Raw genomic sequence first — 142,790 nt, 5'->3', positions numbered from 1 at the left:
TTTGATTGTTGGAAAGGCTTCAAACCAATTTCTGCATACTAACGGAGCCCGGCACACTTCCTCTGCGCGTACCTGCTGAAACGCTTTTCCTTGCTGCCGTCTCCTGTGCTATTCAGCAGAGTTATCTTCTCTTATCTTCTCTCACGCAACGGGGTGTGTGCATGCCAGCATATTACAGACAACAGAGTCCGGCTTCTTTCTAATCTAGAAGTTTTATTTTACAAGGCATAAATCTACATTCCTGGAGAGACGCAAGCCATGTTGGTGGCTTCTCCCTTCTCTCCGTTCTCCAGACCACAGAAAAACAGAAAGTATCACATTACACAGTACAACAGTACACAGAGCATCCGGTGACGCTCTTCCTCCTGTGGGTGGGACAATCTGGTTGAGCTTGTTAACTCTAAAAGCTCCAAACCTCTACACCCCCTCTTGTCCCGCACACAGGGGCGTTGTAAGCTTGCAGCTTACCTCACACAAACCCTCACAGAACTCCCCATGACGTTGGAAGCTCAGGGGCTTCGTGAACCCAACCCTCTGGTTCACCTGACCAGGACAGTACTTCAGCTTCTCCAAGCCAGTCTGAACGCACACGTCTCGAAAAAGAACGTCTAGGTGTTTGGGTCTGGCCTTGACTTGTCCAGACTCTGCCACCAACAAACAGAGTTGGTTGTCCTCCCAAACCATCACGGGCAGGCAACTCTGAACGCAGATCTCTTGGACCAAACACCTATAGAACTCCAGTTCCCTGCAAAGCACTGACAACGCACTGTACCTGGCTTCTGCACGAGAACGAGCAATGAGGCTCTGGCACCGGGACTTCAGCCCGCCTAGAGCTCCTCCACACTGTACAACCATTTCAGACACAGATTTCCTGTCCTCGGAATTTGTCCAACCGCCGTCGCACCAGCGCGTGAGCTGGGGCTCACCGGTAGCTGACAACTCCGGACAAAACTCCTTAGTTTCCTGCAAACTCTGGAGCACTCTCACCATGCCATTCCAGGCATGCATGCTGGGATTTGCAGCCACCTTGCTGAACAGATCCACAGCAACTGCTATGTCAGGTTTGCTCAACCATGAAGGAAACAACAGCCTCCCAGGAGCTGACCTAAACACCTCGGGGCTCTCGAACTCAGAGCGTTCCCCGGTCTGACTGTCCTCACCTAGACACGTCTCCATGGGTGTTCTGACACTAGCACATTCAGACACTCTGCACTTCTTCAACAACTGCACTACCTTGCCAGTCTGATTGAGCAAGACACTACCGTCTTCGGCTCTGTCTACCTGCACACCTAGGTAAACACCAACAGGGCTTAGGTTCCTGAGCTGGAAAGACTGACCAAACTCCTCTGCGAACCGTTGCACCTGTCCCCTGGACTCCGCCAGGTAAAGCATGTCCGCACCGGACTGCAGAACTAGCTCCTGCTCTGGACTTACTCCTGCCAGAAACAGGCAGCTATCAGCACAACTCTGGCTGACACCTAGCTTTCTCAAAGCTTCTTGCACGCCTGAGGACCAATCTCTGGCTGACTCCTTCAAGCCAGTGATTGCCTCGTGCAAACTCCACACCTGATTTGGCCCGTTGTCCTCGAACCCTGGCGGAGGTACCTCGTACCTCTCCTCATCCAGGTCGGAATCCAAACAGGCATCCAAACCAAAGTGGCTTACCTCAAAACTGCTTTGAGTCGCGACCGCTAACAGCATGCACGTGGTTTCGCTTCTGAGAGAGAGCGCGTCCAGTACCTCGTAACAATGGACCCCCTCCTCCTGAGTGAAACCTCTGGCTACTGACCTAGCCTCGCACTGCAACTCGCCAGTTGCTGCCGTCTTGAGTCTGCACACCCAACGACCTTCTGACAGCGTCGTGGTTGTGCACACACCCAAAGACCTCACTGAGCTTACCTGCTCTACCATGGCATCCTGCCATTTCTGGGCCTCACCTTGAGATACCCATTGAACCTTCACGAGGCTTTCCAGTTCACACTGAACCAAACAAGCACTCACGCTAGTGGCCGTGAACCTTTCGGGCAGAATCCCTTCAGTGGATCGTGCAAACTGCTGTGATACCACTTCAGATTCTCCCTCTGCTCCAGTTGCACTGGATTCCACCTGCACGTCCGTGACGTCAGGCATCTCACCTACAGACTTGCTGCGCCTGTGCATCCTAACTGAACCACCCAAGGATGACGTTGGCGCGCCTTTGGGCTCCTGCTTCACTGCCAAAGAACCCTGCTCTTGCTCCGGGACGAGACCTGCGCCAGGCTCTCCTGGAGAAGAGTTGCCACACAAAGAGTCGCCAAGCGTGGCCTGCCTCCTAGTCCGTGACATAGGAGTTGCGGGTGCACTCCCAGGCTGCTGCCTTGGAGTCACCCCTAGCTGTGCTGCACCCTGGTGATGACTGGGAACTCGGCCCGAGCCACCAGCAGGTGCCAAAGCCACAGCAATACCCCCTCTTGGGGCTGATCCACCTGGACCACTGCCACCAGCAGGTGGCGCATTGGCCTGTCCAGCACTGACAGGACCATCCAGAACATCAGGGCTTCTAGGGATGTGTTCCAATCCATTCTGCTCAAAGAATTCAGCACTCCTGCTGACTAGAACCTGGGTCTGGTCACTATCTGGGTTAACTAACCTCCAGCTATGCAAGCTGGGTTCGCACCCACAGAAAGACACTTTCAGAACCTTGGTACCACCCAGTTCCACCCAGAACCCTTGTGGAAGCTCTGCATCCAAGAGCATGTCTTCAGTGGCAGCATGCAGCATCCTTTGCTGCCTCTCTGCAAGACCACATACCTGTGAAGAAAGCAGGTTAGTCACACTGTGCTTACTCCCCCTCTCACTGAGGACCTGGGAACAGCCTACTCCAGTAGAAACCTGCTGTTCCACTGCAACCAGTGGTGCTGCCTCAGTTGCCTCCTTGAGCAACGCAGACCACATGTGGTGAGAGAAAGCATCAGCCAAACACTCAGAACAACACGCTCCCCCCAGGCTAGCTTCTGGCATCCCTTCAGAAACAGCCACATGAACCAGGGAAAAGGGACGCGTGGTTTCCCTTTCAGACGTGGGGTAGCAGGATGTCGACTCCTCGACCTTGCAAACCCTGCAATCAAGAAAGCTGTTACATGCCCTTAACTTGCACCCTTCAGAGAACTCAGGCTGCTTCAGCACACTGTCCCAGTGGCGACTTGCCAGCCTTTGGTACCACTGACACAAACACAAGTGGTGCACGGGCACACTGGTGCACTGAGCAAACATTCCATCAGCGCCACCTCCCCCTGTTCTGGCTTGAGGCCCCTCGACAGCAAACAGCCCGTCCTGGCTGCATTCCATGCGTAGAAGCATCTTCTGGCCCCTGCAAGCAGAACAGGTGATAATCACAAAACAAACAGCAAAAACATTGGACAGAAGGTGTGACATAAACAAATACAGAGTTATGTCAACAGCCACAGAAAACGCCAGTTCTGTCCCTTGGATCTGTCCCTTGACTGTTAGCAAAAAGTCAAGCCTTTTCTTGCCTCCAACAGTCAGTTCTCCAAACTGCTCTGTAGAAAAAGATATGCAGTTCCTCACAAGTCCACCAGGAGGAACGACGACGATGCAAAGAGACGCTGCACAGGCACTCATCACTCGCAGCCCACCAGGGTTGGCCTCTCTCAGCGTTGCCTCGGTGACTGCATCACAACAGTAGGGCTTCCTCTTCCGCCTGGGCTGTGGTAGAGCTGTTGCGATTCTCATGGCCAGTACCACACGTCATGTCCTTGGCCTTATCTTCAGCCATGCACGTCAACAAAAGACCAGGTGCAGGCGACGTGACAAAACACAGCTCCACAGTCAAAACTTTTACGCTGGCTTCAGACTTGGAAACAGCCCCCCCTTTCCGGGAGCAAAGCCCACGGCGATCTGGCCCCCCTCCTGCTTTCCATGGCACTGTTGCTTCTCAACAGCCATAAGCCGAGCTGGGGGCGAGCTTTCCAAAGCCACTTCAGCCAGTCCCTCAGCCCCGTGAAACTGGGCTAGGGTCTTCTTCCAGGCTTCACAAGCACTGGCCAGACCTTCCTCCTCACAGGCGTTGGCCAGAACATCAACACTCTCAGGGAACAGCCCTCTGCATTGAAGCTGTGAGGCTGGAGGTGCTTGCAAACAAAAACTTCCCTCCTCCTTGCTGGGAATGCTATGGCTCCCTCCATCTTGCCCAGGGGTAGCGTACTTACGAATCTGTGGCTTCTCACCCGGCTCCACAGATGGGGGTTTCACCAGAGAGGGTACACTGCTTGGGCACACCTCAATCTGGGCTTTCCTGCTGCCTTCCAACGTCTGGCAGCAGGTTTTAGGCTCCTCAGCCATTCAGCAAACTGCTGGATGCTTCTGCTGGCAAAGCAGACTCCCTGGATGCTCCATCACAGTCCAAACCAGGGAGGCAAAGCACACACGTTCTGGATCCTTGGAACTGCTCCTGAACCAGTCCAGAATAATAAACAAGCGCAAATATGGGACCATAACCTGAAGCGTTTTTTGATTGTTGGAAAGGCTTCAAACCAATTTCTGCATACTAACGGAGCCCGGCACACTTCCTCTGCGCGTACCTGCTGAAACGCTTTTCCTTGCTGCCGTCTCCTGTGCTATTCAGCAGAGTTATCTTCTCTTATCTTCTCTCACGCAACGGGGTGTGTGCATGCCAGCATATTACAGACAACAGAGTCCGGCTTCTTTCTAATCTAGAAGTTTTATTTTACAAGGCATAAATCTACATTCCTGGAGAGACGCAAGCCATGTTGGTGGCTTCTCCCTTCTCTCCGTTCTCCAGACCACAGAAAAACAGAAAGTATCACATTACACAGTACAACAGTACACAGAGCATCCGGTGACGCTCTTCCTCCTGTGGGTGGGACAATCTGGTTGAGCTTGTTAACTCTAAAAGCTCCAAACCTCTACAACTGCCTCTGCTGGGAACATATTCCAAAGTTCCAACTATGCACAAAGAAGTGCTTTCTTTTATGTGTCCTGGTTACACCACTGTGGGAAGGAGGCTGCCGCACCAGATGGGCCTGCGGTCTGATCCCGCAGGGATCTCCTTGTGGCTTGATCAAATCAGTCTGTAGAAAGGTGGGTGCTTATCCAAACATTGCAGCCTGGAACTTCACAGGTGGAATTGCAAACCGATGAAGGTGAAGGATGGGTTGAAGGACCCTGTGCGAGAGGCGGGGAAGGTGAGACCTCAGAGGGTGAGAGAAGAGAGGAATGATCCCAGGTGAGAGCTGGGAGGGCTCACCTTTTTCTGTTATGGGATAAAAGTTAAGATAAAGCAGTGAGAGAGGATGGTGTTGTTCTCTTTTCTTCCTTTTTAGTTTCCTTTTTTATTATTTCTTGCAGATTTGTCTGTTTGTTTTCCTTTTACTGTATCGCAAGAATCTCAATTAAACTTTGTAGTAAACATTACAGCCTGGGATCCAGGAACAGGGAAGCAACAGTCAGAGAATCATAGTGCTAGAAGGGGCCTAGGAAGTCATCTAACGTGACTTCCTTCTCCATGCAGGATCTGCGCAGCAGGATGTCACGATGGCATCCTTGACATTGGGCTGAATATCCTGCAGCAGCAGAGAGGCCAGATATGTGTCCAAGGCAGTCTGTTTGACTATTGCGCTTCTCTTAGGAATTCTCCCCCTAATGTTTAGCCGAAATCTACTTCCCTCTCATTGGTTCTAATCTTGCCTTCTGGAGCAGTGGAGAACAAGTCCTTCAGGTATTTGAAGGCCCACTAGCATGTCCCCAGCTTCTCCAAGCTGATCGTACGGTTCCGTCAACATGAGAATCCATCCCTGAATATGGGATTCAGGTGCCTTCTACTTTCTCCCAAGGTTCTGGAGACGAACAGGAAAACTTAGGACTGCACTTTCCAAAGTCCCTAAAGTCCATGCTGTCGTTTTTCTTTCTTTGCTTTCAAAAGATATTGACGAATGTGCGACAGGCACCCACAACTGTAGGGTAGATCAGATATGCGTCAACTTAAGAGGATCGTTCAGCTGCCAGTGCACAGCCGGGTATCAGAAGCGAGGGGACCAATGTGTCGGTAAGTACTGTGGAGAAGCAAGATGTTCCTTGGCAGTAAAGTTTAAGGGCCTCTCTCCCTAACTAGTAGTGGGGCTTGTTTGTTTTTTAACAGGTTTATTCTGCAACAGGCCACTAGTACAATGGTGGTACATTTATACTGGACTGCCCACACATCATTCCTCTTTATAAGTTGTTCTGCAATGTTTTCCCATTGTCAAATACATGAATCTTGTATTTGTGGGATTCCCCATTAACCTCCATGTGATCGGAGCTAGGTTTTAGGGTTAGCCCTATCCCTCCTGACTCCTTCTCTCTCCCTGATTCAACATCTATTGGCAGTCCTTCCAGTTGGTTACAGCTGAAGGATGGGAGAGACACTCCATTGACTCGACTGTCATTTGGCTCCTCTCTGAGCTGTCTAGTCCAGCTGGCCACTTTAAGAAGTGTTAAGTAGCTCTAGGAATTGGTGCCTGGGCTCGCTTTTTCCTCTTCCCTTGCCATCCCATTTTCCTTTTGTGTTATACCTACTAAACTGCAAGGCTGTCAGCAGAGATGTTCCTGCTTCAAATCTTCACGCAGTGGCTAGAAAATTATAGGAGCTGTATAAATGATGACAAATCGTCATCTTATTGCCTTTATTCTTGTGAGAGTAAAGCCATGGTGGCAATGCGAGTTTTTCTAACTGCATTTTTTTGTTTTTTTGTTTTGTTGTTTTTTTTAAATGCTGCGCTTTTACGGCAACCCAGACATAGATGAATGCACTCGCCTTTCGTTTTGCCATCATCGGTGCGTGAATACTCCCAGTAGCTACTACTGCCAATGCAACGCTGGTTTTCAGTTAGCAGCCGACAACCACACATGCGCAGGTAAGGTTCGAGGGGGAAATTGGCAGGTCTGGACTTAGAAGAAGAGGCTTCCCCACTGTCAAAATAGACAGGCCCATCCTGTAGAGCAGAGAAATCCAACATGGGAGCCTTCAGATGGTGCTGAACTACAACTCCCATCATCCCTGACAGGAGTTTAGTCCAACAGCATCGAAAGGGCACCACATTGCCTACCCCCAGATTGGGTTTCTGTTAATAACTTTGTGAGAGCTTGTGGTCATCATTGCCAATCAAATCCAGGAACTCGGTCATCAAAATGGTTCTGAGAGTTTTCTCAGTACATGGTTTCTGTTTCTTCTCTTTTCTAGAATCTTCCTTGGAAAGCTGTGCCCAGAGCAGTTTAAAATGCTTGACCCTGTAATGACACTGTTGAACTAAGCTGGTTTTTAGCCTGTATTGTGTTGGTTGCTTAATTTATTTTTCTGTTGTGGTATTCTTCTCAAGCCAGCGGAGTTTGTTTAATCATTGTTTGTTTCATGCAAGGAAGGGGAAGAATCTGTGGCCTCCAAATGGTGATGGGATCCAGCTCCCCTCATCTCTGGTCATTGGCCATGCTAGCTGGGCTTGATGAGAGGCTGAGTCCAGCAACATCTAGAGGGCCGCAGGTTCCCCAACCGCTGCTTTATTTAATGCATTTGCTATTTCTGAAACCTAGGAGTGCAACCTGTTAAAGGCATTTTGATCAATAAACCTTGATGTTTTGTTGAAGTAAGGGTAGCAAAATCGCAGCTAAGAAACTCAAAACAGATATATGACTGACACCCTTCTATGGAGATTCAACCAATGTCCAGACTTTAACATTCAAAAGCTTTACTTGCAGAAACGTATAGCTAGAGCTGAATTAAAACATAATATTTATAGTCACATGCTTCTTCAAGCATGGGCTTATAGTCTCTTCTTCTAACTTCCAAACAACTGTGTTTTGTTCTCTTTTCGGAACACAGCACTTTCAGCCTTCTGTATCTCAGTTAGGCCATGCCTTGCAGCTCCTATAAGGGATTTCCACTTTCCCCTTCTCCTGCAGCTTTGCTCTCTTTCTTTCAAGCAGGGAAGAAGTACTCCAACACTCTATTCAACTTAGCAGTGTTCACAGTGGATTCTAAAGCACAGTCATCTTGTTTCGTATAAAATGGAGTATCTCCTTCAATAGTATCTCCCATTGTTAGCCAATCACATGAGAACTACTAGAGAACTCTCTAGAATTCAGTACCAACCAATCAAATTTAAACACAAAGTAATGCATACAAGCATTTATAATTTCAGTGAATTAAATTCACCAGTTTTCTGGTGAATTAGTCTATCAATTACATTTGCACGTGGCTTAACACAGTATTTCTAAAGTAAGAAGTACATCTTCTCTCTTCCAACACAATCCGCAGAGCTGTTACAGCAGACAAAGTCTTAGAAAAAGCATTCTGAAGAAAGTATCTGAAGAAGTGTGCATGCACACGAAAGCTCATACCAAGAACAAACTTAGTTGGTCTCTAAGGTGCTACTGGAAGGATTTTTTTTATTTTTTTATTTCTTATTTTGTTTATTCCTTTTTGTGTTTCTTTTAAGATGCTGTTTGCCATTTGCATTTATAAGCGCTTGTATTAAAAGTATAGGAATACTTTTTCGGCCGATTAAGAAAGTTTTAACAATTAATCTCAGGGGCAAGGAACCTTCTTCAGCCTTTGGTCCACATTTTCTCATAGGCAACCCTCCAGCCATCCTTTGAAATTTGCAGTTTTCTGAATTTTGCAATGCAGTTCTCCAGCCAAATACTGTGTACATTAAAATGTATATATTGGTGAAATGAACATGCAAAAATGCATTGTGTTGGAGGAAATTGGTTGGCAAGAATGTGTATATTTGCGGGGGGGTGCAGAGAAATGAATTTATTTTGAGGGGAAATTCATACTAAAAAGCTACTGGATTTACATAATGCAAACTAATGTGGCAGACTGAACTTAAGATTCGAAAAACGAGACACTGAAATTGGCAGGCGATCTTCAATTCCACCTGAGGCTCTGCACCCCTGATCTAACTAATGAATTGATTAAAAACTGGAGCCTTACTGAAACCTGAATAAACATGGAGCAAAAAAAAAGGCAAATCTTGACACATTTGCACTTTTAAATATTGTCCCCGATGAGCAGTGACCAATGAGGATTTGTTGTACCTCCCTCCCCCCCCCCAGCTGCTCAGATGCTGATCTGAGCATTGAAAAGAGCTGAAAGAGGAAGTAGGAAAGAGTGTTGCTCTTCCTCTTTCAGCTCTATGTATTTTTTGAGGAGGGAGGTAAGCACCCTCACCACCTCATGACAAAGAGAAGACCGCCCAGAAGCTTTGCAGTTGCCAAGGAAATCCTCCTGGCTACTGTGTTGGTGTTACCTCTGGCCCCATGAGAATTCCCAAGGGTCAGCTAGATAGGTCTGGAAGATGCATTTGGGCCTGAAGTTCTCCACCCCAATACAGGCGTCTTGTGCCACCTGTATTATTTAGCTATGTGTCTACATTCCCATTAATAGTTCTACCAACTGGTGGGCTTGTTGCCAGGAATTATTAATAAACAGTGTTGTTTCAGCTTCTTATATCCAAACAATAACCAATAAGCCACCTTTTTCTCAGAGGCAAAGACCTCTGAGAAAATTGGTCTCTCAAGTGGTGGAGAGTTAGTGATCTGGGGAAGAAGCTTTACACTCAGGAGGAAATCTGTACCTACTAGAAGTTACTCTCTGTAGTTGTTGTTGTTCAGTCGTTCAGTCGTGTCCGACTCTTCGTGACGCCATGGACCAGAGCACACCAGGCACGCCTATCTTTCACTGCCTCCTGCAGTTTGGTGAAACTCATGCTAGCCGCTTCGAGAACACTGTCCAACCATCTCATCCTCTGTCATCCCCTTCTCCTTGTGCCTTCCATCTTTCCCAACATCAGGGTCTTTTCTAGGGAGTCTTCACTACTCTCTGTAGTAGGTGGATAATAAAAAGTTAATAATGCAAAACAGGGTTCACTACGGGGTCACATACCTAAACTTTACATCTGAAATTCCGGCAAGTTTTTTTTTTACATTTCTGTGCCCTCTGATAATGCTCTTAAGATGGATATAAAACGGACCCCCCCCCAACATTGCACTGAAGAGAAATAAATCTCACCATTTTGCAATGCGGTTGATGCTCCTGAGCATTGCAAAATGATCTACTGGTCTCAAAGGCTCATGTCATAAACGAAGTGGAATTTTAAAAGAACAGGTCTCCAGGGTAATATACAACTCCAGATAAATCTTAAACTGCCTGCATGTTGAGAAGCTTTATCAGTATGTGTTTCTTATAGCAATTATTTATAGACCTACCCCTCACCAAAAATTGTATGGTGGGGAGGGGGGCAAGTGGGGAAGATGCTGGAATCCAGCATTTTAAAAACCACAAAAGGATTTCTGGAAAAGTTTGCTGCATGCTAAAATGCCACCAACATTTCCTAACAGAAATGAAGAATAATTCTCACAGGCATAGCAAGTGTGATTGGTAGAGGGCGATACATATCCTGACCCAGTTTTGAGAGGAGAGAGGAATTCTCCATTCAGCTTTGGCCTCCATGCCAACTTCTCTCCGCTTTCCCCTTCCCAGGGAATTATGTTATCCATGAAGCAGTTGAGAAGACAGTACTGTAAGTGTTTTTCAACTTTGGGGGCCCAGATGTTATTGGACTACAACTCCCATCATCCTCGACCATTGGCTAAGCTAGCCAATGGGACAACATACTGACTGCTGTTGGCATCCCTGTCTCAAGAGACAATTGAGTGTGCATCAGGGCACAAGCCTAGGCAGTGTGTATGGAGGTCCTGGGCTGCCAAGACAACGAGAACCCCCTCTCAGCCTCGCTGATGTGGTCCAAAGAAAAGCAGAGCAATATGTTTGGCACCAGCTTGGCTGCAGGAGTTGCCGGAAGGAGGCGTGCAAGGCACCATCTACTTTGGTTTTGTATAGGTTTTGCCCCTTAGCCTTTTCTTCTCCTGAAGATGTCCCACAAGGCAGCGGAGGTTTAGGATCAGAGTTTTCCTTCTCCTAGATGGGCTACCTTCTTGGGTTGACAAGCCCCACCTGTGCCTCACTTCCCTCTACAAACATGTGCAGAAACCACCTTCTTCACTGTTGAACCCACTCTTGGTCTCATCCGCTCAATCTGCCCTAGCCTGTCTTCACATGCAGAGGAAGTCCCTAACTCACCAAGTGTTTGAGACCCATCAGCTACTCTCACCTGGTTTAGCCGGCCAGTCAAAGCCGTTTCCTGGGGTGTGGCCACTGTCACATGCTGACAGCTTCTAGGAGCTGCAGAACTGCCCCTGAAGGAGCATGACAGATCCCCCACCAGAGGGCTGGGAAAGACCCCTGAGTTAGATGGACCAATGGTCTGACTCAGTATCAGGCAGCTTCCTGTGTTCCTCATCTCCCAAACTGTTTCCCCATCAACAACAATTAAGCATACACAGGTCAGGAAGCTGTCTCCTGACTTGGATAGGTTTTGGTGGGGATATTACTGGAGCCATTTCCTCGTGATAGCAGTCCTTACCTGCTTACATTCCTGGTCTCAGACAGTTAGGGACAGGTTCTGCTTTGCTATTCCATCTCTCTGAGGAGAGTGAATGGGGTCCTTTTCAGAAACTAGCTGAACCTTCAGCCAGGTCTTCACAGTCAGGGTGGCAGAGATTAACAGCACAGATATTCATTTTTGTCTAAAACATGGTTAGGCAAACTAAGGCCCAGGGCCGAATCCGGCCCAACCGCCTTCTCAATCCAGCCTGCGGACGGTCCGGGAATCAGTGTGTTTTTACATGAGTAGAAAGGACATGTGTCCTTTTATTTAAAATGCATCTCTGGGTTATTTGTGAGGCATAGGAATTTGTTCATTTTTTTCTTTTGTTGTTCAAAATATAGTCCAGCCTCCCACAAGGTCTGAGGGACAGTGGACCGGCCCCCTGCTAAAAAAGTTTGCTGACCCCTGCTCTAAAAGATGTGGGGAACTGAATTTTGCAGAAGTGTCCGTGACTAGTTATCTGGGGGTAATTCTTACTTACAGGGGTGAGGGCAAAATTGAGAAGAGGATGCTAAACTAGCTGAGTCATTGACCTGACTCAGCAGGGCTCTTTTAGTGGGTCTTATGTGACTGACTGACTGACTGACTGACTGAACTGAGTTTTCTTTTGGCTCGCAGGAGTGGTGTTGATGTTGTAGTCTGCCATTCTTTCAATCTTGTGGAACCTGGCAGACAAATCTAACAACAGGTGTTTCGTTCTTATTAAATTCATCCTCCACTAATCAAGAAAAATGTTCTGGACAACCAGGCCTGGTGTTAGGACCATAAAACCAAACCTATTAAAAGCAGAAACAGCAACTCCGACAAAACAAATACGGCCATGCTAGTCATCCCTATTAAAATATACAGAGCAATTGTTGGTTACAAGAAATGAGCCATCTGTGAAGCAGAGAGGGATGGGACCACAGCAAAATCGATCGCTTTAAAAACATAACAAAACAAAAAAAAAACAACCCTGAATAAAAATGGTCTGAAACACATTCCTTCAAAAAGTCACCCAGTTTGGATGCAAGATTCCGTTCAAGTCATCGGTTGTAGGTAATAGGTGTGTCATGCTGTGTGTTTTAATTAGGGATGGGGGAGAGTCCATTCAGTTCACATTAGAAGGTGAACCTACCTATTTGCGTGGACAGGTGGAGTCCCCCAAACCCCAGGTGACCCCCCCAAGCGGAATAATGACACAAGACAACGTGCTATGGGATTAAAATTGGCCACAATTTTATTAAGATTCAGATGTAGGGAGACCTTGGCTCAGGCATTGGGTGTTTATCCTTCCCAGCCCCCAGCCGGGGATCTGGGAGACTTCAGGGTTATCCAGAATATTTGGAGATTGGGCTGGCTATGGAGAACATATGTTCAAGCACAGAGCCCCCCCCCCCCCGTTTGCCGCCACTGGTGGGGGAGAGCAATGACAACCTCTCGGCGTATGGCCAGTGCTTCCCCTCAATGCCCCTTTAATGTGAACCCTGGTATCGCCACCACTCTGGGGGCGTGGGGTCACCGCCCCATGCCCCCCCCCATTTAGGAAGATGACTAAAGGATTCTGCCCAAGGCCTGAAACCGCCAAAGTTGTGACTTTTGCTATGGGAAAGGCGAAACCTGCCAATGCAGGGAAATCCTTTCTGGCCCTTCAACAGTGGCCTTGACATAGCAGCACCTGCGTACCTGTGGAGAAGAGGTTAACCTGCAAAATTAAGAGTTAATTGAGGGAGTGGAGGGTGGGAGAAGCTCTGGAGCCCGATTTCCGTTTCCCAGGTAAGCTACACCTATAGTATGGGCTGCTTAGTCCCACCCCTTACCTGGCCAATCCCCTGGCAATGCCTCCCCCAGGCGGGATTGGGTGCTGGCTGAGGTAGGCAGAGGCCACAGGTATCCAGCCTGGGGAAGGTGAAGCCAGCCCAAACTAACAGGAGTCGCTCTGGGATCCTGGGGGCTGCACGCGACCACGCAAATGTCACCCCCCATTTGATGTGTGCAGCGGTCATTGGCACATTCCAAAACAATACGTGAACTAAAACACAGCCAGGTTTTGAAATTCGCACTTCTCCAAATTTTGCAATGCTGTTCTCCAGCCAAGTAAAAGGCATGCAGAAATGCACAAACTAAGGTAAGGTGTACATATAAATGCGTATATTCAGAAAACATTTAGAAATCAATTATGTTAGGGTAAATAACTGCGATAATGTGTATAGTAGACAAAATTGTATGCAAATAAGTGTATATTATGATAAATTTGTACTGAAATGCTTGTGAATTTTCATGAAGGCATTGTTTTTTATAATAAAAAAAAACTGATATGGAGAACAGAAATTAGAAACTAAGACAAACCCAAATTGTCAGATTCACCCATCCCTCATTTTGTTTTTTGGTTTTTAATTTAGAATTTTTTAGAAAGACGGTATCTAGCTGTTAAGGTGGTGGATCCTTTTTATATAAAAATAGTGGTGTCTCATCACATGGGACAACAACACATAGTTCAAAGGGTTCGCAATTTTAACCAAAGCTGTGCCAAGGGTTATCAAAAGAGAAGTTTTGGCTGATTTAGAATGGGGTTGGCTTTGAGAGAGAATGGAATGTTGTCTTTTCATCTTCTGGGGTGTTGTAGGCATTGGGGAGGAAACGGGACACTCATAGGAACTCTCTTCACCTGAGGACTGCCATTTCAATGTCTAAGGATGCTACTCCCAATGTACCCCAACATAGTATTGTTCCAGGAATTCCTTGGAAAAGAAAAATGGTACCTCTAGTTACAAACTCAATTCATTCTGGAGGTCCGTTCTTAACCTGAAACTGTTCTTAACTAGAGGCGAGCTTTCACATCCTGGGGCAAAGTTCTCAACTCGAGGTAACTCTTCCAGGTTAGTGGAGTTTGTAACCTGAAGCGTTTGTAAGTCGAGGTACCACTGTAATTTATTATTTATTCCCCGCCCATCTGGCTGGGTTTCCCCAGCCACTCTGGGCGGCTTCCAACAGAATATTAAAAACACAACAAGACATGAAACATTTAAAACTTCCCTAAACACGGCTGCCTTCAATTATCTTCTAAAAGTCAGATAGTTGTTTATTTCCTTGACATCTGAAGGGAGGGCGTTCCACAGGGCGGGCGCCACTACCGAGAAGGCCCTCTGCCTGGTTCCCTGTAACTTCGCTTCTCGCGGTGAGGGAACCACCAGAAGGCCCTCAGAGCTAGACCTCAGTATCCGGGCAGAATGATGGAAGTGGAGACGCTGCTTCAGGTATACTGGGCCGAAGCCTCCATTTTCAGATTTGCACTTTGAAGTCCCAACAATAAACAACAACAACAACAACAACACATTGTAATATCAGAGCTTAAGAACATGCATAAGCCATAACTATGGAAATCAAGGAGAACCTAACTTAATCCTGCCTGTCATTTTAATGGTCTTCCTATCTAGGGAGAATGTCGTATGTTATTGTCGCTCCCGTACCCCTGCCGTGGTTTCCATCAGGTAGGGGACCTTTTGCATTCTGAGGGCAGGTTTGCTTCATGGGCACCTTTTCAGAGACCATGTGCCAGGTGAATAGTATATAAGGCTACATTTCAGCCATACAAAAGTTAGAGGCTTCTACAGACAGCTCTTCCCATCCAGGCAAGCTAGTGGAAGGCACATTGCAGTGAGGCAAAAGCACTCAAAGAGGGCATGGAGGGGACAGTGAGGGTGTGGCCTGGAAAGAAGGGGTGTGGCCTGGGAGATTCCTGAGTGTCTTAGAGGAAGACATGTGACAGATGAAAATGAGGTCCCCCACTCCTGTTGTACATGTTCAATTAAATTTCACTGCTTAAAAAGAAATCTCAAAAGCCAGAATACTTACTTTAGCACAGCTGCATACTTTAGTATTAATTTGCATAACATGATTTATGACACTTGACTTCCATTTCTCATGGCGCAGGAATTTGGATATTGTTTTTCCTTCCCCTGAAGCATAATACCAGACGTTCTCGATAGAAAGCAAAAGACAATGTAAAATGGATTTTGCATTTAATTTTGTGTGATTTAAAGGCAGTCTCAAACCTTGTCATATCCTTGACAGTTCTAACTGCATTACAGCAACCGCAGAATCCACCGTACGTCTGAGCAAATCAGAGCAGCTGTAGCTCAGTGTTAGGGTTGTTACTGAACAAGCCTAGTGAAGGCAAGTTGTAATATTTTAAAACAAAAGAACTCACAGCATTTCCCTCAAGCATAGAAGGAAACGAGCATAGCAGCTACACTGGATAAATTAATCCACTATTCTTGACACTCCCCATTTTTTCAGATAGGTTGTCCGCATTATTTTTAATTTTTAAATGTGCCCCCAAAATGTTCCTGGATTTAGGTCTTTTTTTAAAAAAAAAAATCATCTTCTTCATCGTTTAAAAGGGATCCTGTTTGTCAAAATGCAAAACTGCACAGGAGATTGGTGGAGGAAGGTTTCTTGATGACATCATGAGAAGCCAAACAAACAGTGTCATGCACAGCCAGCCTCTGCTTTAAACTTGCAGCTCTGGGTTTCCCCAGAGCTTGACCCTACAGAAGATGACAATATTTAGACTGAAAGCAGTGAGGGCACCTTCAGATCAACCCCACTCATCTGACAATTTGTGTTCCTTCAGTCACTGATTTTGTATGCTTAGGGAAGCACAGAGCAGGTTTTCTTTCTACCTGCAGCTAAAACTATATGCAGCGAACATGGAGACTCTAAATGCATTGTGGGAACTGTAGCTCTCAGAAACATAAAGGGCCTCTTGACAGGCCACAGCCTCCCCCCTTGGAAGCTGCTGCAGGCTTGTGCAAAGGGCCCCAGGCTCACCCACAACATGACCCATGAACAAGTTGTAAAGAGGCCTGGCATAGGTGCCCACTTGACTGCTTACATCTGAAGAAACCGGCACTTTCACAAGAGCCACTTAATGTTCATTTAGCACTTGCAAGAAATCAATCCTTTAGTATGGCAGTTCCTAGGCTTTGGAACATCCTGCCCATTGATATTGTTGTTGTTGTTCAGTCGTTCAGTCGTGTCCGACTCTTCGTGACCCCATGGACCAGAGCATGCCATTGATATTAGGCAGGTGCTTTCACTGTATTAAACAACAACATAATAATAATAATAATAATAATTTATTATTTATACCCCGCCCATCTGGCCGGGTCTCCCCAGCCACTCTGGGCGGCCTCCAACAAATATCAAAATACAATACAGAGTCACAAATTAAAAACTTCCCTAAACAGGGCTGCCTTTAGGTGTTTTCTGAATGTCAAGTAGTTGTTTATTCCCTTGACTTCTGACGGGAGGGCGTTCCACAGGGCGGGCGCCACAACAACAACAACAACAACAACAACAACAATTTATTATTTATACCCCGCTCATCTGGCTGGGTTTCCCCAGCCGTTCTGGGTGGCTCCCAAGAGAATATTAAAAACACGATAAAACATCAAACATTAAAAACTTCCCTAAAATGTTTGATCATAGAAATGTTTATTTAAAGAAGCAACAGAAAATTACATAGATTCAGATTTGTTTGTATCTTATCATCACAGAACTTTAACAGTAGTTACATAAGGTCACATCCATAGAAGTTAACTGAGAGCCCAATTAAACCACAACATAAACTTAAAATGCCAAATTTACAGAAGAGTCAGGGTTAGCCCAGGATCCACCGGGACAGCAGATGGTTTTTGACGCCTGCTGAAAATTTCTTTGTTTCAGCAAGACAACCCAGGCATGTATTTTCAGCATGTACTTTTGATGCATTATGTTAGTAAGTATCCGTGTTTCGAAATTTCTGGTTTTTATCTTACATTTTAACACTTTCCTCATGCGATTGGTTTTTAAGGGTTGTTTTTATTGGTATCTTCAATCCATATTTTGGATTGCCTACTGCAAACTGCTTAGAGGTCTTTAGAACTAGTAAGCGATATATACATTTTGTGAAATGAAATATCCACTAATATGGACATTCCCATTCATTTGAGTGAATCACACAATTCTCTGTGTAAGTCTCTTTCCTCTGGTGGTAAAGTCTGCAGTTTCAATGCATACAATACTAGGCACAACCTCCAGTGTTAAGAAATGGAAGCAGGGCTTGGGGGGGGTGGACCTCTGCCAGATAGGACCCATGCACCTTGGCTGTCATTTCCTGGCTACATAAATCCTACATAAATTTTCTTGACTCTGCAAAGTTAAGTCTACCTGGACCATCCGGTGAATTTGCCTAAATACGACATGAGAGAAAACCCAGCTTTGTGTGAAGAGTAAGGACGGGGCACAAATTTGATTCAGTTCACATTTAAAGGCAAACTACTAAATTACACTCTCTGAAATAATACCCAAACCAAAACACAGCTCTCCGTCAACATTCGCAGGTCTATGAATTTTGCAATGCTCTTCTCCAGCCAGGTAATGTGTACAAAAATTCATATGCTAGGGTAAAGTGTATATCTATTAGAAGACATAACATACCAAAATGCATTCTATTAGTGAAAATTGCATTGCAAAAATATGTGTATTGGGAGAAAATGCATACAAAGATATGTTTGTTTGGTGTGGTGTTTTTTTTTTATAAAAAATGCATTAAAATGCAGGCAAATTTCCACGGTGGTTTTTTTTAAAAAAAATCACAAATTGCTACAGAAATGTGAAAAACTGATTTTTAAGATTGGGGGGAAAATGAAGTAACAAATTGACAGATCTGTGCATCCCTAGTAAAGGTCTATCATCTTTCCTTTTTAGACATAAATGAATGTGAGACCAGCAACCCATGTGCACAACTGTGCTACAACATTGTCGGATCCTTCCTCTGCCAGTGCAATCAGGGCTTTGAATTAAGCCCGGACAGAATCAATTGTGATGGTGAGTGACTGTTGGCCACATTGGTGGTTCTCAAAGGACATGGGGTGGTTGTTGTTGTTTAGTCTTGTCTGGCTCTTCGTGACCCCATGGACCAGAGCACACCAGGCACTCCTGGCATCTAGCAGGAGTGAGAAGCATAGTCAACACTGATGAGAAGCAAAGTGAACACTTCACTTCTGTTCTCAGGTGTATCCTGCAACTCTCCCCCCCCCCCAAAAAAAAATAAAAGTGTCAAAGGGAAGTGGGGGGACCTGTTTGCAGATTGCAAACCAAGCTGCAAAAATGGTAAAGAGCAATTCCTGCTCAGCCCTGCTTCCAGCACTTTCTGGTGCAAATGATGTCTCTGTTTTGCAGATGTCGACGAATGCAGAACTTCAAACTTCATATGCCTGTATCAATGTGTCAATGAACCAGGGAGGTACTCTTGCCTGTGTCCAGATGGATACCAATTAGTCCGAGGCAGAAACTGTCAAGGTAAGCGTATTTCTCTTGTGGCACGCCTGCCGCCTTGATTCTAACATATAAACCAATACAGTCATACCTCGTGTTGCATACACTCCGTGTTGCGTACATTCGACATACAGACCTCCGCGACCCGGACGTCCTCCGCAGAGCACACGCAACGTGCGGGTGCGCAGTAACATTCTGCGCACTTCGCGCATGTGCAGAAGCGCAAAAACGCACAAACATCTGGGTTTTTTCTCCTTTTGGGGGGCATTCGTGTTACGCACGCCCATGTTACGTAGCACGATCCGGAACGGATCGCGTGCGTAACACGGGGTACCACTGTATTGATCTGTGGGGTGGGAAGAATCACACCTTCTATATACTGCATAGTATCCCTTTACTGACTTTGTTAAGACAATCGTCCATGGTTTTCATTCTCCATCAGCTTGTAGAACCTTATGGAGAGACACTCTCATTTGATTGCCTTTTTTGGAATGTCTAAAACCATCAAGTTACAGGTGGGTAGCCGTGCTGGTCTGCCATAGTCGAAACAAAATAGAAAATTCTTTCCAGTAGCACCTTAGAGACCAACTGAGTTTGTTCTTGGTATGAGCTTTCGTGTGCATGCACACTTTAACAGTTTTTTAAAAAACACTTTTGTTACATTTTTTTAATTTTGTAGTTTAATTAAAGATGTTTTAATGTCATTTGCTCAAAAAAATTGCACTGAACTGCTGATCTGCTACAGGGGGCATGTTCAAGGTGTTACTGTTGGCATATCAAGCTCTTTACAACTTGGGACCGGTTTACATACAAGATCACCTTACCCTCGACGGCTTCGATTGGTGGAATTGGCACTACTACAAGTGGCACCTAAAACTCATTTCACATTTGTAAGAACTATGTTGTTTAGTGCATCCTTTTCAGTACCTGCTGAAGACATTCATACTCAGCCGAGCCTACGCAAACACTTATAAAGTTTAAACAAAATAAAAAATAAAATAAAAAATCCTTCCAGTAGCACCATAGAGACTGACTAAGTTTGTTCTTGGTATGAGCTTTCGTCTGCATGCACACTTCTACCAAGAACAAACTTCCAGGTGCTACTGGAAGGAATTTTTTTTTAATTTTGTTTTGACTATGGCAGACAAACACAGCTACCTACCTGTAACTGGAACTTATAAAGTTTGTATGAGTTTTTATTTATTTATTTTTTTGTCCTTTTCTATTGCGGTTTTAACTTTTCGTCTGTTTTAAATTGCGGCTGTAAAATTTGTAGTGATAATTATATATATATTGGGGGGTAAACCGCTTTTATGTTTTATTTACAATCAAGGAGTATATAAATTTTATGAAATAAGTAAATAATCAGCCACAGGGCTGGAGGTTCTCCACTGCTGGCTTAGTAGAGGCAGCTATCTGCTGCAGATTCAAGTACAAAGGCCTATCTAAATTGCAACAGTTCAGGGGTTCTGCCGGCAAAACTCTAAAGGTTCGCTTCCTTCCCCTCCTCTCTTAGATATCAATGAATGTGAAGTGGGCCACGAATGCAGGGAGGACGAAATGTGCTGGAACTACCACGGCGGGTACCGCTGTTACCCGAGGAACCCTTGCCAAGAGCCTTACGTGCTGTCGTCGGAAAAGTAAGGCGAACCGCTACGAGATCTTTTAGCAAAGCCTCGTTTGCAACATTCAGAGGTGCAAAGCCTGCAGGTGTGAGGAGTTTGTTTTTCAGTCGTTGTGGTTTGTCTTACAGTCGCTGCGTTTGCCCGGTGTCCAACCCCCTATGCCGAGACCTTCCATACTCCATTGTGCACAAATACATGAGCATCCGCTCAGAAAGAAGCACTCCGTCCGATATCTTCCAAATCCAGGCAACCACAATTTACCCCAATACAATTAACACGTTCCGGATCAAATCCGGAAATGAGAACGGAGACTTCGTCCTGAGAGTGAGTATTTCGCCAAGTTCCGCTGACAAAATTTGACTCAGCCCGCCTGGGTTTCCATAAAGTTCCCATAAGGCCAGTGGCATAGCGCGGTTTGCCGGCTCCTGGGTCGGCACATGCCGGGGGGCACAGGGGGTGAATGGAGCCCGCTGTGCCAGCCCAGCCCTTGCTGTCAACACTGCCAGAGCACCACCCCCACCAGAGACAAGCAGGGCCACGCTGTACCACCTGTCCCCCCGCAGGTGAGAGCCCAGCCGGCTGATGCAGTCCTTGGCAGGCGAATCCCACCCCCCACCCCAACACCCATGGGTGGGATAAGGAAGACGCAACAGTCATGCACCCTTCGATCCCAGCCTTGCAAAGCGAGGGTGAGGTTAAGATTGAAGGCACATGGCTGTTGCATCCTTCTCACACCGCCCTGCCAGCCCGCAGCAGCTTTAGGGATATTCGGGAGCGGGGATGACACGTCTGGAGCCCACGAGACCGCCTGTCCACGGGACGCTCTTCCCGTGGCTTTAAGGGGCCCGTAGCGCGGGTACAGTAACCCCAAAAACCCCGAGGAACCAGAGCTCTTCAGCTCCCGACTGACATGGCCGGCGCCAAACCGGAAGTCGACAAAAATAAAATGAATTCAGCTCTGCAACTGGGAGGGTAAGAAGGCATCCAACATGTGTTTGTCGCATGCAGCCTCGAGGCTGTTCTGCTGCAGTTCAGCTTCCGTCAAAGACGACGTTATTTGTCTCACTCTCTGCTGCGGGAGAATTTTACATAATTATCATTACATTATCCCACACCATTTCAGTGCAAAGGAAGTGCGATGCTTATGGAGTGGAAAGTAATCCATTACCTGTTGTTTGCAGACATCAGCAGCAAGAGTAGCGACTATATTTGCTGGACAAATGTTCATTACAGGCATGGGGCAAATAAGTGAACATTGGCAACTTCCACTCTCTAGCATCCCTATCCATAACTCAGCGAAAACACTGCTCTTTGAAACTTACTCCCGGGTGGGCAGGGTGGAGCCAGACGTTTCCAGGTGAAAACTTCCAATTCCTTGTTTTCTTTCAGCAAACGAGCTCTGTGAGCGCAATGCTTGTGTTGGTGAAACCGTTAACGGGACCTCGAGAACATATCATTGACCTGGAGCTGCTGACCGTCAACAGTATGAACTATCGGTCGAGTTCTGTGCTGAGGTTAACTCTAATTGTAGGACCATACTCCTTTTAGCCTCTGCAGCTAAGCCACTCGCAAGCACCCACAGCAGCCAAAGAAATATTCCCTTAAATGAAGCACTTACGACTTTATTTATAGAATTTACGGGGTGTGTTTGTTTTGGTTTTTTTTTAAAGGGGAGGGGGAAACCCCTTTATTAAGGAAATTAGTACTTGTAACCACGCTGTTATTTGCTTATAATTCAAGAGTAGGGTATGTGTTTCAGCAATATAACCTGGGCATTGCCACCTTCTGTATAAAGACGGCATTTCTCCCCACCCGATTCCTCGCGCACGCAAGTCACACACCGACCGCACGGCAGCGCTGTTCCCATTGAGAAGAGTGGGGTCGCACCCACTGGCTCTGCCCCACACACCCCATGTGTTTGATGGAAGCGGTGGAAGAGCGCTGTGTACATAGAAACCGCACGTGCATTGGCTCTGTGCACACACCACGGGGGACCCCAAGCACTGGGGCTTTCCAATCGCATGAAAGAGTTTGCATACATAACTGAGGTCCAGCCACACCTTCCACTGAATACACAGAGGTTGGGGAAGCAGAAGTACAGGGCTAGAGAGCACAATCTCACCCCCCCTCCAATGCGTTCAGTCATCACAGTTTGGCAATCAGAATAGGGCTATAATTGTTACCGTCAAATACAGACTTTTTTATTCACACACACAATACAGACTTTTTTATTCACACACACTCACGCACACACCCAAAAAAAGTAAAAATTAGTTTTGACTGAGACTCTTCTATTATGAGATCCTGGGCTGGATAGTGTTTCACCTCTTCCCACTGATTTTTTAATGGGAAAATGAGCCCAGCGCAGATGATGTTCTTCTGCCTGCAAGGGCTGCCCTGCTTACTTCAATGGAAGAAGTCCAGTGGCAAGTGCGTTCATCTGTAGACGTGGGTGAAATAGTACTGCTAGTGTACCCAAGAGCTTCATGTGCACATTGAAGCACACATGCAGGGTGGGACCCAGCCAGAGAGGGCCACTTTTAACGTCCCAATGACATTTAAAATCAGCGGGACTTGAATTTCGTACTGGCTGGAAAGTGTCCCTGGGTTCAAAAGTCTGGTGGTCATAGAATCTATGCGGGAGGGAATCTTTTACAGACCGAGGGCCACATCCCCTCGTCGGAAGCCTCCCAGGGGCCACACGGCAGTGGTGGGTGGGGCCAGCTGCAAAAGTGGGTGTGCCCAGAGGGGAAGGCGTGCAAAGCAAGAGATGTGACTCCCACTGAGGCATCATCACAGTTCAAGCGTGCATTTCAGCAAGGCAAAAGCACTTGGGCAAGGGGTGGGACAGGACCGATAAGAGGTGTGGCCTGAGAAGGGTGTGTGGCCTAGGCAGAGCCCCAAGGGCCTGATACAGGGGAATGAAGGGCGACATTTGGCATTCAGAGTAGAGGTTGCCCATTCCTGTCATAGGTGTTGCTATGCGTTCAGTGGTCTGTGTTTGCCTGAGCTTGAGTCTGGACTAAGGATTCTGAGCCCCTGTGTTCCGATTCGATACATGATATCCAATCACAGAACATTTCAGGATCTGGGCCTCTACCATTGGCCCTTAAACTCTGAGTTATGATTCGCAGCTTGGAAGTTTAGACAGCCAATCACATTGGGAGTGGGAGTGGCCCAGGCCTTGAGAAAGGTATATAAGCAGTTGCTTTGCCCCTGTTGTCCAGTTCTGTAGTTCAATAAAGGTTCTTGCTGTTCTTGCTGTGTCTTGCCTCGTGGGAACCCACCTACACTTCAGGTGGTTTATTTGTACATCCCATTGTCCACAACCCCACGTTGTGCTCAGAGCGCTTCAATCAGAACAGGCCATTCAAATGATCAACTCCCGCCCGGAAACCTATGTCCCCACTGTGGAAAGACGTGTGGATCCAGAACTGGCCTCCACAGTCACCTACGGACACACCGTTAAGACCATCTAACACCGATAAGAGATCTAACAGTAAGATAGCTCACCCACATTAAACAATGTGGATAGAGGTTATTAAAAAAAAAGAAGAAGAATTAATTCCCCAGACAACTACGGTATTTTTCGCTCCATAAGACGCACTTTTTTCCTCCTGAAAAGTAAGGGGAAATACCTGTGCGTCTTATGGCGCGAATGGTGGTCCCTGGAGCTAAATTGCCCAGGGGCCAAAAGCAGATTGTGCTTTTTATTTTACAAAGAGAAAAGGGGGTGTTGAAAGGACCCGCTCAGCAGCTGATCAGCAAGAGATTGGGAGAGAGATAAGAGTCCCGGCTCCCTTTCAGCCCCGCCCTCCTTTGTTGAATGTGCTGCAGAGGGAGGTAGTTTGTTTCCCCAGGACATGTGACTGGCTGATTAGATTATCTGTCTGGAAACAGTAGAAACTGCTCCCTTTCCTTAAGATTTTTCAGAAATGTGAGTTGAACCCCATAAAAATGGGGCTTTTCCTTTTTGCTTTTCCCCCTTTGCAAAAAAAGCTGCAAAACATTTAGCTGATCCTCAAAAAACCAGGGCTTTACCCTTTGCAAAAAAAGCTGCAAAACTTTTAGCTGATCCTCAAAAAATCCCAGGGCTTTTCCCTTTGCAAAAAAAGCTGCAAAACTTTTAGCTGATCCTCAAAAAACCAGGGCTTTTCCCTTTGCAAAAAAAGCTGCAAAACTTTTAGCTGATCCTCAAAAAAAACAGGGCTTTTACAGGAGGATAACCAGAAAAATATTTTTTTCCTTGTTTTCTCCTCTAAAAATGAGGCGCGCCCTATGGTCCAGTGCGTCCTATGGAGCGAAAAATATGGTATTTTTTTCCCCTCTCCTATTCGATTTTGGTGCTCTTGTTCTTTAACTGATCTGGGATTAATGAGCATCATAAAGAGAAAATAGTTCGCACTGGGTGTTTCCATACCACTTGTTACCATTTTATCTTTTCCAAGAAAAATGGGACATAAGGAAGAAGCTTTGCCAAAGATGAGTGAAGCTCCCAATGGAAAGACAACATCATTTGGAGAAATGTTTCTGCATGAGTACTGTTGCTTGCTTCTTTCTAGTTCCTGAGCAAAGGAGGGGGTGGGGAAAATATATGTTTGTATACTAAGATCCCCCAATTGATAAAACAGCTGCTTCTATGTTGTTCTCTCTTTTCTTTTTAAACCATTTTTGGCTTTGACTTGTGGTGGGGTTTTTTTCAGAATTTGGGATCCAAGAGCTGGCTCCCCTTTGTTAAACTTTCTACAATGCAGCAGTGCCTTATTCATCCTATATATCTGTTTTATAACTCAGATTTGCAATTCTAAATGTACAGTGTTCATTAAAAAAAAAAACGGTAGTAAAACCTGGAACTGAAGACATCCCTTTGTAATATGTAAAAGCCTTCTCCTGTTTCTTTATCGAAAAACCATAATGAAGTCTTTGATGTACAATTTTTTATAAAAAAAAGAAACAAATAAACCTGTTTTTAGTGGACTTGCTTTGTCTTGCAAGTTATTTTATCTTAAAAGGACAGCTCAAAGAAACCAGATCAGCAGCTGGTATATGTCAGTGGATTGCGTTGCTAATGTGAAAGAAACACACAAGTTTACATCAGCTGCACATTCTGCCTGTGACTTCGTAGTGGGAGAGAGCGTCTTCCCTGAATCATTCAGAAAAGGGACAATTGAGAACAGGCAGGAAAAAATTCTTCCTGTTCATGTATTGCATGTTTGTTTATTTAATCTGTATCCTGCCCTTCCCAGGGCACAGACAGATACACAATTTAAAAACAAAGGAAAAGCATTCTAAAACAGATTGAAACATTCACAAAACAATTACAATTACAAACTTTAGTCTACCTATTGATCACAGGGTTGCCAGGAACAACCAGTCAGTCACCTGGGAATGTTTTCAAATGCCTCCTGAAAGTTAACAATGAAGGAGACAGGCACACCTCACTAGGGAAGGCATTACATCACCAGGGGAACCACCACCGAAGAGGTCCTGTCACAAGTCAGCACCAGCAAACAATAGCAAAAGGACTTATACCCAACTAAGGTGGCACTTACTGCCTCTGTATTCCGCTGCCCAAAATTCATATGGGACTTCTTATGAAATAATAATATTGCAACCTGCTGCGGAAATGTGGACAACAGAACTCATAGGCTGGACAAATGGACTGTCAAGATACCTGTGGCTATGGTTCAGGGCCGGTGTGTCCATTAAGGCGAACTAGGCAATTGCCTAGGGTGCCAAAATGGAGGGGGCGCTGGCCAGGCTTGGGCGGGGGGGCTAGCAGCAGCTTCTCTGCTGTAGCAGAGAGGTTCTGCTTGCCCCCTACACCACCCCCCGGCTCCCGCTAAAGCAGGCTTTGGCGGGGGGCGGGACAGGCAAGCAGCAGCTTCTCCGCTGCAGCGGAGAAACTGCTGCTTGCCTCTCCACCACCACCGCCTCCCGCTAAAGCAGGTTTTGGTGGGGGGCAGGCGGCAGGGGGCACCAGAAGGTGGTCTCGCCTAGGGCGCAGGAAACCCTAGCACCGGTCCTGCTCTGGTTGGCAGGTCTTGCGGTTTTTTGTGTGAAAAACAAAGTAGATCCCACAAGCCCGGAGTTTGCCTCCCTTCCTATATGCACTCTGAAATAGCAACCAACACAGGGCACCCACTCCCCTTTTATCTGCCTCTCTTTGCTTCTGCCACTATCAAAGATCGCAGGCCTTAAAATAGGACCGATTGTAAAACGCTGCCTCTTCCCAGAAACGTGGATGGTGGCAGTAAATATAGAAGCCTTGAGTAAACAAGACTCTCATGGACATAGTAACCGAGTTCATTCACTTCTTTGAGACCACCTAAACATGAGTCTAATGGGATTATTATGTTTGGAAGTCTTAAAAAACAGGAGTTTACTGTTGAAATCCGTTTCCATGGCAGCGGGCTGTTGCTTATGTTTTGAAAAGGCCAAACACGTTTCTAACTTTATAACTCTTCGGCTCAACTGCAGCCCAGCTGCTTCCCCCATCGTATGTTCTGCATATGGGCCCCCCCACTGCACCCCAGGGAGAAGAGCCTCCTCTTACTTGAATTATTTTTAACGCCCTCGCATTTCTATCACAAACCATCATCCCTGCTGGATGGCAGATTTCCATATTTCCCAGCTGGGGGAACACCTGCATAATACACGCTGCATCTGGTTGTTGTTGGGGGCGGGGGGGAGCCACGGGGGGAGGCAATCTTATTTCATCTGGCCAGCAGAGTAAATTATTGTCACTATTGAAAGGAGAGATGGTGCGGGTGAGGAAATAGATCGGCTGCTTTTTCTATTTAGGCAAAAGCAGATGTTAAACAGGGCTGTTTATTTCGTGCGGGCTTGTGTATATGTTAGCAAAAGGCAGGGGCTTTTGGTAAAATTGGGAGTTTTGAGCTGTCTCTGGTTAGGAATAATATTACCGGTATGCAGTTGCTCAGTCAAGGACTTTTGTCTGTGTACTTCATGTGCCACCCCAATCGTTGCTGAAGGATGCACATTGAACGAGGAGTGATGTGCTGCCCGCCTCAGGTGCCCTGTTTTGAATTGTGCGTAAAGACAGTTTTTAAAAAATGGCTGGGGACCACCCGGCGATTAGCCTAACCATCGACATTTAGAAACCTTGGAGAAACAAATAAGCCCCAATAACACCTTTTGCTCTGAATTCTCTGCTGATAACAGGCTGGACGGTCCCTTGAAGGAAGTACAGGCAGCAACCGTTTTAGGGTCGTCCAATATATCACACCAAAGCCAGAAGTGACCTGAAAACGTCACCAAAGGAAGCAGAAGGGGAAGGGTGTGTGAGGAAGTTCCATAAGTGCTCTTATATGAGCAAAGGTGGCGGGTGGCGCTGTGGTGTAAACCACTGAGCCTCTTGCGCTTGCTGATCAGAAGGATGGCAGCTCGAATCCCCGCGGCGGAGTGAGCTCCCGTTGCTCTGTCCCAGCTCCTGCCAACCTAGCAGTTCGAAAGCACGCCACAGTGCAAGTAGATAAATAGGTACTGTTGTGGCAGGAAGCAGTGGTGTAGCAAGGGAGGAGCGATAGGGGCAGGGTGCCCTGGGTTCCAGGGGAGGGGGTGACACTCGGCGGCCCCTCCTGCCACTCCCCGCCGCCCAGCACCCCGTCCGTGCTGCTCCATGGACGGCCAGGGCAGCCTCACAAGCCACCGCTTGCCTGGCAGCTCCCCTGGTCGCCGGGAGAGCAGCAGCCAGCAGCACGTGGCCGGATGCACTGCGCATGCCCGTAAATTCCGGCATGTGCAGTGCATCCGAGTCGGCGCCCCTGCTCCCGCGGTGACTGAGCAAGCCGCCAAGCAAGCGGCAGCCCATGGGGCTGCCCAGTCCGTAAAGCAGCACGGACGGGGCAGCCCCACGACCCGCCACCTGCTTGGTGGGTTGCCCTGTCGCCGCAGGAGCAGCAGTGCCGGGCTGGATGGACTGTGCATGCATGGCATTTCCGTGCATGCGCAGCCCGTCCGACGTACGTTGTGATATCACAATGCCCCGCCCCCCAGGAGGGTGCCTCCGCGCACTGCCACGGGCGGCCAAGAGGCTTCCTCCGCCACTGCCAGGAAGGTAAACGGCATTTCTGTGTGCTCTGGCTTCCGTCACAGTGTTTCGTTGCACCAGAAGCGGTTTAGTCATGTTGACTGACCACATGACCCGCAAAGCTGTCTGTGGATAAACGCTAGCTCCCTCGGCCTGAAAGCGAGATGAGCACCGCAACCCCATAGTTGCCTTTGACTGGACTTAACCGTCCAGAGGTGGTGTAGTGGTTAAGAGCGGTAGACTCGTTATCTGGTGAACCGGGTTCGCGCCTCTGCTCCTCCACATGCAGCTGCTGGGTGACCTTGGGCTAGTCACACTTCTCTGAAGTCTCTCAGCCCCACTCACCTCACAGAGTGTTTGTTGTGGGGGAGGAAGGGAAAGGAGAATGTTAGCCGCTTTGAGACTCCTTCGGGAAGTGAAAAGTGGGATATCAAATCCAAACTCTTCTTCTTCTTCTTCTTCTTTACCTTTACCTTTATATGAGCCTATGAAGCCAATACTTCCCTTAGCCCATCTTGAGGATGTGGTACTATCATTTTCTGATTCGGAGGACTCCACTGTAGAAGACCCAGGAAGGTCTGGACTCCCCCATTCTGTCACAGATAAGGGGGTGGCACGGAGGGAGAAAGAAAAAAGAGTGGCAGACAAAAAAATGTAATACCAAGCACTTAGGGCTCTAATTCTTTCCTACATCCTCTCCAGTCCCCCAACTCACTTTCCCCCAAGGAAATGTGTCTTTAACCTAAAGGGCCCCTGCCCCTGTTCTGATTCTTGAGGGGAGTCCCCAAAATGTCTGAAATGTCGCAAAGCCAGGGACAATCTGGTAAGTGGTACAGAGTTTGGGCTGGACAGTTTAACATCTGGATATGACTTCAAGGCTCAATGTAAGTGTGTGTGTGTGTGTGTGTGTGTGTGTGTGTGTGTGTGTGTGTGTGACCGTGAGTGCAGGTGTGTATGTGAAAGAGAAATAATCCACCCAAAACTCAGTACCCAATTTTTATTTTATAAAAAAGATAGTGCCTCCAAATGGTTTCTATAAAATGACGGCAACCAAGTTTTTCCCTCCTTCCAAATCCGGAGCTGTGTTTAGTGTCCTGGGGCCTTTATCTTTTAATCCTAATATTTAACAAGGCTATTTTTGCTTCATGAGATCTTTTAAAATAACAAAAACAGCAAAATAAGGATCTGCCGAAGGGATGAAGCGAGCGAGGAAATGCGAAGCAACATGTTGAGGCCTTATTGAGAGGTACTGGCTGTTTTATACACACAGAAAAGAGGATCAAAAATAGTAATGTGAAACCTTAATGGGAGAGGAAGATCTCTGTCTTTGCTCTGGAATGCTTATAAAGGGGGAAGCCCGAAATTATCCATTTCAAATCTTTAATCAAGCACTACAATATTCACAGCATTATGGATAAGTCTGTTATGGGTCTAGAGGGTTATATTTCATACACACGCACTCCGAATTATGATATTTTATAATGCCACCCAGGAAGGTTTCCTTTTAACTGGAGTGCACCCGTCTATGTATAGCTTTGCCAGCCTGCCTGAGGGGCCAGCAAAACCGTAGGTGCAAATGGGCACCTCTTTTGAATGCCAACATTCCTGGGGAGCCAGCCTAAATTTTCTGAATGTCTTGGAAGGAGAGAGTCTGTGCTTTTGGAGAAGGTGCACAGAGCATAGCTGTCAACTTCCCCCCCCCTTTTTTAAGGGAAATTCCCTTATTCCGAATAGGACTCCTTGCAAGAAAAGGGGAAAGTTGACAGCTATGGCACAGAGTGGCACCTTGGCAGTTTGTTGGCTGAGAGACTTCCCCGGGGGCAGGATCGAAACCTTCACCAGATACTTGGGGGCAAAGACACAGTCTACGAAAGGCAAGGAACTGAAAACACAACAGCTACTGAAAGGGGCAATGATAGAGTGGCACCCAGGTTTAGAGATACAGGAGAAATTTGGTTCAGTTTGAATGTTTATTAGGGGGAAGTGTGACAGGATGGCGTTCTGCACTACATCTGTGAGCAGCATCGGGCTAATTTTGCGGGCACAGGGATTACTCGGCACAGAGTCTGTCCTCTGGCACGTTGTTGTCATAACCCTGCCTCCCAGCACCTGTCTCACTCTGCCTAATGGTAGTGCCGGCCCCGATGCTCCGTGGTCAGGCAGCCAGATTTATTTGTTACAAACCACTGACTATCACAAAAATACAAGCAGTGTAGAAGTACAGTGGAGGAGGAGCAAGAAGAAGATGAGGAGGAGGAGGATGAGGAGGAGGAGGAGGAGTAGTAGGATGGATTTGATATCCCGTTTCATCACTACCCTAAGGAGTCTCAAAGCAGCTAACAATCTGCTTTTCCCTTCCCTCCCCCACAACAAACACTCTGTGAGGTGAGTGGGACTGAGAGACTTCAAAGAAGTGTGACTAGCCCAAGGTCACCCAGAAGCTGTATAATTCAGAGTGGCCCCCTTTCCCTCTGCCACAGCCTTTGATTTCCACTTCAACTGACATGTTGTTGTTCAGTCATTCAGTCGTGTCCGACTCTTCGTGACCCCATGGACCAGAGCACGCCAGGCACGCCTATCCTTCACGGCCTCCCGCAGTTTGGCCAAACTCATGTTAGTAGCTTCGAGAACACTGTCCAACCATCTCATCCTCTGTCGTCCCCTTCTCCTTGTGCCCTCCATCTTTCCCAACATCAGGGTCTTTTCTAGGGAGTCTTCTCTTCTCATGAGGTGGCCAAAGTATTAGAGCCTCAACTGCAGGATCTGTCCTTCTAGTGAGCACTCAGGGCTGATTTCTTTAAGAATGGATAGGTTTGATCTTCTTGCAGTCCATGGGACTCTCAAGAGTCTCCTCCAGCACCATAATTCAAAAGCATCAATTCTTCAGCGATCAGCCTTCTTTATGGTCCAGCTCTCACTTCCGTGCATTACTACTGGGAAAACCATAGCTTAGATTGATCTGATTCCCCGCTTCTTGTTCCCAATGTAGATCTTCACTCAACTCTTTATTCCCTGGTGGGGAGCTGCCATTTTGTGGTTCACCTCAGGTGCCCAAATGTATTGGGCTGGCCCTGTTGCTCCTATGATAAGGGCTTGAAAAATACGCTGAATGTGTGATGTTTGGGGGCAATTGAGTTGCTTATAAACCGAGCATGTGTGCTGTGAATTAACCTAATGCAAATATTTTAAAGTGATTTACCTAGTTTGCCCTCCATAATGCAAGTGACAAACAATTATATTGGGATTTCCTGTGCAACAGTAAAAAAAAAACACTGATGCATCTTCTTTTCTCCAAAAGCTCTGCCAGAACAGCCAGAATGTTCGATAGTAAAATTGGAAAATTATTATGATTATTTAAAATAATCATATTATGTTTCTTTATCAGAATGGGCGTTGTCAAAGATGGGGGGCGGCAGTGAGTAAAGGAGGGTGCTTCAAAATATAAAGCAAGTTATACATGTGGTAGATTTTATATTCCTGCTCACAGCCACAGTTGGATGTCTATATTGTTTTGCAAAATTTTCCTTTGCAGGTGTGGTGAAACTCTTGGAAGCAGCTCCGATGATATATGGGTTCAGTATGTAGTGTTAACATTCCACTGATAGACCGACTTGTTTTGATGTTGTCATAGATGTTGGTCTCCATGGATGTGGCTAAAAATTGTGCCTCGAGGCGCCGAAGCAAGTCTGTATGTTCTCCTCAGGCCAAGGAGACATTTTTAAAGTGCTGTCAGCTGTGAAGAGAGCAGACGCCCACCCCCACCCCCCAAAACCCACCCCAACATCAGTAGCGTGTGCTGCTGGAATTCACAGGAATTTCTCTCAGGTAACTCACCTGGGACAAAAGGCCAGGAAAGGCAACGGGTGGACGTCTCTGAGGGGGTAAAAGCCAAGTAAGAAGAAGAAGAAGAAGAGTTTGGATTTGATATCCCGCTTTATCACTACCCTAAGGAGTCTCAAAGCGGCTAACATTCTCCTTTCCCTTCCTCCCCCACAACAAACACACTGTGAGGTGAGTGGGGCTGAGAGACTTCAGAGAAGTGTGACTAGCCCAAGGTCACCCAGCAGCTGCATGTGGAGGAGAGGAGACGCGAACCCGGTTCCCCAGATTACGAGTCCACCACTCTTAACCACTATACCACACTGGCTCTCAAGGGGGATGGACAGGACAGATGTGTATAAAATGATGCATAGCAATGTACTAAATCATGGGTAGGCAAACTAAGGCCCAGGGGCCGGATCCGGCCCAATCGGCTTATGAATTATACGCATTTTAAAACGGCATAGGATGATGGGAGTTGTATTACAGCAATATCTGGAGGGCCACATTTTCTCCATCTTTCTCCTCTGCAAAAAATGCTCACAATCTGAATTCCATTTCCTCCTTCCTCTCACACCACTATATTATAAAATAACACACACACACACACACACAATTTATAGACTGCTTGATTGTAAGAAGAAAACAACCCTCCAAGCAGTTTACAAAAAACAATTGACAATAATGCTAGCAGCAGAAGAGTTGAAAGCATTCAAAAAAAATAATTAAAATCAGTGATAAGTTAAAAACAGATTAAAAACACATGTCAATATTCTACATATCTGGGCAGGCTTGCCTGAACAAAAATGTTTTAAGGAGGTGCTGAAATAAAGTACAGCAAAGCATTATGTTCCACAGATCGAAGCCATTGAGTTGGACACATGTGAAGAAGTAAGGTGGTCTCTCGTAGGTAAAGTAGTTCGGGGCTAGCAGCCATTGATAGCTTTACCCTCCCCGAATTTGCCTAACCCCTTCTAAAGCTGTCCATGTTGGTGGCCACCATGACATCTTGCGGGAGTGGATTCCACCGTTTAGCGGCACGCTGCGATAAAAACGCCCTTCCTTTGGCCTGCCTTGAATCTTCCATCATCCAGCTTCGTTGTGGACGACCGCAGTGTTGTGAGGGAGGGATGAAAACTTCTATCCATTTAAATCACACTGTGCGTCATTTAGTACAGGGGTCAACAAACTTTTTCAGCAGGGGGCCGATCCACTGTCCCTCAGACCTTTTGGGGGGGCAGACTATATTGGGGGGGGGGAGTGAACAAATTCCTATGCCCCACAAATAACCCAGATATGCATTTTAAATAAAAATACACATTCTACTCATGTAAAAACACGCTGATTCCCGGACCTCCAACACCTTGACGGCAAAATCCGGGACACAATTGTTGTAACGTGGGGGTCGTGATTCAGCAAGTGATTTCAGCTCTGACATAGCAGGCAGGAGACAGCTTCTTCATGTAACACTCTTTATTCAGACAAACAAGACTGGGGAACTGAGGAGAGGGATGCTACATTGATAGGGACAGAAAGACTGGCTAGAAAGGATACATTTTGGAGGGAACAATCTCAAGCAATCACAAAGCTGCCTTTTGGTGGGAACCAATAAGACTGAGGATCCAAACGCAGCAACTTGAATGAACCAATAGTAGCTGTTCCTTCTGGAACAGGAAGGCAGTTACTTTCCCCTAATGTGAATACAGACAATAGTAATACACATATTATAACCTTTGAATCAATACACAACACTTCCAGGACGCCTTCTTCCCATTTTTTCCTCACACGAGAACAGCAGCCATTTTCAACACCGTGATTTCATGCCATGATTCCCCCCACCCCAAAAAGTGCTTTTTTGGGCACAGTGCCCAGAAACACGTGTTTGGGGGGCACAGCGTGATATCACAGCCCCCCCAAAGGGGAGGGGATCACCGCCCAAAATCACACAATATCATTGTATGCGTACAAAATGGCCACCGTTCTCTCACAAGAAAAAAAATTGGGATGTTCTGGTTTTTCCAAGACACTTGCAGGGGATGTGCCACAGTCTCTGTTGACCTTCATGCCAAGGAAACTGGGCACTAGGTAAGTCTTTCATTACTGGAGATGGGCTTGCACACAAAGTCTAGTCTTGTTAGCTTTTAAAGTGCCACAAGGGTTCATTAATGTTGTTTGCTACCACAGGCTAATGTAACTACCCCTCTGGAATTTGATATGCATTGAATTTCAGCATGAAGCAGCTCTTAACATTTAATTTCTGGCTTTCTGAATGTCCACTTTTAAGGCAGTGAGGTTTAAATGGAAAGCTGAGCTGTAAGTAGTTTTTCTCTCTCTCTTCGAGTTGCTTAATGATGGCAATTCAAAGAACAAGCAACATATATCCTATTACACCCTAGGTTGCCATATGAGTGTTTTTACCATATGTACATATTACATCATGTGAATGTACAACAGGCTCCTCTGTTTGAGCTGATGGAAAAATCAGAAGGTCATTTTATATCACACAATACCCAAAGGCTGGGTGGTCTTTCAAAGCCAGAGGATTTGTCGCTATCAAAAGTATTTGTGGGGAGCTTTACAGTTTGTAAATCTGAGCTGCTACCCTACAAATGTTTTAGTAGTGTGTGTGTGTTTTCCTGTTGTGGGAATACAAGGGGACTATTCAAGGTTGCTAAATTAAGCAGATCCGAAAGTCTGCACAACCGCATTTAGGCTGAGCTTCTCAGATGTTCTCCTGCAAGTATATCAGTTCAAATGCTTTTCTAAATATAAAATAAACAGTAACTCAATAAAATGAATAGGAACATACAAAGCTCCCTTGTAACAAGCAAGTTTATGTGAATAGGTTTCTGAGGGAGAATCCTGATTTCTAGTATCATGGGACAAGGAGATAAACTTCTCTCTCAAATTTTCTCTGGACCATACATTATTTGATAAATATCTAACATGCCCCAATCCCACATTCCTGTACCTTATTCTGGTGTCCATACTGTCAGTGTTTAGGTCTTTCTATCTCTTGCTATAGCTCAGTGGGAGAGCATCTTTCTTGCATACAGAAGACATTTCCAGGTAAGACTGAGAATGTCCCTGCCTGAAACCCTGGAGAGTTAATACCAGTCAGTGTAGACAATACTGAGCTAGATGGTCTGACTCAGGGTCGATCTACGCACAGGAAAAATAACGCTAAATTAAGTCAGAAATTAAATCATTATAACAAAAAAAAACCCGCTATGTAAAAATCACATAGAAATTGTTTTGCTCTCTGGTGCCATCTGGTGTTGCATGTTTTAACACATTCAAAACGTGTTTTTTTTTACTAATGTAGTTGAGTCCTCAGTATAAGGCAGCATGAGAAGCATATTAGCTCATTCTGTCTGACAGTTTATCGATCCAATAATCTCCTATCCACTTTCAAACAGATCATCAGGCCTTCACCCAGGGTGCCCGCCCTGTGGAACGCCCTCCCATCAGATAAACAGCTACTTGACTTTTAGAAGATTTTTATTATTACAGTCAAACCTCTTCTTACGTCCGCCTCTGCTCGCGTCCATCTCCCCCGACACCCACGGCAAACCAGAAGTAACTGGCGGGTTTGCCGTTGTTCGCGCATGTGCAGGAGCGGCGATTGCCGTTCGCACATGCGCAGGAGCGGGCAATCGCCGCCCACGCCTGCGTACTACGGCGCCTCTCCCAGCATCCCGTTTCGACTTCCGGGCAGGCCTCCAGAACAGATTGTGGTCGTGAGTAGAGGGTCCACAGTATTATTATAAGTGCAGAATCAGCCCTAAAAGGTGTGGGTATGTCCTATCTTTCTTTCTTTTTGTTCCTTGCTTGGTTCTGGCCTATTTTGCTGATTTTCAGTGGTTGCTGTTGCCATGCTTTATACTTACATATAAAAAAAGAAAACATTTTCTTATCCTGGCTCAATAATCCCGCCCAGCAGAGAGAAGTTACATGCATTTTTGCATGGCAGGTAGAATTTATGAACTCTCGAGCAGGTCTTCTAAATGGCATTTGCGTTTGGCAAGTTACTTGAGTGGCGGCTCCGAGTTGGTTTATCCTGGAACCGAAAAGCTAAAACCCTTTCCCATGCCTCTATTCCAAGTCTGATGAAAAAAAAAAAAAGTTATGGGAACAATCCTGATGTTTTAATTAGGCTTTTTCGTCCTATGCTGTTAGACTTACTAACAGGATTAGACTTACCACCGGAAGAGTTCAGCGTTCTGCTACCCCAAAGCCTTAAGTTCTGCACTTAGCAGGAATCTGATACAGATGGACCTACTCAAACTGTTGATTCTTGTTCTGCTTGGCTTATTGTATTGCCCAGTTCTTAGCAACCCTGCCTATGAGAAAAGTGGAGAATGTGGGTTGTAACATCACAAAAGCAGTCAAATACTACATTTCCTGTTTGCCTAGAGTGGACACACAGGGGAATGTTGCTCCAGCCAGGAGGACTTCCTGTCACACCTGGCCTGGAGCATCCTCCCCTTGCGTGTGGCCAGGTAGATGGGCATGACCCTGATAGACCCCATACGACTGGTCACGCAGCCATCTTCCCTTCTCCTTCGCTTTATTCCATCTTGATGCTTTTGCTGTCTGCTGGCTCTCAGCCAGCAGCACATGGGCTCAATCCCCATATGGGATGAACCCACACTCTCTTCTGTAACTACAAGCTAAAGCCTGCCTTCAGGATCATACTGTGAACTGAATGTAAGTAAACTTCTTATTACTTTCAAGAAAAGACTGTTGTGTCTTTATTCTTTTTAAAGAGGGAACAAAGAGAATTTACCAGGATCAATCCAATCCGGACAAGATCATCAGGTGGGGAAAGGTGCATCCCCTATGTGCCATTGGGAATGAGGAAGAAATTCAGTTTGGTTTGCTTTTTAAAGACCCTCCAAGTGTCCCGATTTCCCAGGGTCAGTCCTGGAATTATGAAAGCCATCCTTGCCTCTGATTAGATCAGGGAATGTCCCTATTTTTTAAATACCCCATTTATAATTTTGTAATTGAACCCAGTTCATTTACTCCTGATTTTTTTCATCTTTCTTTTGACTTTATCATCGAAAGCTCCTGGTGATGTATTTCTTATTTGGTTGTTGATGTCTGGCTTGTTTGTTTCTTTTCCTTTTCTTGTGTATTGTCTGTTTTTGTTTGTTAAGAAAAATAAAAAAATAAACAGTAATATATAAGCTGTCTTTAGAAGGAAGTTATCTTCTTTTTTGAGCCCTGTTAAAATCATGATCTGCCAAGCCTAGTCATAGAACAGCTATGTGGCAAAAGAATTTGAATTCTCCTTCTGCATCTGAAAGCTTTATGCAACATGACATCTCTGGATTGTTGAAACTCTTCCTCAGTTCAAAATCCTTCTAAACTAGCCTTCCCACCCCTCCCCAATTAAAAACTTCTGGGTGGTTTGCATTTTCCAGCTGCTGCTATCTGTGGCAACATATAAATCAGAGAGAAGAGGGAAACCCTTAAGCTCTCTTTCCTAATTCTCTTTCCTTGGAAGTTTGGTTTACACAGTATGAAAAGAAATATTTTTGGCAATGTGGGTGGGGCTGAACAGTTCCAGGAAGAAAATGGGCCACCCAATTGATCTGGGGTTGGCAACAGTGCAGGTGAGCAGTATCTCCTGTGTAAAGGCGTCAGGTGTTGTGGCTAAAATTTTAGTGGGAAATCATTTACTCAATCCAGATCTCCCCCTAACCTCAGGTGGCTGGAAGGTGGCTCTCATTACTCAAGAGAGGGAGCTGGGTATGTTTAGCCTGGAGAAGAGAAGGTTAAGGGGTTATATGATAGCCATGTTCAAATATATAAAAGGATGTCATATAGAGGAGGGTGAAAGGTTGTTTTCTGCTGCTCCAGAGAAGCGGACACGGGGCAATGGATTCAAACTAAAAGAAAGAAGATTCCACCTAAACATTAGGAAGAACTTCCTGGCAGTGAGAGCTGTTCGGCAGTGGAATTTGCTGCCAAGGAGTGTGGTGGAGTCTCCTTCTTTGGAGGTCTTTAAGCAGAGGCTTGACAGCCATCTGTCAGGGATGCTTTGATGGTGTTTCCTGCTTGGCAGGGAGTTGGACTGGATGGCCTTTGGGGTCTCTTCCAACTCTATGATTCTATGATTCTAAGAACCTAAGTCATCTAGGGTGGTATCAAACTAACTTGTGCTGCCTGCGCAAGAAAAACCACTTGCACAACAGGACTCAACACTCTCTCCCTGTGCGCACCCCGCACCTTTCCCAAACCTGCCCCAGAGGGATGTGGGAGCCCCCAGAATGACTTTAGGGGGAACGCAGAGGAGGAGAGGAGGGAAAGTCCCATTGCACAAGTAGAAATCAATGTGCTGACACAATGAGTGACTTGGCTTTAGATTTAGAGGGTTAGATTAATTCACGGAGGAGGAGACTATTCATGGCTTCTAGCCACGATGTCTATGCGCTGCCTCTGCTGTTATAGGCATCCATGCTTCTGAGTACCAGTTGCTGGAAACCACAGGATGGGACAGTGTTGCCCTTGTGCTCAAATCCTGCTTTCGGGCTTCCCAAAGGTATCTGAGTGGCTGCTGCGAGAACAGGATGGACTAGATGGGCCATTGGCCTGATCCAGGAAGCTCTTCTAACGTGAATGTGGGACTCCTTGTTCCAGAAGTGCATTTGCAGCTAAATTTGTTCGGGGGGAGGGGGCAGGGTTTTAAATATATATATATATATATATACACACACACACACACACACACACAGTGGAACCTCGAGTTGCGGACGTTATCCATTCCGGAGGCACATCCGCAACTCGAAGCGTTCTCATACAGAAGCGCCACGTCTGCGCATGCTCGCAGTGCGATTTAGCACTTCTGCGCATGTGTGAGCGGTAAAACCCGGAAGTAACCGTTCCGGTACTTCCGTGTTGTTGCGGGACGCAACTTGAAAAGCTGTAACCTGAAGCAGACGCAACATGAGGTATGACTGTATACATATGCTGTAACAACTTTTGATGTAACAAGTACCTCTGGTTAAGAACTTAATTTGTTCCGGAGGTCCGTTCTTAACCTGAAACTGTTCTTAACCTGCACAACAGCTGCTAGAATTTTACTTGCAAGAAATTGGAAAGGTGAAGAGCTCCCGACAGTGGAAGAATGGCAGATGAAGCTGATAGACTTTATGGAACTTGCTGAACTGACCGCGAGACTCCGAGACCAGAAGGAGGAGAAGGTGCAACAAGATTGGAAGAAATTTAAGGATTATTTAAAAAATCGTGAAAAGTTAGATATTTGAAGCAGAATCAGTTTGTTTAAACGGCTTCAGCTAGATGATGTTAGATAAAAACAGTATATAAGAAGTAATGTTATAAATGGTTTAGAAATGTTTAGAAATGTTAGTTACAAAGTTACCAAAGTATATTAGTATTGAACGCAGTCAAGAGAACGGGGGAAGTCCCCCTAAAGAAGATTTGAAATTAGAACTAAACAATGATTTATTCAATGTTCCTGTCTAGGTATGTATAAGTTTTTTCTTTTGTTATTTTTCATGTTGTTTTTAATGTGTTTGCTGTGTTTTTTGTCTTTTGTTAATTGTTCTTGGTTTTTTGTTTGATGTATTTGTTGTTTATTGTAGAAAATAATAAAATCTTAATAAAAAAAAAGAAACTGTTCTTAACCTGAGGTACCACTTTAGCTAATGGGGCCTCCCGCTGCCGCCACGCCGCCGCCACCGCTCCCGCACAATTTCTGTTCTTATCCTGAAGCAAAGTTCTTAACCTGAGGTACTATTTCTGAGTTTGGCCAAACTGCGAGAGGCAGTGAAGGATAGGCGTGCATGGCGTGTTCTGGTCCATGGGGTCACGAAGAGTGGGACACGACTGAACGACTGAACAACAACTATTTCTGGGTTAGCGGAGTCTGTAACCTGAAGCATCTGTAACCTGAAGCATATGTAACCCAAGGTACCACTGTAACAAGGCTTTGCCCATTGTCACTGCACCTCTATAAAAGAACTTGGCGGAACCGATAAAATTTAATACAGTTGGGCATGCGGTTAACCAGCTAACTGATGCCACCTAATGGTAGAGAAAGGGAATCTGTCAAGAAAGAGAGAAAGTTTGCGCATTTTAAAAGCCTTTTGTTTTCAGTAGTTCTTGCTTTTGAAGTCAGAGATTATCAGAGCCCCTTCAGGCGTCCCCAAGAGGCAGTCACCAACTTAAATGGCTTTAAAAGTTTAGAGAAAATAATGAGGGACAAAGCTATTAATGGCTGCCAGCCACTATGGCAAATGAATAAAGTGGGATAACATAATGACTACATAATTTACGTAATCACTTATGTAAATTACATAATTAAGTAATAAATTAAGTAGTTTAAATAATTAAGTAAATTAATAAATTAAGGAATTTTCACAACTGTAGGTGGTGAGACAAATAACATAGGTTTTTGCAGAATACAACCCGCAGTGGAACGGAAACAGGGCTGCATGTGACAAATACAGGGCAAATCAGGAGACCCTGCCTTCTTACATCCTTACTACCATCATTAACTCATTGTTTTCTGGCTTCCGTTCATCCAACCCTTCTGCATTCAGTCCTTGTACTCAGACACTTGGTAAAGGTAAAGGGGGGGACCCCTAACCATTAGGTCCAGTCGTGGATGACTCTGGGGTTGCGGCGCTCATCTCGCTTTATTGGCCGAGGGAGCCGGCGTACAGCTTCCGGGTCATGTGGCCAGCATGACTAAGCCGCTTCTGGCGAAACCAAAGCAATGCACGGAAACGCCATTTACCTTCCCACTGGAGCGGTACCTATTTATCTACTTGCACTTTGACGTGCTTTCGAACTGCTAGGTTGGCAGGAGCTGGGACAGAGCAACGGGAGCACACCCCGTCACGGGGATTCGAACTGCCAACCTTCCAATCAGCAAGCCCTAGGCAGGCTCTGTGGTTTAGACCACAGCGCTGCCTGCGTCCCACCAGACACTTGGTACTCCCAGACTAAATCCCACCCAATTAATAGCGACAAGGACATAACAGCACATTCAGGTTGTCCAATTAAAGCTCCTGCACAACAAACTTGCTTCCCATACACACACACCAAAACAAAATAGGGCTTTTTGCAATAAGGAAAGTGAGTAGGAAACGCATTGGAAAGTGTGGGATAATGGTTGCTTAATGCACTGACACATAATTTCTCCCAGAAACAAATCAGAATGGATGCTCAGTAAATAGTAAACATTGTCTAACCTCCCCATAAACATTGTGCAGGCAAATCAGAATGAGTGCCCAATAAACATATTGTCTGGGAGCAGCCATTGTTTTTATACAGTGTTTTTGAGATCTCAATTAGTGCACAAGACGGCTGAATGAAGTTAATAAACAGAGAGGCCACCTATGTGCAGAGATAATTTTTTCCCTCCCCAGGCTAGATCTAATTAAACCAAAAAAACACAGCAGATGAGACTGACATGACCTCTTCGATCTTCCATAAACCAGAGAGCAATTAAAGCAGCTTCCCTATCAATAGAAAGTGAATTATTGATCATCAAATGCCACTCACCCAGTGCATGGTAGATGCTCACCAGCTTGGACTCAAAATTACCTTCCACAATATGATCTCAGAATGTGGTGCCTTCGCCCTGTTGCCCTGATGCAGAGCAGACTTGGAACGTTCCTTTTGTTCCGAATGCATCAGCCAGGTTAAGAATAGCTGGCATTTGCCCATTTTCACTACTATGGATGGTCACTGCACTTACGCTCTCTTCCAGGGATGAGGGACCCGTGGCCCTCCAGGTGTTGTTGGACTCCAACTCCCATCAACCCCAGCCACCATGCAGAGAGGTCAGGGACGGTGGCAAATGTAGTCCAGCAACTTGTGGAAGACTACAGGTTCTCCGTTACTGTTCAATATGATAGCTTTGCATTTATTCTCTCTCTTCTCTGTTCTCCATGTTTGTGTATGAACCAACCAATTATGGCACTTTACCCATCTTATAAAATGGACAACAGTTCACAAAACTTTGTGCTGCAATAGATCTGTTAATATTCAGCGGAGAGCACAGCACACTTTTTCATGTCACGACGCATGCATCAGGATGAACGGCGCATGTGCGGCATCCCGCACATGCGCAGTCCGCCCGTGCTGCTGCTCCCGCAGCAACCTTACGAGCCGCCGAGCGAGCGGCAACTCGTAAGGCTGCCGTGCGCGAACAGCAGCACAGACGGGGTGCCGCAGTGGTAACCTTATGAGCCGCCGAGTGAGGCTTTTTTACCGGGTGGCGGTGCTCAGTGTGGGAGTCGTGGGGGGGGGGGCACCGAGTGTCACCCCCCTCCAGGATGGAACACGGGGCAATCCGCCCCCAATGCCCCCACCTTGCACGTACATACTGAATCTGACTTCCGTAAGTGATGTTCCAAAGATGACACCACTGCTCTGTCAATTGCTTACAAAATGTAAGAAATAAATTGAAAATGAAACAGCTTCCAGCTATTTCTGCATTGTTATGGAGATAGTTATTTCAGACTAGCTCCAGATAACAAGTGAAGTTAGTTTTGTAAGTTGGAGGTGGGGGTCAGTCTGGAAGACACTGCAGATTCCTTCTAAACCTATGTATGGGAGGCTAGAATCTATAGGAGGAAGCTTGTGGAATGGCCTTAGCTGCTCAGCTAAATTCCCGCCATTTGCATCTTAAAAGAGTAAGCTTTGTTGCCATAGATACAAATGGGGGGGGGGGCTTTCCCCACCTCACCTGGTAGGATGCCACATCTTCCTAGACTGGAGAACAATAGGCCAAGGGGGCTTTTGTGTGTGTGAGAGAGAGGGAGTTTTGGATTATGTTGGAAGCTGGATATACTCTGTGGTGGGATTCCCTGGAAAACTTAATGGGGAAGTGAGGTCTGTTGGGAGTGTTAATACTGTGAGCCTTCCATCCTATGCTCAGGTTGTATATATCTGTAAATAAAACCACATATCCTAAAGATACCACAACCGTTGACCTTCATTCCAAGTAAGCCAGACACCCATTGAGTCTATCGCTGTTTCGAGACTGAAGTTGCGTGCAGCTGTATAATGCACATCAGCTAGTACTAATTTAATCATGTGTGAAGTCCGATACTGACACAGTTGTTGCTTTGAGCTCACATTATTCTGCTGTCTGAGCATGAATGAACAATCAGCTCTGGGTCTCCAACAAGAGAGCTATATAACTTTACACTTCATGGAATAATTAATATCCTTTAAAAAAAAAAAAAGACTTGCCCGTAATGTATCATACCTTAAGCACACACAAGCATAATTAAAAACATTTTTGCTTTCCGGGGTATACCATAAAGTTGGTATATAATAATCAGGGCTATTAAGTCTGCCTCTTCTTTTAGGGTTGCCAGTTTTTCAGCTGGCTGCTGTAGCTCTGTAGCTTCAATTGAATTAATGTCACCAATCCCATTCTGAGAAATACTCTTCCAACAAGGATTCAACAGGCACCCTTGAAGTCCCACGTGCCCCTTTCATGTTGACAGGTCTCTTCAGTTGTTGCTGGTTTTTTCCCCAAGATGCGCCAGTCATTATTATTTTTGTTGTTTTTAAGGGATTTAATATTTTATTGAACAGTCGTAACTTGGATCTCGAACGCCTTGGCTCCCCAAAAAATTGGCTCCCAAACAATTGAAACCCAGAAGTGAGTGTTCCGGTTTTTTAACGGTTTTCGGAAGCCGAATGTCCTTCATCCAATCAGAAGTTGCACTTTGGTTTCTGAACATTTTTGAAGTTGAATGGACTTCCGGAACGGATTCCGTTTGACTCCCAAGGTACGACTGTACATGCAAATTTCGTATATGAGGCAGCTGCCTACAATTATTGTTATAAACAAATAAAATAATATATTATATTTTAAATTTCCAGAGTTTACTTCATATAAAGGAGCTTGATAACTTTCAACAGCTTAACATGAGCTTCTGATAATAAATTTCACTCATTTTTGTTAACTACCCTTCTTTTAGCTATGCTGTTTACATTATATTACATTATTTGTACATTTGCTCAATATTTCCCCTTGAAATGACTTGAACAAACAAAGTTCTTCCCTGTCCTTTTTTGCCTTAGTGGTGTTACCCCAGTTCTTTGGTTGGTTTTACTAATTTCTAAAAATCAACACTGGGTGGTTCTCGGTGACATGTTTCCTAAATTGCTTGCAGAGAGATTAGATGATGTTGGCTATTTAATAAGCTGATTTGTTTCTGATTTGTTTGCAGGGATGTTAGATGATGTGTCAAAGCAAGTGCTTATCCTACACCTTCTGGTGCACATTCCTAATCGTGAAAGTGTGATATTGGGGGGCGGAGTAGGTTTGCTGTGCAAGACCTCCTTATCAACTCCCCTGTTCAATGGGCAGGAGTTTCAACAACGTGGTTCACCGCAAGCCATAGGGCTGTGCCAATAAGACACAGAGTCGCATTATACTGTATTTGGAACAACCCAAAGTGTCCGACTCCTCCCCACACCTAAACAGCAACAGCTGCAGGTGTTGTTTTGCATCTTCAAAGAAGAGATAATGACACTGCTTAAATGCAGATACCGGTTTATTAAGTCTGAACAAGTAGTTGGAAGGCTTTGTCTAGAAAGCCAAGTGAACCCTTAGTGGGAGCTACAAACTCCATTGAAATATCTGTGCTGCCTGGATGTCACTACATCTCTTCTCTGCTCCACAAGCCTTTGTGCCCATGTCTGTGTCCAGCCTTGGGAGGCAGGATCCGCAGGGGCAGCAGATCCCAATGTGGATCTTTATCCCCTCTTTGTTCCTGATGTAGATCTTTACTCACTTCTTCTTCCCTGGCAGGGAGGGAGGGGGAGGCGCTATGTTGTGTTTCCCCCCAGGCACCAAAATGTATTGGGCTGGCCCTAATTAGGTGTATATTTAGCAGGCTAGGGAGTTATCAGGAGGCCCGAAGCTCAAATACTGTTTAAGCCTTTCTTCCCATATGGAGCAGTCTAAATCCAGGGAAATCCTTCATTGCTGATGCAGACATCCTCAGAGCCTGGATACAGGTGGGTAGCCGTGTTGGTCTGCCATAGTCGAAACAAAATAGGAAACAAAATAGGAAATTCTTTCCAGTAGCACCTTAGAGACCAACTGAGTTTCTTCTTGGTATGAGCTTTCGTGTGCATGCACACTTCTTCAGATATCCAGTCGTGTATCCATAGCAGTGACCAGAGGAGAAATGACCACTAGGAGTGTTGTAAGCCAAAAATGGCTTATCTTCTGAGTTTATGCCAATAAAACTCAGAGACAAGAGGAGTTAGGAGTCCATTGTTGTTTATTGCAAGGCAATAGCTTACAGTGGAATCGTTTCACAAAACTGCAACCCCAAGGGTCCGGGCAGGGGTATTTGTAAGTTTCAAACAAAGCATTTCAATTTCCACCAATCATACACATCATTACCTCATTTCATGTTTAATACACATGCGCAATAAGCATCGCTGACTAAGCTTTGATTCTCACCATGATCAGTTTACATTGTGTTAGTATGCATGTTGGGAACCTGTGTTACGTGTAGCTATTTGCACCATGTATCAACTTATGTTCTAGCTTATGAGCTATATTGTGATTTATGTATTAGCTGTCCTTCTGTCCCAGTGGGGGATGGCATCTTGCAAAATCATCAGTTTCTTAAAGCAACAGGCTGCCATAACTTCTCTATTAGAAGCATATTCAAGGATTTATATAGGGGTTTACATTATCACATTCATTATGGCCCTTTGAGCCACTATGACAGGAGGACTGCAGAGAGATAAAACACCATGGTGCATCTACAGCAGCACAACTGGGCACCTTCATCTGTCCCAGCAGCAACAGAATATACTTTTTTATATTCTGCTGGAAGCCACCCAGAGTGGCTGGGGAAACCTAGCCAGATGGGCAGGGTATAAATAATAATTACTATTCTTAGTATTAAAACGTGTCCCTCCCACATGGGTCTCTACAGCCACAGCAGGCGCTGGAACTGCTTAACCTCACCCCCAAAGGCACAAGCCTCCATTGTCTCCCAACACTAGATAATCTCAGTTACAGGTAGGTAGCCGTATTGGTCTGCCATAGTCAAAACAAAAAATAAAAATAAAAATAAATTCCTTGCAGTAGCACCTTAGAGACCAACTAAGTTTGTTCTTGGTATGATCTTTCGTGTGCATGCACACTTCTTCAGATAATCCCAGCATTTCCCAAACTTGGGTGCCCAGCTGTTTCTGGACTACAGCTAGCAGGACCAGTGACCAGGGGTGATGAGAATTGTAGTCCAAAAACAGCCGGAAACGCAAGTTTGGGAAACACAGATTTAGACAACAAAAAAGTTTCAATAAAGTTTGTAATTCAAAACCAAAAAAGAACTACAGCACCCACAATTCTTTGCGGGAAAGAACGCGAATCGAACCCCTGCTCCGCCGCGCCCCTTGCCAGGAACAGGAGAGCGCAAGAAAACGCCGCCGGCGTTCTAAGTCTCCTCCTATTGGCCCAGCCGCGGCATCGGGCCGGCCACTGAGGGGCGAGCTCCGGCGCGTGCGCACTGCCGCCGGCTGCTCTCGCTTCCGGGGAATCGAAATCGAACCTCGGCACCGCTCCGTTCTCATTGGTCCGCCCTTTACTCCGCCCCTTTGCCGGCGGTTTTTTTTATCGCGGGGAGCCAATCGGCTTGCGCCTTAGTGCGAAGTGAGTGCGGGGTCGGAAGTCCCGCTTTGCCGGGCGACTGTGGTGTCATGGCGGCCGCCAGCGCAGTCTGTCTTTCGTGGCTGAGGCGGAGGGCGAGCGCTTGCCGGGGTAGCGGCGCCATGGGGCCCTGGCTGAAGGGTCCTGGCTGCCTCCGCCTGGCGCGGCTGGCTCGGGCTCGAGGCCTGTGGAGCTCTGCTGGAGGCCCCAAAGCGGTGTCTGTGGACGTGGGGGGCAGGTAAGGGGTAGGGAGGCAAAGGTGACTGGTTCCCCTGCGCATAACAAGCGGTGTGTGTTTGCGTGTATCCCTTCTTCCTTTCCTCCAGGGCTTAAAACCTACCAGGGTTCAGTCTTGGAATTGGTTCCCAAAGCCGCGCCTGACTCCTGGGGGTGTTTGACGTTGCCTCTGGCTTTTACCCTCACCGCCTTGCATAGTGAAGAATCACAGAATGGCAGGGTTGGAAGAGACTCCCGAGGGTGACCTAGTCCAAACGAATCTCAACGTGCAGTCAGTTCCCCCCTCCGCATCCAATTTGAAACCATACCGGACACTGCCTAGCTTTGCAAACATGCTTGTGGTTTTGTTACTGCTGCACCACACCGCTATACTTTTCCATTTCTTTTCCAGAGAAGGAGCAGCCTTGAGTTTGGTGGAGTTTTAATGTTTGTCCGCATAGCTCTTTTGCCACGTTTCATGTTATCCGCTCCCAGGGAACGCTTTGCAATGTGGGGAGGTGAAAGATGATAAAAAAAAAAAAAGCAAGGTGGAAGCAGAAACATGTTCCCACGGTGCTGTCACTTCTGAGCAGGTGCAGAAAAATCATCAGTCTTAAAACGTATAAATAGGCATCCAAACAAAACTGATGATAAGATATATGTTCAGAGGTAGAAAGCGCAGCACGTTTCTTAATCGTTCATGTGAACTGGCAATGTTTGTTTCCTATTTGTTATATCTGTAAGGTATATATGTATATAAATAGGAGCAAAACTTCAGAGGATGTGCAGGGAGACTCTTCCCTCACAGCTGAGCAACTTCAGTTTTATAGTAAAGTGAAAGTTTTTCTAAACATGTATGGGGTGCCTTTTTCCACACCTGCTACCTACAGGCATTTGCAGGGTGTGTTTGCCTGTTAGCTGAATAATGCAGCCCCTGCTACACAGATCTAAGAGAAATATAAATTTTCACATAATGAATCTTTTCTTTAATTTCCTTTCTTCAGAAAATTAGAAATCTCTTCTGGAAAATTAGCCCGATTCGCTGACGGATGTGCTGTAGTACAGGTAGAAAATTATTCAATAACCATGTACCATTGAAATATGTTCCAGTTGTTTGATACATTTTGCCTATCTTTCTAGATATATAGCAAATATAGAGATTGATATCTCAGTGCTCTGTACTGAATAAGTGTGCCTAATATCTTTCTCCCCCTCTTTAAAAAAAATTAAGCTAGGTGATACATCAGTGATGGTGACAGCAGTCAGTAAAACGAAGCCTTCTCCGTCTCAGTTCATGCCTTTGGTGGTGAGTAGCACTGAAGTATTTAACATAATGCATAGCTCTGCATAAAATTATACTGGTTTGTTATAATGCAAATATCTTGCAAAGAACCAAGTTAAAACATTTCTAGACAAAAGCCTATAAAATTATTTCATTGTTCTGGGTGAATCAGATAAACTGGATTGGTGTATCGTGATTTTCTACAGTGTCCTGTGCTTAACAAAATAAAAGGGAACAATAATATTGTCTCTTCTGTTATGTAAGGTTGACTATCGACAAAAGGCTGCTGCAGCAGGAAGAATTCCTACCAATTACCTGAGAAGAGAACTGAGCTCTACCGATAAAGAAATTCTTACAAGCAGAGTAATAGGTATGCACTATAAAGTCTGAGCTGTGTTCTCTTATAACTGTTCCAATAATTTATTGGAAATTTGAAAAGGGGGACTTTTTTTAAAAAAAAAGTCTTTCCCCATGATGCAGCAGTTCCTTAATATATTTAGGAAAAATTGTGCCTGAAGTGCTACTTACCTTGGGATCACATAAACCTGATCCTAAGCATTCTTACTTGAGCACAAATCTCATTGATTTCAGTGGAGTGGCTTCCAAGGTAATTGAGCCTTGCATGCATTTCTTCCATGGAAACCAATGATACTAATTTCTTGCCTGGATACGATCTTCATGTTTGCCTGGATCCCAGGAGATGGTCTTTGGGAGACAGCCCTGCTTTGCATCAGGGGATTGGCTTATCTGGTTTTATGTCCCCATCTGCTGCAGTATGAATAGCTTGTGAAAACATTTAGACATTGAGAGGGGGGGGGGAGAGAGAGAGAGATGACCTTAAATATTTAATACTGTTTTACAGATCGGTCCATTAGACCACTCTTTCCAGCAGGCTACTATTATGATACACAGGTAAGTTACTTTGATCACTTCTTACTTCTAGCCTAGTTCCTAGTGTGATGTTGGTGCGAGACCACTATTAAATAGCTGCTTTGTATGTTGCTACTAAAGAAATGCGGGAAATTTCACTCTGGGTTGGATCCAGAGTTCTTTTGAGTAGAACTTCATTCATGAGATCCTCCCGCTGGAGGAAGAGTGGAAGGCAATCTTTGCCGATTCCTCCATCTCTGACCCTGTGCAAAACTCCCTAACTCTCAAGCAGTGGGGGAGGGGGTGTTAGGGGCTGCATGAGGTAGGTAATGCCACCCGCCTTACCTTGCTTCTTCCAACAGAAGACTTTGCTGGGTGTCAGTGTTTTCCATGAATGGAAGGAGCCCTTCTGTACATGGAAGGGTTGCTGTGGATACAGTTAGCCTCCCTGTGAGAGGCGGCACTGTTGAAATACAGTGAACGCTCGGGTTGCGAATGTGATCTGTGCAGGAGGCACATTTACAACCCGCAGTGTTCGCAACTCGCAGCGCTGCTTCTGCACACGCGTGGGTCACGATTCGGGGCTTCTGCGCAAGCACAAAGCATAATTTAGTGCTTCTGAGCATGCACAAGCGCCAAAACCTGGAAGTAACCCATTCCGGTATGTCCAGGTTCAACGTGAGCGCAACCCGAAAAAAACATAACCCGCAGCATTCGCAACATGTGGTATGACTGTAGTCAGTTGTCTTCTCTTTCTACAGTATATTACAAAATAGTTAATGAGAAACATAGGGGACCCAAAAGGTATTTATTAAATGAAACATCTTAAAACTTTGGCTCTGGAAAAAAAAAACCTCTCCTAAATTTTTAAACAAGGCAAAAATGAATAACATCACTATTGGACAACAAAACATTAACAATCCAAAAAGCAAGCAGCAATAATAAATAATCAGCAGCGCATTAAGGGGAATCAACCCCACAGTACGTTGGGTAAACCTGACAGATAGGAACCTCTGTTTGTTTGTTTGTTTTTTAAATGAACACTTTTTCATGGGGGAATTAAAAGAACATAAAGATGGTCTTCCTGGCACTCTTTGTTGGGGGGGGGGCAAATCCAAAACGGGAACCCTAATGTTCAGTGTGTGTGTGGAAGAACACATGTAAGGCGATACTCCTTACCTAAATGTTACTGATGACCTTTATATCTGCATAGAAATTTATTTATTCAACTTCCATAGGTGCACAGTCTGTAACGGGTAATGCCCAGCTAAGTTGTACTCTATGAGTAGACCACATTTAAGTATTTAAACTTCATTGATTTAATTTGTTCTACTCTGAATATGACTAACTTTGATTGTCACCCAACACCTTGAATAATATTAGCTTTTGTGTGTGTGTGTGTGTGTGTGTGTGCTGCTTGGGTATAGGGTGTTACCATGTCTGTTTGGAGTGTGGCTGAGCTTTCCCCCTCTGCCCCTGAGGTTTTGTCTTCTTCCTTTAGCAGCTGTACTTTGCCTTGAGCTTTCTGAAAATAAATCTAAATGTGCAACTTCTGGGAAACCGGGTGCCCAATTGCGGGTAGGAGCTTACCTGTTGGACTTTAGATAACCACAAAGAATGGGGAGATGCCCCATTGAGGATTGAGCTGAAGTCATAGCCATACTCCAGAGTTATCCTGGTATCTCCATATACATGAACAGGGCTTCTACATGAAATCATGCATCAACTTTTCTTTTGATTTCCCCAGATCCTTTGTAATCTTTTAGCTGTAGATGGTGTCAATGATCCCGCGGTGCTGGCCATCAATGGAGGTAAATGTTTATTTATTTATTTTTGTAAACAAGACTAGTTAGTCTTAGCAAAACGGTATAAAGAGCTTTCAAGTAATGCAACTCAATTACTTTTAGCTTCTGCAGCCCTTGCTTTGTCGGATATTCCATGGAACGGTCCCATTGGTGAGTAAAGATACATTAACTTAAATTTAGCATTGGTCTGAAAACGCATGACACAAGTTTAAGAGAAATAAAAACAAACCTCACCAGTTTGAAGCTTTAAAGTTTTTTTTAGTTTTTTTAAAAAAAGCTTTAAAAATCCATGCACCGTGAAAGCTAGAAAACTTGAGGGGCTAGATTACATTGTGTATTCCCCCACCCACCCAGGATGGATATTAAGTAGTCATTGATACATTTGAAGTCATTGATACATTGAATATATCAGAGCATATAGAATAATGGGGAAATAAAACTTGAAATAATCATAAGAGCCAATTCCTAGGGGCCAACGTCCCTTCACACACAGATACACTCAGTAAAATATTTGAGGGAGCCAGCCCCGCCCCCCAGTTGATGAGCATTGCCATTCAAATGGTGTGTGTGTGTGTGTGTGTGTCTTGTGATCGATTACGTGGGGTGGGCTTACCGCTCCCCCATATTATTCAAGTTTGCACCCCTGTAATGAAAATTTGGGACTCCTCAAGAGATGTTCTGCCTGTGAGCTGTTTCATTAACGTTATATCTAGATTAGTCTTGCTTCAGTCTTGTAAGAGCATCCTTGTAGCTGCAAGATTGGCCAGTTCTGAAGTAGTTGGTCTTGTTGCATAGCTATTGGCAATTATAGCTTCATTTGAAAACAAGTAGCACACAGACGTTAGCTGCAAACAATATAAACCTGATTCACATGTACAGCAAAACATCCATACATATAAATAGACAGATGACATGTGAGCAGGGTCCCTTAAGGACTTGAATAGGCCATACCTCCCATCATCCTGTCTTCTCTTTTTTGTCCAGTCACTCTGGACTCAGGGCCAGTTCAGTACTTGCTGAGGAGCGTAATAAAGTGTAATATTGTGGCCAGATTTTTTCAGTAATTAAGCCTCTTGCACTTCTCTCATAGCTTTCTGGTTGGTTCCTTTGGGCTCGTGTCCTATTGGGGTTTTTTGGCAGATCTGTGCCAGCAGTGAATTAACATTCAGTCTGTGCAACCTGCACAGTGATATGCTCCTGTCATTCAGCACAGTGATGTTCTGCTTGGTCTTTACTTGAACAGCTGTCCAACCTCTTCTTGCTGTATCAAAATTGCTTTAGGAACTCATTGTAATTTGCTGTGCAGCAAGGGAGGGGACTGCTAAATTGCCCCCCTGGGAACTAGTTCCTCGGTTCTCTTATCTACTATGTAGAGCAGAGTTTGTTTGCAGTCAAAGCACAGATAGACCAAGTTGTATTGTACTTGTTTGAACAGAGCTAAATCCCCATCCCTATCAGTTGTGCCCAGTACAGGCAAACTAAGAGTAGGCAGCTCTCTTAGCGGTGCAGCTGCTGAAATACTCGTGTGTCACAGCAAAATCTCTTGAATTTAATCAGTTGTCAAGCCCTATGCAGTTCTCCCAAACCGCATTAGCTTTTCTGTGTTAAAAGCACATCTGAAAACTAACCTCACAAGCTCTTGAGTTAGTGTTGCCTTAGTTGCAAAAAGCTAACTGATGGAATATCTTAATTTATGGAGTATCTTCTCAGGTGCTGTGAGGGTAGGACTGATTGACGGCGAAGTTGTTGTGAATCCCACACGAAAAGAAATGTCTTCCAGCACTTTGGATTTAGTGGTCTCTGGAGCCCCTCGTAGCCAAATTGGTAAGTGATTCAAATGGATTATTTACTAGTAAAATGGCCAGGATATGGTATGGAGCCATTTTTTGCTATTTTAAAGCTAAGCAGGTGTCAGCCTTATGATTATTGTTATTACTGGTATCCTATTTATTTATAGGGACACGGGTGGCGCTGTGGGTTAAACCACAGAGCCTAGGGCTTGCCTATCAGAAGGTTGGCGGTTCGAATCCCCGCGACGGGGTGAGCTCCCGTTGCTTGGTCCCTGCTCCTGCCAACCTAGCAGTTCGAAAGCACATCAAAGTGCAAGTAGATAAATACGTACCGCTCCAGCGGGAAGGTAAACGCCGTTTCCGTGCACTGCTCTGGTTTTGCCAGAAGCGGCTTAGTCATGCTGGCCTCATGACACGGAAGCTGTACGCCGGCTCCCTCGGCCTATAGAGTGAGATGAGCACCGCAACCCTAGAGTTGTCCATGACTGGATCTAACGGTCTGGGGTCCCTTTACCCTTTACCTATTTATTTATATTCCACCTTTTTCCCTAAAAGGGACTTGGCAGCTTACTGCTAAAAAATTTAAGGACTGGGATTTTTTTTTCTCCTGTACTTAGCTGTTACTAAGAACAGAAAAAAAATCAGTCCTTAAAAATTACAAAGCATTAATAGAATATCACAGCACCAGCCCCTTCCTTAAAAACAGTTGGTTTCCAAAAGCCTGCTGGAACAAGAAAGTCTTCACCTGCCAGCAGAAGGACAACAAGGAGGGAGCCAGCTTAATCTCTCTAGGAAGGGAGAGTTCCAAAGTCTGGGAGCAGCCATCGAGAAGGCCCTCTCCTGCATCCCTACCAAACCTGCCTGTGAGAGTGACAGCGCTGAGAGAAGGCTTAGAATCGGGCATGGCCAAACTTGGCCCTCCAGATGTTTTGGGACTATAACTCCCATAATCCCTAGCTCAGTGTTTTTCAACCTTTTTTGGGCAAAGGCACACTTGTTTCATGAAAAAAATCACGAGGCACACCACCATTAGAAAATGTTAAAAAAATTAACTCTGTGCCTATATTGACTATATATAAAGTAATTTTGCAATTTTCCCCACGGCACACCAGGCAACATCTCGCGGCACACTAGTGTGCCGCGGAACAGTGGTTGAAAAACACTGCCCTAGCTAACAAGACCAGTGGTCAGGGATGGTGGAAATTGTAGTCGCAAAACATCTGGAGGGCCAAGTTTGGTCATGCCTTGCGAAGGCTCATTTAAAAACCTGTGTGCGCCTCTCTCCAAGGGCTGGTTCACATACGCATATTCATCACTAGTTGACTACCGGTAGCATGTGTGAGTCAGCAACCACAGATCAAAACACTGCAGTTAGACTTTATGTATCACCTCAGATAACTTCAGGCGCAATAATTCTTGGTTCTTGCACTGAACATTGAGGGGCTGAGAGATGTGTTGAAGGATTTTGATGTGTATGAACCAGGTCTAAACTTCAGTGGTTTCCTGATTCCTCAGGTTTTTTTAGGTCATTCACTAAATTTTTTAATTGGGCTGAAACTTTGTAGGTAGGATGTCTTTCTTTGAATCAATGGTGCAACCACATTTGGAAAACTCTGTACATTTCTGGCTGCCTCACCTCAAAAACAACATTGTAGAGTTGGAAAAAGGTAACCAAAATGATCGAGGGAATGGAGTAACTCCTTTATGAGGAAAGGTTACAAGATTTGAGACTTCTTAGTTCAGAAAAAGGACGAGTAAGAGGAAGCATGATAGAAGTATAAAAGTACACATGGTATGGAGAAGAAGAACAAGAGTTTGGATTTGATATCCCGCTTTTCACTACCCGAAGGAGTCTCAAAGCAGCTAACATTCTCCTTTCCCTTCTTCCCGCACAACAAACACTCTGTGAGGTGAGTGGGGCTGAGAGACTTCAAAGAAGTGTGACTTGCCCAAGGTTACCCAGCAGCTGCATGTGGAGGAGCGGAGACGCGAACCCAGTTCCCCAGATTACGAGTCTACCGTTCTTACCCACTGCATGAATAGAGAAAGGTTTCTCTCCCTCGCAGAGCTAGAACTTGGCAACATCTAATGAAGCTGATTGTTGGAAGATTCAGGATAGACAAAAGAAAATACTTCTTCACACAGCACATGGTTAAACTATAACATTTACGACTTCCGGCGAGGACGCCATTGCGGGCGGTCGTGGGTCGTTTCGGTAGCGAGACAACCCAGGCCAGCCCGGGGGTAGGAGCCCCGCTACCGCACAGTGGGGCTCCGCTAAAACCGCGGATCGAGCGTTCCGCGGCATGGGCACTCCAGCGAGCCCACTATGGCACTGAACCCTTCTCTCGTGCCCCTTGTAAAAGGGGCACGGGAGTGAAGGGACAACGGTGCCGGGCTGAGGAGACATGCCCCAACCGGGCTGACAAAGCGGCGGCTGCCGCCGGCACTGAGCGCATCATTCTACCTGATCAGGAAAAAAAAGGAGAAACACGGAGGCCGTGAGTACGGGATTAATTGGACTTAAATTTGACAATTGGCACTCCAAAAGAATTATTGGTGTTCTTAGTGGTGGTTTGTATTTGTTTTTTTATTATGTTTTGAATGTTGTGTATGTGTTGTTTTATGTGTTTTGTTGTTCTTTGTTTTGAAAAAAACCAATAAAATCTTTATTAAAAAAAACTATAGCATTTGCTCCCAGGAGAAGCAGTGTTTAGGGCTTGGCAATATCTGGTTTTCAACATCGTGATATATCACCAGCAAAGCATCACAATATATTGATATATCATGATGGTTGAAATAAGGATGGAGCTATGTAGAGGCATTGGCTGGCTTCATGTTTTTCCCTGCATCATGATTTTTGCCAGTGATTCGCTGCCCTCTGCAGGAGTCGGGAGAGCTGAGCCGACAGAGATAACAGGGGCTGCGGGAATCGAGAGAAGCATTGGCTGGCTTCACAGTTTCCCTCACGTTGTGGGTTTTTTGCATAGCACGCACACACATATATATACACGATTCAAGATACATTGCCAGATCAAGAATTATTAAACCGGATCCGATATCACAATATGGATGTCAAACCGGTTTTGGACAATATATTGATATATCGCCCAGCCCTAGCAGTGATGGCCACCAACCTGGATGAGTTTAAAAGAGGATTAGACATGGATGATAAGGCTACAATGATCTGTCTCCACTGTAGTTGCCAGTTGCTGGAAAGCTCAGGAGGGGAGAATGCTGTTGGGCTCAGTTCCTGCTTTTAGGCTTTCCACAGGCATCTGGTTGGCCCCTGTGAGAACAGGGTGCTGGACTAGATGGGCCACTGGTCTGATCCAACAGGCTGTTGCATTCATACGACTGTATGTGATGTCTCATGGCTTATTGTTTCTACTTTGGCAGGATCAATGTCATAATGAAATTACCTGCGTTGCGAGAGTGCAGGTTAAGTTTTTAGCTTCTGTTTTCAAAATCCACACTGGCCATTTGGGTTTCTCTGTGATATTGGTTGATAGCTGAAATGTATCAGTCGAAGAAGACAGCTGTGACTGACTTTCCCATCTCTGAATTTGAATAGTGATGTTGGAGGCTGCGGCCGAGAACGTATTGCAACAGGACTTTTGCCATGCTATCAAAGTGGGCGTGAAGCATACCCAGCAAATAATTCAAGGCATACAACAGCTGGCAAAGGAACAGGGCGTTGCCAAGAGAACCGTGCAGAAGCTATTCACTGCTCCTGAGCAGATCGTGGAATGTGCAAAGCAGTAAGTACGCAAAAGGTTTTCTGGGCTACGTGGGCTGCAACTGCAGATATAGTAGCTGAATTTAGGGTTTTCTTATTTTAAAAATCTAAAATACACCTACATAAATTTTCATCCACCTTCAAAGCACAACAAAAGCTGCTATGATACGGAAAGAGAAGGATACGTTAAAACTGTTCCAGTCATATGCTAAATAAGAGCCCAGCTCTTGATCACTTTCTCTTCTGTTTGGTACCCTTCACTAATTATATTTGTGTTAGTAATTGCCTTTCTTTACTAATCCTCCTTTGTACGTAGGAGCCTAAATTGTGCTGGTAAAAATAGGCTTGCTTAATCCTTGGTGAATGTGAAATTCCCTGAAATTCTGAAGCTGTGGAAGAAAAAACAGTTTGGTGGGGGATATTAGAGGGATATGCAATATTTCACTTTTAGGACTGCCCCCAAGGACCCAGGGAGGGAGAACCTGTGACCCTCTGAGTAGTGCTTTTTTCCAACCCCCATCATTCCTGACCACTGGGCTTGCAGGCTACCCATCTCTGCTTTTGGGAACACAGCGTACGGAGCAGAGCAAGGGATCTGAACAGAACGTTAAAACCTTTTCACTGTGTGCTTCCCACCATCCTTGTCCTCAGCTAGGCACTGCTGACGAAACAGTGTCTCACAAAATACTGCTCAGCAATGACGGTGGTGCTTTTCATCTTGGGGAAATTTTCAGCTTTGTAGCTGGCAGAATCTTTTGACCCATTTGGCCCCTGTCCGTCCAGCTGCTGATGCTGCCTTCTGTCTCTGGACAAGAAAACGGGACAGAGCTGGCTGCCAGGATAACAAGGCACACAAATTTCCTTTAAAAAAAAAAAAAAAGTGTCCCCCCCCCCAACTGCCACTGGGGCTTAAAGTGGGTTGTACTAAAAAATATCAGCATTAAGTGAAAGCAACCTCTTAGTTCACCGTCTCTGTAAAGGCGGTTGGACTGTCTTTTATGAATTAAGAATAATTCATACCCCACGGTTTATTTTAATTAAAGAAGAAGCCCATTCTTTTCTTTTTAAGGGAAAAAATTGTTTGTGTCAAGCTGCATATTTTACTTGGCACATGTGGTCCAATAACTGAAGAGAGCAAGAGGGGTGTTTTCATATGCGTGTAGCCTGGAGCAGTGAGGTTCTCCCTGTGAATTGTATGAAACCTGCTATTGAATCAGCTTGAACTTCCACCTTGTTCTTCACAACCACCTTGAGCAATATTTTGGGAATCTGCCTTGAACGGAGAGGCTGCGAAGTGCCGGAGTCTGTCCAACATCTTTGCGTTATAGCAAGGCTTCCTCAACCTCAGCCCTCCAGGATGTTTTGAGACTACAATTTCCCATCATCCCTGACCACTCGTCCTGCTGGCTAGGGATCATGGGAGTTGTAGGGCAAAAACATCTGGAGGGGTGAGGTTGAGGAAGCCTGCCTTATAGCGGCCTTATCTTATGTTTTCTGGCGGGGTGTTCTTTCTTCTGTTGCTTCATGACAAATAGTTAGGCTTTATTTCATACCTGTCTGCAACAGCATTCAATCATTCTTTCCACTGTGCAGATTGGAAAGCTAGTGTCTCAGTAAAAAGAATAAGCTAGAAATTCTCATTGTAAATTTCACCTGTGCTGTAGAAAACCAGGTGCTGGCCTTAGACAAGTAATTCCCTCTCGGCCTCAACCTTCCCACCTTCAGTATGGGCACAACAGCTTTTGCCGAAGTAATTACAGCACTGCTGCAATTTGGCTGCAGTTCCAAGTGTGTTCCGAGTGCCTAAGGTGACATGCTGGTAGTCTTCAGGGTCACATCGCATGCTGACTTTGTCTATTGCGTTAGGACTGTGTATTGTTCTAGATCTAATCGCCACTCAGTCCTTTTGAGTGTTGTTGCTTATGCAGCTGAAACATCAACAGCCATGTGTAAGAGGGGGAGGTATTATTGGACTGAGGTTTGCAGAAGTACAATAAAATATTTAGGATGGAAAGAGACACACACACCCAAAACTGCCCAATGACAGCTAAACATCTTCATTGAATGATTGACTGTTGGAACGGGGAGGGGATTATACTGCCCCTTCCGCCCCCACATTAACCTAAGATTGTGGGTTGCTCTGAAGAGGTGCCAACATTTGACTTACATTGTTCTATAAAATGCCTTGCACAGCATTATTTAAATAAAACAAGAGCAGCGGTGTTGTAGTAGTCTGGTGCCCACTATTCTGCTCTAGTTTTCTCTGTAGCGGTTCGTAGGATGAAGCAGCAAGAATAAACTTCCTCAGTATTGAACTGATGGAAATGGCAGGGCTTCTCTTTGCTTGAGAGACCTCTAACATGTGGGACTCAGGTGGGCAAAACGTGTTGCATTTATGCTTCTTTTCATCTTCTTGGCACAGCTGTTTGGTTTTTGCGGTCTGTTTCAAGGCAGATGGGGGTACTTCTGGAGACAGAATATATGAGGTACCAGAGAAGAACTGTCACTTGGGACTTGGCCTGTCTGGCTAGGATTTATGCATAGCACCTGTTGTTTTCTCTGCTTGTCCTGTGTTGCTGCTTTAAATGTCATGGGGGATCAACCAGGTTGGCATTCAGATATGATTTGGCTATAATTTTTCGTCTTTCTCTTTTCTCCTCCACCTTTCTGTTCTTGAAGACTTGCATCTGGAAAGATCACTGCTGTGTTTTCCGACTTCACGCATGATAAAGTGAGTACTTAAATGCATTTTGGTAAATTGCGCTTGAACCGCTTCTCGGGTTTTCGTTGTTTGGCTTCAGCCAGTTTTAAAGAGATGCACACAACTCCCGTCTAGGTCTTTCTGCTCTGAATTCGTTCCTCTCGTTAGATGAAATGTAAACGACAATGTAAAGAACCTTTCTGCCCATACACTTTCTCCTCAGTTTGTCTGCTCTCTTCTGCACCACAGTGCCCTCCCGGTGCAAAGAACAAGAAGTGTATCTCCAAAGGCTCTAGCTCCACCACTGAGTTGGGGGGCAGAAGTCTTTTGCTGCTTTATTCCTTTCTAAGTTTGAGGGCCAGCATAAAATGGTAACCACGTGCATACTGTGGCAATTAGAAGTGTTCCCCATCAGTGGTGCCAGCATGCATACATTGGGAGAATGCACAGGGTAAAAGCTTTTTCATGATCTCGGCTAGATCATACATAAGCAGAGTTTGGATGGTCATCTGTCATGTATCATCAAGTTGAGGTTCCTGCATTGCCTGGAGTTGGGCCAGGTGACCCTCAGGGTCCTTTCCAACTCTATGATTCTATGATTACATCTACTGAGTGGCGTGACTCTCTAGGGAAGTGTGTTTCTATGGTCTCTGCGTGCTGATGTACATTAGCTCCCAAGCATAGGATGTGCAAGAGATTCTATAGCTCATCTTAATAAAATTCAAAATGTGTCAATGGATATCTTTCATCCTAGATCTCAAGAGATGAAGCAGTTAACAAAATCAGACTTGAAACAGAAGAGCAGCTGAAAGGTCAGACACTCTCATAATTGACTCTACATGTTCTAAAATGTTTTACTTTGCTAGGGTTTGTCTTACAGTTCTGCGTACGGCAGTCAAACATGTTTTCATAGACTTGGGGATACAGCTGTTTGCGGCAGCCTGGTTCTTATTCAGATTGTGAACGTGCGTCGGGGCTGTACCACTTCTGATTGCAGGGGGACATCACATGATCAAATGCTTCTTGGCTCATTTCTTAACATTCTCTGCAAATAGAAAACCAGTACATGAGAGAGAAGATTGACATCCAGTGTGGGGTTTCTTGGGGGGGGGGTTGTATTTTTAATGAGCATTCGGTCATATGTACCCCTGCTTTGCGATCAGAAGAGATAAACGTGTCTGGGCAGAATTGCACCCATGAGAACTAAGCCTATGCTATAGTCCTCCTTGTTGTGAATGTTGAGGATGAAGATGCTGAAGAATGAAACATGTGCCCCCCCCCAAACCAATCGTCCATTCTGACCTCCAAAGGCACTGAGAATACTTTTGGCTTGTGTTGGGCTCTCTACTGTGTACCTGCTTAATGAAAAGAGACAGAAACCAGCCAGACACTGTAATCCAAACCCCCTTTGTGCCAGTGTGTGCGTGTGTGATGCGGAAGTGTCCCCCCTGCCCATGGGCTCATGCCAGCTTCACTCCACTGGTGCAGAGCTCACCATTCTGCCCACCAAACATGCAGGTGGACAGTAGTGTCACCAGCAGGATCCTTACAGGCGAGGGGGCGGCATTTCAGGAGAAGGGCTGAGCCCCACTGCTGTCCCATGACAGCACTGAGGATAATCAGTGTGTCGGCTCTAGGCTGGCACAGCTCTTTGTCTTCATCTTATGCCCCAGCCATTCTCCTAGGTGCTTTGAGCATCAGACCTGCCAATTCTTTTAACTGAAAATTTAAAGCAAGTGCTTCAGATGGGGGTAACACCTACTGTCATAAATTCCTTTTACTTCCCTTCTGGTCATATAGCTGGGGAAATAAGCGTTGTGTTTGAGGTGTTGTTTCAATTTTCTTCTTTCTCTCTAGAAAAGTTCCCAGAAGTGGAGTGTTATGAAATCATGGAATCTTTTAACGTTGTTTTGAAGGAAGTCTTTAGAAATCTTGTTCTGAATGAATACAGGAGGTAAAGACGGTGTTTTCCAGGTCGCTGTGTTTAAAACAGGTTCATCTGTGGAATAAGGACACTGAAAGGCTGAAAGCAGCAGCATCTTTGCGCCAGTTTGCAGTGGCCATGCATACCAAGCAGCGTGCACATGGTCCCTTTAAGGAATCGATGCTCACACACCTAGAACTATCAGTATGCTCCCACTTTGTGGTACATAGGTCCTGGCCTGGTTTGCTCATTGCTTTAAGCCCATAGTTAAGCTTAACTATGGCTTAAAGGTGAGCACACAACATGCTGGAGCACAAGGCTAAAAATTGCAGGGGGTAGGCAATTCCAGGAACTAAGGCTCAGTGCTAAGCCCCCTTACTTGCCCACTGAATTTAATATATCTGACTTCTGAGTAGGCCTGGTTAAGAATGTGCTATAAACGAACCAAAAGCAGCAATAAGCCAGGAACAAGCCTTGGTTACAGCTTGCAGTTTGTTTGGAGGGAAACAATCTACAAGTCTGGGTTTGCATGTAATGCTAGGGCGCTTCACTGTTTCGCTCCCAGCAATGCAGCAGGAGCAGAGGAGGAACAAATCGCCCGTGGTTTTAGTGCTGTGCAGCAGTATGCTTTATATTGTGGTTTCAACCGAATGGCCTTAAATCATGGTTTTGTTTGAGTATGTTTAAAAGCAGTGTGTGACCGAGGCCAAAACCTGCTCTCTTTGGGGCCTTATTTGTGGCTTCAAATGTGTGCACATCAGGCAGCACTAGAGGCAAGGGTGATAGCCGCAATCATCGCTTTCCCCCAGTTATATCCATAATAACATGTCAGGGAACTGCCACCTGGCCCGCTGAGGGGAACGGAGGGTCCGTTAGCATACAGAGAGCCCCGACGCCAATTGAGCAGCAGCACCTCTTCCAGGGGGGAAAGCAGCCACACCTCCAGTGGGGAGGAAGGGAAAGGGGCCAGCTGGGAGAGGAGAGGGCTTGGGGATGCTGCAAAGAGCCCCAGCACCTCAGCCAGCCAGGAGCGGCAAACAGGGAATCTGGCGGGGAGACTGCTTGGGGATGTTGCCGAGATCCTGCGCTCACCTCGTTCGGCTGGTCAGGAGGGAAGCACGCCATTTCTGGTACCCCAATTGCACAGAGGGGTTAAACACAAGGAGGGTAGGTGGAGACTTGGGGTGCCGAAGCTATTATGCTGGGGAAGGGGCCACTCCCAGATTCTGCCAGCGACTGAGACAGACATGCTTTTTGTAGCTCTGAACTGTAAATAGTTTGCACAATAAAACGGCCAAAAGACTGTTTGGGCTCCTGCTCTGTTACTCGTGAAGCACCATCACACGAACCTTACATAACACTTGCATTGGACTCCAAATTTTCATGAATGCAGGCCAAATCTAGAGCTGAGGTGGGAGGAACCTGTGGAACCTGTCCTCTGTTTCTTTATTCCCATAGATGTGATGGTCGAGACTTGACTTCACTTAGAAACATCACTTGCGAGGTGGACATGTTCAAAACCCTTCATGGATCAGCGTTATTTCAGAGAGGCCAAACCCAGGTATTCACTGATCTTCCTTTTTTCTATTTTTTATTTTACTCAAAAATGAAAAATAAAAATACTGCGGTTCAGTGGCCGTGGGTCAGCAACTAAAATGAAATTTACGAAATGGGCTTACGGTAGATGGTGTGGATAAGCTCCTGAAATAAACTTTATTCTTTATTTGAATAAGTGCAAAATCATTACCAACTTCCTCCGAGCGTTCTTATAAAATTAGAGTATACGTACGTTCTGCATCACTATTAAAAACCGCACTGTGTGGGGGATGTGTGAGTCAGTGAATGAAAAGGTTCCCCGTGGGCGAATTGCTTAAAATAACAGCATCTATGAATCAGACCTGCTGCTCTGCTTAAATTGAAGGGTGATAAATTCTCATATATATATATATGAGAATCTAAATTTGGCCTCATTTGAGGGGCAGTATTTCAATACGTGTAGGAAAATGAGAGTACCCCCAAACATTTTTTTTAGAAAAAGCACTGCGTGTGTGTTCAGTGCTTTTAAAAAAAAATGTTTAGGGGTGCTCTCATTTTCCTACTCATATTGAAATACTGCCCCTCAATGAGACCAAACTTAGATTCACAAAATGTTTAGGGGTATGCGCCCCCGTCCCCCCGAAAAAAGCACTGTATATTTGAGGTGTATGTGTATATGGATGTGTGTGTGTGTGTGTGTATATATATGTATATATATGTATATATGTGTGTGTGTGTGTGTGTATATATATATGTATATATATGTATATATGTGTGTGTGTGTGTGTGTGTAGAGAGAGGGTGTGTGTTTGTGTGTGTGGTAGTTCTTCCCCTCCCACCAAAAAAAGAAAATCTGTTCAGAAGAACTGTGTGTATATTTTACTGCAGGTTCTTCTAACAAATTTCAATTTAAAAGTTGTCACACCTTTGAACTGCATTAGTGACCCGCCCAGCTGTAATCGGTATCCGGTGGGAGGGCTTGAATAGCAAATGTGCCCTCTAGATTGGTTCATAATTAGCAGAACTTGTAACCAAGAAAGGGGGGAAGGGCTGAAGCTTGAAGTTGTTCTCTGTAAATCCAAAACAGTGCAGTGCACACTGTGCATGTCAATGATTCCCCTTCTGATATCATTGTGATTTTCTTGTGCCCAGAGCAGTGCTTACCTTATCTGGGTTTTTATGTGTTTTGCTTTTGAATCATTGCACTTTCTTATTTGTTGAGAACTTAATTCCTCTCCCCTAAACCACGGTATTTTCAATAGACCTTTGTTTTCTAGGTCCTCTGCACAGTTACGTTTGACTCACTGGAATCGAGTGTAAAATCTGACGTTATCACAACAGCTTTAAGGTATATATACCACCATCCCTTCTCCTTTCAAACCCCAACTTGACTTTGGCGTGTTAATTGCACCATGCGACTCTTTAGGACCTTGTGTTCATAATCTTCAAGTAAATCAGGAGGGGCCATAGCTCAGTGGTAGAGCTTCATGCTTTGCATGCAGAAGATCCCTGGTTCTATCCTGGCATCTCCATTTAAAAAGGATCAGGTGGCAGACAGTGGTGAAGACTTCTCCCTGCCTGAGAGCTTGGGGCAGGCTGCTGCCAGTAAAGAGTTGATAAACTGGACTGTGTGGGCAGATCTGATCAGGGGTGGCGCAGCTTCCAACATTCATATGAAATCACCTTTTCTTTGAAGGCAATCTCTCTAAACATTATTGAAAATGGGTATATACAGCCCCTTCAGAGAAATCAAGACTGGCCACATGCAAAAAAAGAATGTCAAAATAACGTAGCTAAGTTGAACTTGGAAGTAATCCTGAAACAGTACAGTGCAAAAGTTGTTATTAAAGCTTTCCTAAGAAGAAAGTTGCTGGGTTTTTTCTTTTCTTTTCTTTCTTTCTTTCTTTCTTTCTTTCTTTCTTTCTTTTTGCTTGTTTCTGTAGGGACAAAACTTTTATTGGGTCGGGCAACTAGAATGTGAGTCAGTTAATCCTTAGGGGATAGTTCTAACTGGTTAAGGACAAATCCTAATCAGTGGGGCAGATGTATTGAGAAATGGCAGGATATATTAAAACAACGACTTTGCTTTAGCAGCGAGCAGGAATTGATAACAAAGGCTGCCTCATCTGTTATTCAGTATCAGAAAAAAACTTCTAACACTTTTCTGGGGGTTGGACTGGATGGCCCTTATGGTCTCTTCCAACTCTATGATTCTATGAACATGGTTTTGCCCATATAGGCGGCAACCATCTTAGCCGTGTCCAATTGGCACGTGATCAAAGATGGAACAGGATCGGAACACCCATGAGAAATGGTCGCCTCCTGTATGCAAACGATTACTCAGATAAAAATTATTTAATCTGTTGTTGGTCTGCTGCTCACCCAACTTCGCAATGAAGCATAAGCCAGGCTCATATGCACTTTGTTTTAACGATAGAGTAGCTTCGTGTACCCTAATTTTGTTCTCTGAGCTCTGGTAGAGGCAGTCAGGCAGGGCCTTCCCGGGAAAAGAATTTCCCCTAGTATTTAAGGTATTACAGAAACAAACAAAAAACCTTCCATTGTTTCCTAGCATTATGAGCCAAGGGTGCCTTTCTAGAGGTTTAAAGGAATTTGCAGGCAGGCATGGCATCGGAGGAATGCTTTAGGTGCCTACCCCTCGTTTGTACCCATCCCCTTCCAGATAGAGGCAGAGTCGGCAGAAGCTTCGAAGGGTTCCTGGTGTAAGTAAATTACTTACAGCTCATTTAGTTCTTTTTAACACTTGTTTCTGTTTTTAGTGGAATAAAAGAGAAGAACTTCATGCTCCACTACGAGGTATGAGAACTCACTTCAGCTTCATAAACAGCATTTGTGCTTAATTATTAGGAGAAATTACTCTGAAAATATAGGGGCTTGTTCTCGAATTACTTTCTTTATATCTGGAGCCCGTTCCTGAGGCCTGAAAGCTGCATGCAGGCTGCTTCAGAGCCTCCTCTAGGGAGACAGGCTGTATGTGGAATTGTTTGTCCATCTGCATTGTGGTGTCAGAGTGTATACAGTTGTACGATGTTAGAATGTATTTAATTGTTTTGTGGTTTTAATACGGTACACTGCTTTGGGTGCTCTCTTTTAAAAAAGAAAAGCAGCTGAATATGATGTACCATAAATAAAGCCTCTTCTCCCCTCACCCTGACTTTAATAGCACTGGTATTTGAAACAAACAGGCTCCTTTGCTTCTTGCTCGTTTTTGGAAAGGAGAAAACCTTTGTTGAGACTGCTGTTGACAAGCTATGTCTGCTGGTTGCTTTGCTCTCCAAAAGCAAATAAATGGGAGGACTTCTCCTCCTCCTCCTCTTCCTCCTAATCATAGGATCATAGAACTGTAGAATTGGAAGGGACCCCAAGAGTCATCTGGTACAACCACCTGTAATGATAAAGCACCCATGAATCTCAGCTAAAGCACCCATAATTGCCTCTACCTAATCTCTCTCTGTCTCTCAAACACACCAGAGCATGTATGAAAGATAGCAAGAGATCAAGATTAGGGGAAGATTAGGTTTGGAGTGAGTCCACCATACCCTAGTGTGGTGTAGTGGTTAAGAGTGCTAAGCTAGGACCTTGGAATCTACACTGGGCCAAGAAGTTCACCTTGGACCAGTCACAGTTTCTCAGCATAGCCTACCTCATAGGGTTCTGAGGATAAAATGGGGAAGGGGAGAATCTTGTGCTCCACCTTCAGCTCATTGGAGGAAATGTGAGATATAAATGTAGCAGTAGTAGATGGTGGAAATATGGTCGTACCTTGGATCCTGGTCTCTTTGTGAGTCGAACGTTTTGGCTCCTGAACGCTACAAACCTGGAAGTGAGTAGAACCCAAATCTGACGTGGCTTCTGATTGACTACAGGAGCTTCCTGCAGCCAATCGGAAGCTGCACCTTTGTTTCCGAACACTTTGTAAGTCAAATGGACTCCCGGATCCCTGTAATAACAGTAGCAGTGGGATCAGTCTGATCCAGGAGTACAGAACCAGATAGGTGATTACTGAAAATTCTCTGTAGCTGCTTGCGCAAAGGAACCTGATCCACTGGAAATTTTCTATTTCCCACCCTCTTATTAAGAGGACAATTAGTAAATCACCCCTTAAAGGTAAAGGGACCCCTGACCATTAGGTCCAGTCGCAGACGACTCTGGGGTTGCAGCGCTCATCTCGCTTTACTGGCCAAGGGAGCCGGCATACAGCTTCTGGGTCATGTGGCCAGCATGACTAAACCACTTCTGGTGAAACCAGAGCAGCGCACGGAAACACCGTTTACCTTCCCACCGGAGCGGTACCTATTTATCTACTTGCACTTTGACGTGCTTTCGAACTGCTAGGTTGGCAGGAGCAGGGACCGAGCAATGGGAACTCACCCCGTCACAGGGATTTGAACTGCCCATCTTCTGATCGGCAAGCCCTAGGCTCTTGTGGTTTACACTACAGCGCCAACTGCATCCCAAATTGCCCCTTAGCTTATCCAGATTATATTGATAGTGAAATGTTTTGAGTACTGAAGCTACATAGATTATTGTGAAAGATGGTTGAACTTCAGCATTAAGACCATTCTGAAGTTTTAAGATGCAACTCTAAGTAAAGCTACTTTAACTGAAAAAACGTCTGGAGGTTGTATCACTTCAAATTATAGTGCAAGTATTCACTCTGATCTACTTAAGATTGTTGCTTTCATTAGGTGTGCATAACCCCGCATAGGATAAGTCAGATAGTTTATTTTTTAAAGGTCATATTGTTTTCGTGACGGCTGTGAAAGTGTACAACTTAAAATATGTGGCTGAAGATTATTCCAAAGGGTAGCATATTAATAACTCTGCAAATGACTCATTGCACGAGCATATTTTTATCCTTTTGGGTGAATTCCACGGGCGTTTGCCTTGAAATGAATGCTGACAATCAGAAAAGCATTATATTGACTTTCTCCCCTTCTTGATATATTAAAAATTTTGCAGTTTCCTCCATACGCAACTAACGAGATTGGCAAAATTACTGGCATGAATAGAAGAGAGCTTGGCCATGGTGAGTAAGAATAGAAGAAGCTGAATGTTTAAGACTGAAACTGAATGACTCCTTGTAATTCACAACGTGATTTTTCACTTGTAGGTGCACTTGCAGAGAAGGCTTTGAAGCCCGTGATTCCCAGTGAATTCCCTTTCACAATAAGGGTTACTTCAGAAGTACTGGAGTCAAATGGTATTTGATTTTTATTATTTAGCTATTGCTCAGAATGTGTGGGTGGAATTCAACTTAGCGCTAAGCAGATCCTTCCATCGGGCAAGCAGAAATGCTTGCGCTGATAAAGCTATTTCCCCTCGCCCCATGCCTGTGATTTGAAATCTTGCAGGGCCCTTATCACAAGGCTAATGGGAACGGCAAAGGAGGAGGTCCACCACCGTTACTTTTTGAGATTTCCCCCCTTTGTAGAAGGCGCAAAGGGTCATGAATTGGCTAATGGGCTTTGGACTAATGTTTGTGGATTTCATTGGGGACTCCCTTCTGTTTCCCCCATAATTTGAGCACATGTCTTTAGACCATTTACTGTTGCAGACATTGGCTGAAATTTCTGAACCAGCAGAAACTTGAGAGTGGGCAAAAGAAACTTTGTTACAACCTTATTGAAACAAGTTATCAAGAAGAAGATTATGCTCTGGAGAAGAAGCTACTTTTGAAGGGAAGTGTAGAAGTGAAAAGGAAAGAAGTCAAGCCAGCGTTAGATGAGATAATAGGAGAAGGAGAATCTGGACTGGTGGCATGTTGGGGGGGAGACTGTGGGTGTGTGGGAAAGTTGAAGAATGGGAAACAAATGGGCAAGAGAGGTGTGGGGTAAAGGGTGAATTAGTAGAAAGGAAGGATTGATTATGGTATTTGACACCAGAGGGAAAATGGAATATGAGATTGGAAGAAACATTTAGGTATAGGTTAATTTGGGTTTTTAATAGATTGAGAATTGGAATCAGTAGAAATATAGGCTATAGTATAACAAAGTTAAGTTAAGAAAGGATATAAGAGGTAGTGAGGGGCATTTGAGGTTTGTTTTAAAGAGAAAAAATTTTATGAAGTTAAAATGTGTTTAAAAGAATAAGGATCAAGATTTAAGATTGTATTATTAATATGTGAGGGTGGAAAGTAGATATTACAATGTTACAAAGTTACTAAAAGAGGTTTGGAAATGAACGCAGAGGAGAGGACGGGAGGAGGTCCCAATGAAATGTTAAAAAACTGGGATAAGATAATGAGATTTTTGTTTTTTGTTTTTTGTAGTTTTATAGTTTTGTATTTGTTTTCTTTTTGTTTGTTTGTTATTGTTTGTTGGATTGTGGTTGTCTCATTGGAAAATATAATAAAAAAAATTCTTAAAAAAAAAAGAAATTTCTGAACTGCAACAAAATGGTGCAAAAACCGAGTGTTTCTTGTATCTAGAAAGAAAACCACCTATGCCAGGGAGAAATATAAATCATACGATGGCAAACGGTTGTCCATTTCTTTTGTGTTGCTAAAAAACTTATTTATATGCATATCATTTATTTTAGTGACTACTCAAAAATGGTTGATAGCATAACCTTGTGGTTTCTGTTTCCAGGATCATCGTCAATGGCTTCTGCTTGTGGTGGGAGTTTGGCACTGATGGATGCAGGTATTCCACAAAGAGGAATTCGTATTTTGGGATGTGTTTATGCATAGGTCAATGGAAGTGGCACCAAAACTCAGAAATGCATAATTTCTCTTTTACTGTTAGGAGTCCCAATATCGTCTCCTGTCGCAGGTGTTGCTGTTGGTTTGGTTTCCAGGTCTACTTCTGAAAAAAATGGAGACATTGAGGATTATCGCTTGCTAACAGACATTCTGGTAAGAGTTCCTAATTGAGCCTGTTTCTCAGTATTCAAAAGATCTGTACTCTAGCTTAAAACTCAGACCTGTGACATGTGTAAATTATAGGTAATTGTGCACAAATTGGCAGTAACGCGTGGCTTGGAGATTTGGCTATGAATCTGGAAGCCCTCATTTTGAACCTCTCCTCTGTTATGAATTCAGACAAACTACCATCTCTTCTCCTTAATCCCTTCTGTCTGCAACATGAGATAATAATACAGGCTTGCTTTACAGGAGTACAGGATCCCCTATATGAAGTGTTTTGGATAGTGCAAAATGATTATAAAAGTTCTCAGTGTTTACTTTTAGTTCATGTTGGAGAATGCATAGCGTTTACATGCAGAAACAGCCACCTTAACACTTCGTTAGTAGCCACAATGCTCAAATGGGGAATAATAATTTGATGGCCTACTGTACCCAGTACAGTCATACCTCATGTTGCGTCGCTCCGTGTTGCGTACGTTCAGGATACACACCCCCGCTCCCCGGAAGTGTTTTCTGGAGCGCGCGCAACCACCGGATGCGCAGAACACTTCTGTGCACTTCGCGCATGCGCAGAAGGGCTCAAATCGCGCGACTTCTGGGTTTTCAGGTTTTTTTTACGTGTGTTCGAATTACGCACGGCGACCCGGAACGGATCACATGCTTAACCCGGGGTTCCACTGTACCTGATTTGACATTAATGTTTTTGGTTGTAGCGCCCCCTTGTGTTGAGAAACGAAAGTAAAATTTATTTGTCAGACAAATAAATGATAGACACAGTGGTATATGGTTACCAGAGATCTGCTCACCGAGCCCTGATGGTCAACACTTATTTCCTCAACCCAGCCCCTTGCTCCTCCTTTGGTTGCCTACCCGGACCAATCAACATGGTCTAAATTCTTATTGGCTGTTTGCTGGGACCAATCATAAAAGATACACCCATTTCCTGTTGCCTTTTATGGGAGACAAAGAGCTATACTTTCTTCTATTTATATATGGCAGACAAAGAGCCATAAGTCTTTCACCAAGCCCAGACTTTCCTTCCTTGATAGCAGAGCATCCTTGCCTTCTTCATTCCAAAGCAGGTGGCTAATAAGGACAATTTAATACAAAGTAAGAAATTCTACCCAGACAAGGGACCTCGGGTATACATTCTCAGACAGCTCAATCAAATAAGGAATTAAAACTTTAACAAACTAATACTTTGCTTTCTAAACTCTTTACCTTGTTACATTAAGCAAGCACATTTTATACAGAAGCAGAATTTATACAAAGGCAAATATAATTGGTTATAATATATATAACATAGGGGAGAAGAAAAAAGAAAAAAAAATCTTTCAAAAGAGGCTTTTTGGAAAAGGAAAAAGAAAAGGGCTCTCAGTTTGACACCCCCTCCCCTTCAGCTCTCTAAATGCATCTTGCTCTTTTTTTTTTCATAATCTTTTTATTCAGAGTTTACAAACGTACATACAAACATTTACATTATATAAACATATCTTATATTTACACTTCTTTTCTATTAAACATTTCTATATCTTGACCTCTCAAGGTCTAGACTTCCCTCAACCCTTCGTTCTGGTTTTCACAATATCGTTTCTTTGTTTTTATATTTATTCCAAATATTATTGCTTTAATTTTCATAATAAATATCATATCTGTTATTTCATCATACAACAATATTCATTTTTTTCTACAAAGCTTCTTGTAATCCTACTAACGTATTTACTTGTGTATATTTTCTCAAATAATTAGCAATTTTTTTCCAATCCTCAATAAATTTCTGATCCCGCTGTTCTCTGACTCTCCCTGTCATTTTGTCTAACTCCGCATAGTCTGCCATTTTCAAAATCCATTCTTCTTTAGTTGGTAATATGTCCTGTTTCCATTTTTGAGCCATTAATGTTCTGGCTGCTGTAGCCATATATTGGAAAAGTTTTTTGTCTTCTTTTTTGATTCCTGTATTAATGATGCCTAATAATAGAGATTCTGGCTTTTTAACAAAATTATATCCTAATATTTTTCTCATTTCATTATATATTTCATTCCAATAATTTTTAACTTTTTTGCACTCCCACCACGCATGATAGAAAGTTCCTACACTTTCTTTACATTTCCAGCATTTGTTGTCTCCCTTATGCATTTTTGCCAATTTTGCTGGGGTTATATACCATCTGTATATCATTTTATATATATTTTCTTTTAACGCATTACATGCCGTGAATTTCATCCCTTCTCGCCACAACTTTTCCCAATCCGTCATCATAATATTGTAGCCAAAATCTTTTGCCCAGCTTACCATAACCGACTTAACCTCCTCATCCTTTAATTCCCACTCCAATAATATCTTATACATTTTTGATAATGTTTTATGATTATTATTTAGTATTTCCCTTTCGAGTTTAAATGCATCTTGCTCTTTAACTCTCTGTACTGCAAACAGTAAGCTTTTAAGAAACTTTAGAAGCTTTAAGAAAATATTGCGGGCATAGGGAATTATCTTTTATAATGCTTCTTTCTTATGAACCTAAAAGATAAAATTAAATATATTTCTAAATAATATTATTTTCTATTGCTATAAATCTCACTCCCAATTAATTAGTTTCTTTGCACCTTCATTTTACCTGGTATGCAGGGTCAATGTTGTGACCTCTCTTCCAGCCAGTTCTTATCTTCCTTTGCTTTTGCAACCTTGAATGTCTCAGCCTGTATCTTACAGGGGCTCCTTTCAAGGAAGCAGGAAAAAGACATCTGTGTACAAATGTTGTTGTTGTTCAGTCGTTCAGTCGTGTCAGACTCTTCGTGACCCCATGGACCAGAGCACGCCAGGCACGCCTATCCTTCACTGCCTCCCGCAGTTTGGCCAAACCCATGTTAGTAGCTTCGAGAACACTGTGTACAAATGCTGGCTCTCTTTGTCTGGAGGAGAGATGAGCATTTTCTAATTACCCTCAGTTTTAAACTGGGCACTATGCATTTAAATTGATATTTTACAAACGGTAGCAGGCTGGTTTGGATGATAATGAAACATACAAACATTTGCAAATATATCTTTAAGCTTATTTTTAAAGGCAGGTTTTGGTCAGATCCCTCATGATCACATTGACTGGCAGTTGTTCAAAATCAGCTGTCCGTGCAAATCTTCCACATCTGCAACAGAACTCACATTAATCACAGCATCACATTAGATCAGTAGTTTTCAACCAGTGTGCCGTGGCTCCCTGGGGTGCCTTGAATGATGGTCAGGGGTGCCGTGGGCAACACCGGCCTCTGTCCTTCCCTCTCTCCTCTGATGCCCTCTCACGTCTCTGCCTCCAAAAGGCTTGCACAGCTGTTTGTTGCAGCAGCCCTGGCTACAAGCTCCCCAGGCGAATGGTGGCTCTGGGGCTGGACAGGGGTGCTGGTTGCCGGGAGCAGAGGCAGCTCTGAGGCCAGTGGTGGATGCAGTGGCTGCTTGGAGGACTCTCATGGAGAGTGGGGAGGAGAGGAGGCTGAGTGAACACTTCACAAGGGAGGGTGTTTGAAAAAGGGTGAGAGGCTGCCAGCTCTGCAGGCAAGGGGTGACATAACTGGGCTCCTGAGCCCCACAGGGGTGCGGCAGAACGAATGTAGTTGGTCAAGGGACCTATGGACTCAAAAAGGTTGAAGACCTCTGCATTAGATTTATACATGAATTGGTATACAGTAATTGTGTCTGCTTACCTGAAATCTTGGAAATCGTAGTTCTTTTGATGGAGCTAGTGTTCTCTAATAGAATTCTTACCACTTTCATTGGCTTAAAATTAGCTAAAGCTTGTAGTGCAGTTGTATTCAAACTCTTATACAAAATACCCCTACTTGGTTATCTGACTTTTTCCAAGGAAACCATGAAACTGTAATTAGGGGACTTCTGCTAAAGGTTCCTCAGACAGGCACCGACTCTGAAAATATGTTGCAAGTATAGGTTTTGTGGTTGCAGCCGAAATGTAGGAATTGTTTTAACCTATTGTGGTAGAATTTGCACCCCTGTATTATGTTCAGGGCTGGGATGTTGGTTTTTTGGGTCTGTGAGTAGAACCTCTGTGGTCTTGGAAAGACATTTGGAATATATTTATTTTCTGCAGGGAATAGAGGATTATCATGGTGATATGGACTTCAAAATGGCTGGAACAAATAAAGGAATCACTGCCTTACAGGTATGCTCCTCCAATCCTCTTAATTTGAAATAAAACTCTGTTCCAGAAAAAATGATGCTGTTGATAGTGATTTTAACTTTTTCACTTGTGTATCAATAGGCTGATATCAAGCTACCGGGGATACCCCTAAAAATTGTGATGGAAGCGATTCAGCAAGCCACGGGTGAGTGTAGAGCCCATGGTGTTTGATTTTCACTGCCGTTTCGATAATTTTCCATGAAATGGACAATCAGCCCTGTTAGAACAGGTTAGGCTGTACAGTGGTACCTCAGATTATGAACTTAATTTGTTCCAGAAGTCCATTCTTAACCCGAAACCATTCTTAGCTTTCGCTAATGGGGCCTCCTGCTGCCACTGCGCTGCCAGAGTCACGCAATTTCCATTCTCATCCTGGGGCAAAGTTGGCAACCCAGAGCAACTACTGTATATTCCGGCATATAAGACGACTGGGCGTATAAGACGACCCCCAACTTTTCCAGTTAAAATATAGAGTTTGAGATATACTCAACCACAGATTTTCCACCCGGCGTATAAGACGACCCCCGACTTTTGAGAAGATTTTCCTGGATTAAAAAGTAGTCTTATACGCCAGAATATACTGTACTTACGGGTTAGTGGAGTTCATAACCCAAAGCGTTTGTGACCCGAAGTGTTTGTAACCCGAGGTACCACTGTAAATCCACCTTAATATCTCTGACTATAGACTATTACAGGCATGTCCAACAGGTCGATCGCGATCTACCCATCGATCGCCAGGCTGTTACTGGTCGATCGCCAGTAGATCGTGGGTTCCTTAAAAGAAAAAAAAGCTCTCCCCTTAAAAGAAGCTCAATGACTCTTGTCTTTCTCCCCCTCCCAAAATCACAATAACAATGGGCAGTTGCAGGGAGAGCTCCTTCCCTCTTGCCGACACACAGCTGGTCCTGAACCAAAGACTTAAAGACGAAAGATATGCACTGGGCATACCCTATATTTGTTTGGATCCAAGGTACTCCTTGGACACAATCTAAAAAATAAAAAATAAAAAAATGATAATACTGAGTTCTTGATCCTTCGTGTTAAGTTTTGTAAAAGAGCTTTTAGCTGATGGGTCACTTCATTTTAAACTGGGGTGGGGCACCTGTCGCCCTCCAGATGATTCTGGACTTTGTCCATTGTCCCTCACCATTCCCATGCTGTCTGGGGCTGATGAGAGCTAGAGTCCAACAATATGTGGAGGGCCACATGTTAACTATCCCTGTTCTAAGCAAAATGACTGATCAGTTTTTTAAATGTGCATGCCTCGAGACCCCAATTTGGTGTGCTAATGAAGAGTCAACTTGCATCTAATAAACAAAACCTACCATTGACTGTTAGAAGGCGAGCCCAGCTTTAATATTTTCTTTTTCATGTTTTCGTTTTCATTTCTTAAAGGAATACATCTGAAGGCAGCCCTGTTTAGGGAAGTTTTTAATGTCTGATGTTTTATTGTATTTTTAATAATTTGTTGGAAGCCACCCAGAGTGGCTGGAGAAACCCAGCCAGATGGGTGGGGTATAAATATGTTGTTGTTGTTGTTGTTCTTGTTGTTGTTGTTGTTGTTCAGTCGTTCAGTCGTGTCCGACTCTTCGTGACCCCATGGACCAGAGCACGCCAGGCACGCCTATCCTTCACTGCCTCCCGCAGTTTGGCCAAACTCATGTTAGTAGCTTCGAGAATACTGTCCAACCATCTCATCCTTTGTCGTCCCCTTCTCCTTGTGCCCTCCATCTTTCCCAACATCAGGGTCTTTTCCAGGGAGTCTTCTCTTCTCATGAGGTGGCCAAAGTACTGGAGCCTCAACTTCAGGATCTGTCCTTCTAGTGAGCACTCAGGGCCGATTTCCTTGAGAATGGATAGGTTTGATCTTCTTGCAGTCCATGGGACTCTCAAGAGTCTCCTCCAGCACCATAATTCAAAAGCATCAATTCTTCGGCGATCAGCCTTCTTGATGGTCCAGCTCTCACTTCCGTACATTACTACTGGGAAAACCATAGCTTTAACTATACGGACCTTTGTTGGCAAGGTGATGTCTTTGCTTTTTAAGATGCTGTCTAGGTTTGTCATTGCTTTTCTCCCAAGAAGCAGGCGTCTTCTAATTTCGTGACTGCTGTCACCATCTGCAGTGATCATGGAACCCAAGAAAGTGAAATCTCTTACTGCCTCCATTTCTTCCCCTTCTATTTGCCAGGAGGTGATGGGACCAGTGGCCATGATCTTAGTTTTTTTGATGTTGAGCTTCAGACCATATTTTGCGCTCTCCTCTTTTACCCTCATTAAAAGGTTCTTCAATTCCTCCTCACTTTCTGCCATCAAGGTTGTATCATCAGCATATCTGAGGTTGTTGATATTTTTTCCGGCAATCTTAATTCCGGTTTGGGATTCATCCAGCCCAGCCTTTCGCATGATGAATTCTGCATATAAGTTAAATAAGCCGGGAGACAATATACAGCCTTGTCGTACTCCTTTCCCAATTTTGAACCAATCAGTTATTCCATATCCAGTTCTAACTGTAGCTTCTTGTCCCACATACAGATTTCTCAGGAGACGGATGAGGTGATCAGGCACTCCCATTTCTTTAAGAACTTTCCATAGTTTGCTGTGGTCGACACAGTCAAATGCTTTTGCGTAGTCAATGAAGCAGAAGTAGATGTTTTTCTGGAACTCTCTAGCTTTCTCCATAATCCAGCGCATGTTTGCAATTTGGTCTCTGGTTCCTCTGCCCCTTCGAAATCCAGCTTGCACTTCTGGGAGTTCTCGGTCCACGTACTGCTTAAGCCTGCCTTGTAGAATTTTAAGCATAACCTTGCTAGCGTGTGAAATGAGTGCAATTGTGCGGTAGTTAGAGCATTCTTTGGCACTGCCCTTCTTTGGGATTGGGATGTAAACTGATCTTCTCCAATCCTCTGGCCACTGCTGAGTTTTCCAAACTTGTTGGCATATTGAGTGTAGCACCTTAACAGCATCATCTTTTAGGATTTTAAATAGTTCAGCTGGAATATCATCACTTCCACTGGCCTTGTTGTTAGCGAGGCTTTCTAAGGCCCATTTGACTTCACTCTCCAGGATGTCTGGCTCAAGGTCAGCAACCACACTACCTGGGGTGTATGAGACATCTATATCTTTCTGGTATAGTTCCTCTGTGTATTCTTGCCACCTCTTCTTGATGTCTTCTGCTTCTGTTAGGTCCTTTCCACTTTTGTCCTTAATTGTGGTAATCTTTGTACGAAATGTTCCTTTCATATCTCCGATTTTCTTGAACAGATCTCTGGTTTTTCCCATTCTGTTATTTTCCTCTATTTCTTTGCATTGCTCGTTTAAAAAGGCCCTCTTGTCTCTCCTTGCTATTCTTTGGAAATCTGCATTCAATTTCCTGTATCTTTCACTATCTCCCTCGCATTTTGCTTGCCTTCTCTCCCCCGCTATTTTTAAGGCCTCATTGGACAGCCACTTTGCTTTCTTGCATTTCTTTTTCATTGGGATGGTTTTCGTTGCTGCCTCCTGTATAATGTTACGAGCATCCATCCACAGTTCTTCAGGCACTCTATCCACCAAATCTAAGTCCTTAAACCTGTTTTTCACTTCAACTGTGTATTCATAAGGAATTTGATTTAGATTGTATCTTACTGGCCCAGTGGTTTTTCCTACTTTCTTCAGTTTAAGCTGGAATTTTGCTATAAGAAGCTGATGATCAGAGCCACAGTCAGCTCCAGGTCTTGTTTTTGCTGAGTGTATAGAGCTTCTCCATCTTTGGCTGCAGAGAATATAATCAATCTGATTTCGATGTCGCCCATCTGGTGATGTCCATGTGTAGAGTCGTCTCTTGTGTTGTTGGAAAAGAGTGTTTGTGATGACCAGCTTGTTCTCCTGACAGAACTCTATTAGCCTTTGCCCTGCTTCATTTTGAACTCCAAGGCCAAACTTGCCAGTTGTTCCTTTTATCTCTTGACTCCCTACTTTAGCATTCCAATCCCCTATAATGAGAAGAACATCCTTCTTTGGTGTCATTTCTATAAGGTGTTGTAAGTCTTCATAGAATTGGTCAATTTCAGTTTCTTCAGCACTGGAAGTTGGTGCATAAACTTGGATTACTGTGATGTTAAAAGGACTGCCTTGGATTCGTATCGAGATCAATCTATCATTTTTGAAATTGCATCCCAGTACAGCTTTCGCCACTCTTTTGTTGACTATGAGGGCCACTCCATTTCTTTTACGGGATTCCTGCCCGCAGTAGTAGATATGATAGTCATCTGAACTGAATTCGCCCATTCCCATCCATTTTAGTTCACTGATGCCTAGGATGTCAATGTTTATTCTTGCCATCTCATTTTTGACCACATCCAGCTTACCAAGGTTCATGGTTCTTACATTCCAGGTTCCTATGCAATACTTTTCTTTACAGCATTGGACTTTCCTTTCGCTTCCAGGCATATCCGCAACTGAGTGTCCTTTCGGCTTTGGCCCAGCCGCTTCATCAGCTTTGGATCTACTTGTACTTGTCCTCCGCTCTTCCCCAGTAGCATGTTGGACGCCTTCCGACCTGAGGGGCTCATCTTCCAGCGTCATATCTTTTATATGCCTGTTGTCTTTGTCCATGGAGTTTTCTTGGCAGGGATACTGGAGTGGGTTGCCAGTTCCTCCTCCAGGTGGATCACATTTGGTCCAAACTCTCCACTATGACCTGTCCATCTTGGGTGGCCCTGCACGGCATAGCTCATAGCTTCCCTGAGTAATTCAAGCCCCTTCGCCACGACAAGGCAGTGATCCATGAAGGGGGTTGTTCTTATTATTAAGCAAAATAACCAACAATGTCTTTAAGTTGCAGCCACCATGACTAATCAGCATATAAAGCAGCCTTTCTCAACTTTGGGTTCTGAGACGTTGGACTACAACTCCCATCATCCATAGTCAGCAGGGGTAGCAGTCGGGACTGATGGGAGTGGTAGTCCAACAACATCTGGGAATCCAAGTTTGAGAAATGCTGGCATAAAGGTTTAGATAGTTGATTTACCAATTAGAAATAACTAAACGTTGCAAACGTAACTCCATATGGGGCAGCTTTCAATAGCCTGTTGCCTCTAGGGGTTCTGTATTGCAGTTCCCATCTGCTTCATGCTGGCTGGGGAGCTATAGTCAGAAACATCTGGAGGGCACCAGGTTGGTGAAGGCTGGTATGGGGAAAACACCTTATGGATTCACAGCTGCATCATCTGCTTTGATACTCTTCGGCTTACAGCTTAGCCATATTTATTCCCAAACTGTTGTTTATAGGCAGGGAACTCTGCCCACCCAGCGTGATTTCTGTTTCTGAAGAAGAAAGCTGCCTTGCTCTCATTTTTCTCAGGAAAGCAATTTTGATTTCTTTGCACCTGCTAGCCTGCTTGCAGAAAAAGCCGTGTGTTAGAGAAAGAGTTCCATGTGACCAATTCCAAGCAAGGCGTTCATTGAAATAAATTTGAAGTGGTGGGGGGTGGGCGGTTTCTACCTAAGTAACATACGGTGGCCCATTATTTAGATGAACTTGTGATTGCACTGGGTGTTGTTGTTTTTTATTCCAAGAATCAGCTTCAGAAGTCACACACACACGGTCAACACAATACCAGCAAAAGCTTATACCAATGGAATAAGGATTCATTATTGCACAGGGATTTAAGTGCTCTGTAGTGTAATGTGCTTCACCTGGGGGAGGGAGATGTAGGGCTTTTTAAAACGCGCTGGAAATAATGCACAGAGCTGGACAGAAGATTTGCTGCCCTTAAATGCCTTTATGAAGCATAAAACTGGAAACAATTCTGCTCTTTTATTAAACAATGCAGCTCCCCAGAAGTGCCTCAAACCCTTGCTGTGCGCAAAAGTTTTGCTCGATTAGTCATGTTAGAAGCATTAGGGAAGAAAGGAAGGTTTCCTTGCAGCAAAATAGAGTTTTAAAAAATGAAAGCATTTAACATGTGTGTTCTATATTTAAACTAGGTTTTTTTGTGCATGTGTTTTTCTCCCTTAGTGGCAAAGAGAGAAATATTGCAAATTATGAACAAAACGATTGCAAAACCTAGAGCAAGCAGAAAAGAGAACGGACCACTTGTAGGTAATAGCATTTGTAATTAACTGTACATGTTCTGAGAGGTGGGGTGGGGAGTGCAGTTGGAGGACCAAAGTTCTCACAGGTGTGCAAACCATGCTTTTTAAGAACAGTGGTTGGTGGTCAAGGATACAGCCCATAGATGTCAGCCTATGCACTCATTACTTTTTAGATTAGAACAGGGTTTGCCAGACTTAGCCAGCCTCAGGCTGGTTCCACCAGCGCCGATCGCGCATGCTATTTCCGGCACACTTTCGGGTTACGGAGTGCCGGAAGTAGCTTGTGTGCACGCGCGCAAGCGTCATTTCTGACGCACTTTCAGGTCTGCGGAGGCCGTGCGCATATGCACAAGCTATTTCCAGTGCTCCGCGACCTGAAAGTGCGCCAGAAATGACACTTGCACAAGCATCGTTTCTGGTGCACTTTCAGGTCTGCAAAGGCCGTGTGCACATGCACAAGCTATTTCCGGTGCTCCACCGACCCCAAAATGGGCAGCTGCACTGCGCCGTGCCACGCCGCACTGGTAAGAGCGGGTGGCGGGCGGGGAAACTGAGCCCCTCGAGCCGTATCCGGCCTGCGGACCTTAGTTTGGGGAAGCCTGGATTAGAACCTTTCTTTCAAGTTAATTCCTAATTCAGTACAGTCATACCTCAGCTTATGGCCGCTTCAGGTTGCGCACCGTGCCGAACCCGGAAGTAACGAAATGGGTTACTTCTGGGTTTCAGCGCTCGCTCATGTGCAGAAGCGCCAAATCACGCTTTGCGCAGAAGCGCTGAATTGCTTCACGCGCGTGTGCAGACGAAGCGGCACGGGTTGCGAACGCCCACTGTATAGCCTGAGGTTTCTTAAATGCATATTTCACTTCCCACTACAAAAGTCCTGAAAGGAACTACAGTGAAAGTAGAAATTCAATAACGAAAATCACATAAGCACGTTGAAAATTTATTCAGGATACAGTACTATTAAAGGCTTCATCCCTATCATAACCACCCCACCCAAGGTGAACACCAAAAACAGGACAAAACTTCCAATCGTGTAATTCCATTTGAAACAACTTTTGCTGGGATTAAGTTTCATTGTTTTTAGTGGGGGGGAGGGAAATCTGCCTTGATTTTTTTTATAGTTGATGAGTACGGCACTACTTCCTTGTGTGCTTTTGCACCACATCCAAAATAAGCTAAATAATGCTGGCTATATCTGGCAAGTATGAATCACCTCCAGGTGATCAGGCAGGGAGTAAACATTTGTAAATTCAGGGTAAATTTTGTTTATGCTTTATTTCAGACTGCTAGTATGGCAAAAAAAACCTCTCAATTTTTTGTGAACTAATGAATTTTAACTTACAAGGCTACCATAAAGTGATGGCATCTTTTGAGCTGAAAAGTTATGTTTTTAAGAACATAGTTTAGGTTCTGAATTCCCTTCTATTCATGGCTTTTGATCTAACAGAGGATGCTGCTGGCAGGAAGAAGTAGGGTAGCTTTTCCTGATTCCTCATATACACTCCAAATCCATTTTTTTGTGGGGCAGAAGGGAGTTGCATGGGAAATCAGAGGTGATCACCTCCCCTCATCTACTGGTAGGAGTGTCCCATGGATGGAACTTTTATTCCCATTGGAGAAAATGAGTTCCAGAACCATGCCACGATATTTTAAGTCTCTAAAATATTAACATGTTTATGCACAGCCAGGGGAAAAAGTATTGGTGGTGGGTGGGTTTGGAAAGCCCTTGATCCTATTATTGCAACAAATTTCTCACTTAAAATCTTTGCATTTCAGAAAATGTTCAGGTGCCATTATCAAAAAGGGCAAGATTTGTTGGCCCTGGTGGTTATAATTTAAAAAAACTTCAAGCTGAAACTGGTGAGTCTTCCTTGCTTTTTGATGTGTACGTTTGCCAATTTATTAAATTATCCTGCCCTCCTCCCCCAAAGATGAAGCACATGCCTTTCTCTATAGGGAGGGGCGCTTTGCATTTGTAGCTGTACTCACAAAGTTGATAATGCAGGCTAAAAGCAGGGATAACAAATAAAGTTTTTTATTTTCTGGTGGCCGTGTGCTTTCTCTTAGTGCAAATGGAATGTAGACGAGAATCATAGAATTGTAGAGTTGGAAGGGACCACGAGGGTCATCTAACCCAACCCCCCTGGGATGGCAGGAATCTCAACTAAAGCATCCCTGACAGCTGACCATCCAACCTCTGCTTAAATCCCCCAAGGAAGGAGAGTCCACAACCTCTCAAGGGAGTCTGTTCCGCTGTCTAAAAGCTCTTACCAATATTAAAATTTGTACTGCTGCTTAATTGGGATCGCCTTTCTCGAAACTTGAAGCCATTGGTTTAAGTCTCCGGAGTAGGAGAAAACTAGTTTGCTCCATCTTCAACATGACAGCCCTTTAGATATTTGAAGGTGGCTATTGTATCTCCTCTCAGTCTCCTCTTTCCAGGCTAAACATACCTGTAGGCCAGGGGTCAGCAAACATTTTCAGCAGGGGGGCGGTCCACTGTCCCTCAGACCTTGTGGGGGGCCGGACTATATTTTGGAGAGAAAAAAAGAAGAACAAATTCCTATGCCCCACAAATAACCCAGAGATGCATTTTGAATAAAAGGACACATTCTACTCATGTAAAAACATGCTGATTCCGCTGGATTTAGAAGGTGATTGGGCCAGATCCAGCCCCCGGGCCTTAGTTTGCCTACCCATGCTGTAGACTCTTTCCCTGTCTCATGAAAACTTTCCCTACTTTGCACTTCCTGGCGTCAACCTTAACAACGGCCAATACCTTCCAGAGTTTCCTTACGCTAGTTGGCTTCAATTTTCTGTGGGAGACCTGGATGGCATTGGCATCCTTCATTACAGTGAACAACGTGGAGGAGAATTCGTGCATAGCAGAGAGGAGCAAAGAGGTACATCGAGACCTACTGGCAGATCTCTTTGCAGTAGGCTAGCAAGGAGATTTCCGTCACCCAGCAGCAGCAAGATTACTTTCTATTCCCACTGACATGTAGGCTGGTGAGAGGCAGTGAGCAAGAGTGCCGTAAGGACTGTGAGTTCACCTCCGTTGTGGAATGGAGAACAAATTCCTAGGCTCAGAATCTGCTCACTTGTCTTAGGAATCTGCAGAGTAGATCCAGCATGTCTGAAATCTGTCTGCTCCTGCCTCTTGATTCTACATTGACGATTTGGTCGTTACGATTTCGCCCCTTGATTCCTCCACATCTGTTAGCACCAGTGTGTTGAGTCACTTAACAATTCCTGTACAAAACCACCCAATCTTTTTTTTCCCCCGGCAGTGTTGATTTTATCCACATTTTTATCCTGCAGGGGTAACCGTTAGCCAAATAGACGAAGAGACCTTTTCTGTATTTGCTCCAACACCATCCGCTATGCATGAAGCACGAGAATTTATTACTGCAATCTGCAAAGATGATGTAAGTGCATATTTTAAGGACTTTGATATATTGTGCATATTGTTCATGTATCAAGATCCGTCTCTTAATATAGGTACGGCTGCTTTTCCTGCTGCCTTAAGCATATTAGATAGGGTGTGCTAAAACATATAACTAAGATATGATGGCCACAATCCACAGAGCCATTAGAAAGGGCTTGTTGGTGCCCATTGTGAAATTGGCATTTTTCATCGAGCAGCCAGTCCTCTGCCAAATCACACACACGTCCTTTAAATTCCAGACTCCTTGGTTTTACAGAACTAGTCATTCATCTCTTTCTGGTTTCTTTCTTGTAGCAGGACTATCAGTTGGAATTCGGAGCTATTTATACAGCCACAATAACAGAACTCAGGTAAGAGAAACTAATCAGGTTATAATGACTAATGATCCACTAAGCTCACTGGGTGATATTGGGCTAGTCATTGCCTCTTAATCCAGCCTACCTCACAGGGTTGTTATGAGGATTGAACATGGAGGAAGGAGAACAATGTACATTACCTTGAGCGTGTTTTTTTTTTATATAAGCAACTATTCCGTTGCTTAGCTTGGGTATATAATGTATTTTTTATATATGCCTACAAACATCATGAACACAAATCTGAAAATGGTGGTGAATACTAATATTTTTGCTTCATTTGAAGGTTTGCCATATTTTTCCGTGTATAAGGCACCCCCTGTTTTGGGGGACTCCAAATTAAGAAAACACCTTCTCAGCACTACCTGTGTATAAGACGAGCCCTAATTTTAAACCTAATTTTTTGGTAAAAAAAGACCTAGTCTTATACATGGAAAAATAGGGTATGTTTAAAAATAGGTCATTTTAAAGTTAAATACAAGTGCAGTGATTTGTAAATGTCTCGATGCAGCTTCTGCTTAGTCTGATATCTCCCACATCTCATAACTGACCTGATTCTGCACCCTATCCAGCCGTTTAATTATATTTTTAGGAAGTGAATCTGGAATTGCACAACTGCCATTGCCCTCATATAAAGGCATTTGTGTGCAACAGACATGAAGGAGCGCATCGTTCCACAACTCCCTCCCAGACCCTTAAATGTGATTTAATGCTGACCCCCCGCCAATGTTCTCACCAGCCTTACTGCATTAGAATGGAGATCAAGATGTCCACAAAACTCTATTGAGATAAGCACTGCAAAACATTTTTTGTGCACTTCAGAAAAGGTTAGAAAATAAAGGGGGAAAAGCCTGAAAAAAATAAGGTGGTTCTTTTATCCTGCCAAGAATAGAGGAATGTGTGGAACAGGTTTAGCTTCATCTAAGTAAGGATATATTACGCAACGCAAGCCCTCTCATCATATTCTGTTGACATAAAGCAAGTTCTACTCTTCTTCTTTTTTTAATGCAGAGATATTGGGGTGATGGTAAAATTGTACCCCAACATGACTCCCGTTCTACTTCACAACTCTCAGCTGGATCAAAGAAAGGTATTTATTTTTCCTTCAGTAGTGGCTGAGTTGTGCTTTGGTGCTTTTGCTGTTTCTTGTGTCATTACTGTGGAGATGTGGTGCTCAGGAAGCTGTGCTAATAGGTCAAGAAGTCTGCCTTTTGGCCATGCTTATCAGAAGAGTCATTTGAGGCAGGAGCAACCTAACTAGTAAGTGTACAGCCAATATCCAGCGATGACCACCTGCTGATACTGTGGAACATTTCGTTTCTTTTCTTTCCACCACCACCCCACACACCCTCTGCTCCAAATGGTCCTTTAGAGTGCATGAGGGACTGCAGAGGGGAGGAGATGATGGAGAAGCCCAGTTGTGTGAGGGGACACCTGCATGTGCTGTGTTCCATCTCACCCATTATCTTTAAGGTTTGGCCCCATTGATATGTGCTATTACTGTCACATGAATGGGTCGTTCTGACCATGGTAGCCACTTAGAAAATTTTGCAGTTACATGTTAACACCAAGCAAATGGAAGATGGAAATGTAAAAGAATAATAATTCATGCCCCAGGAGAGTAGGATTTTCCGGCAAATAATTGGATAAAAATAATGATATTGACCCTCTGTTCTAGATTAAACATCCTAGTGCTCTTGGATTAGAAGTTGGCCAAGAAATCCAGGTAAACTTTAAACCAATATATGAACATCCTCTAGGTGTTTTTCAGTTGTCTAAGAATGTTAATGTGTATGTAAACTCAATGGACACCATCCATAAACTGTTCCTTTTGCGCAGCTAGCATTTCATTAGGTTACGTAATAGATCGCTGCTATGCTATATGATTTCTGCTGTTCATGTACTGTCCTTATGATGCACGTGTGGGGGCAAAGTGGGATTGTTTGGGATGAGAGTGTGTGCCTGTTCAGGTGTCCACAAATCCTCTTGCCAGGGGTAAAATCTTCCGTCTCGCTGGAATGTAAAGCACTGAAGCACAGATTCCCCTCCCCAGAGCTCTCATTCACACTGTGCTTCAGATAAGGTGAGAAAACAGCAGGGATCTCTTCGCAGAAGTGGGACAAATGTTCTTTTTCTCCATACATTAGTGCAAATTAGAGAAGACCCCTCCCTTCCTTTCTCCTAACTCTTCTGTGCTTGCCAGAGGATTCAGAGGAGGGAAGTGGGGCACTGGTGACTATAAATAGTAGCTGGCTAGTAAACTGACTCAATATTGGGGGAATCCTGTGGCGAGTTTTCTCTTCTCATTTTTCATACCCCTCTGGCTTGACAGTAGGGCTGTCCTTCTGCATTTCCACTTGGGACAGGGTCTGCCTGAGGTGGAAGGCCTGTTTCTGAGATGCACCGTTTCCAACTGCGAGAGGGCCTTCTCCTTATTAAATGATCCTCCGCACATAAAAAACTGGTCTATTGGGGGAGAATCAAAGAATTGTAGAGTTGGAAGGGACCATGAGGATCATCTGGTCCAACTCCCTAAGCTAGAACTGTTGTCTGTGCTCAGTGTGTTTGTATGTAGGAACATCCTGTTAGGTGAAGCCCCACTTGAAATCAGGACTATGAGAAAAGGGTGAAAAAGGGGGTTGATAGGTATATATTCTTGTCTCATACAATCCCACAGGTCCATGTACATGCATCGCAAAGGCTCGGTTTGGACATCATGCTAAACCAAAGTGTGGCTCAGTGCGAATGAGCAAATTTGTAGGCTCTTGGATTGGAGACTCTAGCTGCTTGGCTCCTCCTGGTTGTTTTGCTGTAAACCATGGTTTGGCTTAATGTGTAGTCTGAACCCAGGCTCTTTCCGCACAAACCAAAGGTTGTAATGTGGTTCAAAGGTCATGGTGAATGAGGCCAAAGTCAACACTCTCCATGATCCAAAACAGAAATTAACAAAAATGGGACCAGGCCACAAGGCCTTCATTCACTTGCGATGGTACACTCACAAAAGTCTTCATGCACAAGGTATTCCTTGTTTTCTGAAACTGCTTAGTGCGGCAGCAGGAAATCCTCAAATGTTAGTGGTAGAAAAAGAAAGGGAAGCCTTTTCACTACTGAGGCTTGCAGTCATACCAAAGATGTCCTATTTCTAAAAGCACTTGAGTACCTCTTATGGGTTATTATTAATACTGCCTGCCTATATTGCAAAAGTAAATAGTTAATTGGGTTTTTTAAATCCTATTTTTAAGGTGTTTTAACTTTTACACTGAAGTGTCAAAACCCTTTACAGACTATCAATCCCATTTCTTCCCAATGAACAGGTGAAATATTTTGGGCGTGATCCTACTGACGGCAGAATGAGGCTTTCGAGGAAAGTGCTTCAGTCTCCAGCTACATCAGTTGTTAAAACACTCAGTGACAAAAGCAATATAGTCGTGGCAGGTGCCATTCCAGAGCCTGCTAGTTCAACATCGTAGCAACTTTTATTCGGAAGTGTAGAAATCTTTCTGGACTTATCAATGCTGTGACCCTCTGACAAGAGACTAAATTGTTGTGAAATGACAGGTTCTTATCATGCAGGTTTGTATACCACACAGAGAAATATTTTAAATTTTGTATAAAGATCAGTGGATATCAGTTCATTTTCTGTTGTTTGATTCTTTTTCTTTTCCCCTCGTAGATTTTTTTCCTTTTGAAAAACTTGCCCATAGCAACACCTCCATAAATTATGTAAAACTTGAAACAACACTTCCAGGTAGCTGGACTAACAGTTTCCAGACAATAAGAAAAGAAAACTGCCTACTACTTAACACCTTTTTTGCTCAAGAGGTGTGTTGAAGATACACATGTGTGTGCGCACACTCAGCTGTCTTCTGTATATTGTTCGGCTTGCAAGAATGCCTTTAAAAAATCCAAACAGCTCATTCTCTCGCATAACAGAAAATGACCTCCGTGATCTATTTAATTCTGCAGTAGGCTTTGCTTTGAAACCCTTTTAGTCCAATTTTATGTGCATCTTTCCCATTAGAAACTAGTGACAATGGGACTGACTGCTATAAAATGGAGCAAACTGTGCAACACAACTTTGCAGCTGAACATTTTAGCAAATGCGGATTTATAACTGAACAAGAGCAATCTGGCAAAAAAAAGTGTGACTTTGAAGAATGGCAGGCTGTTCCCATTATGAACATTTTTTTAAAGACATTTTCAGGAGAGGTCATCAAAGACAGTGTTGCTTTTTTGTCTTTTGGTCATACTGAATGTGTAACATTCATATATTTCACACTGGAATCAGGTCCTCAAGCTACCAGTTGAAAGATACAGGTGGTTAGGAACAACCTTTGGGGTGTGTAAAGAGTGGAGAGAGGATGGCCCGTGGGCTGCCAACGTCTGCTCAGGAAAAACAAGATGAAAACTGAAATGGGTGTCTTAAAATGCAAATCCAATCATAGAAATCTGATAAATTTATTGAAGCTCTGGAAGCATTGCTGTAAATCTCTTGTGGTGTTATATTAGAAACGGTGAGCCTGCCGTTGTGTACAATAGCACAAGGGGGAAAGTAGGCAGAACACTTCTTCTGTTGGCCTCAGACTAAAAAAGACACAATAATTGTGCGTACAGGGATGCACATTGTTAAATGTGACAATCTACCTTCCTGGGAGGGGGGGGGGAGATGTAAGTGTGAAGAACAACACAGGATGAGCAATATGAAACTGTCTCTAACCAGAAAGGAACCTTGCAAGGTGTATGGATTTAACTGTTATTTTCATAAAATGCTAAGCTCCCAAGTGTGTTGTATTTTGAAATTATTGTTGCATATTGGGAGCTGCACTTCTCAGGAGAAGCGATAACCCAAATGTCAAAATGAACCAACAGCTAGAAGAAATATTGGGTGCTCTCCAGTGTTAAAACCATACTGAGAGTGCAGCTGTCGGCATCCGTCTGCCTTGAGAGACAATGGAGTGTGCCTCGGGGGGTGAAGTAAAGCTGTTGCATTAACAGCAGTGCTGTGACCTCCCTGGGCTGTGAGACTGCCCAGATGACAAGACCCCGCTCTCAGCCTATATAGCCCAAAGGAAAGCAGAGCAATAAATTTGGCACCAGCTTGGCTGCAGGAGTTGCTGGAAGGAAGTGTACAAGGCGCCTTCCAACTGTTTAGGATCTCCACTCCGGATTTGTGTAGGGTTTACTCCTCTGCCTTTTTTTCTCCTGAAGATACCCTGCAAGGTTTAGGATCTGAGTTTTCCTTCTGCTAGGTGGGCTGCCTTCCCCGGTTGATGAGCCCTATCTGCCCCTCAATCCCCACTATGGCAAGCATGCAGAAACTGCCTTCTTGACCATTGGACCCACTCTTGGGTCTCATCCACTCAATCCACAAGAGCATGTTTTCACATGCAGTGGGTCCCTAACTCACTGAGGTTTTGAGACACATCAACTATTCTCCCCTGGTTTAGCCAGCTAGTCAAAAGGCATTCCCAGGGTGTGGCCGCTGTCACATGCTGGCTGCTTCTAGGAGCCACAAGTGAGAGCTGAATGCAGGGTGGGGACCAAAGGTGGACATTTTTTCCTATCAAATACATCCAGGCACAGACTGAGAGCAAATTCCGGAGGCAATCACTGTGAAGCAACTTTTGTTTGCTGCTGCCAGAGAAGTCTATTTAGCCTCTTCATTTAGCCCAGTGTTGACTGTAAGGAGAGCCCGGCTTGATCAGACCAAAGCCTCATCAAATCCTGTACTCAGGAGCCTAGGGGAAGCCTGCAAGCAGGACATGAGCACAACAGCAATTCCCTTATGGCAGCAGTGGGGCCTGGAGCAAAGGTGTGTGATAGGAGGGCGTCCCAAAGGGTAGGTGCCATCAAACTAAATGGTGCCATTCCTATGTCACACGGAACAGGCCTCCTGATGAGATTGCTTTGTAATGGTATTGTGACCAAACCTGAGATCTTGCGATGGAGAAGGGACTAAAAATAGGTTTAATGATGAATAAAACAAATATGGATGCAATATTGCTTTTCTGCTGTTTGTTCAGGGCTGTTATCCCCCCCCCTTGTGTGTTTGTGTCTACACTAGGAAGTCAATCCCGCTGTGTTCTGTGGGACTTACTCAGAGTGCAGCCTGTGCGAGTTTATTGTGCCATCAGGACTATAATTCCCTAGCGCTATAAACCCTTGGCTGCCCTGAGAAGCACCTCTTAGTTGTTGCGCCTGTGCATTAAGTTTAGCTGGCAAGGTCATGCAGAGGGTATTCTCAGCAGTCAGAGGCTTGCCCCAGTGAGTGTGTCTTTCATAAGTGAGTAGGACCTCTCCCTGTTGCAGCTTGTTCTTGAAGCCTAAGGTTAAGGTGATCTCGCATTTTATTTGCATAATTAGATATGCAAATATGTGTCACAACAAGCCCCGAGTCTAAACAACAGTGACTGGTTTGTTGGTCTCTGCATAACCATTAGCTGCTCCAGTTTTAACCATTGAGACACGTCCTTCGTCCTGGAACTTAGTTGCAAGCACCTTGGGGAACAATAAAGGTGCTGAGATGGAATTAACTTCTGAATTGTTTAGTATATAATTAGTCTAACACCCAGCATAGTACGGAGAGTTATGGACTATCCTTTAATGAAGGTGACATCATTTTGTGCATTAATCGTTCCAGAACTCCAATACTGCTATCCAAGTAGTGTTTTCTTATTTACAGTGTTCTCAGTGGTCTGTAACTTCACAGTTTGAGGCTGCTGTAAAACAGATTTTCTGAGGACTGGGTTAGAGTTCCCACAATTCTTTTTTTTTTATTACGAAAATACAAACACGTACACATACAATACATATACAAAACAATACATATACAAACCACTTACAGAAATACATTCATATCTTCCATACTCATTCTTAACAAAATATCTTTTTATAACAATGACTAATTAAGAGAGAGATATTCATACTTTTTAGCCATCCATTCACATCAGCAAGGCTAAATTGTTGGATAACCTCATTCTTTGACTTCCCTATCCACCTCTTCATTAAATTATGAAAAATGATTAATCTAAATAGAAAAACACATAAAAACATGACATAGACCTCAATTACCTTGTCTTTATTCCATCATTCCTTTGATTATTATTTTTTGTATCCTTTTATTGCTATACAGTTCCCGCAACTCTTAATGCTTTGTTTGAAGTTCAGTAGTAATTGTAGTTTCAATGGGAGAAAGTGGGACTGATTTTGGTGAATTTATTGTCAGTTGATTTGGAAATATTGTTATGACTCTTGAGTCTCTAGCCAACTCAGTAATTTTTAACTTACAGAGTTTGGGGGGGAAATAAGTGTTCTGTTGCGGTCAAGACTGCTCCAACCACAGAAGAGAACTAGGCCACCACTTGGTGTGCAAAACATAAAAACATATTGGAGAGGCTTCAGCTTGTATACCTGTGTGTGTGTGTGTGTGTGTGTCCCCACTATGCCATAGTTTCTCTGGAACTAGTGCCGGTGCCCTAGGCAAGGCTAGCGACTTGCAACCCCCAAGCCTGACCGCTAACTTCGAATTTCAAAAGCGGGTGTCTTGTAGGGAAAATAAAAGCTCAAAACTTGAAACCGCTGAATTTAACTTAAATTGCAATAAGTAGTAATGCAGCAACCTTTGATTACCTTCCTCAAATGCAAAAGAGAATGTTTCGGCGCACAACCTTGTGGATTGTGATGTTAAAATGTAAGTCTCGCTTTGCGTGCCTTTTCCTTTGCAAATTTTGTCACCAATTCCTTCTGGTCAAAAGTGCTGGTGCTTGGGCATGTTCAATTGATACAGTTGCGAAGCCAGCTACTCTCTTTTCCAACGTTGTTGAGTTTAAGGAAGGTGTGTGTGTATGTGTGTGTGTACACACACACACACACACACACACACACACAGGTGAAGCGAGTGTTTGTCCATATGTGGAGGCAATGGGCCTGAAGCCTTACCCACTACTTACTGGTTTTCCAAATTTAGGAGGATTTAAGAACAGCCTTGTTCAAAGATTTAAATATCCCAGTTGATAGATTGATTGAGCATCTGATTTAACTTTTTATTAGGGGACAGCGTCCCCTACACCTCTGAAAAAGTGGCTTGTTTTGGCCTTCGGAGCAGCAATTTTGAGGAGAAAAGTTTGTGGGGGATTGTAAGTTAAATTACCAGTATTCAGGGGAGCAAACTCCTCTGACAGAATGCCTGGTTTTAATTTTTTTAAAAATTACCTTGTGATGTATTTTGTTCTATTTAATGTATTTGCTGTTGTTATCGGCTTTGGCTACACAAATAAATAATATTCATATATCCGTGATAACTGAGGGAAGTGCTTTCACCTCAGAGGCTGTCATAGCGTGGGGTTAGTGATTTTGGGAAGTGATTTCAGCTCTCTGACATAGTAAGCAGGAGGCAGTTTCTTCATGTAACCATTTTTACTCAGGCAACAAGACTGACTGAGGAGGCTACATTTATAGGGATATATTTATCACGGATATATGAATATTATTTATTTGTGTAGCCACAAATAAACTTGCTCGAAAGGGATACATTTTGGAGGGAACAATTTCAAGCAATCACAACGCTGCCTTTTGATGGAAACCAATAAGACTGAGGATCCAAATACAGCAGCTTAAATGACCCAATAGTAGCTGTTCTTTCTGGAACAGAAAGGCAGTTACTTTACCCTAATGCGAATACAGACAATAGTAATACAGATATAAAAACCATTGAATCAATACACAACAGAGGTGATACCCGCCCATGCCTGCCTCCCTCCTTTAATACATTTCAAATAACATTTAAATGGGAAAATAGTACGGGAAAAGGTACAAAAATGAAGGCAGGTGCAAGAACCTTCAACGCTTTTACGAATCGCAGCCCACTTTTGTCTCATTTGCAACAAAGAAAGAACATGCGTAGGCCTAGAACACAGGAACAACCCGTGGCATGACTGCTTTTCAAAGTGGCAGCTATGAAATCAATGCAATATTTTATTATTATTTATCTTTGTTAAATTTGTATGCCGCCCTTCATCTGCAGATCTCAGGGTGGCTCATAAAAACACAAGATAAGAAACACCTGGATGTAGTTGGCATGGTGGTTGTGTGTGGGGAACCTTAACTGATTGTTTCAGGTAGGTAGCAGTGTTGGTCTGACACAGTCGAAATATTAAAAAAAATTAAAAATCGTCCAGTAGCACCATAGAGACCAACTAAGTTTGTTCTGGGTATAAGATTTCCTGTGCATGCACACTTCTTCAGATTGTTTGTTCCCGTATTCAAAATATTGGTGCGTGTGTTACTTATTTAATTATAATTCCTGGGAAGGGCTGTGGCACTTTTTTTTTTTTTAATCTGCTCGGGCCTCAGATTCTCGCCACATGCGTCTCTCTGCACGTTTTTTTCCTCATGAGTCTATGTGCCGTCAACTGTCAGAGAGGTCGAGAGAGGCGAAGGAACGCCGCCTTCCCGCGCTCAGCAGGAGCAGGCGCAACTGCGCAGGCGCAACCTCCTCTCCTCCCGCCCCCCACCACCCCACACATCAGCTCCTCCTCCTCAGCAGCCCTTCCCTTCCAAACTACGCGAACTCGAAGGCGCCCGCCCGCTCGCGTTCGCTTTCATTCGCCTCTCGGCCGCCGTAGCCCCTGCTAGTGGAGCCCGTGCAGGCCTTCCGCCCCGCTCCTCCCCCCTCCCTCCCCGGCTCTGAGAGGAAGAGAAAGGCAGGGACGGGACAGGAGTCGGATTACAAGATGGCTGCCGCGCCGCGGTGGTAGTCGCTGCTGCTGCTGCTCGCCTGGTGACGCTGAGTGGGGGGGAACTCGGAAGAGGAGGCGGAGGCAGAGGCGGCAGGCCCGGGCGCCATGAGAAGCGGCGAGTTAAAGGGCTCCTGAGCGGCGGCGGCGCCCTCTTCCTTCTCCTTTCCCCCCCTTCCCTCTGCCGCCCCTTCCTCAGTCCCTCGCAGTCCGGCCGGGCCGGGCCGCGCACCATGTCGGACACCCGGCGGCGGGTGAAGGTCTACACGCTCAACGAAGAGCGGCAATGGGACGACAGGGGCACTGGGCACGTCTCGTCCACTTACGTGGAGCGGCTCAAGGGGATGTCGCTGCTCGTGCGGGCCGAGTCGGACGGTGAGGAGGGGCAGGGATAATGGGGCGAGGCGGAGGCTGGGCTGCCTGGGACAATGGAGAGCGGCAGGAGGGGGAAGGCGGCGAGGTGGTCCTGAGGCCCCGAGAGGGCCCCCTTCACTTCGTCCTAAGGCTGATAGCTTAGGGGGCAGAAGACTCCCCCAAAGGGTGCCTCTGAACGCCTCTTGTCTCTCACAACACAATCCTCCTTCCCTCTTACTTGAAGTCTAAGGAGCAAGTTATTCGTGTTTCTGTTCTCTCTCTTCCCCACCCCATAAAATATTAAGGGGGAAAAATAAAGGCATACAGGCGCTGTTGATTACCTCCCTGCAACAATATCAATAGTTGCAATAATTGCATACAGGTTGGGCTAGATGACCCTTGGGGTCCCTTTGCCAACTCTACAGTTCTGTGATTCTAGCCACTCTCTTCCCTCAGTTCTTGTCTCTTGTAGCTTGCCCTCCTTTACAGATCACAGTTCTCTTCTTTTCTCCCCCCTCCCCACTCTCTTTAGTACCTTCCCCATAAGGTTGCAAAAGTCATTAGTAATCCCATTTCTTTCTCTCCCCCCCCCCCCAAATAGGTAAACATTAGTTGTTTTCTGTGATAAGAAGAAAGGGGCTGAAAGGTTGGGGGGGGGGAGTGAGGCAGCTTCCCTACTTAGTCACCTTCGTTCAGTTGATTCTTACTTGCTGTAGTGTAGATGATCAGGCCCATGGCTGTTTACACGCCTGCTGTGACATCAGAGCTACTCTTCCAAATACCACTAGTCTTTCCACTTCCATCTTCCTTTCCAGACGTGAAATTCCTTGCACATCTAGAAAGCTTGGCTCAAAAGCTTATCCCAATGAGAGGACCCATTCAAAGGCCCTTCATACTTGATAACGAAATTTATTACGTTGAACAGTCTTCTTCAGGTCCTTGTTCATCTGACAGTTTTACAGGAAAAACCCCTAAACACTTCCTTAGGAGAAACTAATGCCTACGATGGGGAAGGAGACCCCTCTCTATTCTCTCAATTCCTGCCTCTTCAAGGCTACCATGCCCATTACTCTGACAGATGTCTAAATAATTTGGAATATAGTCTCAGAAGTTTTTTGTGCTAATGCTTCAACTTTTAGCAAAGCTCATGTTTATTTCGAACTGTATTGAGAACTGGGTTATAAGTATCCAAAGCACTGCCTTAACATTGCCACTTATGATGAAATCTTTATAAGCCTCTCATTGGGGGGAAAATGTTTTGGTGTGAAGGCTTGTTTAAAAAAAAAGTTTCCTTGTTGCAATATATTTGTAGCAAAGGTTTAAGCTCTTGTTGTAATAGGTTCTTTTTCTTTAAAGATCAGGAAAGCTGTTTTTAGAAAATGTATTGGCAACGTTTGGTAACTAACAGGTGTTAATGTGCTAAATAAACCTTGTGAGGGCTGGAAAAGATTACTCGAGCGGTTGCCATGATACATGACTGCTTAGACACACACATAATACAAAGTTTAGGGTTAAAGAGTTTAGTGTTATGAATACACCACAACAGAATATCTTCTTCTTTGGCGATCACTCGTACTCAAATAAGATTGAACAGAATATTTGTCAGCTACCTCAATAAGATAAGAATACATTATTTCATGAGTAAGTTAATTTATATGGCATAGTTGTATTTGCTTTTAGGTGCCTCTCAAGTGTAAGGTATTAGAATGGACTTGCAGATGTGTATATTGATTTTGTGTTTATCTCTGCTGCCTTTCATCATTGCTTGTATGAAACTGTTAGACTGGAGGGTGGTGCTCTGAAACATAGATTACTGATTTCTATAAAGCTCATTTTACTTCACATAGGTTCCTAACTGCAATTCTTCTTTTTTCAGGTTCGCTTTTGTTGGAATCAAAGATAAATCCAAACACTGCATATCAAAAACAGCAGGCATGTACTAGCTTTTTCCTATAAAGTATCTACTGTGTTGCCATTGTACAGAAATCTGTTGTTTGCACAGAGTTGGCACACTACTTAATTGCAAGTTCATTCTACGACAGAAAGGAAGGAACCTGGGGGGACGGGACTTTAAAAGATAGATTACATGTTTCTTTGACCATTCAAAGAGTGGCTGGGGAGACCCGGCCAGATGGGCGGGGTATAAATAATAAATTATTATTATTATTATTATTATTATTATTATTATTCTAGTGTTGGGATGATTAAGGAGTACTTAGTCTGTTATAAGTACTGCACCATTTCCCCCATATTGCAAATTAAGTCTAGTACTGTATATTAATTTGGGCAGGAGGGATATACCAGAGATGTTTTCTCTTTTGAGTTTAATTCCTTGCAAAGGCTTACTGATTAAAGTTACAGCCATAGAACAGTTTTGGATAATATTCCCCATCTTCATAAAACTATGATTGCATCCTGTCTTATTATTTTGGTTAGTTACCTGACTTTACACAAGAGTTTTCCAACTGAGATGTATTAGGAACTTCAGGTTTAATGCAAAGCAAGAATTAAGCACTGAAGCCATCGCATGAGACGAAGGCAAAAGTGCTCAGTTTTGATACTTGCCCCCAGCTTCACTGCCCATGTTTCATGACACCAAGAAATATTGTCTGCAACTCAGCCATAAAACTGATGCCTAATTCCCATTATTATTATTTACTATGTTTTTTTGTTGGTGTGTGTGTGTATATGTGTGTGTGTGTGTGTGTGTGTGTGTGTGTACAGTGGTACCTCTAGATGCGAACGGGATCCGTTCCGGAGCCCCATTCACATCCTGAGCAGTCCGCACCCTGAGCACCGCATCTGCACATGTGCGTGACACGATTCAGCGCTTCTGCGCATGTGCGTGACATCATTTGATGCGTCTGCGCATGGGCCAACCACCGAACCTGGAAGTAACCCGTTCTGGTACTTCCGGGTTTGGTGCGTTCATTACCCGCGCCGTTCGCATCCCGCAGCGAACGCAACACGAGGTACAACCCTGTGTATAGTAATCCCATAGTAGACTTCCCTTTGGTTTACAGAGTAACCTACACGGTGACTAAGAGCCTTATTACATCAGTAACTTTCTAGAGAACAAACAGTTCATGGATAAATGTATTTTTATTAGTAAGATGTTAAAACAAAAAAAAACCCTTTCACAATGACTCCTCTTTAAGACTGTTACAAAGAATATGAGTGATAAATATTTTTGAGAACGTGGCCTGACATGATAGGCAGGTGTTCCAAATCCCATTTAGGGCACTGCTACCATGGCTGGATCTGTCCCTCAATAAATAAGGTTAGGGGAAAGGTTCAAACTGGCTGGTGCAGAATTTCAGAAAATTAAACACTTTGGATCTTCAGGAAGCTACAAGAGGTGCAGTACTGAGTGTTGAGATATGAAATATGAGGATTTTAGAAAGGAACTGTGTAGGGAAAATTTTATACGCCTAGCAGTGAGGCTTGTGTCACAGAAGACAATTGTAGGTTTCAGTTTTATAGTTGGATCCATAGAAGGTGACCTGGCTTCTGTCCCTTTGGAAAATTTCACTTGACTTCATTAGAACTCTGCTGGCACAGGAACCGTTTTGCATGGAATAGAATGAAGGATCAGGGCTGAAATAAGTAAATCTTGTCTATAAATAGGTTTAGCAAGGCTTGAACACAAATTCAAAAATACACAGGTTCCAGCCACTTGTTATCCTTTTCAATCATTCTACGTATATATAGAAACTCTTGTGTACATTTTAGTTCCGAGAACAAGAAGAATTTAGTAGTAAACATACAGTTTATTTTTACTGTAGTAAAGAGCCTCTCCTTTTTCACTCTGTCCTGGCTCTTATGGCAGCATATATGAGGCTGTTTTATGCAATGCAGTTGCATTATTAGTGTTGTATCCAAGTTTCCTCCGAAGGTTTTTAACTAGTAGAAACAGGTCTGATGCAGGAGACAGGAAGCAAATTTAATACCCACCCCACCAAAAGAAGTATTTGGGAAGTATTGTTGGTATTTTCATTGTTTTATGTATTTTGGGAAAGGGTCCAAAATCCCAAAGATGGGATTTGATGCATCATCATAGATGATTATATAAACGTCTTCATAGAAGCATAGCTGGGTTGCTAGTTCAAGCATTAACAGAAATTACTTTAATATTGGCCGTGGGTTTGCATTTCAAAAATGCCTGAAATAATAAAAGCAACAGTATTAACTGAAGTTTCATTTGTCTTTTGTTTTGATGAAATTACATTGGTTGGGGGACCCTCCACAGCAGATTTTGGGGGCTTGTGGGGGGCTGGAGGAGAGAGAATTAAAACAAGAAGTCCCATTGTACAAATGATTTTTATTTGTACAAGTGGACAGACTTCATTCTCAATAATGTGGTTCAAAGTTGGTACTCATTTCTTTAATATTATTTAATAGTAGTCTTTTAATGTATGCTAGGCATGTTTTTGTACACTTTAAAAGTTATAAAAGTTAAACAGTTTCCACTAATTTTTAAATGTTTTTTAGGAAAGGGGTTTTTCTTCATAGTTTTCCTGACCTATCCTGATCCTGTGAACAAAAGATGGCAAGATAATAATTAACTTGCAGGTCTCTCCGTAAAAATAGAAATCTATCTGCTTCAGTGAGAGGGTGGTTTTAAGATTCTGTCCCTTTACAGTACGGCTTTCTGATCCTAAATACGTCAGCTGTATGTGTTGAAAATAAGAGTTGTGTCTCGGGAACTAGTTAAGTGGTATATCATGCAAGCTTTTCAACTCCTGTTGTATCCTCATGAACATGATAAACAGTGGTCTCTGCCTGCTTGAGAACTTGTATCTCTGAGAGAGCAAAATCAAGAGAGGTGAGGTGATTTCCCATTTTCTCTGATCAACTAGATATTCATTGCTAGTGTTGTGTGTCATGTCTTAATGCTGAAGGCTTCACAGTATAATATAATTTTCTATAAATAAAGAAATGCAAAATTCTATCTGGATCATCACGGATACTCATAATGTCAGAGAATTTTTTTTCAGGAAATTGTAGTTCCCTACCTCTTGCTGTTCTCTTTCTAAAAGAATAAGAATATATTATTGTGACAATTAAGATAAATCATTATACTTCCTGGGTGAATTTTATTAGGTTCTGTGCATGCCTTTGATAGGAACATAGAAAGCTGCCTCATTGAGTCAGGCCATTGGTCTGTCTAGCTTGGTATTGTCTACAATGATTGGCAGTGGCTTTCCAGGGTTTCAGGCAGGGAGTGTCTCAGCTGTATCTGGTGATGCTAGGGATTGAATCATAGATGTTCTTAAATACATAGCTAGCCTCTTGGCCTTTTATCCAGACATGCATAACCAAAGAGTATTCAACTGCATTCATTGTAGATCATTGGCGATTTATACGGTAAATTATATTGTAAAAATAATGTCACCTGTATGATATAATCAGTTGTAAATATTATTGTTTCTTTAAACTGGAGAGTTAATATTTCTGATTAAAAGCTGGGATAGGAAATTGTGAAAGGGCATATAAAGAGCAGTTCTAAAAAGGTAGCATTTTTTTAAATAAAAAAAACCCCAACCCGTATCCTGTTTCACCAAGTTGTTTTGTTGGATATATCAACCTAATTGTATGCCACTGTTGTACTTGTATGGAATCAAATAATCAGTATGGTCTTTTGTTTTGAAATAGGATACTTTGATTGTTTGGTCAGAAGCAGAGAATTATGATTTAGCCCTGAGTTTTCAAGAAAAAGCTGGCTGTGATGAAATCTGGGAAAAAATTTGCCAGGTAAGGTTAATCTTTTTAAAACTTACCACATTTTCATTCCAATCATATTTACAAATCCCACTTTGAAAATTGAAGTAATGTTATGCTGGCCCAGTTTATTTAGACTTTTATTATTGCTTACATGTAACACAGTAGAATTTCATGGTACAGTGTTAGAACTTCATGGCATCACGGCACAGGCTTATTTTACAGTTTCACATGCTTGCTCATTTCATGGGTGTTTTTCAATTGCCCCTTTTTATAGTAATATTTTAGGCTTCCTTGGCACGTCACATGGCAGCAAATGTGCCTGCAGTGCTACAAGTTCATGCTTTGGAGAAACAGTCATTCCATGACATGTACATGTGTATGAAATAACATGTAACTGAAAACATGCTGCTATGTGCCTATATGTTCTGTAAAATGCTTTGTATGCACCTGTAAAGGAATATAATGTGTAAGCTTCATCCAATTCCTAGGACTGAGCTTTAAACCAACTACTTGGGCTGCCTTGTCTCCTAGCAGAGTACTCCTGTGCCTGGAATTACAGCCACCATAGACTGCATGTGACTCTCCTGTATGACATCTACAGGGTTGGGATGTGAATAGAACTGTTGATGCTTCGCCTATGAGTCACGTTCAGAACAGTTGCTCATATGCACAGCTCTGGTGGGCCACAAGAAAGTTCTTTCCCCTTTTCGCACTATCAGCATCTGCCGCAAGAACAGAGCCCGGGTTTGTGCAGCCCAACAGCCACATTTCATTCCTGGTCAGTTTGCAGAAGCCTATTAATGTTATGAGATTTGGCCAAATTATTTATTTCCTCCTCTCTGCCACCGACAGTCACCAGTATGTTTCAGAATGAGTCAGCAATTGTTCATGTTTCCATTTTTAGGTTCAAGGTAAGGACCCTTCAGTGGAAGTCACACAGGATCTCATTGATGAATCTGAAGAAGAACGCTTTGAGGAAATGCCAGAAACAAGTCATTTGATTGATCTCCCTACTTGTGAACTTAACAAACTCGAAGAGATTGCAGACCTAGTTACCTCAGTTCTCTCGTCGCCCATCCGTAGAGAAAAACTAGCTTTGGCTTTGGAAAATGAAGGCTACATTAAAAAATTATTGCAGCTTTTCCAGCTTTGTGAAAACCTAGAAAATACTGAAGGCTTACATCATTTGTATGAAATTATCCGAGGAATTTTGTTCCTCAATAAAGCAACTCTTTTTGAGGTGATGTTTTCAGACGAGTGCATTATGGATGTTGTGGGATGCCTTGAGTATGACCCTGCATTAGCTCAGCCAAAAAGGCACAGAGAATTCTTGACCAAAACAGCAAAGTTTAAAGAGGTCATACCCATAACAGACTCTGAACTTAGGCAAAAGATTCATCAGACTTACAGGGTACAGTACATCCAGGACATCATCTTGCCAACACCATCTGTTTTTGAAGAAAATTTTCTTTCTACTCTCACATCTTTCATTTTCTTTAACAAAGTCGAGATTGTCAGTATGCTGCAGGTAAGTGAAACTACAAGTTTGGAAGGCTTGCATTTTGGAGATTTGACATACAAATGTGAGGTTAACAGTAGCATGCCTTTAATTCAGTGATGTTTGTGGTATATGCTATTAAACCTAATTTAGTAGTTCTGGTGCTTCCTCCTCATCCCCCTTGGCTAGCTTTATTCTTTGCTGTAATGTCTCAGTTGTGTATTTCACAGTCTTCTTCATAAGCACAGTGCATTCCTTCTAAACCAGATACATTACGCTCAGCTCATTCTGTTATGTGAGAGGTAGGTGACTTTCAGCAGTGGCCTTATTTGTGGCAGATGGTTAACAGTTTTTTCCTGCTTATAAGCAGCTGTGTTGTGTGTTGTATTAAAAACGAAATGCAGTATAAATAGCGACTCTCACAAATGCTATCATTAGCCTTCTTACACTTACAAACTGTAATATTTGAATTGTAACATTTGATTAAAGTTTTATACAGGCTGCATGAGAAAGGCACAGCTTTTTAATTTTGTAAATGTTTTAGCTCTGTATAAAATTATGCAACAATCATAAGGTTCTGAAGCTAAATCAAAAACAAACTCAGTAATTTCTCTTGGCTGGCTTATGATTAATGTTTTTTGTTTCCGTGAATCCTCTAACAGAAAATACTTTAAAAATACGCAGGAAACAAATTAAGAATCTCCTGAGCATAACCTTGTTCATCCCAAGAAACTTTAAAAAAAGAGCTAAACCAAGGGTTTGACTGTAGGGGATGTAGGAAGCTGTCTTATGTCCACCTAGCACAGTGTTGTCTATTATGACTGGAAGAAACCCCAGCATTTCACATAGATATATTTGTATCACCACCTACCTTAATTGAAGATGCTAAGGACTGAGCCCAGGACCTGCTGCATGAAAATAATGAGCTTTCCCATTGATCTATTCTATGGTCTCTTCCCCAAGAATAAAAAAGCAATCCTACTTCTGGTTAACATTTTTTGTTGTTGGCATAATCTTTTTTAGAATTTGCTGTTATAAGTCTCCTAGATGTAGGAAATATTTTTGCATAATAGCTTAAAAATTGAGTTAAAGGGTCTGACAATTGGGAAATGTCTAACAAATCCTCTGTTTAACCTCCTAGCTGCTACATTGTTAGAGAGCTCTGAGTTCATTTTTAGGTACTCCTAATTTTGTAGTAAGGATGCGGGTGGCGCTGTGGTCTAAACCACAGCGCCTTGGGCTTGCCAATCAGAAGGTCAGCTGTTTGAATCCCCGCAACAGGGTGAGCTCCCGTTGCTCGGTCCCTGCTCCTGTCAACCTAGCAGTTCGAAAGCACGTCAAAGTGCAAGTAGATAAATAAGGTACCGCTCCGACGGGAAGGTAAACGGCGTTCCCGTGCGCTGCTCTGCTTCGTCAGAAGTGGCTTAGTCATGCTGGCCACATGACCCGGAAGCGGTACGCCGGCTCCCTCGGCCAATAAAGCGAGATGAGCGCTCCAACCCCAGAGTTGGACACGACTGGACCTAATGGCCAGGGGTCCCTTTACCATTACCTTTAATTTTGTAGTACAAATAATGTATTGAAGAAAACATTTCACATGCCAGCATTTAAGAATATAGAACCTTGTCTTCCTACATGGTCTTAGTTTGCATTTTTTATATGTCAGATTGTGGGAGCCTAATGATAACGAGTGAATTCCAGCTCTTTGGAGGCTGTAAACCGTGTCATTTTGCTCTTAAGCCCTTAAATGGCAGCATATGGTAGTTCACAGACTTTTGGAAGATACGGCCAGAACAAATGTAGATTTAAATAATGTGATGTGGTTCTTAAAATAATGTGTCAGTTGCAATGTTTTATTAGCTGCCATACCACGTACCTGCAATGTGTCATCCATAGGCAATTGCTTGGGTTCAATTCATCTTCAAGTTCACCTTGTCCAGTGAAAAGACAGAAGTTGACTAAATCTTCACTAAATGATTACTTGTATCATTGTCATATTTTGTAGATGGCAAGGTGGTTGAACTCATGCCCATTGTTGGGCATAACCTAACAGCAACACAAGCCTAGAGTGCAACAAGATAAATCTTTTAAACCTTTGATTATAAGACGTTGAGGAAAGCTTTCGGTTTTTCAGATGATAAAATGTTAGGGAACACTTTAAAAAGCGATGGAATGGAGTGGAAATGCCCTTTTTAAAGACAATACTACAGTCACGCAAAATGTGTAGTTTAAAGAGTTTATGCAAGGAAGTGCAGCATTAGAGGGGTAGTTCCTCCATATATTGCAGACATAAACAATAGATCAAGATTGATTTCTGCACCTAGACCAGTGTTTTTCAACCTTTTTTGGGCAAAGGCACACTTGTTTCATGAAAAAAATCACAAGGCACACCACCATTAGAAAATGTTAAAAAATTTAACTCTGTGCCTATATTGACTATATATAAAGTAATTTTTCAATTTTTCCCACGGCACACCAGGCAACATCTCACGGCACACTAGTGTGCCGCGGAACAGTGGTTGAAAAACACTGATCTAGACAGTGAGTGTTACTGTCTTCATGAGATAGTGAAGTGCGGCATGTGTCCTCCTAAAAACATTTGACCTAGTTTAGAGACACTGGGTGGGATTCAGCTTATGAGCCCCCGGCAGTAGAAGCCCCATGCAAGGACTTCCACTTGCACAGTGGATCTTCCCCTTCCCTTCCACTGCACATCCCCCATACCCTCCCCCAATTGGCTCTGTGGCAGTTGGGAGAACTCCTGGAACAGCGTACAGGGGGAGAAGAGGGGGATTCGTTTTGTCTGACAAGCTGCAAGGTAGTCCAAAAACAGCTGGAGACCCAAGTTTGGGAAACCCTGCTCAAGACTCTCAGCTATAGTCAACTAAAAAAATTGCAGAAGCAAAAGAAATTCTGCTTCTGCAGTGGAACGGGACTCACCCCCCCCCTCCAAATGCACAACCTGCACTGATCCCAGATCTGCTTCAGAGGGTTGAGGGAACTCCCGCAACAGATTTAGGAGGCTTGGGGTGTGGAAAAGAGGGGCAGCATTCTGTTGTGCAAGAAGAAATTCTTGGGCTGACAAAATATTTGCCTTAGCACTACACTGAATAACACACTATTGCTTGTAATGGAAGTCCATGTAGATTGTCCCTTGCTCAGTTTTACAACTGTAGAAGTTCTCCCTTTGCTCAAGCATAAGCCCTTTATTTGAGTTGTCTTTTTATGGGTGGAAGCCAAACTGATAATGGATGGGGATTTTACTGGGTGGGATTTTTCTAAGATTTTAAATGGATTTACGTTGCTCCTGATGTTTCAAGCTTGATTTTAAATATACTGTAACTTGAGTACTTTGATACCGAGTAGGATAAACACCTAAATTGCTAATACGTCATAAACAATACAACTTCTTGGTATTTCCCCCTTTCTGCCTCCCTCTTGTCTTCCAAAAGCAGAACACATGGAGGAGATATTTTCAATACTTGCCAACAACTGTGTTTTGGAAACAGTTTCTTTTATTTTGGTCCTTGGCTGCTGCTGCTGTGGCAACATGAAATTGGTGTACTTTTTGAGGTTTCTTGCTGCCTGCATAGCTCTAAGCATTCCAAATGAAGCGATGCTGGACGACTCTTCTGATTGGTAGTGTTATGAGCAGTAGTAGGTAGAAGGGACCTATATAATAAGCATGAGTAGCATCTTAATGACTTGATAACTGAGGTCCAAAGAGCTACTTCTGAAGACAGCCCAGGGCTTTATGCATGCCCATGAAATTATTTTTAACTTCCTTGTTTGAATAGGAATATTTCAATCATAGCATATATATAACCATCCCATGCCATGTTGCAAACACCTTGAAAGCTGCTTCAGTGATTTCTCTTAAGCCATGATTGAAAAACAGGCGCACACACACACACACACACACACACACACCGGTATGTGTAGTTTGTGTGACTTTTTGGATCTTCACTAATGCCTGTTGTCCTCATAACCTCAAAGCTTCCCCCTACTTTCTGGGGGCAAGCAGATACAGAGGAAACTCAGGTCATGTCCAGAGTAGGGAGATGCTTTGCTTGCCATAGACAGTACTGCACTCATTATTAACTAGTGTTTTTTATATTTCATTTCAGGGTCCTTATAAAGACTTAGCAAATAGAAACACTTAAGCTATAACTTGCAGAGAAATGACTACCAGTAGTTAATATTTGAGACTGTCCAGTACAGTTCCTTTTTCTGCAGTAATACTCCTGCAGCCATGCATTACACAAACAAAGAAATAACTATATGCCTAATTAATTACTGACATACTTCCTACCTTTTTTACCCTAAAGTAAAAGTAATATTCAGTACTTCGTCAGCTTTGATCATTGGACTTCTGTATCCATATATCACATGTTTAAACATTTTGACAATTTGATATTTTGATGAAGGGATATGTCCCCGTATATGTCATGAGCATGACAGTTTGTGATAGTCATTAACCTTTGGTTGAGGAGAGTTGCACAAGAAGCAACTCACTAGCTTATAGGTCCTGATTTTGTGTGTGCATTATGACAGTTTCATATAATGATGCATTTCTAAGAGTTGGACTATATCTAAAAATAACATGCAAACTCCAGTGTCAGAGAAGACTTTAATGAGATGGTGGGCCATTTTGGGAATAGGACAGTAGGAAGCAGAAAATGGCTATGACCTATTTATGTGTTACCCACCCACCTCCAGTTCTAAAAGTGTGTTAACATCTGTGTTTTGGCTTAGCAAAGTTACATTGACTTATGTGCAGTTGAACCATTTCCAAATGGGTGGAAACTTGTAAACACTAATATATCTATCTTGTTACTGTGTCTTTACAGATTATTAGGAGAGAATGGGGGGCATTAATCTGTACTATTTTATAATGACATGTTTTTAGCTCCTTAACTTCATTTAAAGGCTAGGATTGCCCCTGCCATGCACTGTGCCTGCCACTTCCTTCTCCTAGTTCACTAAATCTTTTATATAATCTTTTCACAGTCAGGCTCAACACATGCAGCACTTAATGCTAGAAAACTATCAAGAGGGTTAAAATAATGATGACTCACTGTTTTTGTTTTGTTTTTTACATTTTTTAGGTCAGATACACCTATTGAGAATGAGTCTAGCATAATCACTGTTGAGTCTGCAACTGATTTCTAAACTTGCAAGGCTTAAGAAATTGTAAAAACTCAGTCCTAAATTTCTTGTTGGAACAAAAACACTGGCTGGATTGTTCTGTTGAAGTCACAAGTGCTTGACTTCTAAAACTCTTTAAATTTGGTGTGGAGCAGCAAATTAGCAGTGCCAGTTTGATACCTCAGACAATCCACAGGGCAAATATAAATGTGTAGGGCTCCTGGTGCACTTTTTTGCACCTCAATTGGAGGTTATACAGATTGGATTGAGGCCTCATACATTCAGATCATACACCTAGTTATAGGGGTGGGCAATAATGTGGGTCTAATTGATCTCGTTGGCTTTTACTTCCCTCCATTGTTTCCCAAAGAAGCTTGGAGGGAGGAAAAAGACCTGAGTGAGAGGAGGAATCCTCTTTCCCCTGAAGAACCTGGATGGAGAAGGAGATGCAGAGGTTCATCGGGGACAGGAAAAGTCTGCTTTCATTAATTCATCAATTTCTTCTTACTAACTCTAGTCATCTTCATGTTGAATTCATTGTATGGATACTTAAAAAAATCTTAAGCTATGTTCCTATGCTGATTGGGCACAAGTTGACCATTATGACTGATAGACTTGTCTTTGGCAAATTGAAACAATGCTGTCCGTACCTAATGCTACTTACTGACTGCAGTGGGACTCTGGAGGGAAAAAAAGTGACTTGTAAATCTGTGGAATCTGCCTTACTAGCTGTGAAAGCATAGGCAGTATAGCGCAGGTGGATGCATTAGTTTAGTGGTACATGAAATAAGAGAGTAACTTGCAACAGTACAAAATCTGATTTTGCATTGCAACTATAATAATAGAGAACTTTGTGTCATAACTATGTAAAAATTGCTGTATTGTACAGGAAGATGAAAAGTTTTTGTCTGAAGTTTTTGCACAATTAACTGACGAAGCTACAGATGATGACAAAAGGCGTGAACTGGTAAGTCCGGTTTGGATGCTTTTAACTTGGGAATAGTGTGCTAATGCTACTGCCTCTTTTGCTAGAAATATGTGTTCTTTGTGTTGAGTAAAACTCAGATTCTGTTAATATCAGAAGCTGTATAAATGTTTACTTATTGGCTGTGTACTGGCAATTTCTGTATTGAAATGTTTCTTTCACCTCCTGCAGGTTAACTTCTTCAAGGAGTTTTGTGCATTTTCCCAGACATTGCAGCCCCAGAACAGAGACACGTTTTTCAAAACTTTGGCAAAGTTAGGAATTCTTCCTGCTCTTGAAATAGTAATGGTGAGTTGCATGATAAAGTGCAGGCAAGATTTGAGGTGTCTTGTTGGCTTGTCTTTACATTTTTGAGCTGTTGCACTTTTTCAAATTGTTCATAGGTTGACTGATTTTAATCCCAGTCTCTGATGTATGCAGAGCCTTTGAGAAAGATTCAGTTCATAGATATTCACATGATTACTGACTTATTTAAATATACAGTGATCACTGAAGTGACAAATATGTGTGTATAAAAACAGAGCACTAAGATTCAGTGATCATGTTTAGGTATCCAACAGACAGAGGAAAAAGGTGTTGTTGTTTCAAATTTGTATCCTTTAATTCACCTTGGGTTGCACTCAGAGTTGCTCTTCCACCAACAGAAGGGCTCTTCCATTTGTGGAAGATCCAGCAGAGGGCCCTGCAGCAGTGGTTTTTACAATTTCCCCTTGTAAACTCTGGTGCCACCTGCTATGCAGTTCCAGAAAGTTATCCAACCCTCCAGAGCAATTTCTCTGGAGCCTGCAGGAGGAAGGAAGATTCCAGAAAAATAACACACACACCTTTTTCTGGTAGGAGTATCCTTTGAGCCAAAGACCCACTCACAGGAACTCTGAATCAGCACAGCATCTTCACAAATAGCCACTAATCCTGCATATACAGTTTTTAAGTACCTGAATTTCAAGGCAACAAAGTTGGACTTTTTGCTTACCATTTTTTTTTAAGTCCAAATCTACACTATTAGATTTGCAGCCGTAGACTTGAGGATGAATAAAGAAAGCTTTTGTACCCATGACTTGTAGAAATAGCATTACTATCATTTTGTATATTTAAAATCAGAGTTTCACTGCATTTTAATAGCTATATATAGCATTACTGGTGCTGTGGGTGGTGCTGTGGTGTAAACCACTGAGCCTTGGGCTTGCCTACCGGAAGGCCAGCGGTTCGAATCCCTGCGATGAGATGAGCTCCCATTGCTCAGTCCCAGCTCCTGCAAACCTAGCAGTTTGAAAGTGCGTCAGAGTGCAAGTAGATAGGTACCGCTCCAGCGGGAAGGTAAACGGCGTTTCTGTGCACTGCTCTGGTTTTGCCAGAAGCGGCTTAGTCGTGCTGGCCACATGACCCCGAAAAACTGTCTGCGGACAAACGCTGCCTCCCTCGGCCAGTAAAGCAAGATAAGCGCCGCAACCCCAGAGGCGTTCGCAACCGGACTTAACTGTCAGGGGTCCTTTACTTTTACCTTTTTATAGCATTACTACCTCCATAATACCTCTTTTTCACTGTTAATATGATTTTCATTTCAGGGCATGGACGATCTGCAAGTTAGATCTGCTGCTACAGATATATTTTCTTATCTGGTAGAATTCAGCCCATCCATGGTGCGGGAATTTGTAATGCAGGAAGCCCAGCAGAGTGACGATGTAAGAAAGATGCAGTATGCTTATATGATACGGCTGGCAATGGCCATTCCTACCACTGTGTCCCTTATTTTATTAAGTCAAAAATGTAGTGTTCTTCAGTATTTGACGCACACACCCAGTCTAAGATTACAGACTTGTATTCTGAACTATAATTTGGGCTGACAATGAGAGCTTCCTGAAGTGTTACACCTGACATGTTTGATTCATTTAGCAAACAAAGGTTCGCTGTGGAAGAGTGTTCTCCAGCAAGGGTTGCATCAGTCCTGGGCCACTGGGTTCCCATTTACTACTCCACTGTTGGTTGCTCATGGCAAGGCAGTGTTACTCCTCGCCTTCTTTTGTCTCATAGGTGTCCCGGATTTTATTTTATTTTTTAATTACACACCCAGAGTTTGTATCTGGGGGTGGGTACTCTGGTTTGGAGCTTGAACGTTTCTTTCTCTCTCTAAATTGTGAGCAACTACAAAACTCAAATAATAATCAGAAGTAGTAATTTGGCTGCAAATCTCATAACACTCATAGCACTGGCTCCCGGTGGAGTACAGGGTCAGGTTTAAGGTGCTGGTTTTGACCTTTAAAGCCCTATGCGGCTTAGGACCCTCGTACCTAAGGGACCGCCTCTCCTGGTATGTCCCATGTAGGACCTTAAGGTCTTCAAAATAATAATCTTTTGGAGGTCCCAAGCAACAAAGATGCTAGGTTGGCCTCAACTAGGGCCAGGGCCTTCTCAGTATTGGCCCCGACTTGGTGGAACAGTCTATCACAAGAGACCAGGGCCCTGCGGGATTTGGCATCTTTCCGCAGGGCCTGCAAGACAGAGCTGTTCCACCTGGCCTTTGGGTTGGTTTCTGTTTGATATTTATGCTTCATTCTTTTATTGGTGGGTTATTTGAAAATGAGACTGCAGTTTTAATATTGATTTTTAAATTTGTAATTTAATCTGTTATTTTAAATTGATTGTGTTTATGTTTTTGTTGTGATTTTAATTAGTGTTAGCTGCCCTGAGCCCGGTTTTTGGCTGGGAAGGGCGGGGTATAAATAAAAATTATTATTATTATTATTATTATTATTATTATTATTATTATTATTATTATTATTATAACAGAGGCAGCAGCTAGAGAAGGAGGGTCCTGGTACTCTTACACTTAACTTTTATAAAGCTCTCTTATGGAAGCTCTAGAAAGAGTCACCAGGTAATTTGAAGGCTTTTGGTGTATCACAATCTAGGCAGGTCATATTGGGCCTCCATAGTTAGGTTTCTTTCCCATCTCCTCACTGTTGCATCTAGATATACTGCAAACAACATGTCTTCTTGTACATGTGCTGCTGGAAGAAACTACATGTAAGCAAACGTGCATGAATTGTTGAGCAAAAATAGTGTGGCAGTCCCTGAAGGCAATAGGTATCTTGGGTAGCAAGTAGCCACTAGGCAGTTAACCCTGCCTATTAGCTTAAATTTGCAAAGGGTTCATTGTAAAATTCTGTTGTCTTTAACACACAGTCTCCATAGCAGAAACATAGCATATGGTTTAAATGCTGAATAGGCTACATAGCAATAAAAATGACTTCATGGGTGAAAAAATACCTAAGAACTACCATATTACAATTTTATTTTATCACAATTTATTAGCCTTTCTTCACTTTAAGGCTCCAGGACAGGCTGCAACAATCAGAACACAATGTTATTATTGAAAAGCAATATTGCATAATATTATAAACTGTTTAAAACAACTTAAAATTACAAAAATAAGGAAAATCTTAAAAATTTTCATGGAGTGTTCACTTGTGATGTATAAGCGAACACTCCATGAGTTCTTTTTTTACCAAGAGGAAATAAACATCCTCATCAATAAAGGTGGCAAATTACACAAGCTCAGTAATTGGTACCCTGAGAGATGGTAGCCAAAATCAAAAACTGTCAGATTCCAATTTTTACCCTCCCACCCACCAAAAAGGGGAAAAAATACTATGTACCTTTGTTAAATTTCTGAAAGCGTGTCTGATTTGTCTCTTGTTTGTTTCAGGATATTCTCCTCATAAACGTAGTCATTGAGCAAATGATCTGTGACACTGACCCCGAGCTTGGGGGCGCTGTTCAGTTAATGGGGCTCTTGCGTACTCTAATTGATCCTGAGAACATGTTGGCCACAGCTAATGTAAGAAAATGGAAAGGGGTAAAGAAACTTTACTGTCTAAGAAACATGTTGACTAAAACCTACTTGTCTTTCAGCACACTTTGTAACTATTTGCAAAAATGTGCATTAGCTTTGCATTTCTGGAAAATATACTTGGAAGCATGTTTTTTTCTTTAAAATATACGTACATATATGTTTCCACCACTCAGCCACAAAACTGGAATGGTAGTTTTACTTCATCTCAAATGTCGTTCCCACAGCATGATGTAAGAACGTTTTATTTTAGACCATGTGCGTGACTTTTCATATGCGTGGAGATTCCAGTACTTGTACACCGTTTTTTGTTCAGTTCAAACATTGTCCACTCTTGGATTGAATGATGAGTTCTCCTGCTATGTCTGCTGCCCAGGGGATTGAAGGACCTTAACACCATATATGGAATGGGTGACCTTTGAGCTCCACAAGGCAGGTGGGGCATGGTTAATACCATTGCCAACAAACTAAGGTCTTACATAATCTGGGCTGGGAGCAAGTGTTTATATAGTAAAAAACTTTTTTTCAGTCTGGTGCAATGGAAAGAGTTGGGGATTTTAATTTAGAAGGACCAAGTTCATGCTCTCAACCTGAAGGTTACTAGCTAGGTAAGCTGCCATGGTGGCTTTGAGGTGAAACACAAAATGTGTTGCGATTTCGTATTCCATTGTGGCTGCACAATGATAGAAATAAAACCAGTGCTCCATAGCTGTGTGAATGTTTATGCTGGTGCGTGCATGCCATATTGTCGTTTAAAGCATCTGAGTCCTGCCTTTCATTATATGGGTCTCAAGGTATCTTACAGCGTATCTTAAAACTGCTGCTCATAAAACAATTTAAAGAGGAAATAAAACACGGGAGTTTAATTTTACAACAGCCGCATCCTCAAGAGCCGTTTAAAATCATCAAGCCGCTAAAACTCAGGAATGTTAAACACATGGGAATGTGTCTTTTTAAAAAAGGGGGGGGATTTATCTGGTGCCTGAAAAGCAACAGTTTGGATTCTATGCTAATGGGTGAGGAAAGGAAGTTGCATAACTTAGGGCAGAGAAGGGTCTTCCTTTCTGCCCTGCCCCACCTCATTAGGGTGAGGCCACACTAATTTTACAGATTTTTAAATTTATTGTATTCATACAATTTATATACCGCTTGATTGCCCAAAAAAACCCTCAAAGCTATTTAAAACATTCAAATAATAATAATAATGGGAACGTGATGGCTTGCATCTCTTCTGGGTAGAAGATACCTTGAATGCGCTGAATGCAGCATCATTGATTTCTCTTTGTTTGTTTGGTTGGTTGGTTGTTTGTTCCTTGTCAGCTTCATGACTTTACATGCTGTTAGCATATTTGCTAATCTAGTTAGTATTTTCCGTTTCAGAAAACCGAGAAAAGTGAGTTTCTCAATTTTTTCTACAACCATTGTATGCATGTCCTCACTGCTCCACTTCTGGCAAACACATCAGAGGACAAAAGCGACAAAGGTAAGATCAGATGTTTTGTTTGTCTTTTCTGCCTTGTCTTCTTCTATCCACGTTTCCGTATTTCAGACTCATGCAGCTGTTTGCAAGACAAACTGTGTTTTTGTTGTGCGGATTAATTTACTCAAACCGAGACTTGCATACTTTTATGCCCCGGTTGTATTCAGCTGTCCCTGGCTTGCAGAAGGCTGGTGGAAGGAGCGTGTGGCCTGCTTCACATGGATTAGTGTTGCATACGTGAACTTGCGTGCTGCCATTATCTTCTAGCAAATTTACAAGGAGGAGATTGGACCTATAGCTTCCTCTTTGAACTAACCACATTTCCTCATTATGGGCAAGCCTAAACCAACTGTCGTTGGGGAAGAAAGCCAGCTTCAAACTGAGGTTTAGGTCTTTGGCTTGTTTCCCTAAGCCAGCCTTCCCCAACCTTGTGTCCTTCAGATGTCACAACTACTGTCAGCATGGCCAGTAGTCCAAAACAACTTCAGGACACGGGGTTGGGGAAGGCTGTCCCTAAACATAGTTGGAAACTAAAGCTAACACTTGTAGTGTCTTCAGGGCTGTGCCAGAGGAGCAAGTAAGGCTCACCCAGGCTTGTATGTATCCCTTTTGCTAACCTGCTTTAGCATTAACATCTAAATGCTGTGTTTGTGGTTAGTACAAATGCAGTCGTATCTTGGTTCTCAAACGCCTTGTGACTCAGATGTTTTGGCTACCCAATGCCACAATCTTGGAAGTGAGTGTTTCGGTTTGCAAACATTTTTTGGAAGCCGAACATCCAACGCAGCTTCTAATTGAGTGCAGGAAGCTCCTGCAGCCAAATCGGAAGATGTGCCTTGGTTTTCGAACGTTTTCTGAAGTTGAACAGACTTGCAGAGTGGATTCCGTTCAAGAACCAAGGTAGGACTGTACTGTTGTAAAATTGCAGATTTTTATGGGTTCTCGTTTTCACCCACTCCCGAGTACTGAAAATTCTGGTCTTCAGGGGCTTCAGTTCTTCAAACAGCCTTCTGTCGTTGGATTTTAACTGCTGATATTGACTGCGCTTTGTAATTTTTTAGACAAAAAACTCTTGCATTATGATGTACAGTGCTTCACTTTTGAGTTACTCCAAAATACTTTCAGAAACCAAGGGATCTCTTGAGAAACTGTCTCATCGTCTTTGCCTAGCATACTGACTCAGGTGTAGCTTCCTCTCTTCCTCTCTCAAGCCCATGAGGAAAGAGAAGCTTCCAGTTTTAAAGCAACTACTGTTTCCCTTGGTATCCAAACATGAGGAGTTGTGATCTGAGAGCAAGATAGACTTGTTCTTACTTGCTGTAGTTTAAACAAATCTTTGTTTCCAGCATAGGGATGTCAAAGGGAACTGTGTTTAGTTTAAAACTTGAAGCTTCTCTACATAGGCTCGGAAGGAGAAGAGAGGAAACACACAAACCCAAGGCTTATGCAGGCTTGGTCAGAAAGTGGGAAACCACAGTTTCCTGTTGTGTGTGAACCAGGCTGCTGATTTTTCAGGCACAGTGGTTTCTCACAAAAATAAACCCATATCTATAAAAGTCACTTAAGCATTTCTGAGATTCAAAGGTTGCTGCAATTAAAGCAAAGTAGAATGGGGTCAGTAACTTGTTTTTGTAGCTTTTTGGAAACCTCTCCATGCTGACTTGCATGTCTCCTATCTTTTACCACCAACTTTTAGTGGCTAACGCAGTACTACTCACAGATGGAGTACATGTGTGCAACTCCAATGGTGCTACAGACAAAACTAGGTGGGCTCTGATGCCTGACAGCCCCCTTCAAAAAGAGTTTGAGTGGGCTTCTTGTGCTGCACATGCGAGTCAGAAGTTGTCAGACCTTGAAATAAAATGTATACCTCGTCTTGAAATATTTTCTGTTTGCCACAGCCATTAAGCAGGCAACTTAACAGTGCTAAATCTTTTCACTTTTTAGATGTGGTAGTTGGAAGCAACAAGAGTAATACAATTTGCCCAGGTAGGTGGAAGCATTTGTGATTTTTTTTCTTAACTCCCCCCCACCAACTTATTACCAAACTTAAAACCATGGAGAGACCTGGTCTGAATAGAGACATTGGATTATCTCATTATACAGGACAAAGCTATTTTTAGCCATCTCACCCCTTGCTTTTTCCTGTAAGACCAATTGCAGTTGTTAACAGTCGTCAACAGCTTTACCTCACCTGTCACCCATTCCCACCACCCTTCGGAGTAATACCCCTCCCCACCCTCTCACTATATATAAGGGTCTGTTTCAGTGTATCTGAAGAAGTGTGCATGCACATGAAAGCTCATACCAAGAACAAACTTAGTTGGTCTCTAAGGTGCTACTGGAAGGATTTTTGTTTGTTTGTTTCGACTACGGCAGACCAACACGGCTACTTACCTGTTTGTGAATACAGCCACTCCTCTGCAAGCAGGCTTTTCACAAATCTCTAGACTTTTGGTGTGCTGTAGCCACAGGCAAGACTGGCTACCAAGGGATTTTAGAGAACTTTCAGAAACACTCCTGGACATTTAAGGACAGGGGTCAGCAAACTTTTTCAGCAGAGGGCCAGTCCACTGTCACTCAGACCTTGTGGCTGGACTATATTTTGGAAAAGAAGAAAAAAGAAGCAATTCCTATGACCCACAAATAACCCAGAGATGCATTTTAAATAAAAGCACACATTCTACTCATGTAAAAACACACAGATTCCCAGACCATCCGCGGGCCAGATTTAGAAGGCGATTGGGCCAGATCTGGCCCCTGGGCCTTAGTTTGCCTACCCATGTTTAAGGAGGTACATGAATCTCCTGTAGCATCAACTACTGATTTGATACAGTTACTGAGGACTGTTTTACTGCATGTTTGTTTGTTTGTTTGTTATTACGTTTTTATTAACTTTAGTAAACCTGAGCCTCCTTAAGTAATCAGAAAGGCTGGGTACAAAAGGTTTTAAATAAAAACAATGCTAGACCTAGGATCCCAGCTTGTGCTTAAGAGAACTCTGCTCCATGGCAAACGTTTTCGATCTCAAGCTTGCTTGACATAAATGTCTGGCTTGGAGAAAGTCTTACTCCTAGGCGAACACTATTTTTGTCGTGACTTTGGCATTTGCAGCGTTCATTGTATCTAACTGGGTTTTGTTCCTTTGGCAGATAACTACCAAACAGCACAGCTGCTTGCCTTAATTTTGGAGCTGCTCACCTTTTGTGTGGAACACCACACATATCACATCAAGAACTATATTATGAACAAGGATTTGCTGAGAAGAGTGTTGGTCTTGATGAATTCAAAACACACCTTTTTGGCACTGTGTAAGTAGCAGGTCAATTTTCATTTTCTAAACTGGCTTCTAGACCAGCTTTCCTCAACTTGATGCACACCAGTTGTTGAACTCTTAGATTCCTATCTGCTCCAGTCAGCATGGTCAGCGTTGATGGGAGCTGTAGTCCAATATCCTCTGGAGAACACCAGGTTTGGGAAGGCTGTCCTAGATGTCATAGTTTGCTGCTGGTCAGTAAACTGGACTACTCCTTTCAGCTTGTGTAAACAGAAAGGACCCTCTTAAAATGCTTGTTAACATTGCAGGTGCTCTTCGTTTCATGAGGAGGATAATCGGCCTAAAGGATGAGTTTTACAACCGTTATATCACCAAAGGAAACCTGTTTGAGCCAGTCATAAATGCTCTTTTGGATAATGGAACTAGGTACAATCTGCTGAATTCAGCAGTCATTGAACTTTTTGAATTCATCAGAGTGGTAAGTTGTGCTTTCAATTCCAATAAACCTTTTAGGCATGTGTGAGCTTTAGATTTTGCTGCTGAACGCTGAAAATAACTGTGTGTGTTGTTGGCATCCATCTGTCTTGGGAGACGGTGGAGGAGTGAGCCTTTGGGGGTGAGGTCAAACTGTTGGCAGCTTGCAGTGCATGCTGTGGCTGTAGAGGCTGACACAGCACCTGGGACAGATGACAGCAGCTGGTAGTACTGCTGCAGATGGACCATGGTTTTTCTTCGCTCTGCGCTCTTACCAGCGGTGCTGCGGTCTTCTGCAAGGCATTCCCACACAGGAGGGTTGATGTCACCAGTCTTCATGTCATGTTTGCAGACATCTTGTAACATAGAGTTGATCTGCCAATGGGCCTGGTGCCTGAAGTCAGCTCCCTGTATGGGGGTGGACCATTACTACTAGAGTATGACATGGAAAGGACTGAATCTTGAGTCCATTCCCTATTCTCTCTCCCTCCCCTGCTGGCCTTTCCCAACAATGCCTCTTGAGCAGCTGTGTCCAGCCTTTCCTGTTCCAGAGGGTTTTCCTGGTTCGGCCACGTGCGACTTGCCACTCACCAGAGGGCGATGCAACACTCTGCATGGGGAGCATGGCAAGTGGGTTTGTTAAACCCTGCATGCGAGCCACAGACTTGTTCTCATATTTTGTTCGGACTCTTTAAAAGTGTCTTGACAGGCCTACGTAAATGCCTTGGAGAAGCCTTCCCCAGCCTGACACCTTCCAGATGTTTTTGACTCCCAGCTTCCATCACCCCTGACTATTGGCCATGCTGGCTGGTGTTAGTGTAATCCAAAACGTTGGAAGGGCACCAAGTTGGGGAAGGCTGTCCTAGAGCTTTACTGGCTGTGCTATTCAGAATAAGAGTATGGGACACTCTTCTGCTATAAAAACTGTCTGCGTTAGCTGCAGAGAAACTCTCATGTGTGTGCTTTTGCTCAAAACGTTTTGACTTCTACACCTACCACCAGCTGCCAAAAGAAAGGAGCAGCTGAACAGGGTAGTTGACTCAAAATTCTCATAATGGAAGCCAGGTTTCTAGTGCGCTCTATGACTAGAACACTCTCCTTCCTTCCCTGCTGTGCATCTTGATTTCCACAGTGATTTTCCAGGAATTCATATCCAAAACACATGATAGAACACTTTCCCCATTTAAATGCAAAAGGAAGTTAATTGGGCTCGTAAAGCTGGTTTCATTTACTGGTTTTGAGTCAGTGATTTTTTTTTCCAGAGTATGTTAGTAATTTCAAGCTAATAGGTGGTGTTCAACTGCAGTTTGCATAGATCAGACCCATTGAAATTAAAGCTCCTGAGTTCTACTCTGGGTAAAACTTAGTTGAGTGTTGCTGTTTCTGAGTGTCAGCAATGATCATAATGTTCACACTTCATTTTTTCCAGCCTGTTATGCAAACATCACAAGCAGGAAAAGGGGGCAGCTTGAGGCAGTAGGGTGGCTAATTCAAAATCATTCTTCACACCCACAGAGATCTAAATAGAACTAATTTGAAAAATCTGTGTTAGAAGTAGTATGACTTCTGCCCCTACAGGCGTTGCAGCCGTGACTGATGTGCCACGGTTGTGTCAATAGGCGGCAGAGAGGAACAGGCTATGTCTACGCTCAGTGTTCTGCAACCTGTGAGCACTCAGAATGATTAGTAGCCTGACAGGTGTAGTAATGAAAATAAAAGAAATAGTATTGCTTATTTGAATTTAAATCTCACTCTTCTCTCATAGGTGTATTGACATTTTTAAAGTCTTTTAACCCATTAAATTGCTTCTCTTCAAATTTCTGGGAAATTGAGGGAGCTGTCAGTCTTACAGAAAGCCATGAGGCTGTTTCATTTTTCTTCAGCCTAGAAGGGATATCCCCAGGGTCTATAAAACACACAGTACACCTTTCAGGCTTGGAAGAGCACCACTTATACTAAGAGTTCTGCCACAATCTTATCCCTGTTTGGCAGGAAGCAAACTGGATGTCACATGGAGATGAATACAGTAGCCCCTTTAGTTTGATTCCATTTTTGTAAGTGCTGCACCAAAAGCTTCTGTGAATTAGTAGAGGAAAATAATTTGGAAGGGGGCAGGTGTTTTGACTCTTAACTCTTACCACCACCACCCTATTTCAGAATTGTATTTGTGTATACAGCCATAGGGTTTGTGGCTACAGAGTTCTCTGCATATCTTTGGCCTGTTAGCTCAGGTAGCACACAAGCATATGAGTGAATCGTCTGGAATTCCTCCTTGTGTACTTTGCCAGAGGGTATTACTTCAGTAAAGTATTCCTGAGGAGACAGGCTGCTCGATCACAAAACCCAAGTTTCAAGCTTAAATAACTTTTACCCTTTTGCTGTGAAGGGAAAAGTTGGCATTTAACTGCAGTGATGGGCTGAGATTGATATCTGTTTTCTTATTCAGCTTGGTAACGCTAGCCTTTGTTTTGTGTTAACGCAGGAAGATATCAAATCACTTACTGCACATATAGTTGAAAACTTTTATAAGGCACTTGAATCCATTGAATATGTTCAAACGTTTAAAGGACTGAAGACAAAATATGAGCAAGAGAAAGACAGACAAAGCCAGAAACTGAACAGGTATCCCTCTTGATACTAAATGTCAAACTGAAAGCACCTTTGCATGGCCTTTGTAGCAGGTTTCATAAACTGTTCCTGCCTTGCTTGTCCTGTTAATGATACTGTCACATGTGCCGGCCTTTTCTTACAAAGAATGCACAGTATATAACAATAGAGTGTTGTACTAGGTCAGGACTTTTTGCAGTTAGTACATTTCTCTCTCTGCTTTACAACTTCGAGACTTTTGGATCTCAGCATTTTGTTTCCCAGCTTGCTTTGAAAAGCATGTTGCTTAATTTCAAAACAAAGGTGAGGAAACTAGAATTAGGCCACAGGTATGTGGAAGGAAATTTTATGTTGCTTGGATCTCTTGAGACTCTGACTTGGTAAGGCATCCTGAAAGCTGAAGGGGGGGCAGCAAATACGATTGTTTTAATGCATTAATACAATATATCCAGGGGTGAGGGGGAATCTCCCCCTTTAGGGAAGTTCTCATGGTGGGATTTTGTCATGGTGAGAGGAACAGAGATTAGTTGAGCCAACAAGTAGGCTGGTGCAGAGCAGCCCATAATTTCTGAAAGTGTTAGAAGACCCTGAAAGACTAGTTGGCTTCTGTGGAAGTTCAGATGGCCCACAATCCTATAAAAGGCTTCCCTAAGCTCCTAAGAGGAAGACCAGGATGCTGGTATTAACTAACTACTCTCAGGGTTGTTTTCTGCTAACTTCTCCATACCGTACCAACCAAGCATGGTCTAGCTTATATAGCCCCCCCCCCCGAGTGTGTCAGATTTTGAGCGTTTTTGTGTGTGTATTTTACAGTGTCCCATCTATACTGCGTAGCAACAGGTTCCGTAGAGATGCTAGAACCTTGGAGGATGATGAGGAAATGTGGTTCAATGAAGATGAAGAGGAGGAGGGTGAAGCAGTTGTACCCCCTGTAGAAAAATCGAAGTCAGAGGACGATTTTCCAGATAGTTATGAGAAATTCATGGAAACAAAAAAAGGTATTCCCCCCATTTTTGGCATGCTTCCCCCAGTTGGAAGTGCCATTTGAAGAAGTAGTTCAGTTGAGCTGCTGTATGCATCCCGGCTTATATAGATCATTTATCTTAATGACAATGCTAAACAAATTATTATTTTTCCCCCAATAGCAAAAGAGAGTGAAGACAAAGAGAATCTCCCCAAAAGAACTTCAGCAGGTGGTTTCAAATTCACATTTTCCCACTCCGCCAGTGCAACTAATGGAGCAAATAGTACAAACAGTAAATCTGTAGCAGCTCAGACATCGCCAGCAAGTTCAAATGGTTCTTCTTCTAAGAATGCCAATTTGACTGCAGCAGTCACAGCCACAAAGGTGAGCCAATTGGTATCATTGATGATGGTGAGAAATCCCCTTCAAATGTATAAATCTGTTCTTAAAGCCCAGAGGGGAGACCTTCCTCACTGTACTTACCTACGAGGTAAAGCTGGTGGGACATAGTGGGCTTCCCCAGTGTCAGTCTCTTACAACACAGCATTGTTTTGGTCTGCAGTTCGCTACAGCTTGAGTATAAATGTGACAAAACTTTGCTGATTAGGATGGGCATTTTGCTGAGAGCTGACATTGGGATTCATGCGCTTATGGCTCTTTAGTGTGGGGGTGGTACTTTTAATACTGCTTTTGAATGTTAGTCAGTTGGAATGTCTGGTAGTCAGCCAGGGTAACACATTTAAAATATAGTACAGTGGTACCTCTGGTTACGTACTTAATTCGTTCCAGAGGTCCGTTCTTAACTTGAAACTGTTCTTAACCTGAAGCACCACTTTAGCTAATGGGACCTCCTGCTGCTGCGGCGCCACCAGAGCACGATTTCTGTTCTTATCCTGAAGCAAAGTTCTTAACCTGAAGTGTTATTTCTGGGTTAGCGGAGTCTGTAACCTGAAGTGCATGTAACCCGAGGTACCACTGTATTAACCCAGTGACAGAATTATCCATGTCATGTTAAGGAACTCCAGTGCCATTTTTAGGGCTCAGAGTGTTCCATAGAGGCCACAGAAATTCTGGCTTGTGTCAAAAATATATGAAAATCTGCTGGAAACCACAGGAGGGGAGAGTGTGCTCTGTCTCTCGGATCTTGCTTGCAGAAGTGAGATGCTGTGTGAAATGGGATCCGGGACTAGATGAGCCACTGACCTGATCCCACAGGGTTCTTCGTATGCACTTAAATGGATCATTTCCACTAGTTTGAAATACAGGGACTGTATCTCATAATGCTGTTTTCCAGGTTATGTGGGACATTTGAGCAGCCAGCCCAATGGCTTTTGTTTGAAGGGCTTAATGCTTATTTTAACTCTTCCTACTTCAGGCACGCTTTGAGCACAGCAGATCTGACCTGCAAGAGGCATCAGTTTATCTTTTTGCTGTTTAATAATGGTTTCTGATTATTACTCAGGACAATCAGGGGCTGCATCTGCGGTCAGGCTCCATAACACATGAAAAGAGACGAAGGTCCATGTAGCTTAGCCTCTTGTTTACCACAGTAGTCAGTCAGATGCTGCCAAAAAGCCAAATGCAGCAGTATTCCTTCCTTGATATTTGCCCAAACCATCTGGTTGTGAGAGAGTCACCACCTCAGCATGGAGATGCCATTTAACTATCATAGTTAATAGCCAATGATAAGGTCTCATCTTGCAGTAGCATATTCCGTAAGATAGAAACATACCATTGTTGTCTTTAAGGACTTGCCCCCTATGTGCATACGGAGTAATACCTAATCCTCATTCTGAAATTATGGCAGATATATACATGGGGTATACATGTCTTCATATGAAATGTAATCTTTGCTCTTGTTGGAGCCAGTGGCTACCTCAGGCTACCCCAAGTGATGCTCTTAGTTTTCCCTGCATATGCTGGCAGCTAGTGGGGGAGTCATTTTGCAACAAGATTGTTCTCAAGAATTCTTTTCAATATGAGCCTTTTCTTTGCCTTCAAACAGGGAAGTTTAGTCGGCCTTGTGGATTATCCAGATGATGAGGAAGAAGATGAAGAGGAGGAAACATCCCCAAGGAAAAGACCTCGTCTTGGCTCTTAAGAATATTGAAACAAACTCTAATTGAGGGTGCTTAAATGCTGTGACTGAACTAAATAGTCTGACAGAAAGCTTTCTCCCTGGAAAATACACGAGAATGCAAGGAGTAGCAAAAGAAACTCGACTAGAAGGGTTTAGTTCTGAGAACACCAGGCTTCCAAAGAACCCATTCTCTTTCTAGTCAGTGAGTCTGCCATTCGGGCTGTTAAAAATTAAACTGAAATGGTGGGTTACTAATCAGCACCTGGATGACAGGTTGCCAGCAAAAGAACATCTCGGGCTCTGTGAGGGGATGGGACAAGTAACTTTTTTGATATTGCAGGGTTTCCCCAAGCTAGAAGAAAATTGTAAGGCTTCAGTTGCAAACCTAGTAACATGACTTTGTAATGGTGCTGTCCATTGTGGGGTTTTTTTAAGCAGTTGCCTCTTTTAAATGATTCTCTTTCCATAAAAAAAGAATTCAAAAGTTGGGGACCACTACTTGCACAGTCAGCCAAAACACAAGAGGGTATCATCACCCTGCTATGTAGTGCATGTTGAGTGGCAAATGGATTTCTTCCCCCTCCCCCATCTCTAGTTTTTGGGAGGAAAAAAGAAGCTTAGTTCAAAATTGAAGATGACTACAAGAAGCTGTTTAGGAAGGCTGGTACCCAAGGCTCATCAGCTTACAGTAAAATATATAGAAAACATCGATCAATAAGTCCTAGTGCTTAGAAGCAGCATCTGAGTTGCAACTACCAGTAGCATCTTACGGGAAGCCAGGAATGGAGTTGCTCCCTACTAGCTTCAGCATTTTTTCCCCTTGAGGTATCTGCATTTCACATTTGCAAGAGTAAAAGAGAGAGTACTGTGAAATGCCAGAAGGTTTGGGGGCATAGTCATTTTTAACCAATAATGATTGGGAGGTGGAGTCAACACGCAGCACCTTGAACCTGGGAGTGGGGGGGGGGGGATAGTACAAAGGCTGCTTCTTAACACATTCCATGTATTTAAGCAAATTTCAAAAAAAAGTACATTAGGTAAATTTATTGAGGCAACCATTTTGAGACCTTTTTTATTTTGAGAGCAAGTGAACTGTAAATATTTTAATGTTAGTTTGGCCATATATGATCTGAGATCATGCAGAAGAGAGAATTCCCCAAACTACAAATTGCATTAAGAGTGATAATGAACTATGAAACCAGCAGCAATTCACCATATAGATCACTCTTGCAATGTGTTAGGGTCCATTTCTCCTGGAACAGTTACTGACACAGTTTCCCTGTTTTGGAGATTTTGTAGTTAATTTTAATTTTAGCTATTGTTTGCAAAAGATGGGCTGACTGTGTAGATATGAAGTATAGTTTTTCCATGAAACAGAAGTTTATTTTGTATTGAAAAAGAAAACCACTGTACTTGTTTTACACCATTTGTATACATGTGGTGATATTAATGCTGAACTGTAAAATTCAGGAATTAAAATGTGACCCTGTAATTCCATAATTATTGGTTTTGTTTGGTTTGTTGTAAATGGTAAGTTAATTCAGATTTTGAAATGTGGCCATTTTAGAGGATTTTAATGAGATAGTTATTTGTACAAATTAATCACATGCCACCAAACCAAAACTAGCGAAAAAAATGAATGTTCCTAGATTTGATTTGGTGTGTTGCAATGACTGACAGTTAATATGGCCTGAAGGACATATCTCTGCCATCTGGGGGCTCCAGGCAACTAAAAATAGGGGCTTCCTTCTCACTTCAGCTGAAGACTCCTTTGTTTGAAGGGAAGTGGGTGGCAAAACATTTGGGCTGGTTTAGCAGTGTTGCTTGATATGCTCACTTTGTATTCCTGGCAAGTCTGTCTCTTCTTCTCCCCATCCCCAAACCCACTAACAATTTTCTTCTTAAGCTCTGTATGAGGTGGAGACATCTGGCCTGTCTCCAAGCTTTTATTAAACAAACGAAAAAAGACCCAACACATTTGGTCTCTCATCTTCCATCCATTTTCAAAGACTGTTAAGAGCTTTAAGAACACATGCAGACCCTGCGCCATGAGTCACTTCTATAGCAACAATCAGTGTTTTTTTAAATAGTTTAATGACATGGAAAGTTAAGAGCATTCAAATATTGGCTGACAAATAGTGTGCAAGATGAAGCTCCTCCCTTTCAGATTACACAGTCTGCCTCAGGTGCTTTCTTCCCCCCTTCCACCTCCCTTCCTGCTTGTTACGGTGGGTTGCTTTTTGCCACAGGACAGCCCACATTTCAAATGCCTGGGGCCCTTCAACTGATTTTTTTTCAAAGAAAAAGATTACATCTGCCAACATGTCTCAGTTAAATACTATTTTAATAAAAAGTTACATGAAATGTGGATAAGCTGTGTTTCTTACTGTGTTGGAAATTTGTAGACGTTAGCCTTCTGGTGCCGGAAGCGCTGGGGGAGTGATTGTTCTGAATAAAGCACAAATAATATTTAATGGGTCCACTTAAAATATATGAAAATATATTAGCTTATTCTGTTTCTTCAGCCTGCTTCAAACATTACACAGCATATTTATATGTAGGCAAATTTATAATGTGCCTACTTCTGCCCTGTAATTTGCGAGGTTGCCAAATTCCGTTTCACAAGGCAATTTTGTGAGAAGGAAGGAACAAACAAACACTTGGAGCTCTATACAGTTGATTTTAAACTTGCCGCTTCTACATTCATCTCTATATAAAATCAAAACAAGTTTAAACATTTTAATATCAGTCTACCAGTGTACTTTTGACAAAAGAACCGACAAATATTAAACCAAGCAAAGGAGTTTCAGTGTTCACATTCAGCAATACATATTGGAATCGTAAGAATCTAAACGGCTGGATGCTTAATACTTTGGAATGACCAAGCCTACCTTTAACAAAAAAAAAAGTAAAATCATTACGTTTATCTAATTTTGTCTATTTTAAAAAATGAGAAAAAGTTAATGTTTAATATATAAAATCAAATTAATGCATACAATGTTTGTGAGCAAAGAATTCAGTTCATGGTTAAATACTAAACGGTCATTCTTGTCCCCAACTCCTAGAAGCAGCTTCTCTGAACTATCGCTTATTAATAACTTCCTCTTTAAGTTTTGCTGCAAGGATTCTTTTCTTTAACAACCTTTGCTCCTCTTCTTCTGTCATTCCCTAAAAATAAAAATGTGAAATTTTAAACTGCAATATCCGTTGCTAAGTTACACAGTAACTTACACAGTAACATTTCTATATAGACATACCTCCAATTTAATGTAACTTCATCTCAGTGAAAGTGTGCATAAGATTTTAGCTCATCGAGTGAAAAAATAATTTTGTATAACACATTGTAGGTTCAGCAGTTTGTAAGGCAAACATGTTACAGAGCTCTTTTCAGTGTGATACTTAAGAGAAAGAAACCTGCTTCACACCTGTAAGGAACAGGTGCAGCAAGTGTACTTGCTTTAACTGTGCAAATGCACTCCTGGCTAACACAGAGACTTGGACATCCATGCTGGGGGTTGAGTCTCTAGGAGCACACCCAAACTGACCCTGTATCTTCTGAATAACTATTCCCTGTTCTGCCTTCTGACTGAACAAGAGCACGTCTCTCTTGCCTAGATTAAGTTTCAATGTGTTCACCTTCATCCAGTCTATTACTGAGGACAGACATGGGCTTAGAACCAAGAAAGCTTCCTTGGATGTTGGTGGAAAGAAATGGCTGGGTGTCATCAGCATACTGTTGACACATAACCCCAGAACGCCCCAACAGCCTCTCCCAATGTTTTCAAGTAAATGTTAAACAGCATGCGGGACAGAAGAGAACCCTGAGGGACCCCCAAGGCATTAATCAGGAGTCTGCTTCAACCACATTCTGGATTTGCCCCTCCAGAAAGGATCAAGAGTCAATGTAAAACAGTGCCTCCAAGTTCCATTCCAGCAAGGCAGCCCAGACGGATGCCATGGTCAACGGTATCAAAAGCCGCTGAAAGGTCCAGCAGAACCAACAGGGACATACACCATATGTGGGATAGTACTGCCCTAGCTAATAATCAGGATTTCTGCAAGAATGTGAAGCAGTCTGAACACATGAATGTTATCTCACTTCCCAGTTCACAATGCAGTCCTGAGCGTGTCTACTCTAAAGTAAGTCTCACCAAGTTCAATAGGGCTTACTCTCAAGGAACTGCATAAAGGAATGTAGCATAGTTAATGACACTTTTATAGGCAAATTAAAAGTTCATGTTATTACATGTGTGCATGTGTTGGGCTATTCACACATGCAGGTGTGCATCAGCTCACTGACCCTAGAGTGTATACTCTAGATTTAGTGGCATATTAAATAGAAGCAAGTGGCCAAGCTCTTTTTTCCTTTTCGTGCATCAACTCTACTATGCAAGAATTACTGTAAGGATGTTCAGCATGTCTGTTTACCATCATTACTTTCTTAGCTCCCATTTCAACTCTGTTAGGTATTGTGGAAACAGGCTTGTAGTTGCATATCCTTAACGAGATGAGGAACTGAGCACAAACCTACTTATACTTTGAATACTGAGCAGTTGTACCAGGATGGAGCCCTGCCCTCTCCCCATCCCACTAGTGAACAGTGCTATTCAAAGCATCAGTTTGGAACTACACATAGCCCTGCATTTCTCCAATGCAGACTGGCTGGTTAGAACATCCTCTCCCCTTTTACCTCCTTAGAAGGTAACAGCTCTTCTTTCTGCTCTGTACTTTGTGGTGGTGGCGGCGGTGGCATATTAGTTTTGGACTCCTTCTTCAAAGCCATCAATGCATCTCGTTTCTGCTTTAGATAGTCTTCACGCTCCCTGAGCTCTTGTGCTCCAAGTTCTGATAGTTTCTGGTAAGTAGAATTTAAAAGGCAGATTTATTGCATAGTTTCTGTAATGTATTTTTTATCCAATTAGAGATCTGTGAATGAAAAAATGCAAGCTTTGTTTTTTAAAAAGTGTTAGAATTAGATTGTTAAAACTATATATAGTCCCAACAAAATAGAAAAACAAAAGAGCTGAAGGACAAGCATGTTTGTTTAAAATGTATTTATTACAAGTAGTAATTTGATGCTACCCCCTTCCCCCCCCCCAAAAAAAGGATTCCACCAGGGGCCTAGAACTTTAATTGCTGCTGTGTTTCGGTAGCCTTTAAGCAAGTAGGAAGGGAGGTCTGGAGCAAGCCACAGGCAGAAAGAGAACATCAAGCAATCTGGATTTAGTCTAAGCTGGAGAAGAATTGACATGGGTGGTGCTGTGGGTTAAACCACAGAGCCTAGGGCTTGCTGATCAGAAGGTCGGTGGTTCGAATCCCTGCGACGGGGTGAGCTCCCGTTGCTCGGTCCCTGCTCCTGCCAACCTAGCAGTTCGAAAGCACAAAGTGCAAGTAGATAAATAGGCACCGCTCTGGCAGGAAGGTGCACTGCTCTGGAGTTCGCCAGAAGCGGCTTAATCATGCTGGCCACATGACCCAGAAGCTGTACACCAGCTCCCTCGGCCAGTAAAGCGAGATGAGCACCACAATCCCAGAGTCATCTGTGACTGGACCTAACGGTCAGGGGTCCCTTTACCTTAGAGAAGAGTTGAGGGAGCAGGTACCATTCATTTTCTAAGCACCTATGTATTATGAGTGGAACATTGTTAAGAACTATGGTAGCATCACTAGTGACATGCAAGCCACAATATTTTTTGTAGGGTATACGTTCACTGGTTTCGTACATTATGCAGAGCAGACTAAGGCTTGCTACCGGGTGTACAGTCAACTGGGAGTCACAGTTGGTCCTTGCTGCCTGATAAGTGTACCTGATGAGCAAGCATGCTTGACACACTTACACTTTACATGTTTAATGTACACCTAAAAAGAAAAAGTAGTACTTTCTTTTCTAAATTCTCCAAGGCATATAAAGGCTCACCTGGAAGGGTTTTCATAAGGAGCTTCTTTCAAATTAATACAAGAGGGAAAATGTATATACCAAAGTTGGTCCCTAATTGTCTGCATATAGATACATTGGCAGACCTCTCTTTAGTCAGAATATACTACTAAAGATAATATATGTGAAAGAAGCAGGGAGACTACAGGATATATTACATTTACAAGACCTTCTGCAAAGATGCCATAAACACAGGAATGCATGACTGTTGGACTCAGATTTCCAGAAGTGACATTCTCTTTCAAAAGATATAAAACTGACATATGAACAACAGATGCCATCTTAATTCAACTCAGCTGAACTGTTTAACTAGGTCTGCCTATTCTGCCACGTGACCAACAACAGACCACATCATCAACACTCTTCTTACTCTCTTAAAAAGAGAATGAAAAATGGAATTCAAATTCAATCTCTAAGCACATTTATTCTAAATCTAGTTACAACTACGTATTTTTTTGCCTACACATTGTAAGGTCAGTTTGTAGCAGGTGCCGTTTTTAAAAGTGTTGAGGCAGACAGTGTCTCATTAACATTTATGCCGACACATACCTTGTTGTGTATGGAGTTGTTTCATAATAAATCAAATTTCCTTAGAATGTCTGAATACTGCTAAAGTGTGCTGAAAGTCAAATATCTATATCTAAAAAACTAAAATCCTCCTCCTCCTCCATAAAAGCCTAGTTACCCATCCTACTCATTCCTTGTGATTGTGCTATTCATTTTTGCTTTCTACACAGAGTTCCTTTTGCTTCTCGTATTCTGACTTCCTGGCATCTGGCTCCTCCCATTAGCACATTTAAACACCTGACAAAACTCAACATTTCATTCTGACATTCTAACTGATTTTGCATATCGATTCCACTCTCCTTACCTTCTATCTTCCTAAGATTGTAACTCTGAAGATAGATATTTTTCTTGTTTTCATTTTATATACGGCACCTAGTTCTTGTGATGTTCAATAAATGATATTCCAATGGTTCAAGCCAGCATTCCTCAACAGGGTGCCCCCCAGATGATTTGAACTACAGCTCCCATCATGCCTGAACACTAAGCACCAAGCTGGGGAACCCTGGATCAAACTTTGTAAATATTTATACACAACTATACCATACAAAAAGTAATCCAAAATGACATACTAGCTACTAAATAATATTAGTTATCTTAAATGAAGTGAGCATTCAGCTTACACGTCCTTCAGTCCCCACTTGCTTTGCTACACATTCAGAGCCATTCCCTATGGTTTTCTTCCGACTCTCTTCCTTCACTTTGGCAGAGGGCAGTTCCCGGGTAGGTAAGTGTTTGTGTTTTGCCTCTCGACCTAAATTTACAATGAAAGGAACTAATCCATCATACGTTCATCATAGTAATACAAATCAAATGTAGGGGATCTTTGTACCTTGATGGATTTTAACCAAAGAGCAAGAATTTTAAAAACAATTCTTCACTTCCTAAAGGCTTCCCAAATACTAATATTTTATGGATTGTATTCCAACTAAGACCAGTACATTAAATGAGGCTACTCTAACTTAACCATTTCCATTAACTTCACTAAGTCTTCTGAGCAGAAAGAACACACAAAATAAACACTGTGAAGTGCTTTACCCATCAAAAACAAAATACCAGGTTTTATTCAGTGTTCAGTGTTTTTCATCTCCTTCAGTTCTAAATGTTTGAGGTCTGTTCTCTGGTTTGTTACATGAAGTGGGACTGAGCCTTAACAGGAACGCAGGAACAAGGTCTTATGTTAAGACTTAGACAGTTCCTGTCTGAGCTGCAGAGAGAGCTGCATGGCCTGCTTGAAGACCTCTTGACATCCATGGAAAAATACCATTTACAGTAAGAATAACTGTTTCTTCTCCCCATCCCAATTTCCTCTGGAGCATGTCAGGTGGAACTGCTCTTGAGATGAACTGACAGCTGGGTTTTGCTCACACTTAGAGTCTGAACAATTGCTATACCAGGTTTCCAAAGAGCCCCTGCTTTTCATTTTTCAAACATACAACACAAAGTTCAACTGAAGCATCAAAATTCTCTCCCCCTCCCCCCAGCATTCCCATTTAAATGTCAATTCCCATTTATTTATAATATTTTATGATCATCCAATCCAAAGTCCTGAGTGCTTCACACCAAATTATGCTGTATATTTTTTCATCTCTGTATTTTAGATACTTGCAGACAATCATACCTGATGAATGTTTTGTAGTATGGTCAGCAGACTCTTTAGGTCCTGCACTTTCACTCAGATGTCCTGGAGATTTGTGTGCACCATCAGATGATCGCTGTTTCTCATGTGACTATATATTTAAGTGGGGGGGGAGATAATATAACAGTATCAAGTAATGCACTCAAGACACTAAAAACAAGTACAGTAAATATACATATAGCTTTACATACAGCTTTTTGCAGTCTTGAAGCTACTAAAATATGGTTTTTGACAAATGCTATTTATTTAACAAAATTATGCTCTCACAAAATAATTAGCTACGTGAGCTTGTATGTGTTCTGCTATGGCTATACTTTAACCCAACTTTAAAATCATCCTTATGATCTTCTCCACTCATGTATGGGAAATTTAAGCTCCCCCTTCAGTCTCCCCCATCACACATATCCAAAAGACCTCTCAAAGAGTGAGGGGCCCTCTAGAAGCCACCACATAGGGCACTATTGCTGCTGTTAAGACAAAATAACTGCCGCTTCCTCTGTGCTTAAGAACTGGTTTCTGGGAGGGGGCACTCATATTCATGCACAGATAGGTATTGCTGGCATATAAGCACCAGGAACATGCTAAAAAATATGAATGGAGAAAACAGCAACACTCTATTAGTTGCTGTTGCAACCTCTAAAACGCATCCAAAGTGAGGCACATACAATACAGGCATTAATTCCACTCCAGATAAACACCCTTGAATGAGACACTAACTTTCCCACCCAATAGGAAAAGGCTGTTCTCATGGCTCTTAATAGATATCCTGACAAATTGACCTCAGAATGCTACGTGTCTTCCGTATAGAATCTCTCCCCCCCCTCACCAATGTTGTCTACCTTCATCACCAGGGCCTGTAGATGATTAGCTATACAGTCATACCTTGTGTTGCATATGCTCCGTGTTGCGCACGTTTGGGTTACGCACCTCCGCAACCCGGAAGTCCTCCGTGGAGCGTGCGCGGTGCATGGATGCGCAAAAGCGTTCTGCGCACTTCACACATGCGCAGAAGCACAAAAACCCATGAACTTCCGGGTTTTTTCTTCTTTTTTTCTATTTCTATTTCTTTTTTTGTTCATTCGTGTTACATGCACCCGGGTTACATAGCACAACCCGGAACAAATCGCGTACGTAACACGGGGTACCACTGTATTTTCCACTACAGCACCATCTATCACCTACTTTGTGATTCATTAAAAAATAGTCTTTACTTCAGAATATTTTCTCACACCATCAACAGTCAGCTTCCTGAATGATTTGCTCAATAGCGTGATAAAGGGACACTCATCAAATCCATCTCATCAAGTTCACAAAAGAAAAAAGGGGCAAAAGGAAATGAGAGTTGCAAAGAAAGCATTTGTAACAGGGATATGCTGGTAATTTTATTAAGCCACCAAAGCCTGATGAGAAGCACGTGTATTTGATGGAAGGCTGGATTTATAGCGCTATAATTAAATAATAGCATCACTACATTCACAGAGTAGATTAATTCAATTGAACTTCAGCATACCTCATTAGTTCTTTTCCTTTCTTGCTCCAGATCATATTCTTCCTTTGACTTTCTGCAAAACAGAATATGAGGGAACATGCAATTCAACTGTTCAGTCAGCAGCCTCTCGTGACAGTCAAAATTTTGGGGATCCCTCCTTTTCCCCTCAACTACTTGTGCCCCAGCCCATGAAATTCAGGAGGTTCTCCCAACTCTCAGAATAAGCACTTGGGGGCACAATTTGTTAGAGAAACAAAGCAAAAAGGTTCTTTTTACCTGAGAACCTCCCTTAATATTTTCATTTCTTCTTCTTCAACTTCAGTATATGCGTCAGACCCATCTGTCAAACAATCAGGTAGCACACCTGTTTAAGAAAAGAAACAAAGAAAGAAAGAGGAGTAAAGAAGGATGACATTCAGTTTTCCACAGATGAAGTACAAGCTGTTATCTAATTGTCAAAATGTGCACAGAAACTTGAAAAGAACTTTTAGAAGTGATTATTTTTAGGTGATTTCCACAGGAATTATCTGCATACTGTATGTGTAATATAAAAAAGACATTTGTTACAGAAATCTTGGAAGATGAATAAAGTGAGATTTTGGAAACTCAAGCATCTGTAGCAACATCTTGAACTCTGTTTGAATCCCACATAACAAACCTAACAGACAATTTTATTGTTGGCTTAAAAGAAATATGAAACAGATCACAGAAAAAAGGCATTTTAATTAATAGATATTACTTCATACAAATTCAGTCAAGTAAGAGAACTATCCATCATTTAAGTCCTTCCCTGCCCCTCTTTTCCAAATGACTGAAAGCCCAGCTCCTTCAGGGATGGGGAAGAAATGAAATTATGTACAGTATTACCGGTATGTACTTTTTGTACTTATTATGTACTTATTAATTATGTACTTTTCAACTATCCCAAGCTGTCCTGTGGGATAACCAAGGTACAAATAACTTGGAAAAAGCAGAGTATATAATTCAGCTCCAGTCTCATTTTGGGCTGCCCATCTGAGCACTGACTGCAGCAACAGGAAGGAGAACAAGATAAACCCAGAAAGAGGTCACCTTAGTCCCTTCACTGGGCAGTAAATGACAGATCCTTCTAGCCTATCTTCTTCCTCTGATTATCTTCCTGCCTTCACACTTTCCCTTCTCTGCTCCTCATTGCCTTTTCAAAATATTTTTAGTTTCTGCCCTCTTAGCCTTCAGTATTTTGCCCCTTTAATGCCATTCTTTCAACTCCCTCGCTGTTGTGTCACATGCCCCTTTTGACCACTTAACCATGCCTCATTGAGCCCACTGAAGCCCCCTGCCTCAGAAAAGCCCCAGGTCTCAGCAAATGAAGAGATGAAATGCGAAAACAAGTTTCTCATTGGCCATTACTCACCATTTCTTTCCTGAATTATTCTTATGGCTTGCAATTGCATTTCAATATTTTTCTGGACCATCATCTCTTTAAACAACCTGAAATCTTCAGCTGCCAATACTGGCTGCAAGATGGCCTATGTGGGGAAAGATGTTTTAAATCTTACAGTGCAAACAAATTTGCAATCTGATCAATTTTTTTAAAAAAGGCTCAAGTCCCACATTACTACAATAGTCTAAATTTATGGAGGAAAGTTCTGAAAAAGTTACTGTATCAACACCTACACGGCTTTATAGCTTTCCTCCTATACCACCTTGCGTTGGAGTAAGCTTCACAATATCAATGAAAGTTACTTATGATAAGATATTAAGACAGGATTGCATTGTCCTTTACCCAAGTATTCCTACAAATCAAGACTATATATAATATTGGAATATGGGAAATCATCTAGTCTCTCTCATGGGATATACCTGTTTCCAGGAGGTTACAATAATGAACATTTATATCAGAACTAGGGAACCTCTGGGCCTCCAGGCCTCTCTATTCAGCCTCCCACCAACCGGCAGCCTGAAGTACAATCATAACTTGCTCTTACTGCACCAATATTACTGTATGTGCTCATATATGTGCCTGCAGAAACACTTAGTTTTTGCAACTGTCCTGGATAGTAAGGAGTATTTTTAATTAGTATATTGTTTAATTGTGCTGCATGTTAATATCAACACAATCTGCAACACTGAGAGTGCATGCTGAGTAAGCAGGTAGTGCAGCTACAAAACCAGAAACTGGCAACAACACACCAGCACCCCTTGCACCTGATCTTATATGCTTTATCACCACTGCCATGGAACCAAACCACAGGTAACTTGCTAAGATACTTTCATCATTAGTATTCCACTAGTTCACTTTTTTCTCAGTTTCTGGATGAAAAATTGAGTGACAATGGCTGCAGTCTTAAACATATTGTTAAACATGAGTTCCATTACCTTCAATGCTCATTCTTTTTAGCCCAATGACTGTTAATTTGTGAGTTTTTATATATACAAAGTGTGCATTCTGTTAAACTGAAACATCACTGTGTGTGTTTGACACAGGAGGGGTTTTTAAAAAGAAAAAAAAAGAAACTGAAAATATATACAAAGGGAACACAATCACATATCTCCAGGATTGTTTTTTAAATTTCCTAAAATAAAATTTACCTGTGAGGTACGAGTCTTGGCAAGAGGAGACATACAAGCTTCCTGGAATTTGTCTTCATTGATTCCAACTTCTTTAAGGTAACTGTCTAACAGCTTTTCAACCTGCAAAAAATGGATGGCGGAAAAGATTATTCCACAATTCTCTATAGCCTTGAACCTTACCCCCTTCCTTTAAACTGGGATATAAATATTTATTTATTTATAATAAATAATGTAAGTCATTGTACATAAGTTAGTTTACTTGGTTTGCTGCTGCCAAGTTTCCCTATTTCTCTTAATTTATATAGCAGCATTTATGTGCATGTTTTACAAAATACAGGAGTACATCTCTGGAATTTGAGATTTGCAATCAATAAAGGGAAAACAACAGTGGAAGAGGAGAGAAAGGAAAGTGGAAGGAATTAGGGAAATAATATGTGATGATTTCAGTTGCACTTGCTCAGGCTTAGCTACAATACAGAATAGGAACTATGGGGGTTGTGCCCAAAGGTTTAATGAAAAAGTGGGTTTTGAGGAGGAATCTGAATGAAGAGATACGGAAATGCAGAGGTGCTCTGGGGGCAGTTCAAGGCCTAGGGATCAATAATGCAGAGGCCTTTGGAGAATACCCAAACAGTTAAGGGGTGGTAGTGCTGTATAAGCCATCATAGGCAGTATGTATTGGGATGTAAGTAGAGAGAAGGGGGACAAGGCCAAAAAAGTGCTCAGGTGGATACCAGGTAGTTATCACTGTGCATTACTAAGACACTATGGATGCTTCCAGATGAGGACTTAATATCACAAGCAGGCTGTTCAGATCATGGTTTATGTCTGCGTAATTGGCTTATTAGTTTTCCCACATTCCATTTCTTCAGTTACAGACATTAGTTGCTCTTCAGCCATTTGCCACCCACTGGTGAGCTTGGCAGAATGTTCTCTTGTACTGTTTTTTTCTTGCTGCTCCCCTCTGTCACTCCTCTCCAGTACTCCACTACATTTTTCCAGTTTACATACATACGCAAGTACAACTGCTACTAATATTCTGGCTATGATGGGAACACAACAAATATAAATAATTCTAAGTGGTCTGAAACAGAAGGACTTGGATGTGCCAGGTTATGCCATAATTCAAGACAAAGTACAACAGGAGCTCACTCCTAAAATCTTATTTTCAGACTCAATCACAGGAGCAATGAGCCATAGTTTTAATCTTTAGAAAGAAAAGAATGGCTATAGAAATGATTGACTGAATGGGATGAAAGCAGGAAAAAAGATGCAGGCAGCTGCTTTTGATTGCAGTCATACAAAACCACAGCAATATCAAGTTCTGGCTACAAAGGCTCAGCACAAAATAAAAGGATACAGTTTCTTCAATCTAGAGCATCTGCAACAAACTAGGGCAATGATAACTAAGCACAATGCAAAGACTCAAAGTTGGCAGAACAATAGCTCTTTTACATTAAACCATTAGTCAGCTAGTTTTCAAAAAAATGTAATACTCATAGGAATATATAAGTTGCCAGAAGTGGTACACAAACTATTCCTGTTTCAATAGCACATTTTTCTTAAAAAGTGAAAATAAAACAACCACTACTCACCAGAGCTTTATATTCCTGATGAATCTCAGTGTAAGACAGCTTGCTTTCTTCTTCTTCATCAAAAACTAAGGAGACAAATTTTACTTTTCTTTAAATTGAGAATTCTCCAAAAAAAGGTTTCTAAAATAATATTCAGCTAGAAACCTCTTCAAATGATATCCCTAGTATAGTGAAATTTATCTAAATAAAAAGGTAGGACCAACAGGCAATTGTAATTCACTTCCAGATTTATTACATCCTCCATGACACCACTACCCCACCACCACCACCACCACCCCACAACTAGTCTAACTAAACTGGCTATACCCCTCTGCTTTCTTCTCTTCTACTGGCATATAACACCTCTGCCCACTCAGCCCCTCAAGCTACTTATTTTGCCTTATTCTTACTTACACCTACTAGTTGTATGTAACCACAAGATTCCCTTTGGGCCCAAGTTCAGCATTTCTAAATACATTCCAACTCAGTCCAAGGTGCTTCATGGACTGCCAATTCAGCTCAGGGTCCACCTAAGCCTTCCACATTCCCCACCTTTCCATTTGCGATTGGGAATTTTTTAAAAGACCATAACTCTCCCCCCCCCCCCAATTTAACAGACCTGGATGGAACTTGCAGGCATTCTCACCCCCTCCACAGTGAGGAAAACCTGTCAAAACCAAAGGGCTTTGTGCTGGACACCTTTGAAAGTTTGATATCTGTAACTTTTTTCTATTGCTGTGGAATTGAAATGTGTGGGCAAAGTTGCTCAATTCTGAGGGCACAAATCAGATTTCACATGAATAGCTGCAGTGGTTTTCATGCAAGGGCAACCAGCACAGTTTTAGTGTAAGTAACAAGAGGAAATGCATAATCTCCCCTGGTGTTTTGTGTCCAGATGTTCTGCAAACTGAGAGTAAGAAACAGACCAAATTGTGGGCAGACAGGTCCAAGGGCCTTTGAGCTAGGTTTCTTTAAAATTGATTTTCAGTGGGAAGAACTAGAAAAGATTTGATTTCCAAGTACAATTCCCTCTTCCCACTCTGATGTTTGATCTCCCTCTTCCAACCCACCCTGGCATTCTGGCAAGCTTAGAAACATTACTGTCACTTTCAGCAAATGCTTGTCTACAACATTTTTTGAATGTCTGGATTGCGTTTCAGGGCACCCCACTTCAAATGATGCTACCTTGTACAGAACCTACTTTGTTTCTGACATGCCAAAAATCCCTCCACAGTAACAATTTTGCCTTGGGATTCAGTTCAATCTAGACACCCCTACTCGTAACCCCTTTACTTCCAGCAAATCATATCTATTCCAAGCATCCTCAGCAATGAAATCCATAAGTCTACCCTTCTTTTCAGCAATCCAGGTAGGATCTTGATGCACAATTTGGAAAATCCCAAATCATAAGTACACAAAGAAACTAGAACACTGTTTCAAGCAGCAGTCCTAGGCAACAATATGCTTCAGTTTAACAACACCTGATGTAAGATAGCTGTCTGAATGGACAACAGAGTAAAACAGTAACAATTTAATAGTCTACAAAAAATCCAGAAGTGCTGTGATGAAAATTCAGCTAACTTCTCTGACACTCGGAATAAACAAATCATTCCAAAAACAAAGTGATTGTTAACGGAGGCTTAACAAAGATTCAGTTTCATCTTGCCTGCAGGAAAGATATACAGTCGTACCTTGGAAGTCGAACGGAATCCGTTCTGGAAGTCCGTTCGACTTCCAAAACGTTCGAAAACCAAATCGTGGCATCTGATTGGCTGCAGGAAACTCCTGCAACCAATCAGAAGCTGCGGAAGCCCCGTTGGACATTCAGGTTCTAAAAGAACATTTGCAAACCATGAGCCAAAATATCCGAGTTCCAGGGCGTTTGGGATCCAAGGCATGACCCTGTACAGTGGTGCCCCGCTAGACGAATGCCTCGCTAGACGAAAAACTCGCTAGACGAACAGCATTCGTCTAGCGGAAGCTGCCCCGCAAGACGAAAAAGTCAATGGGGCTGCTTCGCAAGACGAAAAATTTTCGTTTTTTTTTTTTCGTTTAGCGGAGCGCGGCTGTCATTGCCGCTTCGCTAGACGAAAAAACCGCTAGACCAAAAAATTCGCAGAACGAATTATTTTCGTCTAGCGGGGCACCACTGTACTTCAAATGAAATAACTGAGAAGTATTTTGAGGCAGTTCAAAATGTTTCCAGCTAACAAAAAACAAACTGACAAACCCAAATAAGTTCCCCATTGATCTTCAGTGAGCCATCTGCTAAACAGTTGTGAAGTTATATAGCTCCCCTTTCCCCCCTAAGAATCCAACAACAAAAATAAGATGACTAACTAGCAATTTCTTCAAACTACTACAATATCTTTGCTTCAATATATGCTTTAAAGCATACTGTTGTCGCACTTGCAAACCTCATTCATTTTGTAATCAGCTGCTCCCTATTGAACTTAGACAAGGCTGAAAACTTACTTTTAAGAGGGCTTTTACACTGTATACTGAGTTTGTATATTTTGATGTGGTTAAGATCTGCTTTTAAATTGCTATGTATATATTTATTGCTAATATATTATGTTTTCTGGCATACACAACTTCAGAAACATTTCTTGGGAAGCAATTTAAACATTTTAAAATAACCAAATTATCTATCAAATTGCATCTCATTGTATGTAGGTGACCCCAATACAGGCTCAAGCTTAAACAATGTAGCTGCAGAATTTTTTTAAAATGGGGAGACCTTTATAAAATTAAGAGCCAGCAACTCACACTTTAACAAGTAAAGGATGATCAATCTTAAAAACCTTTATTTTACAAAATAAATCAGCCCAATCCTGCTGTAGCCACGCATGCTTAAAAATGCCATAAACAGCTTCAGAACATGAATGGAAATGCCTACTCTACTGCAAGCAAGAAATGGCAAACTCATGTTCAGTTAATGCCCATACTCCTTGATCCAGCAAAGCAATAAACAATTGGACAACCTGTTTACATATGCAGATGTCTTAAACTGGATTTGTCCAAGTGTGTTTAAATTTGCTCTCCAAACAAAATACTTCAGTAAACTTTTAAAGGGCTGCATAAGCACTTCTTCATCCAGATTTTTAAAGAAAAATAATAAAAACCTGGATTCCAAACATTCCCTTTCTTGCCCACTTCACAAAATTCACATCCTCTAGTCTAGCTAGTATCTGCCTCCAGCTCTTCTAGGAATGTTCCAACCAGAATAGAGCCAACAACAGTAAGCTATCTTCCACCAAAAGAATTAAGAGCCATAAAAAGTATCTGCCTCAGCAAAATGCAATAGTGACTCAGTGCAAAAGCTATTAAAAACTGTAAGGTACATGGATAGAGAAGCTCAAAATGAAAAGGTTCTGGGAAATTTGACAGCTATGTAATTCTGATGTCATATAACCACCTTCTTAGCAACTTCGCTGAATTCTGTGTGATTCTCTACTTAAGGGATTTTAGTACCTTCTACGCATACAACAGAAATCTACAAAATAATCAATATGTGCACAATCCAGTCCAAAATAAAGGCGCTCCCCCCTTTTTTTACATCCCAACTTGGGGTACATTACCTTACTTGGGGTATTTTGTTCCAACGGGTTTGACACATGCACTTAATTATGCTTTTGGAGGGGGTACAACCGCAAGTGCGCTACAACGATGGAAATTTTATTTTTACGTCTCAGTATATAGTCAATGGCCATCCCAATGAAGCATGAGCACGAATCACACAACTACAAAGCGAAAGACTGTTACCTGCATCAGGCGGGGTGGGGGTGGGGATCTACAATGTCCAGATTTTTTTATAAAAAAAAATATCCCTTCTGGTCAGCATCCCTAGAGGGTTTGGCACTTGCACTATCCGGAAAGGATTTCACTTTTACGCGCTTTGAAGGGATTTCGTTTCTAAGCGCCCTTGAGAACTGAATCAGCCCCAATTAAATAATAACGACGATCATTCACGCAGCCTCCCCTGGTCCCTAAGTGCCACTGGGCCTCTTTACATACATTTGTCAGAAATGAGGGGACAGGGGACAAAACCAGATTTTTAAAACCGGGGGAGTGGGGAAGACTGCCTCAGGATTCCCCTCGGGAGAGTGGGGGATAAAGGCTGTGAGGGAAGGATACGCTTATTCTTATTTCCTTATATCCCGCCTTTCCCTCCATATATTAATGGAAGGTGGTTCTCTACCCACCCGCCCGCCCTCCGAGCCGCCCCCGTCGCTTCTCACCCTCGCACTTGTGCTCCACGAACTCCAGGATGGGGATGGACCAGGAGGGGCTGCGGAGGAAGCCGGCAATGCTGTCTACCACCCACTCCACCTCCGCCTCCGCCTCCCCCTCGGCCGCCATCTCATCTCCCCTCCCCTCTCTCTCACAGGCTCCCTCACGAAACACGGGTGCGCGCCCGCGCGCGTGGCCTTCGAGGGGCGGGCGAGGGGGGGTGAGGAGGAGAGGGAAAAGAAGGAGAAGGGGAAAAAGGCGGGCGGGAGGAAGAAAGAAAGAACCGCAAGGGCCTCACGCAAGACGGCGGTTGGGGGGGAGGAAGAGATTCGGTTCCCGTCACTATGGCAACCGCCGTCACGGAATGGGAAGCGGGGAGGAGAGAAAGGAAGCGCGAGGGCACGTATTGTTACGCGCGCGCGGCTGCGGCGACGCTACCCCGCCCTCCTAAGGAGCAATCCAGTCACGCGCTCTCGCGCTCGCTTTCTTTCTCCATATGCGGAGCGTAGCGACGCGAAGGCGCATGCGCGTCGTGTTCGAAGTGGCGCTTCGTGTTCCGTTATGTGTAAATCCAAAAACGTCAGTGTCCAACCGCCCGCTGTGGGGCGCGCGAGATTCGGCAAACATATACATATATATATGTGCTGCTGCTGATATATACAGTAAAGGAAATTAGGAAATAATGCCCTAAGCGGTAGCTTCCCATCCTCGCAATGACTTTACGCGGCAAATATTGGTTTATGGAACCCATTAGCACACACAAAAACAACACCCCTCAAATTATAGGAATACAGTACATCAGTCAGGGCATGGACGAATTAGGGAAATCTGGCTGCTGCTGCAGCCCCTTCTAGTCCCCTCTCAATTGCGGGGATGGAGGGGTGTTATAGCAAAAGGCGCACTCTAGAAAAAAGGGTTGCCGGGTCTTGTGTGGCACCTGGAAGACTCATTTTTATAGTGGCATGCGCTTATGTTGTCTAAAGGGTACTTGGGTTATCCTTGGAGGGATAATAATAATGCTCTGCCTTTTTCCCTCAAGGTGTCCTACAGATAAAAATGAGGACAGCTAAAAATATAGGGGGAAATAGCACTAAAAAAATAAACATGTTTAATTTGTTTTTAAAATTGACAATATTTGAACATAACATGTCAGACACAATACGTTTGTGGGTAACTGCATTTTCCTGAGGGGAGCTCTACAAAAAAAAAAGGTTTTAGGCCACAATGAACCTGATATACTTTTGAAACGCCACACAACTCTGCTTAATATATAACAGAAAGGCAGGTAAGACACCTGTGAGGGAAATATTCATGGGCTGGAGCAACAGCAACAACAAATGTTTTTTTTTTAATAAAATGCCACAAGACTCGGTAGGCCCATATGAAGGAGAGTTGTTTCTCTTTTCTCCATCCATTTCCCCCTTTCCTCCAGTGGGCTTTTGCCCTGTCTTGTCAGTATTAATAGCCACAAAGGGCCTATCCAAGTTAATGTGTTTTGTCTATTAATTTAGGACGAACTCAGCAAGAATGATGCAGTCATATTTCCACAGCTTATACACATAGCTATCAGGAGTTGTTTTGGTGAGTGAGGATGCAGTTGGAGCTAATTTGCTTTTTAATACTTTTTATATTTTTTCCATTGCTGGACTACTTTGTTGGCCTCTATATGTTGAATTAAAAAAAGAAAAAGAAAAAGAGCTTTCAATTTCACCATGGAGGGGCAATGAATTTGAGGTACCAAACTGCCTCAAGATAAATTGAATTTCCTAACAGAGGACTGTTCTCATGTGGTCAAACTTCTTGTGGAGGGGGCAGACAAAGAAGTGTCTTTTTGTCATCACATCAAGGACATTTTAATTCTGATAGGCATTTAATTTAACCTGTTAATTTATGTTGGTTTTATTGGGATACCAATGCCTTGGAGTGTAGAGTTTTCGAGGACAATCTCCCAGTGGCTGCAAATGCCTTTCCAAGGCACGATTCCTGCTCAACTGGTGTACACAGGAGTATGTTAGAATCTATTTACATATCTACAGTACCTACATATGTATTACATTTCAAGTCACCAAAGACATATGCAGTTTTCTATAGGTTATGGTTATTGTGCTGGTTTCTTCTATTGCTACAAGAGCAGGAAGCCTCAGGGCACAATCTTTGCAGCACTTGCTCATGTGAGACTTTGGAAACTTGTATTACTGCGGCCTATTTTTAATTAGTCTGTTTTGCTTTGGTTTACTACCTCCCATTTAGCTCTTTGTTCTCAGCTTTGCTGAGAACTTACTTCTGGCACCCTTTTTTAAAAAATCTATTCTTCCTACTATGCTAAAGCAACAAAGTTAATCCAGCAAGTTCTTTGATCCTTGAAGAACAGATGTGCACAGATCTGTGTCCTGTAGTAAGAGGGGAAATGAAGCATTGTACTAGAAATATATTACAATAATACTTTGAATGAGAAATATGAAATATTTATATTAAGCTTTTAAAAATATATAGTATATATATTATTGTGAACAAGGAGATTGGATAAGAATAAAACTACATGAGATTTTAGGAGGTGAATATAAAGTATGTCAGTTTTACATGAAATCACAAGATGAGAATAGTATAACATATAAATTGCAATTGCTACAAGCATCAAAAGGATGAATAGTGGCAAGAAATCAGTCAGGAAGGTTTCCTAGCAGCTTAAACAAGTTCCATGACTGAGATATAAACATTAAAATAAAGAATACTTAATTAAAATAAAATGAAGGATCATTGACAAGGAAATCCATATAATTACTAACAGTAAAGAGAAGCAAGACAGCTAATAATAGGGTGTTAAGTCTCA

General features: G+C 43.2%; 4 protein-coding genes and 1 non-coding gene across 12 annotated transcripts in view; 4 read left to right on the top strand and 1 right to left on the bottom strand.

Moving 5' to 3' along the window:
* The window catches only part of EFEMP1 (EGF containing fibulin extracellular matrix protein 1), a 56,928-nt gene extending 34,262 nt beyond the window's left edge, over positions 1-22,666 (top strand). Inside the window, exons 6-12 of one of the 3 annotated variants that reach the window (XM_033145117.1) lie at positions 5,942-6,064; positions 6,792-6,911; positions 18,237-18,356; positions 18,711-18,830; positions 20,323-20,446; positions 20,560-20,755; positions 21,821-22,662. In XM_033145117.1, the coding sequence (XP_033001008.1) occupies positions 5,942-6,064; positions 6,792-6,911; positions 18,237-18,356; positions 18,711-18,830; positions 20,323-20,446; positions 20,560-20,755; positions 21,821-21,979 (962 nt within the window). In that variant the 3' untranslated portion in view covers positions 21,980-22,662. Of the gene's footprint in view, positions 1-5,941; positions 6,065-6,791; positions 6,912-18,236; positions 18,357-18,710; positions 18,831-20,322; positions 20,447-20,559; positions 20,756-21,820 lie in introns of all 3 variants that reach the window. The other 2 variants (XM_033145118.1, XM_033145119.1) reach the window with 2 other exon arrangements.
* A 24,331-nt stretch (positions 22,667-46,997) lies between these two features.
* On the top strand, positions 46,998-87,433 carry PNPT1 (polyribonucleotide nucleotidyltransferase 1). Of its 2 annotated transcripts, none has more exons than XM_033145114.1 (28): positions 46,998-47,218; positions 48,201-48,261; positions 48,428-48,502; positions 48,743-48,848; positions 49,341-49,390; positions 51,096-51,159; positions 51,256-51,303; positions 52,864-52,977; positions 56,518-56,704; positions 59,362-59,413; positions 60,138-60,195; positions 61,241-61,337; positions 62,766-62,868; positions 64,121-64,191; positions 65,624-65,660; positions 67,827-67,893; positions 67,978-68,067; positions 69,455-69,508; positions 69,611-69,720; positions 73,827-73,898; positions 73,998-74,061; positions 79,918-80,001; positions 81,774-81,857; positions 83,319-83,425; positions 83,740-83,795; positions 84,810-84,888; positions 85,477-85,524; positions 87,113-87,433. In XM_033145114.1, exons 1-28 carry the CDS (start codon positions 47,031-47,033, stop codon positions 87,266-87,268), a joined length of 2,382 nt encoding a protein of 793 aa, XP_033001005.1. In that variant the 5' UTR covers positions 46,998-47,030; the 3' UTR covers positions 87,269-87,433. The 2 variants fall into 2 exon arrangements, with proteins under 2 accessions (XP_033001005.1, XP_033001006.1); XM_033145115.1 differs by having other exon boundaries at positions 47,093-47,218; positions 48,432-48,502.
* Positions 87,434-93,427: 5,994 nt separating this feature from the next.
* On the top strand, positions 93,428-123,473 carry PPP4R3B (protein phosphatase 4 regulatory subunit 3B). 4 transcript variants are annotated; one of them, XM_033145111.1, is made up of 16 exons: positions 93,431-93,907; positions 95,763-95,818; positions 99,542-99,640; positions 100,515-101,138; positions 107,146-107,223; positions 107,413-107,529; positions 108,807-108,923; positions 110,948-111,097; positions 112,472-112,574; positions 114,519-114,560; positions 115,724-115,882; positions 116,157-116,326; positions 118,805-118,944; positions 119,764-119,927; positions 120,075-120,277; positions 121,899-123,473. In XM_033145111.1, exons 1-16 carry the CDS (start codon positions 93,766-93,768, stop codon positions 121,992-121,994), a joined length of 2,460 nt encoding a protein of 819 aa, XP_033001002.1. In that variant the 5' UTR covers positions 93,431-93,765; the 3' UTR covers positions 121,995-123,473. The 4 variants fall into 4 exon arrangements, with proteins under 4 accessions (XP_033001004.1, XP_033001002.1, XP_033001000.1 ...); XM_033145109.1 differs by having other exon boundaries at positions 93,432-93,907; positions 119,743-119,927; XM_033145110.1 differs by having other exon boundaries at positions 93,435-93,907; positions 110,948-111,079; positions 119,743-119,927.
* LOC117044848 lies at positions 117,888-118,021 on the top strand. The gene has a single exon (XR_004426374.1). It is a non-coding gene; the product is annotated as a small nucleolar RNA SNORA17 (small nucleolar RNA).
* An 825-nt stretch (positions 123,474-124,298) lies between the features above and the next one.
* Positions 124,299-140,150, bottom strand: CFAP36 (cilia and flagella associated protein 36). Of its 2 annotated transcripts, XR_004426289.1 has the most exons (11): positions 139,969-140,149; positions 135,749-135,813; positions 134,172-134,273; positions 132,994-133,108; positions 131,877-131,964; positions 131,622-131,673; positions 130,094-130,202; positions 129,096-129,226; positions 126,664-126,828; positions 124,970-125,141; positions 124,299-124,421 (listed from the first exon to the last, which is right to left on the bottom strand). XR_004426289.1 is itself a non-coding variant. In XM_033145116.1 (10 exons), exons 1-10 carry the CDS (start codon positions 140,087-140,089, stop codon positions 125,055-125,057), a joined length of 1,035 nt encoding a protein of 344 aa, XP_033001007.1. In that variant the 5' UTR covers positions 140,090-140,150; the 3' UTR covers positions 124,928-125,054. The 2 variants fall into 2 exon arrangements, 1 of the variants encoding a protein (XP_033001007.1); XM_033145116.1 differs by lacking the exon at positions 124,299-124,421 and having other exon boundaries at positions 124,928-125,141; positions 139,969-140,150.
* Between the last annotated feature and the right edge of the window lie 2,640 nt (positions 140,151-142,790).

This window comes from Lacerta agilis, chromosome 3 (assembly GCF_009819535.1).
Source record: "Lacerta agilis isolate rLacAgi1 chromosome 3, rLacAgi1.pri, whole genome shotgun sequence".
NCBI lineage: Eukaryota > Metazoa > Chordata > Lepidosauria > Squamata > Lacertidae > Lacerta > Lacerta agilis.
This window is presented reverse-complemented; position numbering and strand designations above follow the sequence as displayed.

What these genes read in the sequence shown, in the direction of transcription:
- PPP4R3B (XM_033145109.1), top strand. Translation starts at nt 93,766, where the DNA reads ATGTCGGACACCCGGCGGCGGGTGAAGGTCTACACGCTCAACGAAGAG. An exon ending in CTGCATATCAAAAACAGCAG is followed by an intron (nt 95,819 to 99,541) that starts GCATGTACTAGC and finishes GTTTTGAAATAG; the next exon opens with GATACTTTGATTGTTTGGTC. An exon ending in CAAAGCCAGAAACTGAACAG is followed by an intron (nt 118,945 to 119,742) that starts GTATCCCTCTTG and finishes TGTATTTTACAG; the next exon opens with TGTCCCATCTATACTGCGTA.
- CFAP36 (XM_033145116.1), bottom strand. Translation starts at nt 140,089, where the DNA reads ATGGCGGCCGAGGGGGAGGCGGAGGCGGAGGTGGAGTGGGTGGTAGAC. An exon ending in CCAAGACTCGTACCTCACAG is followed by an intron (nt 133,109 to 134,171) that starts GTAAATTTTATT and finishes TTCCCCACATAG; the next exon opens with GCCATCTTGCAGCCAGTATT. An exon ending in TACTACAAAACATTCATCAG is followed by an intron (nt 129,227 to 130,093) that starts GTATGATTGTCT and finishes TTGTAAATTTAG; the next exon opens with GTCGAGAGGCAAAACACAAA.
- PNPT1 (XM_033145114.1), top strand. Translation starts at nt 47,031, where the DNA reads ATGGCGGCCGCCAGCGCAGTCTGTCTTTCGTGGCTGAGGCGGAGGGCG. An exon ending in TTTGGCACTGATGGATGCAG is followed by an intron (nt 69,509 to 69,610) that starts GTATTCCACAAA and finishes TTTTACTGTTAG; the next exon opens with GAGTCCCAATATCGTCTCCT. An exon ending in CTGCAATCTGCAAAGATGAT is followed by an intron (nt 83,426 to 83,739) that starts GTAAGTGCATAT and finishes TCTTTCTTGTAG; the next exon opens with CAGGACTATCAGTTGGAATT.